The following is a 144,179-nucleotide window of genomic DNA, read 5'->3' as shown; positions in this document are numbered from 1 at the left end:
GTTCATTCCTAGTGTTACTGTGTGGTGTTAATACTGTTCCTGCCCAGTGTTACTGTGGAGTTTTGCGCTGTTCCTGCCCAGTGTTACTGTGGAGTGTTGATACTGTTCCTGCTCAGTGTTACTCTGCAGTATTGATCATGTTCATTCCCAGTGTTACTGTGGAGTGTTAATACTGTTCCTGCCCAGTGTTACTGTGGAGTGTTGACACAGTTCCTGCCCAGTGTTACTGTAGAGTGTTGATACTGTACATGCCCAGTGTTACTGTGGAATGTTGATACTGTTCCAGCCCAGTGTTACTGCGCAGTATTGATCATGTTCATTCCCAGTGTTACTGTGTGGTGTTAAGACTGTTCCTGCCCAGTGTTACTGTGGAATGTTGACACTGTTCCTGCCCAGTGTTACTATGGAGTTTTGCACTGTTCCTGCCCCATGTTACTGTGGAGTATTGATAATATTCCTTCCCTGTGTCACTGTGGAGTGTTGACACTGGCCGTGTCCAGTGTTACTGTGGGGTGTTGCACTGTTCCGACACAGTGTTACTGTCTGGTGTTGATACTGTTCTTGTACAGTGTTACTGTGGAGTGTTGTTACTGTTCCAGCCCAGTGTTCGTGTGTGGTGTTGACACTGTTCCTGCCCAGTGTTACTGTGTGGTGTTGATACTGTTCCTGCGCAGTGTAATTGTGTGTTGTTGACACTCTCCCTGCCCAGTGTTACTGTGGAGTGTTGCAACTGGTCCTGCCCAGTGTTACTGTGCAGTATTGACGATGTTCATTCCTAGTGTTACTGTGTGGTGTTAATACTTTTCCTGCCCAGTGTTACTGTGGAGTTTTGCGCTGTTCCTGCCCAGTGTTACTGTGGGGTGTTGATACTGTACATGCCCAGTGTTACTGTGCAGTATTGATCATGTTCACTCCCAGTGTTACTGTGCAGTGTTGATACTGTTCCTGCTCAGCATTAATGTGTGGTGTTGACACTGTTCCTGCACAGTGTTACTGTGAGGTTTTGACACTGTTCCTTCCCAGTGTTACTGTGTGGTGTTAATACTGTCCCTGCCCAGTGTTACTGTGCAGTGTTGATACTGTTCCTGCTCAGCATTAATGTGTGGTGTTAATACTGTCCCTGCCCAGTGTTACTGTGGAGTTTTATGCTGTTCCTGCGCAGTGTCACTGTGGAGTGTTGACATTGTTCCTGCCCAGTGTTACTGTCTCGTGTTGATACTGTTCCTACCCACTGTTACTGTGGAGTGTTGATACTGTTCCTGCACAGTGTTACTGTGGAGTGTTGATACTGTTCCTGCCCAGTGTTAGTGTGTGGTGTTGACACTGTTCCTGCCCAGTGTTACTGTGTGGTGTTGACACTGTTCCGGCCCAGTGTTACTGTGTGGTTTTGGTACTGTTCGTGCCCAGTGTTACAGTGGAGTGTTAACACTGTCCATGCCCAGTATTACTGTGCACTGTTGACACTGTTCTTGCCCAGTGTTACTTTGGAGTGTTGACACTGTTCCTGCCCAGTGTTACGGCGTGGGGTTAACACTGTTCCTGCCCAGTTTTACTGTGGAGTGTTGATACTGTTCCTGCCCAGTGTTACTGTGGCATGTTGAAACTGCTCCTGCCCAGTGTTACTTTGGAGTATTGCACTGTTCCTGCCCAGTGTTACTATGGAGTGTTAACACTGTTCCTGCCCAGTGTTACTGTGGAGTGTTGACATTGTTCCTGCCCAGTGTTAGAATTGAGTTTTGCACAGTTCCTGCCCAGTGTAACTGTGGAGTGTTGCTACTGTTCCTGCCCAGTGTTACTGTGGAGGGTTGATACTGTTCCTGCCCAGTCTTACTGTGGAGTGTTGACACTGGTCGTACCCAGTTTTACTGTGTGGTGTTGATACTGTTCCTACCCAGTGTTACTGTGTGGTGTTGACAGTTCCTATCCAGTGTTACTGTGTGGTGTTGATACTGTTCTTCTTTGTGTTAAAGTGGAGTGTTAACACTGTCCATGCCCTATGTTACTGTGGAATTTTGGCACTGTTCCTGCCCAGTGTTACTGTGGAGTGTTGATAAAGCTCCTGCCCAGTGTTACTATGGAGTGTTGGTACTGTTTCTGCCCAGTGTTACAGTGGAGTGTTGATCCTGTTCCTGCCCAGTGTTACAGTGGAGTGTTGGCATTGTTCCTGCCCAGTGTTACTCTGGTGTTTTGTACTGTTCCAGCCCAGTGTTACTGCGGAATGTTGATATAGCTCCTGCCCAGTGTCACTGTGGAGTGTTGATACTGTTCCTGCCCAGTCTTACTGTGGAGTGTTGACACTGGTCGTACCCAGTGTTACTGTACAGTATTGATAATGTTCCTTTCCAGTGTTACTGTGTGGTGTTAATACTGCCCCTGCCCTTTGTTACTGTGGAGTGTTAACACTGTTCCTGCCCAGTGTTACTGTGGAGTGTACACCACGTTCCTGCCCAGTGTTACTGTGGAGTGTTGACACTGTTCCTGCCCAGTGTTACTGTGTGGTGTTGATACTGTTCCTTCTCAGTGTTCCTGTGTAGTGTTGATCCTGTTCCTGCCCAGTGTTACTTTGGAGTGTTGGCATTGTTCCTACCCAGTGTTACTATGTTGTTTTGCACTGTTCCTGCCCAGTGTTACTGTGGAGTGTTGTTGCAGTTCCTGTGCAGTGTTACTGTGGAGTGTTGACACTGTTTCTGCCCAGTGTTACCGTGGAGTGTTGAAACTGCTCCTGCCCAGTGTTACTTTGGAGTGTAGCACTGTTCCTGCCCGGTGTAACTGTGCAGTGTTGACCCTTTTCCTGCCCAGTGTTACAGTTTAATGTTGATATTGTTCCTGCCCAGTCTTACTGTGGAGTGTTGACACTGGTCGTACCCAGTTTTACTGTGTGGTGTGGATACTGTTCCTACCCAGTGTTACTGTGTGGTGTTGATTTTGTTCCCACCCAATGTTACTGTGGAGTGTTGACAGTTCCTGTCCAATGTTACTGTGTGGTGTTGATACTGTTCTTGCCCAGTGTTAAAGTGGAGTGTTAACACTGTCCATGCCCAGTGTTACTGTGGAATGTTGATATAGCTCCTGCCCAGTGTTACTGTGGAGTGTTGATACTGTTCCTGCCCAGTCTTACTGTGGTGTGTTGACACTGGTCGTACCCAGTGTTACTGTGGAGTGTTGACACTGTTCCTGCCCAGTGTTACTGTGGAGTGTTGACACTGTTCCTGCCCAGTGTTACTGTGGAGTGTTAATACTGCCCCTGCCCTTTGTTACTGTGGAGTGTTAACACTGTTCCTGCCCAGTGTTACTGTGTGGTGTTGATAATGTTCCTTTCCAGTGTTACTGTGTGGTGTTGATAATGTTCCTTTCCAGTGTTACTGTGTGGTGTTAATACTGCCCCTGCCCTTTGTTACTGTGGAGTGTTAACACTGTTCCTGCCCAGTGTTACTGCGGAGTGTTGACCATGTTCCTGCCCAGTGTTACTGTGGAGTGTTGACACTGTTCCTGCCCAGTGTTACTGTGGAGTGTTAATACTGCCCCTGCCCTTTGTTACTGTGGAGTGTTAACACTGTTCCTGCCCAGTGTTACTGTGGAGTGTTGACACTGTTCCTGCCCAGTGTTACTGTGTGGTGTTGAAAATGTTCCTTTCCAGTGTTACTGTGTGGTGTTAATACTGCCCCTGCCCTTTGTTACTGTGGAGTGTTAACACTGTTCCTGCCCAGTGTTACTGCGGAGTGTTGACCATGTTCCTGCCCAGTGTTACTGCGGAGTGTTGACCATGTTCCTGCCCAGTGTTACTGTGTGGTGTTGATACTGTCCCTTCCCAGTGTTCCTGTGTAGTGTTGATCCTGTTCCTGCCCAGTGTTACTTTGGAGTGTTGGCATTGTTCCTGCCCAGTGTTACTATGTTGTTTTGCACTGTTCCTGCCCAGTGTTACTGTGGAGTGTTGACACTCTTCCTGCCCAGTGTTACTGTGGAGTGTTAATACTGCCCCTGCCCTTTGTTACTGTGGAGTGTTGCTACTGTTCCTGCCCAGTGTTACTGTGGAGTGTTGACCATGTTCCTGCCCAGTGTTACTGTGGAGTGTTGACACTGTTCCTGCCCAGTGTTACTGTGTGGTGTTGATACTGTCCCTTCCCAGTGTTCCTGTGTAGTGTTGATCCTGTTCCTGCCCAGTGTTACTTTGGAGTGTTGGCATTGTTCCTGCCCAGTGTTACTATGTTGTTTTGCACTGTTCCTGCCCAGTGTTACTGTGGAGTGTTGACACTGTTCTTGCCCAGTGTTACTGTGGAGTGTTGACACAGGTCGTACCCAGTATTACTGTGTACTGTTGATACTGTTCCTGCCCGGTGTTACTGTGGAGTGTTGGCACTGTTCCTGCCCAGTGTTAATGCGTGGTGTTGATTCAGTCCCTGCCCAATGTTACTGAGAGTGTTGATACTGTTTCTGCGCAGAGTTACTGTGGAGTGTTGACACTCTTCCTGCCCAGTGTTACTGTGGAGTGTTAATACTGCCCCTGCCCTTTGTTACTGTGGAGTGTTGCTACTGTTCCTGCCCAGTGTTACTGTGGAGTGTTGACCATGTTCCTGCCCAGTGTTACTGTGGAGTGTTGACACTGTTCCTGCCCAGTGTTACTGTGTGGTGTTGATACTGTCCCTTCCCAGTGTTCCTGTGTAGTGTTGATCCTGTTCCTGCCCAGTGTTACTTTGGAGTGTTGGCATTGTTCCTACCCAGTGTTACTATGTTATTTTGCACTGTTCCTGCCCTGTGTTACTGTGGAGTGTTGTTGCAGTTCCTGCGCAGTGTTACTGTGGAGTGTTGACACTGTTCCTGCCCAGTGTTACCGTGGAGTGTTGAAACTGCTCCTGCCCAGTGTTACTTTGGAGTGTAGCACTGTTCCTGCCCGGTGTTACTGTGGAGTGTTGACCCTTTTCCTGCCCAGTGTTACAGTTTAATGTTGATATTGTTCCTGCCCAGTCTTACTGTGGAGTGTTGACACTGGTCGTACCCAGTTTTACTGTGTGGTGTGGATACTGTTCCTACCCAGTGTTACTGTGTGGTGTTGATTTTGTTCCCACCCAATGTTACTGTGGAGTGTTGACAGTTCCTGTCCAATGTTACTGTGTGGTGTTGATACTGTTCTTGCCCAGTGTTAAAGTGGAGTGTTAACACTGTCCATGCCCAGTGTTACTGTGGAATGTTGATATAGCTCCTGCCCAGTGTTACTGTGGAGTGTTGACACTGGTCGTACCCAGTGTTACTGTGGAGTGTTGACACTGTTCCTGCCCAGTGTTACTGTGGAGTGTTGACACTGTTCCTGCCCAGTGTTACTGTGGAGTGTTAATACTGCCCCTGCCCTTTGTTACTGTGGAGTGTTAACACTGTTCCTGCCCAGTGTTACTGTGTGGTGTTGATAATGTTCCTTTCCAGTGTTACTGTGTGGTGTTAATACTGCCCCTGCCCTTTGTTACTGTGGAGTGTTAACACTGTTCCTGCCCAGTGTTACTGCGGAGTGTTGACCATGTTCCTGCCCAGTGTTACTGTGGAGTGTTGACACTGTTCCTGCCCAGTGTTACTGTGGAGTGTTAATACTGCCCCTGCCCTTTGTTACTGTGGAGTGTTAACACTGTTCCTGCCCAGTGTTACTGTGGAGTGTTGACACTGTTCCTGCCCAGTGTTACTGTGTGGTGTTGATAATGTTCCTTTCCAGTGTTACTGTGTGGTGTTAATACTGTCCCTGCCCTTTGTTACTGTGGAGTGTTAACACTGTTCCTGCCCAGTGTTACTGCGGAGTGTTGACCATGTTCCTGCCCAGTGTTACTGCGGAGTGTTGACCATGTTCCTGCCCAGTGTTACTGTGTGGTGTTGATACTGTCCCTTCCCAGTGTTCCTGTGTAGTGTTGATCCTGTTCCTGCCCAGTGTTACTTTGGAGTGTTGGCATTGTTCCTGCCCAGTGTTACTATGTTGTTTTGCACTGTTCCTGCCCAGTGTTACTGTGGAGTGTTGACACTCTTCCTGCCCAGTGTTACTGTGGAGTGTTAATACTGCCCCTGCCCTTTGTTACTGTGGAGTGTTGCTACTGTTCCTGCCCAGTGTTACTGTGGAGTGTTGACCATGTTCCTGCCCAGTGTTACTGTGGAGTGTTGACACTGTTCCTGCCCAGTGTTACTGTGTGGTGTTGATACTGTCCCTTCCCAGTGTTCCTGTGTAGTGTTGATCCTGTTCCTGCCCAGTGTTACTTTGGAGTGTTGGCATTGTTCCTGCCCAGTGTTACTATGTTGTTTTGCACTGTTCCTGCCCAGTGTTACTGTGGAGTGTTGACACTGTTCTTGCCCAGTGTTACTGTGGAGTGTTGACACAGGTCGTACCCAGTATTACTGTGTACTGTTGATACTGTTCCTGCCCGGTGTTACTGTGGAGTGTTGGCACTGTTCCTGCCCAGTGTTAATGCGTGGTGTTGATTCAGTCCCTGCCCAATGTTACTGAGAGTGTTGATACTGTTTCTGCGCAGAGTTACTGTGGAGTGTTGACACTCTTCCTGCCCAGTGTTACTGTGGAGTGTTAATACTGCCCCTGCCCTTTGTTACTGTGGAGTGTTGCTACTGTTCCTGCCCAGTGTTACTGTGGAGTGTTGACCATGTTCCTGCCCAGTGTTACTGTGGAGTGTTGACACTGTTCCTGCCCAGTGTTACTGTGTGGTGTTGATACTGTCCCTTCCCAGTGTTCCTGTGTAGTGTTGATCCTGTTCCTGCCCAGTGTTACTTTGGAGTGTTGGCATTGTTCCTACCCAGTGTTACTATGTTATTTTGCACTGTTCCTGCCCTGTGTTACTGTGGAGTGTTGTTGCAGTTCCTGCGCAGTGTTACTGTGGAGTGTTGACACTGTTCCTGCCCAGTGTTACCGTGGAGTGTTGAAACTGCTCCTGCCCAGTGTTACTTTGGAGTGTAGCACTGTTCCTGCCCGGTGTTACTGTGGAGTGTTGACCCTTTTCCTGCCCAGTGTTACAGTTTAATGTTGATATTGTTCCTGCCCAGTCTTACTGTGGAGTGTTGACACTGGTCGTACCCAGTTTTACTGTGTGGTGTGGATACTGTTCCTACCCAGTGTTACTGTGTGGTGTTGATTTTGTTCCCACCCAATGTTACTGTGGAGTGTTGACAGTTCCTGTCCAATGTTACTGTGTGGTGTTGATACTGTTCTTGCCCAGTGTTAAAGTGGAGTGTTAACACTGTCCATGCCCAGTGTTACTGTGGAATGTTGATATAGCTCCTGCCCAGTGTTACTGTGGAGTGTTGACACTGGTCGTACCCAGTGTTACTGTGGAGTGTTGACACTGTTCCTGCCCAGTGTTACTGTGGAGTGTTGACACTGTTCCTGCCCAGTGTTACTGTGGAGTGTTAATACTGCCCCTGCCCTTTGTTACTGTGGAGTGTTAACACTGTTCCTGCCCAGTGTTACTGTGTGGTGTTGATAATGTTCCTTTCCAGTGTTACTGTGTGGTGTTAATACTGCCCCTGCCCTTTGTTACTGTGGAGTGTTAACACTGTTCCTGCCCAGTGTTACTGCGGAGTGTTGACCATGTTCCTGCCCAGTGTTACTGTGGAGTGTTGACACTGTTCCTGCCCAGTGTTACTGTGGAGTGTTAATACTGCCCCTGCCCTTTGTTACTGTGGAGTGTTAACACTGTTCCTGCCCAGTGTTACTGTGGAGTGTTGACACTGTTCCTGCCCAGTGTTACTGTGTGGTGTTGATAATGTTCCTTTCCAGTGTTACTGTGTGGTGTTAATACTGTCCCTGCCCTTTGTTACTGTGGAGTGTTAACACTGTTCCTGCCCAGTGTTACTGCGGAGTGTTGACCATGTTCCTGCCCAGTGTTACTGCGGAGTGTTGACCATGTTCCTGCCCAGTGTTACTGTGTGGTGTTGATACTGTCCCTTCCCAGTGTTCCTGTGTAGTGTTGATCCTGTTCCTGCCCAGTGTTACTTTGGAGTGTTGGCATTGTTCCTGCCCAGTGTTACTATGTTGTTTTGCACTGTTCCTGCCCAGTGTTACTGTGGAGTGTTGACACTCTTCCTGCCCAGTGTTACTGTGGAGTGTTAATACTGCCCCTGCCCTTTGTTACTGTGGAGTGTTGCTACTGTTCCTGCCCAGTGTTACTGTGGAGTGTTGACCATGTTCCTGCCCAGTGTTACTGTGGAGTGTTGACACTGTTCCTGCCCAGTGTTACTGTGTGGTGTTGATACTGTCCCTTCCCAGTGTTCCTGTGTAGTGTTGATCCTGTTCCTGCCCAGTGTTACTTTGGAGTGTTGGCATTGTTCCTGCCCAGTGTTACTATGTTGTTTTGCACTGTTCCTGCCCAGTGTTACTGTGGAGTGTTGACACTGTTCTTGCCCAGTGTTACTGTGGAGTGTTGACACAGGTCGTACCCAGTATTACTGTGTACTGTTGATACTGTTCCTGCCCGGTGTTACTGTGGAGTGTTGGCACTGTTCCTGCCCAGTGTTAATGCGTGGTGTTGATTCAGTCCCTGCCCAATGTTACTGAGAGTGTTGATACTGTTTCTGCGCAGAGTTACTGTGGAGTGTTGACACTCTTCCTGCCCAGTGTTACTGTGGAGTGTTAATACTGCCCCTGCCCTTTGTTACTGTGGAGTGTTGCTACTGTTCCTGCCCAGTGTTACTGTGGAGTGTTGACCATGTTCCTGCCCAGTGTTACTGTGGAGTGTTGACACTGTTCCTGCCCAGTGTTACTGTGTGGTGTTGATACTGTCCCTTCCCAGTGTTCCTGTGTAGTGTTGATCCTGTTCCTGCCCAGTGTTACTTTGGAGTGTTGGCATTGTTCCTACCCAGTGTTACTATGTTATTTTGCACTGTTCCTGCCCTGTGTTACTGTGGAGTGTTGTTGCAGTTCCTGCGCAGTGTTACTGTGGAGTGTTGACACTGTTCCTGCCCGGTGTTACTGTGGAGTGTTGACCCTTTTCCTGCCCAGTGTTACAGTTTAATGTTGATATTGTTCCTGCCCAGTCTTACTGTGGAGTGTTGACACTGGTCGTACCCAGTTTTACTGTGTGGTGTGGATACTGTTCCTACCCAGTGTTACTGTGTGGTGTTGATTTTGTTCCCACCCAATGTTACTGTGGAGTGTTGACAGTTCCTGTCCAATGTTACTGTGTGGTGTTGATACTGTTCTTGCCCAGTGTTAAAGTGGAGTGTTAACACTGTCCATGCCCAGTGTTACTGTGGAATGTTGATATAGCTCCTGCCCAGTGTTACTGTGGAGTGTTGATACTGTTCCTGCCCAGTCTTACTGTGGTGTGTTGACACTGGTCGTACCCAGTGTTACTGTGGAGTGTTGACACTGTTCCTGCCCAGTGTTACTGTGGAGTGTTGACACTGTTCCTGCCCAGTGTTACCGTGGAGTATTGAAACTGCTCCTGCCCAGTGTTACTTTGGAGTGTAGCACTGTTCCTGCCCAGTGTTACTGTGGAGTGTTGACACAGGTCATACCCAGTATTACTGTGTGCTGTTGATACTGTTCGTACCCAGTGTTACTGTGGAGTGTTGGCACTGTTCCTGCCCAGTGTTACTGCGTGGTGTTGATTCAGTCCCTGCCCAATGTTACTGAGAGTGTTGATACTGTTTCTGCGCAGTGTTACTGTGGAGTGTTGACACTCTTCCTGCCCAGTGTTACTGTGGAGTGTTGACACTGTTCCTGCCCAATGTTACTGTGGAGTGTTAATACTGCCCCTGCCCTTTGTTACTTTGGAGTGTTGCTACTGTTCCTGCCCAGTGTTACTGTGGAGTGTTGACCATGTTCCTGCCCAGTGTTACTGTGGAGTGTTGACACTGTTCCTGCCCAGTGTTACTGTGTGGCGTTGATAATGTCCCTTCCCAGTGTTCCTGTGTAGTGTTGATCCTGTTCCTGCCCAGTGTTACTTTGGAGTGTTGGCATTGTTCCTACCCAGTGTTACTATGTTATTTTGCACTGTTCCTGCCCTGTGTTACTGTGGAGTGTTGTTGCAGTTCCTGCGCAGTGTTACTGTGGAGTGTTGACACTGTTCCTGCCCAGTGTTACCGTGGAGTGTTGAAACTGCTCCTGCCCAGTGTTACTTTGGAGTGTAGCACTGTTCCTGCCCGGTGTTACTGTGCAGTGTTGACACAGGTCGTACCCAGTATTACTGTGTGCTGTTGATACTGTTCGTACCCAGTGTTACTGTGGAGTGTTGGCACTGTTCCTGCCCAGTGTTACTGCGTGGTGTTGATTCAGTCCCTGCCCAATGTTACTGAGAGTGTTGATACTGTTTCTGCACAGTGTTACTGTGGAGTGTTGCACTGTTCCTGCGCAGTGTTACTGTGGAGTGTTAATACTGCCCCTGCCCTTTGTTACTGTGGAGTGTTGCTACTGTTCCTGCCCAGTGTTACTGTGGAGTGTTGACCATGTTCCTGCCCAGTGTTACTGTGGAGTGTTGACACTGTTCCTGCCCAGTGTTACTGTGTAGCGTTGATAATGTCCCTTCCCAGTGTTCCTGTGTAGTGTTGATCCTGTTCCTGCCCAGTGTTACTTTGGAGTGTTGGCATTGTTCCTACCCAGTGTTACTATGTTATTTTGCACTGTTCCTGCCCTGTGTTACTGTGGAGTGTTGACACTGTTCCTGCCCAGTGTTACCGTGGAGTGTTGAAACTGCTCCTGCCCAGTGTTACTTTGGAGTGTAGCACTGTTCCTGCCCGGTGTTACTGTGGAGTGTTGACACAGGTCGTACCCAGTATTACTGTGTGCTGTTGATACTGTTCGTAGCCAGTGTTACTGTGGAGTGTTGGCACTGTTCCTGCCCAGTGTTACTGCGTGGTGTTGATTCAGTCCCTGCCCAATGTTACTGAGAGTGTTGATACTGTTTCTGCACAGTGTTACTGTGGAGTGTTGACACTGTTCCTGCGCAGTGTTACTGTGTAGTGTTGACACTGTTCCTGCCAAGTGTTACTGTGGAGTGTTGATACTGTTCCTGCGCAGTTTTACTGTGGAGTGTTGCATTGTTATTGCCCAGTGTTACGGCGTGTGGTTAACACTGTTCCTGTCAAGTGTTTCTGTGGAGTGTTGATATTGTCCCTGCCCACTGTTACTGTTTGGTGTTGATAATGTTCCTTCCCAGTGTTACTGTGTGCTGTTTATACTGCCCCTGCCCAGTGTTACTGTGGAGTTTTAACACTGTTCCTGCCCAGTGTTAAAGTGGAGTGTTGATTCAGTACCTGCCCAGTGTTACTGTGGAGTGTTGATACTGTTCCTGCCCAGTGTTACGGCGTGGGGTTAACACTGTTCCTGCCCAGTGTTGCTGTTGAGAGTTGACACTGTTCCTGCCCAGTGTTACTGTGGAGTGTTGATACTGTTCCTGCCCTGTGTTACTGTGTGGTGTTGACACTGTTCCTGCCCAATGTTACTGTGGAGTGTTGCACTGTTACTGCCCAGTGTTATGGCGTGGGGTTAACACTGTTACTGCCCAGTGTTACTGTAGAGTGTTGATACTGTCCCTGCCCTGTGTTACTGTGGAGTATTGATAATGTTCATTCCCAGTGTTACTGTGTGGTGTTAATACTGCCCTTGCCCGGTGTTACTGTGGAGTGTTAACACTGTTCCCACCCACTGTTACTGTGGAGTGTTGACCCTGTTCCTGTCCATTTTTACTGTGGAGTGTTGATACTGTTCCTGCCCAGTGTTACTGTGTGGTGTTGATACTGTTCATGCCCAGTGTTACTGTGGTGTTGACACTGTTCCTACTTGGCATTACAGTGGAGTGTTGACACTGTTCCTGCCCAGTGTTACTGTGTGGTGTTGATACTGTTCCTGCCCAGTGTTAGCGGGTGGTGTTGACACTCTCCCTGCCCAGTTTTACTGTGGAGTGTTGCTACTGTTTCTGCCCAGTTTTACTGTGGAGTGTTGCTACTGTTCCTGCCCAGTGTTACTCTGCAGTATTGATAATGTTAATTCCTTGTGTTACTGTGTGGTGTTAATACTATTCCTGCCCAGTGTTACTGTGGAGTTTTGCGCTGTTCCTGCCCAGTGTTACTGTTGAGTGTTGATACTGTACATGCCCAGTGTTACTGTGGAGTGTTGCTACTGTTCCTGCCCAGTGTTACTGCGCAGTATTGATCATATTCATTCCCAGTGTTACTGTGTGGTGTTAAGACTGTTCCTGCCCAGTGTTAAAGTGGAGTGTTGACACTGTTCCTGCCCAGTGTTACTATGGAGTTTTGCACTGTTACTGTGTTACTGTGTGGTGTTAAGACTGTTCCTGCCCCGTGTTACTGTGGAGTATTGATAATATTCCTTCCCTGTGTCACTGTGGAGTGGTGACACTGTCTGTGCCCAGTGTTAATGTCTGGTGTTGACACTGTTCCTGCCCAGTGTTAATGTGTGTTGTTGACACTCTCCCTGCCCGGTGTTACTGTGGAGTGTTGATACTGTCCCTGCCCTGTGTTACTGTGGAGTATTGATAATGTTCATTCCCAGTGTTACTGTGTGGTGTTAATACTGCCCTTGCCCGGTGTTACTGTGGAGTGTTAACACTGTTCCCACCCACTGTTACTGTGGAGTGTTGACCCTGTTCCTGTCCATTTTTACTGTGGAGTGTTGATACTGTTCCTGCCCAGTGTTACTGTGTGGTGTTGATACTGTTCATGCCCAGTTTTACTGTGGAGTGTTGCTACTGTTCCTGCCCAGTTTTACTGTGGAGTGTTGCTACTGTTCCTGCCCAGTGTTACTCTGCAGTATTGATAATGTTAATTCCTTGTGTTACTGTGTGGTGTTAATACTATTCCTGCCCAGTGTTACTGTGGAGTTTTGCGCTGTTCCTGCCCAGTGTTACTGTGGAGTGTTGATACTGTTCCTGCCCAGTGTTACTGTTGAGTGTTGATACTGTACATGCCCAGTGTTACTGTGGAGTGTTGCTACTGTTCCTGCCCAGTGTTACTGCGCAGTATTGATCATATTCATTCCCAGTGTTACTGTGTGGTGTTAAGACTGTTCCTGTCCCGTGTTACTGTGGAGTGTTGACACTGTTCCTGCCCAGTGTTACTATGGAGTTTTGCACTGTTCCTGCCCCGTGTTACTGTGGAGTATTGATAATATTCCTTCCCTGTGTCACTGTGGAGTGGTGACACTGTCTGTGCCCAGTGTTAATGTCTGGTGTTGACACTCTCCCTGCCCAGTGTTACTGTGGAGTGTTGCAACTGGTCCTGCCCAGTGTTACTGTGGAGTTTTGCGCTGTTCCTGCCAGGTGTTACTATGGGGTGTTGATACTGTACATGCTCAGTGTGACTGTGCAGTATTGATCATGTTCATTCCCAGTGTTACTGTGCAGTGTTGATACTGTTCCTGCCCAGTATTACTGTGGTTGCTGACACTGTCCTTGCCCAGTGTAATTGTGGAGTGTTGACACTGTTTCTGCCCAGTATTAGTGTGTGGTGGTGACACTGTTCCTGCACAGTGTTACTGTGAGGTTTTGACACTGTTCCTTCCCAGTGTTACTGTGTGGTGTTAATATTGTCCCTGCCCAGTGTCACTGTGGAGTGTTGACATTGTTCCTGCCCAGTGTTACTGTGGAGTGTTGATACTTTTCCTGCCCAGTGTTACTGTGGAGTGTTGATACTGTTCCTGCCCAGTGTTACTGTGTGGTTTTGGTACTGTTCCTGTGCAGTGTTACTGTGTGGTGTTAATACTGTTGCTGCGCAGTGTTACTGTGTGGTGTTGAGACTGTTCGTGTCCAGTGTTACAGTGGAGTGTTGATACTGTTCCTGCACAGTGTTAGTGTGTGGTGTTGACACTGTTCCTGCCCAGTGTTACTGTGTGGTTTTGGTACTGTTCCTGTGCAGTGTTACTGTGTAGTGTTAATACTGTTCCTGCCCAGTGTTACTATGTGGTGTTGAGACTGTTCGTGCCCAGTGTTACAGTGGAGTGTTAACACTGTCCATGCCCAGTATTACTGTGCACTGTTGACACTGTTCTTGCCCAGTGTTACTGTGGAGTGTTGATACTGTTCCTACCTGGCGTTACAGTGGACTGTTGACATTGTTCCTGCCCAGTGTTACAGCGTGGGGTTAACACTGTTCCTGCCCAGTTTTACTGTGGAGTGTTGATACTGTCCCTGCCCAGTGTTACTGTGCAGTATTGATAATGTTCCTAGCCAATGTTACTGTGTGGTGTTTATACTGCCCCTGCCCAGTGTTACTGTGGAGTGTTGACCCTGTTCCTGCCCAGTGTTACAGTGGAGTGTTGGCATTGTTCCTGCCCAGTGTTACAATGGTGTTTTGCACTGTTCCTGCCCAGTGTTACTGTGGAGTGTTGATACAGTTCGTGCGCAGTGTTACTGTGGAGTTTTGACACTGTTCCTGCCCAGTGTTAGTGTGTGGTGTTGACACTGTTCCTGCCCAGTGTTACTGTGTGGTTTTGGTACTGTTCCTGTGCAGTGTTACTGTGTGGTGTTAATACTGTTGCTGCCCAGTGTTACTATGTGGTGTTGATACTGTTCGTGCCCAGTGTTACAGTGAAGTGTTAACACTGTCCATGCCCAGTATTACTGTGCACTGTTGACACTGTTCTTGCCCAGTGTTACTGTGGAGTGTTGACACTATTCCTACCTGGCGTTACAGTGGAGTGTTGACACTGTTCCTGCCCAGTGTTACGGCGTGGGGTTAACACTGTTCCTGCCCAGTGTTACTGTGTGGTGTTTATACTGCCCCTGCCCAGTGTTACTGTGGAGTGTTGACCCTGTTCCTGCCCAGTGTTACTGTGGAGTGTTGATACAGTTCGTGCGCAGTGTTACTGTGGAGTTTTGACACTGTTCCTGCCCAGTGTCACTGTGGAGCGTTGAAACTGCTCCTGCCCAGTGTTACTTTGGAGTGTTGCACTGTTCCTGCCCAGTGTTTCTGTGGAGTGTTGACACTGTTCCTGCCCAGTGTTACTGTGGAGCATTGATAATGTTCCTTCCCAGTGTTTCTGTGTGGTGTTAATACTGTCCCTGCCCAGTGTTACTGTGGAGTTTTGTCCTGTTCCCGCCCAGTGTCATTGTGGAGTGTTGACACTGTCCGTGCCCTGTGTTACTGTGGAGTGTTGCACTGTTCTTTCCCAGTGTTACTGTCTGGTGTTGATACTGTTCCTGCCCAGTGTTACTGTGGAGTATTGCACTTTTCCTGCCCAGTGTTACTATGGAGTGTTAACACTGTTCCTGCCCAGTGTTACTGTGGAATGTTGACACTATTCCTGCCCAGTGTTACTATGGAGTTTTGCACTGTTCCTGCCCAGTGCTACTGTGGAGTTTTATCCTGTTCCTGCCCAGTGTCCCTGTGGAGTGTTGACACTGTCCGTGCCCTGTGTTACTGTGGAGTGTTGCACTGTTCCTGCCCAGTGTTACTGTCTGATGTTGATACTATTCCGGCCCAGTGTTACTGTGGAGTGTTGATACTATTCCTGCCCAGTGTTAGTGTGTGGTGTTGACACTGTTCCTGCCCACTATTACTGTTTGGTGTTGATGCTGTTCCTGCGCAGTGTTATTGTGTGTTGTTGACACTGACCCTGCCCAGTGTTACTGTGGAGTATTGATAATGTTCCTTCCCAGTGTTACTGTGTGGTGTTAATACTGCCCTTGCCCGGTGTTACTGTGGAGTGTTAACACTGTTCCCACCCACTGTTACTGTGGAGTGTTGACCCTGTTCCTGTCCATTTTTACTGTGGAGTGTTGACCCTGTTCCTGCCCAGTGTTACAGTGGAGTGTTGGCATTGTTCCTGCCCAGTGTTACTGTGGAGTGTTGATACAGTTCGTGCGCAGTGTTACTGTGGAGTTTTGACACTGTTCCTGCCCAGTGTCACTGTGGAGCGTTGAAACTGCTCCTGCCCAGTGTTACTTTGGAGTGTTGCACTGTTCCTGCCCAGTGTTTCTATGGAGTGTTAACACTGTTCTTGCCCAGTGTTACTGTGGAGTGTTGACACTGTTCCTGCCCAGTGTTACTGTGGAGCATTGATAATGTTCCTTCCCAGTGTTTCTGTGTGGTGTTAATACTGTCCCTGCCCAGTGTTACTGTGGAGTTTTGTCCTGTTCCCGCCCAGTGTCATTGTGGAGTGTTGACACTGTCCGTGCCCTGTGTTACTGTGGAGTGTTGCACTGTTCTTTCCCAGTGTTACTGTCTGGTGTTGATACTGTTCCTGCCCAGTGTTACTGTGGAGTATTGCACTTTTCCTGCCCAGTGTTACTATGGAGTGTTAACACTGTTCCTGCCCAGTGTTACTGTGGAGTGTTGACCCTGTTCCTGCCCAGTGTTACAGTGGAGTGTTGACATTGTTCCTGCCCAGTGTTAGAATTGAGTTTTGCACTGTTCCTGCCCAGTGTAACTGTGGAGTGTTGATACTGTTCCTGCCCAGTGTTACTGTGGAGTGATGATACTGTTCCTGCCCAGTGTTACTGTGGAGTGTTGACACTGGTTGTAACAAGTTTTACTGTGTGGTGTTGATACTGTTCCTACCCAGTGTTACTGTGTGGTGTTGACAGTTCCTATCCAGTGTTACTGTGTGGTGTTGATACTGTTCTTCTTAGTGTTAAAGTGGAGTGTTAACACTGTCCATGCCCTATGTTACTGTGGAATTTTGGCACTGTTCCTGCCCAGTGTTACTGTGGAGTGTTGACACTGTTCCTGCCCAGTGTTACTGTGGAGCATTGATAATGTTCCTTCCCAGTGTTTCTATGTGGTGTTAATACTGTCCCTGCCCAGTGTTACTGTGGAGTTTTATCCTGTTCCCGCCCAGTGTCACTGTGGAGTGTTGACACTGTCCGTGCCCTGTGTTACTGTGGAGTGTTGCACTGTTCTTTCCCAGTGTTACTGTGTGGTGTTGATACTGTTCCTGCCCAGTGTTACTGTGGAGTGTTGATACTGTTCCTGCACAGTGTTACTGTGGAGTGTTGATACTGTTCCTACCCAGTGTTACTGTGGAGTGTTGACACTGTTCCTTCCCAGTGTTACTGTGGAGTGTTGCTACTATTCCTGCCCAGTTTTACTGTGTAGTGTTGCTACTGTTCCTGCCCAGTGTTACTCTGCAGTATTGATAATGTTCATTCCTCGTGTTACTGTGTGGTGTTAATACTGTTCCTGCCCAGTGTTACTGTGGAGTTTTGCGCTGTTCCTGCCCAGTGTTACTGTGGAGTGTTGATACTGTTCCAGCCCAGTGTTACTCTGCAGTATTGATCATGTTCATTCCCAGTGTTACTGTGTGGTGTTAATACTGTTCCTGCCCAGTGTTACTGTGGAATGTTGACACTATTCCTGCCCAGTGTTACTATGGAGTTTTGCACTGTTCCTGCCCCATGCTACTGTGGAGTTTTATCCTGTTCCTGCCCAGTGTCCCTGTGGAGTGTTGATACTATTCCTGCCCAGTGTTAGTGTGTGGTATTGACACTCTTCCTGCCCACTGTTACTGTTTGGTGTTGATACTGTTCCTGCGCAGTGTTATTGTGTGTTGTTGACACTGACCCTGCCCAGTGTTACTGTGGTGTGTTGCTACTGTTCCTGCCCAGTATTACTGTGGAGTGTTGCTCCTGTTCCTGCCCAGTGTTACTCTGCAGTATTGATAATGTTCATTCCTAGTGTTACTGTGTGGTGTTAATACTGTTCCTGCCCAGTGTTACTGTGGAATGTTGACACTGTTCCTGCCCAGTGTTACTATGGAGTTTTGCACTGTTCCTGCCCCGTGTTACTGTGGAGTATTGATAATATTCTTTCCCTGTGTCACTGTGGAGTGTTGACACTGTCCGTGCCCAGTGTTACTGTGGAGTGTTGCACTGTTCCTACCCAGTGTTACTGTCTGGTATTGGTACTGTTCCTGCCCAGAGTTACTGTGGAGTGTTGATAATGTTCCTGAACAGTGTTACTGTGGAGTGTTGTTACTGTTCCTGCACAGTGTTCGTGTGTGGTGTTGACACTGTTCCTGCCCAGTGTTATTGTGTGGTGTTGATACTGTTCCTGCGCAGTGTCATTGTGTGTTGTTGACACTCTCCCTGCCCAGTGTTACTGTGGAGTGTTGCAACTGGTCCTGCCCAGTGTTACTGTGCAGTATTGATAATGTTCATTCCTAGTGTTACTGTGTGGTGTTAATACTTTTCTTGCCCAGTGTTACTGTGGAGTTTTGCACTGTTCCTGCCCAGTGTTACTGTGGAGTGTTGATCCTGTTCCTGCCCAGTGTTACAGTGGGGTGTTGGCATTGTTCCTGCCCAGTGTTACTGTACAATATTGATAATGTTCCTTTCCAGTGTTACTGTGTGGTGTTAATGCTGCCTCTGCCCTTTGTTACTCTGGAGTGTTAACACTGTTCCTGCCCAGTGTTACTATCTGGTGTTGATACTGTCCCGGCCCAGTGTTACTGTGGAGTGTTGATACTATTCCTGCCCAGTGTTAGTGTGTGGTGTTGACACTGTTCCTGCCCACTGTTACTGTGTGGTGTTAATACTGTCCCTGCCCAGTGTTACTGTGGAGTTTTGTCCTGTTCCCGCCCAGTGTCATTGTGGAGTGTTGACACTGTCCGTGCCCTGTGTTACTGTGGAGTGTTGCACTGTTCTTTCCCAGTGTTACTGTCTGGTGTTGATACTGTTCCTGCCCAGTGTTACTGTGGAGTATTGCACTTTTCCTGCCCAGTGTTACTATGGAGTGTTAACACTGTTCCTGCCCAGTGTTACTGTGGAATGTTGACACTATTCCTGCCCAGTGTTACTATGGAGTTTTGCACTGTTCCTGCCCAGTGCTACTGTGGAGTTTTATCCTGTTCCTGCCCAGTGTCCCTGTGGAGTGTTGACACTGTCCGTGCCCTGTGTTACTGTGGAGTGTTGCACTGTTCCTGCCCAGTGTTACTGTCTGATGTTGATACTATTCCGGCCCAGTGTTACTGTGGAGTGTTGATACTATTCCTGCCCAGTGTTAGTGTGTGGTGTTGACACTGTTCCTGCCCACTATTACTGTTTGGTGTTGATGCTGTTCCTGCGCAGTGTTATTGTGTGTTGTTGACACTGACCCTGCCCAGTGTTACTGTGGAGTATTGATAATGTTCCTTCCCAGTGTTACTGTGTGGTGTTAATACTGCCCTTGCCCGGTGTTACTGTGGAGTGTTAACACTGTTCCCACCCAGTGTTACTGTGGAGTGTTGACTCTGTTCCTGCCCATTTTTACTGTGGAGTGTTGACACAGTTCCTGCCCAGTGTTACTGTGTGGTGTTGATAATGTTCGTGCGCAGTGTTACTGTGGAATGTTGACACTGTTCCTACTTGACGTTACAGTGGAGTGTTGACACTGTTCCTGCCCAGTGTTAGTGTGTGGTGTTGACACTCTCCCTGCCCAATTTTACTGTGGAGTGTTGCTACTGTTCCTGCCCAGTGTTACTCTGCAGTATTGATAATGTTCATTCCTTGTGTTACTGTGTGGTGTTAATACTATTCCTGCCCAGTGTTACTGTGGAGTTTTGCGCTGTTCCTGCCCAGTGTTACTGTGGAGTGTTGATACTGTACATGCCCAGTGTTACTGTGGAGTGTTGATACTGTTCCAGCCCAGTGTTACTCTGCAGTATTGATCATGTTCATTCCCAGTGTTACTGTGTGGTGCTAATACTGTTCCTGCCCAGTGTTACTGTGGAGTTTTGCGCTGTTCCTGCCCAGTGTTACTGCACAGTATTGATCATGTTCATTCCCAGTGTTACTGTGTGGTGTTAAGAGTGTTCCAGCCCAGTTTTACTGTGTAGTGTTGCTACTGTTCCTGCCCAGTGTTACTCTGCAGTATTGATAATGTTCATTCCTCGTGTTACTGTGTGGTGTTAATACTGTTCCTGCCCAGTGTTACTGTGGAGTTTTGCGCTGTTCCTGCCAAGTGTTACTGTGGAGTGTTGATACTGTTCCAGCCCAGTGTTACTCTGCAGTATTGATCATGTTCATTCCCAGTGTTACTGTGTGGTGTTAATACTGTTCCTGCCCAGTGTTACTGTGGAATGTTGACACTGTTCCTGCCCAGTGTTACTGTGGAGTGTTGCACTGTTCCTGCCCAGTGTTACTGTCTGGTGTTGATACTGTTCCGGCCCAGTGTTACTGTGGAGTGTTGATACTATTCCTGCCCAGTGTTAGTGTGTGGTGTTGATACTGTTCCAGCCCGTTGTGACTGTGGAGTGTTGATACTGTTCCTGCCCAGTGTTACTGTGGAGTGTTGATCCTGTTCCTGCCCAGTGTTACAGTGGGGTGTTGGCATTGTTCCTGCCCAGTGTTACTGTACAATATTGATAATGTTCCTTTCCAGTGTTACTGTGTGGTGTTAATGCTGCCTCTGCCCTTTGTTACTGTGGAGTGTTAACACTGTTCCTGCCCAGTGTTACTATCTGGTGTTGATACTGTCCCGGCCCAGTGTTACTGTGGAGTGTTGATACTATTCCTGCCCAGTGTTAGTGTGTGGTGTTGACACTGTTCCTGCCCACTGTTACTGTGTGGTGTTAATACTGTCCCTGCCCAGTGTTACTGTGGAGTTTTGTCCTGTTCCCGCCCAGTGTCATTGTGGAGTGTTGACACTGTCCGTGCCCTGTGTTACTGTGGAGTGTTGCACTGTTCCTGCCCAGTGTTACTGTCTGGTGTTGGTACTTTTCCTGCCCAGTGTTACTGTGGAGTTTTGCGCTGTTCCTGCCCAGTGTTACTGTGGGGTGTTGATACTGTACGTACCCAGTGTTACTGTGCAGTATTGATCATGTTCATTCCCAGTGTTACGGTGCAGTGTTGATCGTGTTCCTGCCCAGTATTACTGTGGATGCTGACACTGTCCTTGCCCAGTGTTACCGTGTGGTGTTAATACTGTCCCTGTCCAGTGTTACTGTGGAGTTTTATGCTGTTCCTGCCCAGTGTCACTGTGGAGTTTTGACACTGTCCGTGCCCAGTGTTACTGTGGAGTGTTGCACTGTTCCTGCCCAGTGATACTGTGTGGTTTTGATACTGTTCCTGTGCAGTGTTATTGTGTGTTGTTGACACTGTCCCTGCCCAGTGTTACTGTGGAGTGTTGATACTGTTCCAGCCCAGTGTTACTCTGCAGTATTTATCATGTTCATTCCCAGTGTTACTGTGTGGTGTTAATACTGTTCCTGCCCAGTGTTACTGTGGAGTGTTGCTACTGTTCCTGCCCAGTATTACTGTGCAGTATTGATCATGTTCCTTCCCAGTGTTACTGTCTGGTGTTAATACTGTCCCTGCCCAGTGTTACTGTGGAGTGTTGACACTGCCTGTGCCCAGTGTTACTGTGGAATGTTGGCACTGTTCCTGCCCAGTGTTACTTTGGAGTTTTGCACTGTTCCTGCCCAGTGTTACTGTGGAGTGTTGCTACTGTTCCTGCCCAGTGTCACTGTGGAGTGTTGACACTGCCTGTGCCGTGTGTTACTGTGGAGTGTTGCACTGTTCCTGCCCAGTGTTACTGTGGAGTGTTGATACTGTTCCTGCCCAGTGTTACTGCGGAGTGTTGGTACTGTTCCTGCACAGTGTTACTGTGGAGTGTTGATACTATTCCTGCCCAGTATTAGTGTGTGGTGTCGACACTGTTCCTGCCCAGTATTACTGTGTGGTGTTGATACTGTTCCTGTGCAGTGTTATTGTGTGTTGTTGACACTAACCCTGCCCAGTGTTACTGTGGAGTGTTGCTACTGTTCCTGCCCAGTGTTACTGTGGAGTGTTGACACTGTTTCTGCCCAGTATTAGTGTGTGGTGTTGACACTGTTCCTGCCCAGTGTTACTGCATAGTTTTGAGAATGTTCCTGCCCAGTGTTACTGTGTGGTGTTGACACTGTTCCTGCCCGTTGTGACTGTGGAGTATTGATAATGTTCCTGCCCAGTGTTACTGTGGAGTGTTGATACTGTTCCTGCCCCATGTTACTGTGGAGTGTTGATACTGTTCCTGCACAGTGTTACTGTGGAGTGTTGATGCTGTTCCTGCCCAGTGTTACTGTGGAGTGTTGACACTGTCCGTGCCCAGTGTTACTTTGCAGTATTGATCATGTTCCTTCCCAGTGTTACTGTGTGGTGTTAATACTGTCCCTGCCCAATGTTACTGTGGAGTGTTGACACTGTTCCTGCCCAGTGTTACTGTGCGGTGTTGACACTGTTCCTGCCCAGTATTAGTGTGTGGTGTTGAACTTGTCCCTGCCCACTGTTACTGTGGAGTGTTGCTACTGTTCCTGCCAGTGTTACTGTGGAATTTTGCTACTGTTCCTTCCCAATGTTACTGTGTGGTGTTAATACTGTCCCTGCCCAGTGTTACTGTCGAGTGTTGACACTGTTCCTGCCCAGTGTTACTGTGGAGTGTTGACACTGTTTCTGCCCAGTATTAGTGTGTGGTGTTGACACTGTTCCTGCCCAGTGTTACTGCATAGTTTTGAGAATGTTCCTGCCCAGTGTTACTGTGTGGTGTTGACACTGTTCCTGCCCGTTGTGACTGTGGAGTATTGATAATGTTCCTGCCCAGTGTTACTGTGGAGTGTTGATACTGTTCCTGCCCCATGTTACTGTGGAGTGTTGATACTGTTCCTGCACAGTGTTACTGTGGAGTGTTGATGCTGTTCCTGCCCAGTGTTACTGTGGAGTGTTGACACTGTCCGTGCCCAGTGTTACTTTGCAGTATTGATCATGTTCCTTCCCAGTGTTACTGTGTGGTGTTAATACTGTCCCTGCCCAATGTTACTGTGGAGTGTTGACACTGTTCCTGCCCAGTGTTACTGTGCGGTGTTGACACTGTTCCTGCCCAGTATTAGTGTGTGGTGTTGAACTTGTCCCTGCCCACTGTTACTGTGGAGTGTTGCTACTGTTCCTGCCCAGTGTTACTGTGGAATTTTGCTACTGTTCCTTCCCAATGTTACTGTGTGGTGTTAATACTGTCCCTGCCCAGTGTTACTGTCGAGTGTTGACACTGTTCCTGCCCAGTGTTACTGTGGAGTGTTGCTACTGTTGCTGCCCAGTATTACTGTGCAGTATTGATAATTTTCCTTCCCAGTGTTACTGTGGAGTTTTATCCTGTTCCTGCCCAGTGTCACTGTGGAGTGTTGACACTGCCCGTGCCGTGTGTTACTGTGGAGTGTTGCACTGTTCCTGCCCAGTGTTACTGTGGAGTGTTGATACTATTCCTGCCCAGTATTAGTGTGTGGTGTCGACACTGTTCCTGCCCAGTATTACTGTGGAGTGTTGATGCTGTTCCTGCCCAGTGTTACTGTGGAGTGTTGACACTGTTCCTGCCCAGTGTTACTGTGGAGTGTTGCTACTGTTGCTGCCCAGTATTACTGTGCAGTATTGATAATTTTCCTTCCCAGTGTTACTGTGGAGTTTTATCCTGTTCCTGCCCAGTGTCACTGTGGAGTGTTGACACTGCCCGTGCCGTGTGTTACTGTGGAGTGTTGCACTGTTCCTTCCCAGTGTTACTGTGTGGTGTTGATACTGTTCCTGCACAGTGTTACTGTGGAGTGTTGATATTATTCTGCCCAGTATTAGTGTGTGGTGTCGACACTGTTCCTGCCCAGTATTACTGTGTGGTGTTGATACTGTTCCTGTGCAGTGTTGTTGTGTGTTGTTGACACTATCCCTGCCCAGTGTTACTGTGGAGTGTTGCAACTGTTCCTGTCCAGTGTTACTCTGTAGTATTGGTAATGTTAATTCCTAGTATTATTGTACGGTGTTAAGACTGTTCCTGCCCAGTGTTACTGTGGAATGTTGACACTGCTCCTGCCCAGTGTTACTATGGAGTTTTGCACTGTTCCTGCCCAGTGTTACTGTGGAATGTTGCTACTGTTCCTGCCCAGTATTACTGTGCAGTATTGATCATGTTCCTTCCCAGTGTTACTGTGGAGTGTTGACACTGCCTGTGCCCAGTGTTACTGTGGAATGTTGACACTGTTCCTGCCCAGTGTTACTTTGGAGTTTTGTACTGTTCCTGCCCAGTGTTACTGTGGAGTGTTGCTACTGTTCCTGCCCAGTATTACTGTGCAGTATTGATAATTTTCCTTCCCAGTGTTACTGTGGAGTTTTATCCTGTTCCTGCCCAGTGTCACTGTGGAGTGTTGACACTGCCCGTGCCGTGTGTTACTGTGGAGTGTTGCACTGTTCCTGCCCAGTGTTACTGTGGAGTGTTGATACTGTTCCTGCCCAGTGTTACTCTGCAGTATTGATCAGGTTCATTCCCAGTATTACTGTGTGGTGTTAAGACTGTTCCTGCCCTGTGTTACTGTGGAATGTTGACACTGTTCCTGCCCAGTGTTACTATGGAGTTTTGCACTGTTCCTGCCCCGTGTTACTGTGGAATATTGATAATATTCCTTCCCTGTGTCACTGTGGAGTGTTGACACTGCCCGTGCACAGTGTTACTGTGGAGTGTTGCACTGTTCCTGCCCAGTGTTACTGTCTGGTGTTGATACTGTTCCTGCCCAGAGTTACTGTGGAGTGTTGATAATGTTCCTGTACAGTGTTACTGTGGAGTGTTGTTACTGTTCCTACACAGTGTTCGTGTGTGGTGTTGACACTGTTCCTGCCCAGTGTTACTGTGTGGTGTTGATACTGTTCCTGCACAGTGTCATTGTGTGTTGTTGACACTCTCCCTGCCCAGTGTTACTGTGGAGTGTTGCAACTGGTCCTGCCCAGTGTTACTGTGCAGTATTGATAATGTTCATTCCTAGTGTTACTGTGTGGGGAAATACTTTTCCTGCCCAGTGTTACTGTGGAGTTTTGCGCTGTTCCTGCCCAGTGTTACTGTGGGGTGTTGATACTGTACGTACCCAGTGTTACTGTGCAGTATTGATCATGTTCATTCCCAGTGTTACGGTGCAGTGTTGATCGTGTTCCTGCCCAGTATTACTGTGGATGCTGACACTGTCCTTGCCCAGTGTTACCGTGTGGTGTTAATACTGTCCCTGTCCAGTGTTACTGTGGAGTTTTATGCTGTTCCTGCCCAGTGTCACTGTGGAGTTTTGACACTGTCCGTGCCCAGTGTTACTGTGGAGTGTTGCACTGTTCCTGCCCAGTGATACTGTGTGGTTTTGATACTGTTCCTGTGCAGTGTTATTGTGTGTTGTTGACACTGTCCCTGCCCAGTGTTACTGTGGAGTGTTGATACTGTTCCAGCCCAGTGTTACTCTGCAGTATTTATCATGTTCATTCCCAGTGTTACTGTGTGGTGTTAATACTGTTCCTGCCCAGTGTTACTGTGGAGTGTTGCTACTGTTCCTGCCCAGTATTACTGTGCAGTATTGATCATGTTCCTTCCCAGTGTTACTGTCTGGTGTTAATACTGTCCCTGCCCAGTGTTACTGTGGAGTGTTGACACTGCCTGTGCCCAGTGTTACTGTGGAATGTTGGCACTGTTCCTGCCCAGTGTTACTTTGGAGTTTTGCACTGTTCCTGCCCAGTGTTACTGTGGAGTGTTGCTACTGTTCCTGCCCAGTGTCACTGTGGAGTGTTGACACTGCCTGTGCCGTGTGTTACTGTGGAGTGTTGCACTGTTCCTGCCCAGTGTTACTGTGGAGTGTTGATACTGTTCCTGCCCAGTGTTACTGCGGAGTGTTGGTACTGTTCCTGCACAGTGTTACTGTGGAGTGTTGATACTATTCCTGCCCAGTATTAGTGTGTGGTGTCGACACTGTTCCTGCCCAGTATTACTGTGTGGTGTTGATACTGTTCCTGTGCAGTGTTATTGTGTGTTGTTGACACTAACCCTGCCCAGTGTTACTGTGGAGTGTTGCTACTGTTCCTGCCCAGTGTTACTGTGGAGTGTTGACACTGTTTCTGCCCAGTATTAGTGTGTGGTGTTGACACTGTTCCTGCCCAGTGTTACTGCATAGTTTTGAGAATGTTCCTGCCCAGTGTTACTGTGTGGTGTTGACACTGTTCCTGCCCGTTGTGACTGTGGAGTATTGATAATGTTCCTGCCCAGTGTTACTGTGGAGTGTTGATACTGTTCCTGCCCCATGTTACTGTGGAGTGTTGATACTGTTCCTGCACAGTGTTACTGTGGAGTGTTGATGCTGTTCCTGCCCAGTGTTACTGTGGAGTGTTGACACTGTCCGTGCCCAGTGTTACTTTGCAGTATTGATCATGTTCCTTCCCAGTGTTACTGTGTGGTGTTAATACTGTCCCTGCCCAATGTTACTGTGGAGTGTTGACACTGTTCCTGCCCAGTGTTACTGTGCGGTGTTGACACTGTTCCTGCCCAGTATTAGTGTGTGGTGTTGAACTTGTCCCTGCCCACTGTTACTGTGGAGTGTTGCTACTGTTCCTGCCCAGTGTTACTGTGGAATTTTGCTACTGTTCCTTCCCAATGTTACTGTGTGGTGTTAATACTGTCCCTGCCCAGTGTTACTGTTGAGTGTTGACACTGTTCCTGCCCAGTGTTACTGTGGAGTGTTGCTACTGTTCCTGCCCAGTATTACTGTGCAGTATTGATAATTTTCCTTCCCAGTGTTACTGTGGAGTTTTATCCTGTTCCTGCCCAGTGTCACTGTGGAGTGTTGACACTGCCCGTGCCGTGTGTTACTGTGGAGTGTTGCACTGTTCCTGCCCAGTGTTACTGTGGAGTGTTGATACTATTCCTGCCCAGTATTAGTGTGTGGTGTCGACACTGTTCCTGCCCAGTATTACTGTGGAGTGTTGATGCTGTTCCTGCCCAGTGTTACTGTGGAGTGTTGACACTGTTCCTGCCCAGTGTTACTGTGGAGTGTTGCTACTGTTCCTGCCCAGTATTACTGTGCAGTATTGATAATTTTCCTTCCCAGTGTTACTGTGGAGTTTTATCCTGTTCCTGCCCAGTGTCACTGTGGAGTGTTGACACTGCCCGTGCCGTGTGTTACTGTGGAGTGTTGCACTGTTCCTGCCCAGTGTTACTGTGGAGTGTTGATACTATTCCTGCCCAGTATTAGTGTGTGGTGTCGACACTGTTCCTGCCCAGTATTACTGTGTGGTGTTGATACTGTTCCTGTGCAGTGTTATTGTGTGTTGTTGACACTAACCCTGCCCAGTGTTACTGTGGAGTGTTGCTACTGTTCCTGCCCAGTGTTACTGTGGAGTGTTGCTACTGTTCCTGCTCAATGTTACTCTGCAGTATTGATAATGTTCATTCCTAGTGTTACTGTGTGGTGTTAATACTGTTCCTGCCCAGTGTTACTATGGAGTTTTGCGCTGTTCCTGCACAGTGTTACTGTGGAGTGTTGACACTGTCTGTGCCCAGTGTTACTGTGGAGTGTCGATACTGTTCCTGCCCAGTGTTACTGTGGAGTAATGATTCTGTTCCTGCCCAGTGTTACTGTGGAGTGTTGATACTGTTCCTGCCTAGTCTTACTCTGCGGAGTGTTGATACTGTTCCTGCCCAGTGTTACTCTGTGTGGTGTTAATACTGTTCCTGCCCAGTGTTACTGTGGAGTGATGTGTCTGTTCGTGCCTAGTCTTACTGTGGGGTGTTGACGTTGTTCCTGCCCCGTGTTCCTGTGCAATGTTAGTACTGTTCCTTCCCTGTGTTCTTGGAGTAATGATTCTGTTCCTGCCCAGTGTTATTGTGTGTTTTTGACATTGTTCCTGCCCAGTGTTGCTGTGAAGTACTGGCAGATTCTTTCGCAAATTACTTTGCAATTTAGGCACTGTTCCTGTTCACTGTAATGTGGGATGTTGGCAATGTTGCTTCCGATTATCACGCAGAATTATGATACAGCTCTGGCCCATTATTACTATGGGAGGTTGGCACAGTTCCCGTGCAGCTTTCCGTGATGTGTCGGCAACATTTAGGTTCCAGGGAAGGGAGACAAGATTACTCATTAAGCAGGGGAAAATAGGGTATGGGAGGCAGCTTCCAGGGAACATACAAAATTGTAGTCAAGACAAATATTCCCTTCCAGTCTGGAACAGGGGCATTTTATAATGGAGAACAAAGAGATGGCAGACATGTTAAGTACATAGTTTTGTTCTATCTCCACAAAGGACAGCACAATACCATCCCAAAAATATGGGAGGATACAGGACCTAATAGGAAGGAAGATTTGAAAGATATGAGTGGAGAAATTGTGTTGAGGAAGTTAATGGGATTAAAAGCAGATAAATGCTAGGGCCTGATAATTTACTTCCCAGAGTACCTGAAGAAGTGGCCCTCGAAATAGCAGTTGCACTATTGGGCACCTTCAAAATTCTGTAGACTCAGGACCAGTTGCTATGGATTGGAAGTCAAACAATGTATTTCAGAAGGTAGGCAGAGAGAGAGAAAAAAAAGCAAATTTTAGACTGGTTGGCATGACATCGATAGTGGGGAAAATGCTAGAGTCCATTATGAAAGATTTAATAGTAGAGCACTTGGACGATAATGATAAGATAGGACAAACTCAGTATCGATGTATGATGGGGAAGTGGAGCTTGACAAATCTGCTGGAATATTTTCAGGATGTAATTAGGAGAGTGGATAAAGGGAAGTCAGTGGATATGGTTTACTTGGATTTTCAGAAAGTTTTCATATTATGTCTTAAATAAAAGATTAGCATGTGAAATTAAAGCACTTGGGGTCGGAGGTCATGTACTGACATGGATACAGAACTGGTTGGCAGACAGGAAACATCGTAATAATAAACAGGCAAAAATCCAGAGAACTGAGGATGCTGTAAATCAGAAAGAAAAATAGAAATCGCTGGAAAAGCTCAGTAGGTCTGGCAGCACCTATGAAGAAAAATCATAGTTAACGTTTTGGGTTGAATAACCCTTCCTCAGAACTCACAGGTTTTTATCTGAGTTGGGCCCTAGCTAGTCACAATATTTGTTAATGATTTCGATGAAGGAATTAAATAGAATATCTACAGGTCTGCAGATGTCACAAAGATGAACTGAGAGGATGATGCAGAGAAGCTTCAGTATGATTTGGGCAAGTTAACTAAGAGGGCAAATACATGGCAGATGCAGTACAGTGTGGATAAATTTGAGGTTGTCCACTTTTGTAGCAAAGACAAAGCAGGCAGATTGTTATCTGAATGGTGATAGATTGGGAAACATGGAGGTTCGATGAGATGTTGGTGTCCTTGTACATCAGTCACTGAAAGTAAGCCTGCAGGTGCAGCAGGCGAGAAAGGCAGATGGTATGTTAGTCATCATAGTACAGGAACCGGGATGTCTTCCTGCAGTTGTACGAGGCACTGGTAAGACCACACCTGAAGTATTGTATGTAGCTTTGGTCTCATTACCGGAGGAACGATGTTTGGGTTATTGAGGAAGTGTAAAGAAAATCTACCAGACTGATTCCTGGGATGGCGAGGCTGACGTATGAAGAGAGACTGGATCAGTTAAGACTAGATTCACTTGAGTTTCGAAGAATCTCATAGAAACCTATAAAATTCTAACAGGAGTGGAAAAAGTAAATGCAGGAAAGATGTTCTCGATTACCTGAGAGTCCAGAACCAGGGCTGGCAGTCTTAGGATAAGAGTTCAGCCTTTTAGGACAGAGATGAGAATAAATTTCTTCAGTGGTACACCTGTGGAATGTCTTTGCCACAGAAAGTGATTGAGGCCAAAACACTGAATGTTTCAAGAAGGAAGTAAGTCTATTTAGAGTCAGAGGGTCATTATACGTTAGGGCTAAAGGGACCAAATGATGTGGGGAGGAAGCAGGAACAGGGGATTGAGTTGGATGATCATATTGAATGGAGGAGCAAGCTCAAAGGGCCAAATGGCCTACTCCTGCTCCTATATTTTATGTCTCTTATTGCCACTCAAATTTTGATGCTGTTCTGACCCATTGTTACTGTGGAACAAATTTCCTCCCTGTGTTACTGTGGAGTGTTGGCCTTGTTCCTGTAGAGTCCTCATAGGCTTCCTCTTCATTATTACTGTGGGCCCTTGACAATGTTGCTGCCCATTGTTTCTGCAGAGCACTAGCACTTAACCTACAGCATGTTACTGTGGCGCCTTGGCACTGTTCATGCCCAGTGTTGCCGTGAAGTGTTGGCACTACTCCTGCCCATTTTTACTGTGGAACTTTGAGATTCCATCTGCCTATTGTTACTGTGGGTTTTGTCACTTTTGCTCCTCAGTGTTACTGTGCAGTGTTGGCATTTTTCCTGCCCATTGTTTCTGCAGAGTGCTTGCAGTAATCTCCACATTATTACTAAGCACCATTGGCATCGTTCCAGCCCAATATCACTGTGGAATTGTGATACTGTTCTGGCCTATGGTTACTGCAGAGCAGTGTCACTTTTCCTCCTCCAGTGCAGTGTTGGCAGTGTTGCTGCCCACTGTTACATGGGATGTTTGCAATGTTCCTGCGCATTGTCACTGCAGAATTTCTACTCAGTTCTGGCCCCTGTGTTGCTGGAACTTCACTTGCCCAGTGCTACTGTGGAGTGTTGACACTATTCCTCCTGTTGTTACTGTGAGACATTTGCACTGTTCCTGCCCAGTGTTTCTGCGGAGTGATCGAAGGATCCCCCCACATTATTAGCGGGGAATGTTGGCACAGTACTTGCTAAAAATATGTGGGATGGTCACAATGTTTCTGACCATTGTCAATAAAGAATTATTCTGGCCCATTGTTTCTGTGGAGCACTCAGACTGATCCTGTCTGCTGTTATAGTTAGGCAATACCATTTTTTGTGCCAGTATTGATTTGATTTGATTTGATTGATTTATTGTGACGTGTACCCATGTACAATGAAAAGCTTTGTTTACGAGCAGTACAGGTGGATCATAGTGAGCAAGGATGAACAGTGGCATACAGGTTACACCACACAGAGCAGCGCGAGGCAAGATCCACATTTACAAGATCAGTATTATTTGAAGTTAGAGAGTCTAATAATGGCAGGGAAGAAGCTGTTCCTGAACCTGCTGGTCCGTGTGTTCAAGCTTCTGTATCTTCTGCCTGATAGAAGAGGTTGGAGGAGAGCATTACCAAGGTTCGATGGGTGCTTGATGATGTTAGCAGCCTTTCCGTGGCTCCGACCCATGTAAGTGGAGTCCATGGATGGAAGGTTGGCTTCCATGATGGTCTGGGCTGTGCACCCAACCTTCTGTAGTTTCTTACGGTCCTGGGCAGAGCAGTTACCATACCAGACTGTTATGCAGCTGAACAGTACGTTTTCAATGGTACATCTGTAAAAGTTGATGAGGGACTTTGTGGACATGCTGAATTTCCTGAACCACTTGAGGAAGAAGAGGCATTGTTGTATCTTCTTGACCGTCGCACCTACGTGGGAAGTCCAGGACAGGTTGTCATTTATCATCCCTCCTAGGAACTTGACACTGTCTGCCCTCTCAATCTCAGCTTCGTTGATGTAGATAAGGGCATGTCCTCCTCCTCTCTTTCTGACGTCAGTGAGCAGTTCTTCAGTTTTGCCGACATTGAGAAAGAGATTGTTGTCATTGCACCATGTCACCAAGCCCTCTATCAACTTCCTGTATTCTGACTCATGTTTAATATCCAGCCTACCACGGTGGTGTTATCAGCAAACTTGGAGATGGTGTTCATTCTGAAATTGGCAACACAGTTGTGGGTGTAGAGGGAGTATAGTAGGGGGCTGAGAACACATCCTTGGTGGGGGGTTCCAGTATTGAGTGTTATCATGGAGGAGATGCTGTTGTCTATCCTCACTGATTGCGGTCTGTGGATCAGGAAGCTGAGGATCCAGTTGCAGAGGGTGGAGCTGAGACCCAAGTCTGAGTTTTCAGGTCAGCCTCGAGGGGATCATGGTGTTGAAGGTGGAGCTGTAGTCAATGAACAGGAGTCTGATGTAGGTGTCCTTGTTATCCAGATGTTCCAGGGATGAGTATAGGGCAAGGAAAATGGTGTCTGCTGAGGACCTGTTACATCAGTAGGCAAATTAAAGGGGATCAAGATGAGAACTGATGTGGGCCATGACCAGCCTCTTGAAGCACTTCATGATTTTTGGTGGTCAGAGCCACTGGACAGTGGTCATTAGGGCATGTTGCATGTGCTTTCTTAGGTACTGGGATGATGATGGCCTTCTTGAAGCAGGTGGGGACTTCGGCTTGCAGAGGGGGAGGTCGAAGATGTCAGTGACTACCTCTGCCAGTTGGTCTGTAGAGGATCTAAATGCACAGCTGGAGACTGTGTCCAGGCCAGTCACTTTCCCTGGGTTGACTCCTTGGCTGACCAAACTGACGTCAATAGCAGTGAGTGTGGGCACAGGTATGTCCGAGGCTGTCGGGGCAGGTGACACCATGCCACTGGCATTCTGCTCGAACCGGGCATAGAAAGTGTTGAGCACATTAGGGAGGGATGTGTCTTTGCCCGCTATCTTGCTCTGCTTCATTTTGTATTCTGTTATGTTAGTTCGGCCTTACCACAGGCAATGGGTTTCTGTGTGGTTGGTTTGGGCCTCTAACTCGGTCCAGTACTGCCTCTTGGCATCTCTGATGGCTTTGTGGAGGTCATCTCAGGATTTTCTGTATAGGTCTGGGTCGTCCGACTTTGAATGCTGCGTGCCTGGTCTTCAGTAAGGTGTGGATTTCCCGGTTTATGCAAGGTTTCTGATTGGGGAACGCTCGGATTGACCTCTTTGGTACACAGACCTCCATGCATTTGCTAATGAAGTCTGTGATGGTAGTGTCATAGTCGTCTAGGTTTTCCGCTGACTACTTGAACATGGTCCAGTTCACAGATTCCAAGCAGTCCCAGAGACAGTCTTCCACTGTTTTGGACCATCTATCTTTGTGTGAAGGATCCTCCCGTTTCAGCTTCTGCTTGTAAGGTGGGAGGAGGAACATAGCGCCATGATCTAACTTACTGAAGTGCGGCTGGGGGAATGGAGCGGTTTTTACTGTGAAGCATTTACACTGTTCATTCTCATGCTTACTGTTGAGTTTTGTCCCTGCTGATTGTTATTGTGGAGCATTGGCATCGTTCCTGCCCATTGTTACAGTTGGGGACCTCCCACTGTGTGGAGCTTTGGCACTGTTCAGCTGATGGTTACTGAGGAATGTTCACACTGTTTCTGCCTGTCATTACTCTGGGGCACTGGCCCTTTTCCTTTCTGCTGTTTCTGTGCATTGTTGGCACTGTTCCTTCCCATTTTTTTTACTGTGGATTGTTAGCTGGTCCTGCCAATTTTCACTGAGGAGTGTTGACACTGTACTTTCCCATAATCACTGTGACAGATAGGCACTGCCCCTGCTCACTATTACTGAGGACTGGTCGCACTGTTTCTGCCCATTGTTACTGTGAAACATTGGCATTCTTGCTGCCATTGTTGTGAATTGTCTTGGGTTCTGTTCTTTCCCATTATCATTGTGTCACATGGGCACAGTTGCTGTTAATTATTACTGTGCAATGATGGCACTGTTTCTGTTCACTGTTACTGTGGAGTGTTGGCACTGTATCTACCCCGTTACTATTGTGGAGTATTGTCACTGTACCTTCCAATTTTTATTGTGGAGCATTAGCACATTTCCTACCTCTTTTCACTGTGGAAGTTTGACACTGTCCTTGCCCAGTCTCACTTTGGACGACTGGCAGTGTTTCTGCCTGTTGGCATTGTTTGGCACTGGTAATGTTCTTGCTCATTGCTACTGTGTTGCACTGGCAATTCGTCCAGTCTGGTGATACCATAGAATGCTGTAATTGTTCATGCCAATGGTGCTATGAAACACTGGCATTGTTTCTGCCTATGCTTTCTGTGGAGTTGTGGCACTGTTCCTGCCAATTGTATGGTCTACTGTTGGCACTGGCCCTGCCGATTGTTATTGTGGAGTGCTGGCCTTGTTAGTGCCCATTGTCACTCTGGAGCACTGGCACTGTTCCTGCCTGTTGTTACAGTTGCATGCAGGCATTGTTCCTCCCAATATTGCTGTCGAGGACAGGCATTGTTCAGCTGACTGTTATTGAGGAGCACTCACATTGTTTCTGCCTATTGCTACTCGGAGGCACTGACACTGCATTACGTTGTTTCTGTGGAGTGTTGTTACTGTGCCCTCCTATTATTAGTGTGGCAGATGGGCACTGTCCCTGCTAATTGTTACTGAGGAGCGATCACACTGTTCCTGACCATTGTTACAGTGGAGTATTGAAACACTTGGTGCCTGCTGTTACTGTGGAACACTGGCATTCGTGCTGCCATTATTTCTGAGGAGTCTTGGAATTGTTCTTTCCCATTATGACTGTGCTGTGTGGATATAGTCCCTGCGGAACAGTACTGAGGAGCGTTTCCACTGTTCCTGCCTATTTTTGCTGTGGACTGCTAACATTGTTCCTGCCCACTGTTACTGTGCAATGTTGTCACTATTTCTTTCCATTGTTACTGTGTTGCAATGGCATTGTTCCTGCCCATTCTCGCAGTGGAGTTTTGACGTACCTGCTGGTTGTTACTGTGCACTGTTGACACTGTACCTACCCATTGTTAATCCAGAGCACTGCTATTGCTCCTGTTCATTATTGTTGTTGCATGCAGTTTCTTTTTGCTGTATCCCCTTCCTCATTATCCTGCACTGGCCTTGAGAACAGCTGATCATTACTTGGACAGAAATTGCTGGAGAAACTCAGTAGGTCTAGCAACATCCTTCCCTTCCCTTGGAAGGGAAAGCAGAATTAGTGTTTTTGAGTCCAGTAACCCTTCTTCAGTTCAGATGCTGCCAGACCTGCTCAGTTTCTCCCCCAATTTCCATTCTGTTTCAGATCTTCAGCATTTAAAGTTTCTTTTTTATTTTTGACCATTAGTTGAAGGCGTTGCGTAATGTATAGCACTGCACAAGCAGCTCAGTGGTTCTATGTTTAAGAACCACAGTGTGACCCACGCCTAGCCTTTGGCACTGGTTATGACACAGGGAAAGCTAGCAAGAAAAATCAGACTTGATAACACTGGATTTACGACACAATGAAATTAAAGCTTTCAAAGACCCTTAAAATTGCTCAGTTGTTCCTCACCAAAATGTAAGAAATAACAGATGTCAGACACCACATTTATAAATGAAACAGAAATTAACAATTTATTGTTAATATTATAACTGTACTAAGGCAAAGTAAAACAAGGTAATCTAATTAATGTCTATGATTCAAATCTAATCTTCCTTGATCATAACACCCACTGCCACACTGGCAGACAGTTAAGGGATAAATTAGAAAGCAAAAAAGAGTTGTAGTGGGTCATCGTTCCAATGATGACTACCAGGTCTTCATGGAATCCATAAATGGTAAGTTGCATTCCAAGCACATGGGATTGTATCTTGTTTGAATTCCAAAGTCACCAGTCAATGCAAATAACATCCAGCAAACTCCAAGGAATATGCACTTATTTTTAAAAATCTGGGATTCTTTTCTCAAACCGTTGAACAATTCTTTTATTGGATATAAAACTGGAGAGAGTACAACTCAAAAACGCAGCTTTCCTGTCCAGCTGCTTCCAAGTGCACAACCTTCTGCTCAGAAACCATGGTCAAAATCAGTTCAGTCTATGGTTTCTGTTTCTTTGTCCACATTACCAGTGGTTGGCTGGCCTGCACCACCCTCTCCTCGATTGGCTTAGTGATTAGCACTGCTTCCTCACAGAGCCAGGGATCCGGCTTGATTCTAGCCTTAGGTGATTGTGTGGAGTTTGCACGTTCTCCCTGTGTCTGCATGAGTTCCTGCCAGGTGCTCCAGTTTCCTCCCACAGTCACAAGATGTGCAGGTTAGGTGAGTTGGTGGTGCTAAATTGCCTCTAGTGTTCAGGGATGTGCAGGCTTGGTGGATTAGCCATGGGAAATATGGGGATAGGGTCTGGGTGAGATGCTTTTCACAGGGTCACTGTGGTCTTGGGCCAAATGGCCCTTTTCTGCCCTGTAGGGATTCTATGATTCTGTAATTGATGAATGCAGCATTCAACCAGCTGCCAGTCTTTGACCGTAACACATCCTGATGCCATTCGAAGTGTTCTTGGAATAATAATTAACCCGCGATTATTTTTCCAGACCAGGTCCCACATGTAAACATCAGTTTGTTCGTTCTTGTTTGAAAAACACATTGCTGTGCAAAGTTTAGTTCTCAACTTAAGCTCTCAGTTCCAAACCAAAAATGAGAAAAATAAAGAAAAAACAGCAATAGATGGTCTCGACACTCCGCCCCCCCCAACCCCTCAAGAAAAAATAAATGTCCAGGGCTGTTGAAGCAGACAACATGCCAACTTTGTACCGCCTCCTCAGGCACAGCTGAACGCCTAACAGGGTGCAGGGTCAGCTTATCTCCAGTGGTTTGTCCCTTTAAAGGGGAATGGCACTGACTGACAGGAAGCTAGTGAGTCTTCATACAGCAGTTTAGGACAGAGAAAATTGATCAGCCAAGCGTATACAGGTCAGTATGGTCCACAAGATCTTGCTGGAGGCCATCGTTACATAAGTGGGCAGGAAGAGAGAAGCTATGAATCTCCATTGAGGAAAGGGCAAGGCTGTTAAAGAAGATTTGTTGCTATGTTCCTGCTTTATAACTCACACCTCACCATCTTACTGCAGTATGGCACAAGGTCCAAGCCATAGATCTTGTTACTATATATTTCTTGGTATACATCTTCCCCATTCTTTGCCCTTCCCTTCTGATTTTTCTCCTGAAGGAGTCTGGCATCCACAGGGCACAGAGCATGGTGCCAGCTTTGGCGGCCATTATTTCCAGTGTGGAAGTGGTGGGACACTTCCACAGAAACACTGTGCCAGCATGGAGTGTCTGTGTCAGCTTCTAATGCAGCGCTGGTGAGGACTTGCTGTGCCGTGGTCCTGAGACCCATGCTTTGCATTCCAACTTAGACGACTGCTCTCATAGATGTGGATCTCAATGACCAAAAGCGGCTTGTGGGTTCTCTCAGCAGATTGAAGATTATGGATTGGTTGCAGCTCCTTGGAGCACACGCTCTATCTCAAAATGGTGGCATTCTGGTCCCCACCACTACCACTCTGCTAGCAGGTCAGCCCACTGTGCTGGCACCAATGCTAAGATGGTTAAAGCCTGACCTCTTTTATTGTATAGTTTGATACCAGGCTCTGATCTTATAGATTACCTCTTGCCTCTAGTAACTATCTCCTTCATGTGTTCATATCCATTTGCTCTGAAGACTCTCACTCCAGAATTTGGTGTAGCATGTTCTAAGACCACCCACACTCTGTTATTTATGCTCAGTGCTGTGCAGATGTGTGACATTATCGTAAGGTTGCTCTGGGGTCCTGAAGCCCTTACACAACATAGCCTTCTGGGCCCTGTGTTGTCTGATGGTGGCCTGCAAGGTGTTCTGCAGTCTACCCCATCAACACCCCAACTGCCTCCACCCTAAGACAAGCTGGGAAGCATAACTCAAAAAATGAGATTTATTCAGCTGGGTGAGCATTAGGACACTGATTCACCCACGCAGTTCCTGAAATGGAACCTTACAATTGAACCGAAGTTCAAGTGAATTATTTGAATATCCTTTTAATTGGCTCTTTTCACTCCTTTATTAGAGTAACTAAGCTTCTGCACTAAACATATTGAAGTACTTAACCTGCAATCCTTTGCAAACTGGTAGGTGAAGAATGTCGGAATATGCCCACATTTTGGCATCTCACACCATGTTCCACTGAACCTGTCAGGCACAGTGGGGCAACATGCAATGGTTGACATGGTCCTTAGATGGCTGTCTCATTGCAAAGCTAATGACAACTCATCGATACAAAAAAGCACAATCAGCATCTATTAAGAAACCATTTAACACTAGAGGTTTTAACTAATGTTAGTCCTTTCAGGCAAACAAAGAGCATTCATCAAGGAGCTCTTTCTGCTGATGGTTATATTCTTGTTAGCTGAGCAACACAGCTACCCCTGGTGGCCAAATAATACAATATATGGTATTCACACTAAAAACAAGTTGCACAGAGGTAGAGATGATCCTACTCTCTTTCACAGCAATTTTTCAAAATACAGGAAAATCAAAGAAGCAGTTCAGAAGCCCTGAATGGAGCCTCTCCAATTCCCCGTTTTAAATGGATTGAAAGTCAAATTAGCTCCAATGAGCTCCCTTAAGGGTGTGAACTCCTCCTGACCCAATGTTCATAGAATCATGGGAATATATAACACAGAAACAGACCCTATGGTCCAACCCGTCTGCACCAACCAGGTATCCTAAACTGATCTAATCCCATTTGCCAGCATTTCGCTCATATCCCTCAAAACCCTTCCTATTCATATACCCATGCAGATGCCTTTTAAATGTTGTAGTTGTACGAGCCTCCTTCACTTCCTCTGGTGACTTGTTCCATACATGCACCACCCTCTGCGTGAAAATGTTGCCCCTTAGATCCTTTTTAGATCTTTCCCTACTAATCTTAAACCTATGCCCTCTAGTTTTGGACTTCCTTACCCTGAGGCTATTCACCTGATCCATGCCCCTGAGTTGATTTTATAAACTTCTATAAGCCTGTGTCCAGATAGTTGTTTGGTAATGCAGAACCTGAGTATTGCTGAAAAAGGATACATTCTGTCAAAGTTCTTCATCTTGCACTCATCAGGATTTTTCACAAGAATACTAAGACGACCTTGTACCTCAAACATTTGAGCAATGGGTGAAGCTAGTTGTTTCACACAGCTACTATGCTGGAGCAATATGGATAGAGTGCCACTACCAGGTTGGCTATCATCAACCAAAAGCAAATCCTGCCTGTTAACACAAATGAGTAATGTGATACATGAATTTCAGTGCTGATGTGATGCCAGATATGTAGACTATATATCCCAAAGATTCATGATATATCCTTTTGGTTGTTCGCAACAAGTAAGCTACTGACCGTACCCAATGAGCCAGCACTCCCAAAACTCTCAACACTATATCCAACATTACATGTGATTCAGCAAGTGGGAAACATTTGCTGGATAACCTTGAATGTGTGAGGAATTATGCTGAGACGTCATTGCCTTAATTACTCAGACCTTTGAGTATAGGAGTTAGGACGTCATGTTAAGGTTGTACATGATGTTGGCAAGGCCTGCTCTGAAGTACTGTATACCGTTCTGGTCACCCAGTTATAGGAAGGATATTATTAAATTTGAGAAGGTTCAGAAAAGATTTACCAGGATGTTGCTGGGAATGGAGGGTTTGAAATATAAAAATAGACTGGAAAGGCTGGGATTTTTTTCACTGAAGCGTAGGAGGTTGAGGAGTGAACTTAGTGAGGTTTATGAAGTCATGAGGGGCATAGATAATGTGAATAACAAGGATCCTTTCCCAAGTGGGGGGCAATTCAAAACTAGGGGGTATATTTTTAAGATAAGAAGAGAAAGATTTAAAAAGGACATGAGGAGCAATAGTTTTATGCAGAGAGTGGTTAGTGTGCAGAATGAGCTGTCGGAGGAAGTGGTGGATGCAGGTACAGTTACAGTGTTTGGATAAGTTCATGAAGAGGCAAGGTTTGGAGGGATATGGCCCAGGAGCAGGCAGGCCGGAACAGTTTAGTTTGGGAGCATGGTTGGCATGGACTAGTTGGACCAAAGGGTCTGTTTCCATTGTCTATGATTCTATGACAATGACAGCTCACAGTTTGTCAAACTGCATGTATTGGAATCTACATGCATTAATAAACAGGCCCATGTTCTTCACAGAAAAAACATGCACATGCACTAAGTCTGTTTCAATTAAGCTTCGCAGTTAACAGTCAATCATCACGAACTGCTGTTTTCCCCGTGGCAATGCCTTGCCGATCAGAATTCTCTTGCCAAACAACCTGTACTTTCTTCTTATGCGGTCTAAATGTTTTCTCCTCAACTTGGTATTCGTGCGAAATGTCCTGATGAGTGCACGACAGAAAGCTTCAATCAAATGTTTTATTACAGCACGACTTAAAAGTCCCTGTGTCCATTGTACCCAGGCAATTCGAACTGGGAGCTCTATCCCATGGGCACGAAAGCCACTGGTTTAAGAAAGAGTCCTGAAGCTAATTAGTCAAAATTTTAAAATTACCTGTACAATCCACAAAGTGAGATTCTTATCACAAAGTGAATTGCTGATGCAGAGAGCCAGTGCAGATACAATGGGCTAAATAGTCTCCTTCAACCATGTTCCGATTCTGTGATTTAATTATTTTCAAGTTGTTCCAGACGAGCCCAAACTAACATGTTGAACTAAGAATGAATTTTGTTAAATATTATATTCCATTCAAATTAGATCTACTGCCATTTTCCATTCACTGACTTGAATTAGACTGGGTGTTCCCATCCAAGTCTAAAGTGCTCAAATTTGAGAGTTCGCAGTTACCATAGCTTTTCAGTCATTTTTTTTTAAAAAGTAAATTGCAGTTTAATAGTCTTTTTTCATTTAGGCTTCAATCATTATTTCTGTAATTGGCACTTTGATTTTGTTTTCATCCTTTGTGTTGGGGCAATTCTTTACTTTTTTGCATTGTCTAGCAATTTTCCCAGGGCTTCTCTCCCCACTCTATCAGCAAAATATTTGGCAAACATTCAGTGAAAGCTTCCATCATAACAAGTCGACAAAATTGGCACGTTCTCACTGCCAAAATTATGATGGTAGAGCAGGAGGAGCAATTCCGAGTGATCTTATTTCAGTGAGGGTCTCCCTCATGAGCTGCGTCTGCAGGTGTCTGGCAACTGGTGAGACCACATCTGGAATACTGCGCACAGTACTGGTCTCCTTATTTAAATGATGTTGGAGGCAGTTCAGTGAAGGAATACCAAACTAATACCTGGAATGGGTGGGTTGTCTTATAAGGAAAGGTTGTACAGGCTAGGCTTGTATCCTTTGGAGTTCAGATGATTACGGGGCAACTTGATTGAAACATATAAGACCCTGAGGGGACTTAATCAGGTGGATGTGGCTCTTCTGGGAAAATATAGAATGAGGGGCCATAGTTTAAAAATCAGGGGATACCCATTTTTAGCAGAGATGAGGTGAAATTTCACTTCACAGGGTTGTGAATCTTTGAAATACTTGTCCTGAAAAGCTGGTAGAAGCAGAGTACTCGAATATTTTTAAGGCAGAGGTGTGGTCAGTCTCCATCTCAATTGAAAGATTAAAATTGGAAGTGTTTAAACAACCTGCTTTTCGATTGTGCATTTTGATTTTGTTAAAATTTCAAAACTACTCTTTGTGTGTGTTTTTATAGCATTGACAGTGTTCGACAGTTTGTCTTTTGCTTTTACTAGAAAGATATGACGTAAACTGTACATTTGTATTATGTGCATACCATCTGACTCACTGTAATCTGATTCCTTTGTCGTTTTTCTCCTTTGAAAGTGTGAAGTTGCAGATTTGTAGAACTCCACCAATTCCTACGCTGTCCCCTTGAAATACTCTGAGGACAGGGACAGCATGGATTAGATAAATCTCCCTTGACATTGTCTTCCTGAAACACTTCCAAGACAAGCACAGCACAAGGTTAGACACAATGAAGCTCCCTCTACTATTCTAAACTGAAAGTAAAGATCTCTGTACTCTTTCAAACTGAAACAAAGCTCCATTTATTCTTTTAAAAATGAAAGTAAAGTAGATAAGGTGCATTGACACAGTCCCCATCAAAGATACCAGGACTGGTACAGCACAGGCTTAGACACAGAGTAAAGCTTTCTCTCCACTGTCCCTGCAAAACACTCACAGGACAGGTACAGCACGGGTTAGATACAATGTAAAGATCCCTCTACACAGTTCTCATAAAACACTCTGAGGACAGGGACAGCACATTGATAGACACAGAGTAAAGCTCCCCCTACACTCTAGGAAAAAGTGAGGACTGCAGATGCTAGAGATCAGAGCTAAAAAAATGTGTTGTTGGAAAAGCGCAGCAGGTCAGGCAGCATCAAAGGAGCAGGAGAATTGACATTTCGGGCATAAGCCTGAAGAAGGGCTTATGCCCAAAACGTCGATTCCCCTACACTCTCCCCATCAAACACTTCCCCACCCAACTCCCAAGGCAGGTACAGTGCAGTACCCGATAAAGAGTTAGATAAACACTCTCAGGACACCACTGGGTTACAACAGAGTAAAGCTACCACTACACTGTCCCCACCAAACACTACCAGAACAATTACAAAACCAAACTAAGCAGAGAGTAAAGCTCCTTCTGTATAGATCTTTGATTTTTGATCTTTGATCTTCTACATAGATCTTTGAAAGTTGCCACTCAGGTGGATAGAACTTGTAAGAAGGCCTATGGTGTATTAGCGTTCATTAGCAGAGGGATTGAATTCAAGAGTCGTGAGGTGATGTTGCAGCTGTACAGGACCTTGGTAAGGCCACATTTGGAGTACTGTGTGCAGTTCTGGTCGCCTCACTTTAGGAAAGATGTGGAAGATGTGGAAGCTTTGGGGAGGGTGCAGAGGAGATTTACCAGGATGTTGCCTGGAATGGAAAATAGGTCGTATGAGGATAGGTTGAGAGTGCTAGGCCTTTTCTCATTGGAATGGCGAAGGATAAGGGGTGACTTGGTAGAGGTTTATAAGAAGATCAGTGGAATAGATAGAGTAGACAGTCAGAGACTTTTTCCCCGGGTACAACAGATTGTTACAAGGGGACATAAATTTAAGGTGAAGGGTGGAAGGTATGGGGGGATGTCAGGGGTAGGTTCTTTACCCAGAGAGTGGTGGGGGCATGGAATGCGCTGCCTGTGGGAGTGGCAGAGTTAGAATCATTGGTGACCTTTAAGCTGCAATTGGATAGGTACTTGAATAGGTGCTTAAGCTAGGACAAATGTTCGGCACAACATCGTGGGCCGAAGGGCCTGTTCTGTGCTGTATTGTTCTATGTTCTATGTTCTACACTGTCCCCACCAAACGCTACCAGAACAATTACAACACCAAGTTAAGCACAAAGTTCCTTTTATATTGTCCTTATCAAACACTCCAAGTGCAGGTAAAATGCAGGGCATGATAGAGGAAAGAACCCCTGCAGTCTCTTCAAAAAACATTCACAGGACAGGTAAAATATGGGGCTGGAATTGAGTAAATATGTAAATTGAGTAAATTGAGTACCAATTTTGTGAACTATCAGGTTCAAGCACACTTTGTCGCCCAGAATCCACTTCTGTCCAGTGAAGGTTAACAGGTTCCTGACAGTGTCCCTATGTTTTGGGAGGGGCTGTCCCCTGTCCAGCCAGCTGTATTCTCTCTGTGTGGAGCTGTTCCTGTGCCTCTTGTGTAAGCAGGTGTCAGGTTTGGCTTTGTGTGGGCTGGGGCTGGACGTGGTCCTTTCGGCATATGCTGACAACATGCCCCTCATGTTCACAGACCCAGCTGCCTTGCAGAGGTTGCATGCATGTCAGGAGGTCGACTCAATCATCGAATCCCTACAATGTGGAAGCAGGCCATTCAGCCTATCAAGTCCAAAATGATCCTCTGAAGAGTATCCCATCCAGACCCACTTATCCCCGTAACTCTGCATTTCCCATAGCTAATCCACCCAGCCTGCACATCCCTGGATACTATGGGCATTTTAGCATGGCTAATGCACCTGACCTGCACATCTTTGGACTGCGGAAGGAAACCCACAGAGACATGGGGAGAGTTTGCCAACTCCATACGGGCAGTCGCCCATGGTGGAATCGAACTCAGGTCCCTGGCAATGTGAGGCAGTAGTGCTAACCCCTGAACCACCGTGCTGCCTCTGTGACCTCCCCCATGAGGACCCCTTGCCGAAGGAGTTCTAGTGCCTCTGTGGAGTACCACTGGCCTCCTCTACCTGGGAGTCCATCTTCAGCTGACTGAGGAACCCTGGCCAGTTAATTGGCATGAATTGGAAATCAAGGTGACCACTCACCTAGTGCACTGTACAGGACTACTCCAAGTGTTGGGCATGAATTAGCTGGCAGATGCCATGTTGTGGTACTGGCTGGTCACTTTGGTTCCTCCCCCAGGATTTATCATGACTATCCAGTAAAAACTTGTCGGGTTTTCTGGGACAAAAGGCAGCCCTGGGTCACTGTTGCTGTTCTGAAACTCTGACTTGAAGAGGGTGGTCAGGCACTGGTGTGCCTTCACACCCAGAGAGAGACTTGCTGCTTTCAGACCCTGCAGTGATACTGTAGTATCGAGCCTCCTGCAAGGGGGGGTGCAAGGGCACACCCTGATAGTGTATATCTTCCGTCAGGTGTGCAGTCTTCGATATGACAAGCACTTGCCGTTCACGGACTTGCCCAATCCTCGGCGCTTCTTCCAGGAATCGCTCGTCTTTTACTTGGACCTGATCACAGTCTGGAGCTCTCCCACGACAGGAATGACAGCTCGCCTAAGGGAGCCACTGCTCAGGAATGGGTTCCTCCGTCAGCACAGTCTCTGTTGGCTGCTCTGAGGGCTGAGGACTCAGGATGCTGGATGGCGGAGACGTGGGCTGGGTGACGCTGGCGCAGCTCTGACACTTGGCCCTGACGCCTCATGTCAAATCGAGGTCGCCATTACATGCAGTGGGCTTCTGGACAAACTGACTCCTGTGACACAGTGTCCCACAAACTGGACCTTCTCGGGGAAATCCTCCCCATGCCCTTTGTAAAGGCACAGAAGCGTTTTCTGTGCAGGCTGTTGCAACATACTCTCCACCTTCATCCACTGCTCAGATATGCCATGGCATGCTGTTTTGCCCTCTGCTGGTGGAGATTTCCAGTTGGAATCTGGGTGGAGACCACAGGGAGACCACAGGCTGGTCCCATGCAATCATAGGTTCAGTAAGTTCACTGGGTGCCAGGCCACGTGTCGTTTTTGTGGCCTGGAGGAAATGTTTTTTCTACATACATAGAATGTTTTCATTTGTAAACTCTTTTAAGTTTTTGTGAAGGGGCTGCCCCTCGAATTTTGGTTGCATTTCAGCCCCACACTCCTGATCTACAGGCACTTGGTGTAGGAAGGGCGGACAAGTCTATGGGCCTTCACATGGCTCTGGACCTGGACTTGGCCAAGATGGCCGTCAATAAGTCCAGCCAGCGGGCTATGCAGGGGCTCATCAATTCTGACTATTTGCCCCACTTTCATGGTTACATCTGCAGTTGGGAGTCCTTGGACAGGGAGCACATGGTGCTCATCGGCATGGTCAAGGCCTTTCAAAACTAATGGGCACCACAGGAGCTGGGGTGCATCCTCACCCCAAAACTGAGTGAGTTTCTGTTTCTTTCTGCAAGGTTCCATTCAACTGTTACTTTGTGTTTTGATCCAGTGTCTCAGCAAGGAGTGTTCCACTATTTTTTTGACTTTCCATTTAAAAAGGTAGGAGCACCTTTACTCTGTATCTAACCCCGTGCTGTCCCTGTCCTGGGAGTGTTTGATGGGGGACAGTGTAGAGGGAGCTTTACTCTGCATCTAACCCCGTGCTATCCCTGTCCTGGGAGAGTTTGATGGGGGACAGTGTAGAGAGAGCTTTACTCTGTATCTATCCCCGTGCTGTCCCTGTCCCTGGGAGTGTTTGATGGGGACAGTGTGGAAGGAGCTTTACTCTGTAAGGGTTTAAAGGGATATGGGCCAAATGAGAGAAAAAGAAAAGAAAAGAGTTGCTGTTTTTCGTAATCTGGGACCTTCTACCTCAATTACTCACACACAAGCTGTCAACCTGCCCAGGGGCCAATCAAAGAGTTGTTGCCCCATCTTGACTTTGAGATCACCTTTCTTCATCTTTTATGTTTTTCTCAAGTGGTGTGGCGAGATTCCTGCTAGCCCAGCTGCGGGATTCCAGTTGTCAGGGATTAACCCTTGTTAAATGCCTTATTAACACCATAACTCTTGAAAACATGCCATGCATCAGGAAAACTCAACAAGGAAACCAAAACAGGTACCTGACCAGATTAGCTTGCTGTTTGCTCTGAACAACCTTAGTGGTCCCTGCAAACAAACTGCAGCCCAGGGCACAATCAATGGGCATCAGGCAAATGTACCACTCATCCATGGATGATGGCATCTGCTAACTCATCATGACCATCCTGGTACTTCTCTGATAAACTGGCAGTGCATTCTTGAATCACAGACTTGCACTTTATGTTGCAACTAGCATTGAAAGGCTCCAATGGGGACAGTTTGCACCCAAGGGCAGGCACCCAGCTCACAAATCGGACCAGGAAGTGGGTCACATTCAGTCCTGTGGTTCCATTGCAGCCAACCCAGTGAATAGGGTTAAAATAGTCAGGGAGATGTAGAGCCTTCAATCAGGGGTCTGGGCACTTCTTGTCCAGGGCTGTCAGGCCATGTCAGTCGAGGTCATTGGTTCATCCACAGAAACTAAAGGAATGTTGGAGTGAGGAGCAAATACACTGTCATGGGACTGACCCTCAGCAGATTAATCTTGAGGAGTAGGGGAAGGAGAATGTGGGCAGGACACAGTACAGTTGTGAAGGGGACAGCAGGGGCAGCTGGATTTGTAAGAGGGTCATACTGTAAAGCATGACTGGGAAAGTTGTAATGTGGGAGGAGGGGTCATTCACAGTCAGTAGTATTTTGGCTTCAAGGGGTGACCAGTAAATGGCCTCACTTGGTTCTTATCATCTCCTATGCTAGGGGCTGCGTGAGCAAATGCGGGTTCACATAGACAGGTTGGGCGCTGACTTGGGGAGATCTAAGGCCTATGGGGTATCAACAGAAGGATTATTAGGAAGGCAGTGTGAATGTTCAAGGGCTCATCGACATGTAGAGACACGTAGCTGTGGAGCATTCACTCTCCTTCCATCATGCTGGAACTTCAAAGTGTACAATAGAGAAGAAAATAGCTGGCACCACACTCAGAAAAGATGGGGTAAGCAACTCAACCTGTGAGGGAGGAGGCCGCAGCAAACATCAATCATAGGACTTTTAAAGGGAAAGAACATTGGTCACAGGCCCATGCAACACACAGCACACAGGCTGCCTAATCCCTGGCCATTCTACACAAGTGACCATCTCTGTTTGTTGCATCTGTTTGGCACAGCCACTGCTGAACAAGCCTTTGACAGTGAGACCGAACAAAAGTGTCATTGTGACCCAAATCCAAGGGAACCAGTTACATTAATGTTCCTTCAGAACAGCAGGGAAAAGTGTGCAATCTTTCCTTCTGTGGAATGTGACTTATCCAAAAATACCTGGATGTAACCTACCTGGGTAGGACTCACACCTATTGACTTAGTTTCCGAACCAAACTGTGGAACATTTTCCTTATCTACACTTTCACAGGATTTGGGTAGGGCTTGCTCACTTCTTTCAGAGGGCAGCTAAGAATCAACTACATTGTTAAGGGCCTTGAGTCACATGGATGTCAGACCAGGTAAGGGCAGCAGATTGCCTTCCCTAGTGGTAGGTTCTCAGTCACTATTACTGGGATTTGCTCTCAATTCCAGATCTTTAGGAATCAAGTTTAAATTCCACCAGGTGCCACAGTGGGATTTGAATCCAGAGCATCATCCTGGGTCTCTGGATTCGATTTTGACATTACTACAATGCTGTGAGAATTGGGCTGGGTAGTCATACAGGAGAGGTAAAACACTTTGCATTGTAACCAGGCTTTAGAGAAATGTGCTGCAGAAATGCTATCTTGCCTACTTTTCAACAGGGTGACCAAGTCTGGATGAAGAAGTTAAGGGGCACTTCACTGTGGAGGGTTCAACGTGAGACTGGGGATAGGGGAGGGCATAAATGCTGGTGAGCCCTCGGAAGGGCTACTCTGATTATGGTGTGGCCAGCTTGGACCCTACCCCCTGAGCACACCCACAGGAAGCCCCAAAAATGAAAAATCACCCATTGCAACAAGGCCTGAAGAGACAGAAGAAATTCAGCACAAAACTCATTCCAGTGAAGCAGGTGCTGTGATCAAAGACTCAATTATGGGATGATCCCAGAAAATCTGGGATAGTCGGTGCTCCTGTGAGATGAAAACATGAATTGGAAACACTGACCTTTCTATTCGCAAGGCTTGAAATAAACAAGAAATAGAAAATGCAATTGGTCATTCTCAGGAACATCATTAGATATTCAGCTAACTTGGACCAATGGTCTGGTGGATGAAATGGATGACTGGATGCAGCATAAGTGCCAGCACCACATTACAGAGCCAACAGCAAAGGTCTTTGGTTTCAACCTCCCTTCAAGACAGTGAACAAAACTCATCCAAATCCAGACAACAGCATGGGCAATGTGGCTACCTGTTCCACAGTGGAAGCTGAGGGATGATCCAAAATGCAATTATGCCAATAATTTCTTCCCCTTGAAATATATCATGTCAACTTTCACTGAGATCTGTTGAGGGAGATACCTCACTGCTCATCTTAATATCTCCTTAAATGAATAGCCACACTACAATAAACTTGTCTTCTGAGAATATTTGAGGTATTCTTTCATGGCTTTTGGGATTTGCCAGCAAGACCAGTATTTGTTGCCCATTCCTAATCGCCTTTCACCTAAGGATTATGAGAGAGTCTGTTGACACCAACTACCCGATGATAAATTTCAACTACACATGCTCACCTCTGATTTTTCTTTCTATATGCACACATGCAATATAAAACCAACCTTATTTTAAAAATTAAAATCAAAATCCTATTTTACTTAACTTTTTTTCTTACCATCTATTTTTTTCTTATTTTTAAGAGTTTGATTAGATTAGATTAGATTAGATTAGATTACTTACATTGTGGAAACAGGCCCTTCGGCCCAACAAGTCCACACCAACCCGCCGAAGCACAATCCACCCATACCCCTACATTTATCCCTTATCTAACACTACGGACAATTTAGCATGGCCAATTCACCTGACCCGCACATCTTTGTGACTGTGGGAGGAAACCGGAGCACCCAGAGTTTGTTAAGGCTTCTTTTTTTAAATTTCAATTTATTTCACTGCTACTATGTATACTTCTGTCCACAGGACAGTAGCCTGGGTCTCTGGGTTCCTAGCCTGGTGACTGTTACTTCTAGGGAAGGTCCAAGGAGCATAGATTGCATGCAATGAATGTATATCCACTAGGAGCTGGCTTCAACCTGTTTCAGCTTATTTCATGTGAGGAACAACAGTAGAGTGAGTTAAAATCAGAGCGAAAGAGTCTTTGAAATGATTTATGGCATCATCTATCCTGTATTCATTTTCAAGTGTCTGGTCAGTGCGATAAAATCTCGCAGGCTGTAATAAATTTTCATCTTTTATTTCTGCTGAAAACATTCCTTGATGGAATTGTTTCTGGGTTGCTTCTGGGCTTGCAGCTGGAATCCTAAATGAAATTTGAGATCACAGTGGAATTTCGGACATTGGAATCCTCATGTTTTAAATTAAACCTACATTACTGCACGTCCAAACGTATTTAAGACTTTCTTTTAAGTGCGCTAAGATGCCACATCACAGCCGAGAGATACAAACCAACCTGAATAATTCCTCAGCTTGAGTCCTCAAGTCCGGCACTGCGGAGCTGAGGTGTCCATGAGGTGCTACCACAGAGAAAGGAATATGGATTGTGATCAGTGGCCTGCAGTTGATGAAAAAGCGACATCAGTAATGTCCGTGGAGTACGCTGCCAACTTTGTGCTGCCAGCTAGCACTCACTGTCAGTGTTTAACAACTGGTACGAAGAGTACCCATAAAAGGAGAAGCATAAATTAAAATGTGAAAAGTTTCTCTGAAAGGAATAATGGAGCAAACTTACAATGTGAAACAGATTACACATATTTAGTGTAACCAGATACCATTTTAAAAATTATTTTAACAAAGGTGTGTTATGCAGGGCACATGTTTCCTGTGTATTCTTGGCATTTGAGTGATTCCTCAGATGATTCCTTCCTCCTGTGTGACAGTGCACAGTCCAGTAAAGCAGCAGACTTGTGGAGCTCCTGAAACTACAGCAAGTTAACATTTTTTTTAACAGCAGAGCAAAATAGCACACTATAATGTTGACTTTTTAAGAAAGTCTGAACATATGATGGCAGGGATGGTTGTGATTGTTTAAAATGACTTTTGCGATTTTGGTGACACAACTGAAGCATGAACATTATGGCATCAAGACCTGCTCTAGATCACTATTAGCTCTCAAAATCCACAATAACAAATGCTACAGAAAAATGGCAGCAGTTCAAGCAAGCCTGGGAAAATGACTCTCTTGTGATGGAGCTGAACCAAATTGTGGTACAAATTCTTTACTGTTACTATGACCCCTTTGTAACAAAAGCATAATTCCATTTGCTTTCTATTTGCTTGCTGTATTTGTATGTTAACTTTCTGTGATTCATATACAGGGACACCCAGGTTCCTCTGTGTGTAAACATTTCTCAGTCTTTCATTATTCAAAAATACTTTGTTTTTTTTTAAAGCTTATTGTGCTTAAATGGATAACTGCAGTCTTTGCCACATTATTATCCATTGGCTATGTACCCAACCTGCCTATATGCAGCCTCTTTGCATCTTCCTCACTGGTTCAGAGTGATTCCTGGGATGACAGGATTGTTGTATGAGGAAAGGTTGGCCCTGTATTCCCTGAAGTTTGGAAATCTAGAGTAAGTGGTCATAGTCTCAGGATATGGGGTGAGCCTTTTCAAAATGAGATAAGGAGAAAATATTTTCATTCAGAGGGTGGTGTATCTGTGGAACTCTCTAATACATAAGGCGCTAGAGGCCAGGTCATCAAATATATTTAAGAAAGGAGTGGATAGATTTTGAAAGGCTAAAGATGCTGAGGGTATGGGAAGACAGAGCAGGAGGATAGTGTAGAGATAGAGAATCAGCCATGGCTGTTCTGAATGGTGGAACAGGCTTGATGGGTCAAATGGCCGACATCTATTTTCTATATTTCTATTTTTCTGCTTTCCCACACAACTTAGTTTCATCAGCAGACTCAAATATGTTACACTTGGTTTCTTCGTCTAATTTATGAATATAGATCCCAAATGGCTAAGGCCCCGAAGCACTGATCCTTCTGATACTACAATAGTTTCAGCTGGTCAACCTGAAAATGTCCCACTTATTCCTATACAAACTTGAAAAGGAGAAAACCTTTTGTCTAGCTGGATTGCATCTACATATTTTAATACAATCTAGGGAAAAGAAAGCAGAGATCTTACTAATCATATTTAATACATTGTTCAAAAAAGAAGTACTAACAGGGGAGTTACAGATAGTTAATATAGTTTTTTATATTTAGGAAGGGCAACAAAATCCAGGAAATTATAGGACAGTTTAACGCCAGTGGGAGAAAAATAATTGAATTCCTACAAACAGAGGAACATCTTGACCTGAAGAATATTAGAATGAATTGTCAAGGTGGATTTCAAAAAGGTAAGCTTTCCTTCACTAACCTTACTGAATTTTTTGAGGAACTAACAGAGCAGACAATCATGCCACAAGAATTCGATGAGTTCCTTTTGTCTCTGCTTTCTCTTATGTGTCTGTGTGCTGATTGCCTTCACCTTCCAGCTCGCTGATCTACTTAAAAACAGTAACTTTGTTTTATCTGTGTCTAATGACACAGTCTATGTATCCTAACTCCCTTCCTGTTGATATTGCTTCCAGATCAAGGGTAACTAGTTCATATGGATCTTCATTTCTTCTTAACCAAGAAAATTAGAATTAATCCTTCCACAATTGATTCTATTATGGACCAGGGTAAAAAGTGAGGTCTGCAGATGCTGGAGATCACAGCTGAAAATGTGTTGCTGGTTAAAGCACAGCAGGTTAGGCAGCATCCAAGGAACAGGAAATTCGACGTTTCGGGCATAAGCCCTTCATCAGGAATGAGGAGAGGGTGCCAGGCAGGCTAAGATAAAAGGTAGGGAGGAGGAACTTGGGGGAGGGGCGATGGAGATGTGATAGGTGGAAGGAGGTCAAGGTGAGGGTGATAGGCCGGAGTGGGGTGGGGGCGGAGAGGTTAGGAAGAAGATTGCAGGTTAAGAGGGCGGTGCTGAGTTGAGGGAACCGACTGAGACAAGGTGGGGGGAGGGGAAATGAGGAAACTGGAGAAATCTGAGTTCATCCCTTGTGGTTGGAGGGTTCCCAGGCGGAAGATGAGGCGCTCTTCCTCCAACCGTCGTGTTGTTATGTTTTGCCGGTGGAGGAGTCCAAGGACCTGCATGTCCTCGGTGGAGTGGGAGGGAGAGTTAAAGTGTTGAGCCACGGGGTGGTTGGGTTGGTTGGTCCGGGCGTCCCTGAGATGTTCTCTGAAGCGTTCCGCAAGTAAGCGGCCCGTCTCCCCAATGTAGAGGACGCCACATCGGGTGCAGCGGATGCAATAGATGATGTGTGTGGAGGTACAGGTGAACTTGTGGCAGATATGGAAGGATCCCTTGGGGCGTTGGAGGGAAGTGAGGGAGGAGGTGTGGGCGCAAGTTTTACATTTCCTGCGGTTGCAGGGGAAGGTGCCGGGAGTGGAGGTTGGGTTGGTGGGGGGTGTGGACCTGACGAGGGAGTCACGAAGGGAGTGGTCTTTGCGGAATGCTGATAGGGGAGGGGAGGGAAATATATCCCTGGTGGTGGGGTCCGTTTGGAGGTGGCGGAAATGACGGCGGATGATACGTTGTATACGGAGGTTGGTGGGGTGGTAGGTGAGAACCAGTGGGGTTCTGTCTTGGTGGCGGTTGGAGGAGCGGGGCTCAAGGGCGGAGGAGCGGGAAGTGCATCTCCTCCACTTCCCGCTCCTCCGCCCTTGAGCCCCGCTCCTCCAACCGCCACCAAGACAGAACCCCACTGGTTCTCACCTACCACCCCACCAACCTCCGCATACAACGTATCATCCGCCGTCATTTCCGCCACCTCCAAACGGACCCCACCACCAGGGATTTATTTCCCTCCCCTCCCCTATCAGCGTTCCGCAAAGACCACTCCCTTCGTGACTCCCTCGTCAGGTCCACACCCCCCACCAACCCAACCTCCACTCCCGGCACCTTCCCCTGCAACTGCAGGAAATGTAAAACTTGCGCCCACACCTCCTCCCTCACTTCACTCCAAGGCCCCAAGGGATCCTTCCATATCCGCCACAAGTTCACCTGTACCTCCACACACATCATCTATTGCATCCGCTGCACCCGATGTGGCGTCCTCTACATTGGGGAGACGGGCCGCTTACTTGCGGAACGCTTCAGAGAACTCCTCAGGGACGCCCGGACCAACCAACCCAACCACCCCGTGGCTCAACACTTTAACTCTCCCTCCCACTCCACCGAGGACATGCAGGTCCTTGGACTCCTCCACCGGCAAAACATAACAACACGACGCCTCATCTTCCGCCTGGGAACCCTCCAACCACAAGGGATGAACTCAGATTTCTCCAGTTTCCTCATTTCCTCTCCCCCCACCTTGTCTCAGTCGGTTCCCTCAACTCAGCACCGCCCTCTTAACCTGCAATCTTCTTCCTAACCTCTCCGCCCCCACCCCACTCCGGCCTATCACCCTCACCTTGACCTCCTTCCACCTATCACATCTCCATCGCCCCTCCCCCAAGTCCCTCCTCCCTATCTTTTATCTTAGTCTGCCTGGCACCCTCTCCTCATTCCTGATGAAGGGCTTATGCCCGAAACGTCAAATTTCCTGTTCCTTGGATGCTGCCTAACCTGCTGTGCTTTAACCAGCAACACGTTTTCATCTATTATGGACCAGGCCAGATCCTCTCAAAACATTTTAAGAAGGTAACCGAGACCCTAACTTTTTTTGTTGTTTTAGGCAGAGGTAAGGTGGATATCTCAGGAGTGTTGCAACTGCTCAAACCACTCAGTTTTAAACAAAACAGAATTTATTTACAGACTACCAAATAAGACGCGAACAAAAGAGAACAGAATATAGAATAACTTAACCTATCTGAAAACCCAACTGACTGTATCGTAACTTAATGATGCTGTTCCAATTTCCTGCAACATCTCCATAAACACACCCCTTGGCAAAAAAGATAAAATCAAACACAGGTTCCTACAGGTGAGATGTCAGAGAGAGAGAGAGAGAGAGAGGGAGAAAGGAACAGCTAGGGATCATTTGTTGAAGCATGGACCTTCTTTCCACTGAGCTGCTTCTCAGTCCCCAGCTGTTTCTAAACCAAACTAGGAAAGTCCCGGAACTGGGAGAACTGACCACTCCCCTTTCATTGTACAACTCTTTTAAAGTAAAATCTAAACAGCTTTTCCCTGATTGTTGCCTTGGACAGTATCTGTTAGATCGCTCTCCCAGACATATCGGAACCTCTGCCTTTTACAACCCCACTTGAAAAAACCAAGGACAACATAACCTTGTTAAAGGAGCAGCATCATCACAATGCAAACACGTAAAAGCCATTTCAAACAATTTAAAACAATGATGTGTTCTACACACAGGTCATTCTGCTTTCACATGCATTTCATTGACACAAATTCACAATGACACGATTGACAAATTGGGAACACCTTCTAAAGCGCAAAGTTTCAAAGCATGTATTAGTTATAACATGATAGTTCCCCAATAGTTCAAATGGTGCTGCTATTACACAATTTTCTTATAACATGGGGTTGCACGAGAAAGGAACTACCACGTTATAGCAGAATTGACTGTACTTCTTTTTCTTATTGTAATGCTTCTGAATCAACAGTTGCTGAGGTTAGTTTTAGGATTAATAAATAATAGTCAGATAACTTCCTTAAAGTCTGGTGCAAGAGCCTTCTTTTCAACTATATATAGCGAAATTGAATCTTGGAATTTAGTGTAAAACTTGAAAATTTGCCAGTGATGCCAAACATGGGTGGGTGGCAAAAAAAGGGGATACAAATTTCCAGCAGCTATCCAGTAGGAGAAAGTGAGGACTGCAGATGCTGGAGATCAGAGTTGAAGAGTGTGGTGTTGGAAAAGTGCAGACAGGTAGCATCCAAGGAGCAGGAGAATTGATGTTGCGAGCATAAGCCCTTCATTGAAAGGGCTAATGTTTGAAACGTCGATTCTCCTGCTCCTCGGATGCTGCCTGACCGGCTGTGCTTTTCCAACATCACACTCTTCAACTCTGCAGCTATCCAGTGGTAGGCTAGCAGAATGGGCAGATGAGTGGCAGATGAGGTTTAATACATAGAAGTGTGAGCTGATGCATTTTGTTGGAAGGGATGGGGAGAGGCAATATAGCCTTAAGGCACCGTTCTAAAGAGTGTGCAGGGACAGCCCATATTGAGGGTGTGGTTAGCAAATCATGTGGGCTTTATAAATAGAGGCATTGAATATAGAAGGAAGTGTTGCTGAACCTTTATCGAACTCTGGTGAGACACCCCCCAATGAGAGAACTATATCCAGTTCTGGTCACCTCACTTTAGGAAGGAGATGAGGGTCCTCGAGACAGTGCAGAGAAAATTTACCAGAATGGTTCCAAAATTGGTGTGTTTTTGCTACAAGATTAAGGTAGAGAAACTGGGTGTTGTTTATGCCTTTAGACTAAAGACTTTGAGAGGAGACAGATTGACAGGTGTACAAACTGATGACAGGTTTTGATTCATTAGACAAGGAAAAGCTGTTCTCACTTGCTGATGGCAGGAGGACGAGAGCAGATTCTCGAGGAATTGGGCTGGGCAACCCTAGAATAAGTGCAGAGGTGGGCTGGCTGGAATGCCTGCCTCAAAACTCTAGCAATGTGGTGAAGTTTTAAACAAAACAAAATAAGTCATCCACACATCCCTCGCCATCTTACGTCCTCATTCACACCCTACCAAACATGGTCCACATTCCCTGTTCTGTTTGTTCTTTTGGAAGAATGATTGAATTAACTGCTCAACATTGTATTTCCTCAGCATTCTTTATCTGAATGATGCCAGAGTAAACTGTGTATAATTTGTGACTTAGCATCCTGGAAAACATGAGCAACAGGATTCAGAATATTCTACCTTTGATCTTTTTGTCTTCAAGAATAACCCATTGGTCAAAATGATTTTTCAGAAAGCTAATCTTTGCAGGCAAGTCATTTTTTAAAATCTTCTCCTGAAGTGTGTCATAGAGTCATAGAGATGTACAGCATGGAAACAGACCCTTTGGTCCAACCCATCCATGCCAACCAGATATCCCAACCCAATCTAGTCCCACCTACCAGCACCCGGCCCATATCCCTCCAAACCCTTCCTATTCATATACCCATCCAAATTCCTCTTAAATGTTGCAATTGTACCAGCCTCCTCCACATCCTCTGGCAGCTCATTCCATACACGTACCACCCTCTGCGTGAAAAAGTTGCCCCTTTGGTCTCTTATATCTTTCCCCTCTCACCCTAAACCTATGCCCTCTAGTTCTGGACTCCCCGACCCCAGGGAAAAGACTTTGTCTATTTACCCTATCCATGCCCCTCATGATTTTTTAAACCTCTATAAGGTCACCCCTCAGCCTCTGACGCCCCAGGGAAAACAGCCAGCCAGTTCAGCCTCTCCCTATAGCTCAAATCCTCCAACCCTGGCAACATGCTTGTAAATCTTTTCTGAACCTTTTCAAGTTTCACAACATCCTTCCGATAGAAAGGAGACCAGAATTGCATGCAATATTCCAACAGCCGCAACATGACCTCCCAACCCCTGTACTCAATACTCTGACCAATAAAGGAAAGTATACCAAATGCCTTTTCACTATCCTATCTACCTGCAACTCCACTTTCAAGGAGCTATGAACCTGCACTCCAATGTCTCTTTGTTCAGCAACACTCCCGAGTACCTTACCATTAAGTGTATAAGTCCTGCTAAGATTTGCTTTCCCAAAATGCAGCACCTTGCATTTATCTGAATTAAACTCCATCTGCTACTTCTCAGCCCATTGGCCCATCTGGTCAAGATCCTTCACTGTCCACTATACCTCCAATTTTGGTGTCATCTGCAAACATATTAACTGTACCTCTTATGCTCGCATCCAAATCATTGATGTAAATGACAAAAAGTAGAGGACCCAGCACTGATCCTTGTGACACTCCACTGGTCACAGGCCTCCAGTCTGAAAAACATCCCTCCACCACCACCCTCTGTCTTCTACCTTTGAGCCAGTTCTGTATCCAAATGGCTAGTTCTCCCCGTATTCCATGAGATCTAACCTTGATATGGGGAACCTTGTCGAATGCCTTACTGAAGTCACATCTACCGCTCTGCCCTCATCAATCCTCTTTGTTACTTCCTCAAAAAACTCAATCAAGTTTGTGAGACATGATTTCCCACGCACAAACCATTTGTTGATTATCCTTAATCAGTTCTTGCCTTTCCAAATACACGTACATCCTGTCCCTCAGGATTCCCTCCAACAACTTGCCCACCACCGACATCAGGCTCACCGGTCTATAGTTCCCTGGCTTGTCCTTATCACCCTTCTTAAACAGTGGCACCATGTTAGCCAACCTCCAGTCTTCAGGCACCTCACCTGTGACTATCGATGATACAAATATCTCAGCAATGTGTTCTTCCATGTTTGTTTTTGGGATATAAGAGAGATAAACAGTATTACTTCTTTATAACTGACTGTGTATGTTAAAAAGTTGTTGCATCTGTATTGAATATTTCTGGTTTGATTAAAAAAAATGTTTATTAAATGACCAACTGTCTCCACAGAAATAGACCTTTGGAATTCCTGGTGTCTGGAATGTGGAGAATAGACCAGGTAAGAGTAGACATGTTTTTAGCACTTTTTGTTTTGGACAACCAGAGTACTCCTTTGGAGAGCTGTGATACCCTTGCAGATAGGTTTCCAAGAAGGTTGACTTTCAGGGATCCTTTGGGAAGGTATCCTGTATCCTCTTGGGATGGGATCAAGGATCCTTTTGTGGGGGTGGGAGCAGGTCAGGCACCCTTGGGAACAGGTAAAGCCACATCCAGTTCTGAATGTTGGTGGACAATTAAACAACTCACTGGAGGAGGAGGCTCCACAAATAATGGAAGAGCCCAAAATTTCAGTGCAAAATATAAGGATGAAGCATTCGCAACAACAATCTTCAACAAGAACTGCTGAGTGGATGATCCAACTTGGCTTCCTCCAGTGGTCTCCAACATCACAGATGCCAGTCTTTGCCCAATTTGATTCACTCCATGTGATATCAAGAAATGGTTGGTGATACTGAATACTGCAAAGGCAACATTCCAGCAATAGGACTGAAGACTTGTGCTCCAGAACTTGCCGCTTCCCTAGCCAAGCTGTTCCAGCGCAGTTACAACACTGGTATCTATCCAACAAAATTGAAACTGGTCTGGGCATGTCATGTACATGAAAAGCAGGTCAATTCCAACCTGGCCAATTACCACCCCATCAGTCTACTCTCGATCATCAGTTAACTGTTCGAAGGTGTCACCAACAGTGCTATCAAGCAGCACCTGCTCAGTGACGCCCAGTTTGGGTCCCACCAGGGTCACTCAGCTCCTGACCTCATTACAGCCTTGGTTCAAACATGGACAAAAGAGCTGAATTCCAGAGGGGAGGGGAGAGTGACAGGCCTTGTCAAAAAGGCTAGATTTGATGGAGTGCGGTATCAAGGACCCCCGGAAAACCTGGAATCAATGGGATGCAGGGGGCAAACTCTCCAGTGGTCAGTCATACCTGGTACATAGGAAGATGGTCAGGGTTGTTGGAGTTCAGTTATCTCAGCTCCAGGACATCTCTGCAGGCGTTCCTCAGGGTAGTGTCCTAGGCCCAAGCTGCTTCATCACTGACTTGCCCTCCATCACAACATCAGAAGTTGGGAAGTTCACTGACAATGTTTCCACTAGCGGAAGAATCTCAAACTAGGGATATAGTTCCAGAACAAAGGGACACTCATTTAAGATAAAGATGCGAATGAATTTCTTCTCTCTGAGGATAGTATATGAATGAAAATCTCTACCTCAGAGAGTTGTGGCGACTAGATCACTGAAAGTACTGAAAGATGAGTTTTGAGTTTTGAACTATTGGAGTGGATACCTACATGCCTGGAAAATATGAAAAGCTGACCCCAAAGAAGAGTTGAGGCCTGTGGCAGATCAGCCATGATCTTGCTGGACGGCCTTCTCCTGTTCCAATTTCTTAAGTTCTTATATACTAGAGAGAACTGGTTTTCACTGTTTACTGCATCAAACATCATCTTGAAAAGCTCAATTTCATCAGCTCTTCCCTTTTTCTGTGCCAAGGAGAGCATGCCAGATTTTTCTAACCACCTGTCATAATGCTGAGGTCCCTTAGCACTGATTTTTCAGCAAACCTAGTCAAAACTTTCATCATCTTAATTCACCTCCTGTCAAATGCCTCCCAAAAGTGCAGATTTGCAACATCTACTGCACTACCTTGAGTTACCTGCTGTGTTGCCCCAACAAAGAATTCAATTAAGTGTGACATAATTTTTGTTGCACAAATCCATGCTGATTATGCTCAATTAATTCGTTATTTTCTGAATGAAAGTTTATTTTGTTCCAAATAATGATTTCCAATGACTTTCCTCCCATTGATGTGATGCTTACTGGCATGTCATTACCTGATTTATTCTGCTTGCTTCAATGGTGATATAACATGAGCAATCCTCCTCTCTTCCAGCGCTGCTCTTGATTCCAATAAGGCCTGAAAGGTTGTGACCAGTGCCTCTGTGCTGTCTACCTTTGCTTCTTTTCGGAGCCTGGGATGCATTCCATTCAGACCAGGTGGCATTCCAACGTTCAGTAATAGGCATTTTAGTACACCTTCTGTCTCTATTATTATCTTGTCCAAAACTTGCCCCCCTCTTTTCATGTAAACTTTTTATCATCCACTTACTTTGTGAAAACTTATGCAAAACATTAATTTAATATCTTTACCACAGCCTCTACCATTATATCTGAGATTCTAAATAGGTCCAACATTCTCTCCAGTTAACTGCTTGCATTTTCATTTTTGGAAAATGTCACAGAGTTATAGAGATGTACAGCATAGAATCAGACCTTTTGGTCCAACATATCCATGCTGACCAGACATCCTAAATTAATCTAGCCCCATTTGCCAGCATTTGGCCCATATCCCTCTAAACCCTTCCAATTCATGTACCCATCCAGATGCCTTTTCAATGTTGTAATTGTAAAGGGCAAAATTTGTTAGGTATTATTGAAAGATAGAGGTACACGTGAAGCTTTCTATCTTTGACTCAACAGGGCAGAATCACAAGAATGCCAAATCTCAGGGAACAACAATTTATAGTACCTGGGAAGAAAGTATTGATTGGTTAGCAAGTGGCAAATGTTTTAGGGTTCAGTTTAATGTTGCCTGCTAATCTTTTCTCATACTCTCTCTGCTTCCTCTATTAACTTCTTCAATTCCCTCTAACATGTTCAAAATGTTGCTTTTTTTTAGTAACTGAATCTTGCTGCTGGCAAACATCATCAGCCTTCTTTTTCAATTTTACTTTCAATTTTGTTGCCTGTTTTGCAACAGAAAAACTGAACCAATCAAAAAATGTTGCCATGACAATGAACTTACTATAAATCAACAGTATTATGACAAGAAGGGTTACGTTTTGTGACAGTGATAATCATGTTTGCTATATGTGATGAGTTGGTTAAATCATATGGTTGGATGATCATATGCACAAAATCTCTTCAGGAGCTTTTGCAGGTGGATTGGAAAATCTATTTAATTTTCCACCTTGCTGTCATGTTGGCCCCTCTATCCTCAGCCTGTGTGTTTCAATGAAGCTCAACACAAGCTTAAGGGAGAACATCTCATCTTGGACTTAGACTCTACAGCCTTCCAGTCTCAGCACCGAGTTCAAACATTTTGCTTCCTTTTCCTTTCCAGGTTTTACTCTTGTTCTGCTTTAGCTTTCAGATGGCAGCCTCCTGAGGAGACATCATTTGTTTCTTGTCCCTTTACCACTCCGTTGGGCTTGGCACCTTCTGTCATTTAATCTCTTCTGCCCTCCATCACAGACCTTCCTTTTGTTTATTTTACCTTCGCTTTGAAATGACTGCATCTTTCACTTTTCAAAGTTCTAAGCAAGAGTCATATTAGACTCGAGATATTAATTCTTCCTCTCACCACAAGTGGTACCAGATCTTCTGAGCTTCTCCAGCATTTTCAGTTTTGTTTAAAATGTGGGGGCTGAGTTCTAGTAGATGAAATTCAGTCTTTCTGTGATTACAATATCCATTGTATCTCCTTTTGTTTTGAATCTTCCTAAAGGGCCCTGTTTATCAATCAACATTAATTTCTCATAAAGGGTTGTTATTGTAAAAACATTTAAATATATTTTTTTCTCATTGCAGGTGTGTTGTGTTGCTTTTTTGTTGTAGTTTCAATCTTTATTATGAACTCGATTAATTATTTGTCAATTCCTCCATTCTAAACTGTAAAGCTTGACCCTAAAAATGTGAGAATCTTTCTCACCCTCACACAAACTTTCTCTCACCCTGTCAGTATCTCTGCCTCTCTCTTTTTCTCATTGTCTCTGTATTCCTCTATCTGTCTCTCCTCCCACTCTGTCTTCCAGTATCTGTCACTCTCTCTTTCCCTTTATGTCTCTCTCCATCCCTCTGTCCCTGTCACTCTCTCTTTCCCTTTATGTCTCTCCTCATCTCTCTGTCTCTGTCAATCTTCGTTTTCTGTTTCCTTATTCTGTCTCTATCTCCTTTCCTCATTCTATGTCTGTCTCTCTCCCCCCACCCTCCGCGGCTCTCTCATTATTTTTCGCTTCTGTTAATTTCCTGCAATCTCCTCTCGGTCTCCCACTTTCGCTCTGTCCGTTGCATGTCACAACTGCCTCTATTTTGCTAGTTGGACCAATCACGTCAGGACACTGGAACCCTCGGGCGCCCATTGGTTGAAATGCCACCGGCACTGTCCCATCAAGAGGTTGCTTTTTCTATGTGACTGACAGCTGTCAATCATCCCCACCCCAACTGGACAAAACTCCCCAGCATGGAGATAATGGGGACAGGCTTATACTCCGGGGTTAAAAAAAGACATCCCATTCTCACAGAACCAAACACCCCCACGACATCGGTCCCGAGCGAGGGAAAGCTGCCACTCACTCAGACAAATGCTTGCGGCGAGCATGAGCCTGGCCGGAAGAACTTGCAGAGGGCTCCGTTACCCTGAGATTGTGATGGAGTTGAGAAGGGGATTGATTGGCAGGCCTCACGCAGTACACTGCCTTCTGGAGAGAGAAACATGCAGAGGTGAAAAGACCCACAATCTCCAACGAGCAGCGAGTGCTTTCTCTCCACAGTTGCTGGCAGACCTGCTGAGGCTTCAATGTGTGTGTGTGTGTGTGACCCCGAGCAGCCCAGGACAGGCTGGTGCTACGGAGCGCCCTGAGCAAGCGGCGGGCAACGCGGAGCTGTCTCCCCCAGGAGACCATGCATCTCCGCGGCTGTCCCGGAGCTGAGCAGTCCCCCCACTCCCTGGAAATTAACCCCCCCCCCCCCCCCCCCCCCCCCCACACACACACACACCATAGCTAGAAAAAAAAGCACACTCTGCGCCAGGCGAATGAAGCAGTAAACCCGGACTCTTTCCTGGGGAGGGTTCCTCCAAGTTGGAGCAAGGGAGCCCTTCACACTCAGAGAAGCGGAACTGCCCGACAGCACACTTCCAAGAAATGTCTTTGAATAGCCCCGACTCAGAAATTGGGGCTTTGTGTGTGTGTGTGTGTGTGTTGGGGGGAGGGGGGAGTGTGCACAAAAAGTAATTCTGGCTGTTAAAACCAACTCAAAAAAAATCAAATAAACCGGACATCGTTTAGCTTTTGAACGCGACAAACTTCACAATTTCCGAAGGAAACTGCCCCAAGTGTCGCAATCGATTCTGTAAAAGAGGGAGAGAGAGAGAACCCCGAGCTGCAACATTAACTCACCACGACAGAATAGAGACATGCAACTTATGAAGCTGAGTGGGACTACTGAATTAATCGTTTGGGTTTGACTCGGACTGTCGTCGCTTGAGAAGACATTCCTGTTCAATATGACAAAGACTTGTGCAGAGAGCCCAGGGAATCGAACCTCTTCAGGCGAGAATTCCCCCCCTCTACCAACCCCATCCACGGAAGGTACAGCGTGCCGCTACTTGTGCTAAACTGATACCCTTTCAGGGGGTGCTGGTGGAAGGTCAAACTAACTCCGCAACGTGGCTATCTCGAGGCATTCATATAAACTTGCCCCCTTAACCGCAAGGTGTCTATATTCAAAAGAAAATAAGCACAATCGCAACCTTCAGGCTGAATTTTCTTTCACCGAACTTTGTGAAGAAAGGGGACAGTATTTGGGAAGGGGGTGGGGGTTGGAGATCTGGCTGGCCAGGAAGGAGGGGCTCTGGTGAATGGGGAGAGCTAGCTGGGGAGGGAGAGGAGGGCGGGTTCCCAGCTTGGCTGGGGGGTGGGCAAAGGGGGTGGAGATCTCCTGGCGGTGGGGATATACGCAGTCACTGTAGGGAGAGCGGACTTAAAACCTGCGGTACCAGGGCCAGAGAACAGAGCGCTACTGGATACCTGATTGCCCTTCGCCCGGTCCGAGCTTGACTTTATGACGGCGCCGTAACTGCGGGATTCCTTCTCCACATTAACACATTCTGCATGTCTAATATTTAGACATGTTCAGGCTTCTGGATTCGCGGACATTATTACTGCTTGTTGCAGTGCAAGCACTCCTCGTTGCTGTTGGCAGATGTCAAGACAGAGATATCCGTAAGTCTAATCTTTCTGTTATCATTCTTTCAGCCCCTCCACACACACACACCCCACCACCACCCTCCCAAGACAGCTGGGCTTGTGAGGTGAACGCTTGCACAGTAACTCCGGGTGCAAACCGAACCTGGAGTAGAGTAGGACTGGAGGCGAGAGGAGAGAGATTTTGCACTGTCTCTGAAATAATCTTCAGGTCAAATTCTTCATGCTCAGTGTTTGCGGGAGTGAAAGTCATGTGTGTGTGTGTGGGAGGGAGGGGGAATCTGTGTTGGTTTGAAGGCTTCTGAAAGTTTAGAAATTCAATCCGCCCCCCCACCCCACTCCCTTTGATGGGATGCTGGGGTTTAGGTGGAGAGAAGGGGAGGACTTCTGAAGGAGCAGGATTTGCCCAGTTCGATGTCGGGGGGGGGGGGAGGGGGCGGCAGGCATATGCAGATTAGTAAATGAGCCTTCCCCGACCTAGTAAGGATTTCACCATCCACATTTCTCCAAATTCACCTCAGGCCATGGAAAGGTTGGGCTTGACCCCAAATTGGTATTCTTGCGAAGCGTCCTGATGGGCTGGGAAGCCCAAACCCGTTGGTAAAATATGCTTTTTCAGCAAATTCACTTGGAGCGAATTTCTTCAGCTTCACCACTGAGAGTAAAGGGAGCTGGACGGTCCTGCTGTAACCTGAGCAGAAAAGATACAGGCATTTGGATCTTTGCACGTTCAAGTGTACCAGAGGGAGCTGGGAAAGTAGTTCCTATTGCCCGGGGTGGGGGGTCTTTGAAGTCAAGCAATTGCTCCTCGCTTGGCACCCATCCTGGTAAGAGATAGAAAAGCAAGGGGGGTTGGGGGGTGGAGGGAAAGCCCAAACTTTCCCACTGGGATGGCGAGTGAGCAGAGAGAGCATTTGTAAAGAGAGATTGATGGCTGGCTGGAATGGAGGGGACGGGGGGAGGGGATGGTGGCGAGGCACCTCCTCTAGAGAGGCCCTGACGAGGGATCAAACACTCCTGGCTGGCACGGTGCACAGGGAAGCCGAGACAATCCGAGTCCGCCACTAGGCTCTGTCAGTATTACGCCTGAAGAGCATGGGCGCAAGTTGAATGTTATTGTAAAATTCCGCAGGGTTTACGGTGAAATGTTACGGCTTTATTTTATAGAGAAGTTAGAGTTTTGAAGGGAAGAAACAACCTGAGATAGAGAGAGAGAATATTCAGTCTCAACCACACTAAATTGTGCGGTTCCTCTGATGAGTTTCTCTTTTTACCGCATAATTGTCCCTGTTAGTCCGATTGGGGTATTTAGACTAATCCACCACTCATTATTCGTCTTGAAATGTGCTCTGAAACAGTCCCAGCCGAGATCAACAATACAAAGCCCGCTAACAAGAAAGGACAAGTTTCAGTGTCACTCGATATTGTCTGGTCTCTCTCTCCTGACTGTCTTCGGTCTTCAAGGGGAGCCTATCACTCTCTCTTCGATCATCTTACAACCAGAACAGTCCACACTCACGAGGCTCCAGCCACCAATATTCCAGCCGCCCCCACCCCCTTACTTGAGGAAGTTTGAAAGCCCCCTCAAGACACTGAACCGAGTGCAGTGTCTGATTGTGAGATCAAAGACTTGAATTTGGGAGCGTAAATGAAACTGAATTCAAAGAGAAGTGTGTGTATGTTTGGGATTGGCGGGGGGAGGGGAACTTGTTTGTAAATTTGAGCCTTATAGTTCTCTGCAAAACTGCAATTCAGGTGGGTTTGAAAACACCTTAAAGTGGCGTTCCACTTTTTCAAACCCGTTTGGTTGTGTTGGAAGTGCGGTGAGAAGACACTGGCTTCCTGATCAGACCTTTCTCTGCTGAGTCCCACCACACAAAGGAGGGCTTCAGTTGGGAAAACTGCGAGAGGAAAAAACTTCAAAGCTGTCCCACCGTCAGAATTAGTGCCCACCCTCTTCAAACCGTTCCAAACTGACACCCAGAGATTCTGACAGTGTGAGCTGGTCTTTTACCCCAAGTCAGCATGGGTATTCAGAACAAATAAACCTCTCACTGCCTTTCCAGACACAGTGAAAGGAACTTCCAGTTACAGAGAGATAGTTGAAAAAATGGTATAGAAATGTCAACAGTTGGAAATAGAGGTTCATTGAAGGTGTCTTCAGAATGCCAGGTTAACTGTGAGTCCTGTCTTTCTGAAATGTTGGAATGTAAGCAGGAGCTGGATGGAAGCAGGTTCTGAATGATGCTTTTGTATCCTTGCTGTTTGCCCGGAGAGACTGTGTGTGTATGTGGATTGATTGCAATCCCCTTATTATTTACTTAACCTGGTTCCGACAGTGGGCTGTGAATCAGCCGCTGTGTGTGTGTGTCAATTGAGAATGAGATCTATTCATTCAATCTGAGGGTCTACCGGGCTCACACAGGGCTGGGACGCGGATCCCAAATCAGCAACTGGGTCCACTCCAGAAGCCAGACAGCCTCTTCCATACTTGTCATTGCAATTCATTACCTAATATTGGCATGTCTTAAAAATTGTAAGATACGGTTTCAGGAAGGGTCCTCCGTTTAAAACATTTTGCACTGTCAATCCACATTTAATATTCTTTAACAAACCACTTCCCCAGTTTTGATAACAGCACCGTTTATTCGATTTTTAAGTTCCTACTTTGTAGTCAGGTTTAGTAAATGTAATCCAGTAGTTTTAACAATGGAATTGCAAAGTCTGATTTTTATGGTCGCGATTTTATTGGGTTTTTTATCTGCGGAGTTTCAATGTAATTGGAGTAATACAATAGTGCCATCTGCTGGCAATTTTCTGCGTATACTCCTATTTTATACATTTTTGATTGAAAGTTACAGAGTAGCTAATCCAGGGCAAAGAAGTACCTAATAAGCTCATGGATTTTAAATCAGTTGTTCTAGCCATTGATAATCTATTGTGTCTATTTTCATTTAGAAGTTGTGAACTTAACATATGAACATTTGGATATTGAATATTATGCATCAGTAAGATAATCGATTGCTAACAATTTGTTTTTAAATGCATGTATGTAATGTTTTATATATGTGTAAACACATCAATATTTAATCATATTTATAAATTCCTGTGGTGCAACCATATTGTTTTATTGCAATGTGACTATCTTGAAAAGTGTGGACAAAGAATACATGGTTTTGACATTGAAATCTTTAAATCCAATAGAGATGCAGAGAAACTCATGAATGTTCTGTCCTGTGTGTCAGTCTGTTATTCATGACTAAAAGATTTCTTGCCCTCTCTTTCTCTCCTCTCCGCCCGCCCTTCACTTACAGAGGACCTGAAAGTGAACTGTTTACAAGATGGGCACATGTACAGTGACAAAGATGTGTGGAAACCCGAGCCTTGTAGAATCTGTGTCTGTGATTCTGGGATTATCCTTTGTGACGAGATAATCTGCGAAGATCTTAAAGATTGCCCTAATCCCGAGATTCCTTCTGGAGAATGCTGCCCTGTCTGTCTGAAAGACCGTCCTGCTCTCAGCGATCGTAATTTATTTATTTTTTTCTGTATATAAATAAATTACTATATAAAAGGTCCCATTCATGGGCACAACCACAGTGGTCCCCCATGGGAAGGTTTGCCCATCAATGGTTGCTGTGTTTTCAAAGCGAAAGGTGAAATCTGTATTTTTCTTGCACTTTCTCTATTGCTGTCATTTTATTCATTGCTGCAGTAAATTCAAAGATATCCAGATCAGCTTTCGCAAGCTTGCCCTGCTCATTTTAATCAAATCAGAAATTGACATGCTTGCAATTCATTGGGAATTTTCCTACTCTGTGCATCACATCTGCTGATTATCTAATAAGCAGCAGATCACAAGTGGGTTGCAGGTACCAGCTGAGTGTTACCACTTTGCAATCCCTGTCTTCATGTCAGAAAGCTGATTGAAGCAAATTTCAAGTGATCACTACTTTGGGTCAGGTTATAAAGACAGAGAGAACTCTCTTTGTTCCACAACTTCTGATCCATCCATTTAAAGCTTCCACCACCAAAAACACAAGTTATTCAGTAGCTGACTTCAGCAGATGCATTGTGCATCTCCCCTGCTGATCTTGTTTCATTTGACAGGCAAGTTCAATGTAATCTGGTGATTCAGAACATTGAAACAAAAATCTCCAGATATTTCCATTCTCTTGGGAACAGATTGGACTGTAAACACAGTAACATCTGTACATCAATGCTACTTGCAAACGATTGGCCAAATTCCACACAGCCAAACATTTCCATGATACTCTGCTAATTGGGTATCAAGGTAAAAATTCGGAATTTATTTCCCCTCTTTTTCCAATGTGTACAAATCGGAAAGTTTTGCACCATTGAGTCCTGCTGCTGCTACTTGGAATTTCGCACCAGTGAACTGCACTTTTTTGATTTTATGGGCAAAACATCTTTGAATCTTTCTTACTGCTGTTGCCAGTGAATAAAAGAGTTAAGAGAGGAGTGTGGGATTTTCTGAAATCGGATTATGCCTTTTTAAAAGAAATATTTGCTGCAAATGTGTAATGTTTCATATTCAATTCTGCTTATTATCCAGCCAAACCTTAATACCGACTGAGCTATTTTATTTATTTTGCCAAAACAAGCGCTGATTTAAGAAGCTTTTCTCAGAAAAGAAAGACACTCTGCTGGAGGAATAATGATTCCTGAATAATTTGCTTTTAACAGGTTGTCATGCTTGCAGTTTTTTGTTTTCATTCCAACATGTGCTTGCTGGTTTTATTATACTAAATCATGAGCACTTGACAGACGATTCCCTGCTGATTACAGAGTTATTTGGACCCACATTGCAGCCATAGTTTAGTGCCAGTGCAGGCACATGCCAGGCTCTCTGTGCTTGGCATTGCCCCCGTCTGGTGCTGGAAACAAAGGCTGGGATTTTAATTGAGTACCTCGACCCCAATAAGTAGCCCCTGTTAGCCTGTGAAAGATGTATCTTTAAATGTCGATAGAGCTCTTATGAAAATCACTATGTAAACTTTATTCCTTTTTCTTCCCCTCACATACAGGGCAGAGAGGTCCGAAGGTAAGATCTCATTTTCAATGACTTCTGTGTTGACATGTACTGAAATGTAAAGCAGAATAATAGAATCCCTACAGTATGGGAGCAGACCATTCAGCTCATCGAGTCTACACTGACTCTCCTGAGAGCATCCCACCCAGACCCATCCCCCTACCCTATCCCCGTAAGCCTGCATTTCCTATGACTAACCCACCTAGCCTGCACATCCCTGGATGCTGGGCAATTTAGCACAGCCAATCCACCTAACCTGCATGTCTTTGGACTGCAGGAGGAAATCGGAGCACCTGGAGGAACCCACACAGAGAACGTGCAAACTCCACACAGACAGTCGCCTGAATTGATCCCGGGTCCCTGGCGCTGTGAGGCAGCAGTGCTAACCACTTAGCCCCAAAGTGTTCAAGTTATGGAGAGTTAAGAATGACAGAAGCCCCACCAGATAGAATAATAGCCCCTTTCCTTGGGTCAGGCCTTTTAAAATGTGTAAAGCTGATGATTAAGTGTGTATGATCTTATGAAGAAAGTTCCTGTTAGCCACTCCACCGCAAAACTTTAGAGATGAAATGATTTTCATATCTTGGTTGTTATGATCTAGATTGATGCCAATTCATTCTCATTACTGGTGATCATACCCAATTCATATTTTACAATTTGCAAACAGGAGTTGAGGAACAGGTTTATTCTATCCAGCTCTATGGAGGGATGTGTAGTCAGAATGAATTAAATGTTCAGGTGACTAATGAAATGTTAGCCTGAGGGACTTTGCAGTGCAAAAGACAGACTGTAACATTATCCACAGTCAGTGCACCTGGAACAATCCCAATGTACACCACGTGAAGATTACCTTCATTCAGTATTGTTCATTTTCAACATTTTCTGAAATCATGAGAAATTTCCGGTTCATGCACAATATAATTCCAAGAAAAATGTCCTAAACTGTGGTGAGACACGGCTTTGAGCAAAGTCCCTGAAAACACCCCAAGGACAATCACTGCCCCTGATTTCAGCACAAAGCACAAAGATTAAATGCTGGCTAGACAGAGTTCCGTCATATACTTTTCTAGTTGGAGTATCCTTTCTAGTTGACACACCACAAATTCGAATACCATTGATTTACTTGCTCCTCATACCTATACACACAGTTTTTACTCCATTAAACCTTATTTAATATATCTCTCTCTCCCCTAATCTCCGGTGTATTTATGCATCCCTTCAGACCCTATAGAGAGCAACAGATTCCCTCTTTTAAATAAATCAATACATACACATTTAAAAAGAACTAAACTTGAATTTCTTTGCACATTGAAATTCCAAGCATTTCAAAACACAATGCTCCCTTTTTAAAATGTTTTCAATAGTTTCTTCACTTAGATAATATCTTCCACCATGGGGTAGACTTACATTCCCAACCAGTTGTTCCTTACAAAGCCAAGAAAATCTTCAAACTTGCCTTTTCTGCTATTGGTGAATCTGCCCTTCTATCTTGGCCCACTGTTTTTTTTCAAAACGTTTACGCCATGAGCTTGGCTTTGGCCTGAGACATTCCTTCAGGTGACACCTTTTCTGATCCTATCATTGCTGTGGTGGAACTGACTGCCCCCTATCTAGTACCCCTGTGTCACGCTGAATTCTCTCCAGCTTGTTCATTCTTATTGTTTGGCAGGTTTTATGAATTTGTCTTATAGTATGTTCTTGGCCACTAAGACTTCTTGATTACATGGGTTTCTACTCCTGATGGTATTCCTGGTTTCTACTATATGCCATGACCTTGTTAAGTCACTTCTTTACCTTGCCTTCTCTCAAGTTCTGGACTGCTACTGTTTGACCTCCCCTCCCCCTATAATTCTAATTCCTTTCAACAGTTTGTGGTCTCTTTCTAGGAGCATCTTTGCTCCTGGAACCTCTTTTTGAGTTTAAACTGTATGTTTTTGCCTTCCATCTTTGTCCTTCACGTTTCCAAACTTCCGGCCTAATGTCCTGCCTCTCATCTTGTCCACTCATCCAGCATTTATACTCACAAAGGCCTTCCCTGATCTACTTAAAATAGTCACATTTCTCCATTGACTGACTCCTTCTGGGAAATGGTTGACTTCTGTCCTTGGGACCTGATGACCTTATATTGACTGTCCAATCTGATCTGTCCATTGTCGCAAACTGTTAATGTGACAATCTAATCCTTGTAGCTGTGCAACATTTGGTTCTGAAAAGTACCTGACTCCTCTAACTGTCAAAACTACATTTTTATAAGTCTAATTCCTTCAACGCAGACACAAGAGCGATTCCCAGCTGCAGTCTCTAATCTTTGAGACAATCTACTGAATTCTGTTCTGCAATCCTCTACACTCTTTCTAAATTTGTCAATATATGGCCATGTTTCATAAGCAGTTAGCAAATCAACTGTTTGATAAAACTTATTCATGCAAGTTAGTCATTTATCCAAATGTTCCTTTGTTCAAATCATCAGGCTCTGATTCTTAGACAAAAATCATTTTTACTTCCGACCTAAACTGATCTGTCCATTGTCGCAAACTGTCAATGTGACAATCTAATCCTTGTAGCTGTGCAACATTTGGTTTTGAAAAGTACCTGACTCCTCTTTACTTACTTTAATTCTTTTTAAATTTGCAAATTTATAATAAGCGTGTAGCCACACAGTCCTTCTCCTGTGCTGTACACAGTTATTATTTTTCTGTCTTTGCCGGTAATTTGTCCCCAGGCCTCTCCATTCTTCAAACCCCTCTCTTTCTAATAAACCATATCTCCCTGATTGAAATCGATTTCTGCTCACCTCTGAAAGTTCACCAAATTCTTTCTGAGATTTTGGTTTTAATAAAAGCATTTAGATGTGCAAGCAATGCAGTCAAATGCTCTGAAAAAGTTGAGTGAATTGTAGCCCTTTGCCCAGCTGGGGGCTCATTACTTATTACCAATAGGACGTTAGGATTCCTACAAGAAACAAACTGATCTGCATTACATCCTCCCACCATCTACAGCAAATTCTTAGCACAAACAACCCACACTTGTGCGGATGGTAATGTACAGTTGGGCTGATCTGACAAAGCTTTAAGGACCATTTTGTCTATTACTGCGTGGTTCCCTTCACATGCCCCATTGCTAGCAGAGTGTCCTGCTCCTTGCCCATCCCTTTTCTGTTTGTATTTGCGCAATATCTGTCTGCATCATTAACAAACACCTCCCCATTATCAGTGAGATATTTGTCTGGGGATCCAAGTCTGGTCCCAACCTACTTTTCAATTTCTTTATCCACAATAGTTTTGTTACCTTTTCTGTACATTATTATTAACTTAGGAAACCTGGTTTCCAAATTTTCAAAATTTTTTCTTTTTATATTCCACATTTTCACATCTCAGCCACCACTGTATTAAAATCTCTTGCTAAGGGCAGACTTACTAAAGGCTGTGACAGTGTTCCTCAGTACTGCTTACAAATTTCACATCTATCACATAGCCTTTCCTTTTCATACTCCATCTGCCTTATTTCTGCATCCATTGCGAAAGGCTTTATCTTTCTAGAAGGTGGATAGAATAAACTGCCTGTGTAATTTTAAGGTAATTGACGTTTTATCTTCTACATTTCTACCACCTGATGTCACCAACATTTCTTTATATTCCTCGGTGGAGCTGCTATGTTCCATTAAAGGAATACAGTAGTGTCCTGATTGTGTGAATTACACATTCACTAATTTTCCAAATATTTCCAAATGCTTTGGCATTTTCAATAACCAGTTCCATCTGCACTTCCTTCATTAATGGCTGACTTAAAGATATTAGTGTGTTATCACCCCTAAGCCTTATTCTGGTGGAACTGACAAATTCCTTCACTTTGCTCTAATGCCTTGTACTTGGAGTCTAGGTAGCATTTTGGCCAATATCTTCCGACACTGTCGATGTGAATTCACGGTCTAACACTACACATTTAAATGATGCTGATGCCAACACATTCACCACTGCGCTGAAACTTCTCATGAACAATACAATGACCTGTCTTTATCCATATCTCGATTTCCTTCATCTGAATCCTCCATCTTATATTTAGTTTAGAATATTATCTTATACTGTTTGGGACAGTTCATGATTTAACATATTTTGAATCATCACCTAAAGCATCAATTGACCACATTCTGGATACTTGTGGGATTCATTTTCTCATTATATGGCACATGTTCTCTACACTTCTTCAGATTTTCAACAGCATTTCTTTCTAATTCCTCTTGATTAAAACCTTTCATTCATACTGTCTGCTGTAACCACTATCTCAATAGACTCTCTCATCCACACGTCGATTTTGTGTCCTCTAGTTTATATTGTAACTAATAATCCTATTTACACCATGAACACTGCTGGAGTGGAATGCTTTACAAGGAATTACTTTTGGTGCCTCCAACATTTGTTCAAGCAGTGTGTGTTTATTGCAAATCTAACTGTCAAAACTACATTTTTATAAGTCTAATTCCTTCAACGCAGACACAAGAGCGATTCCCAGCTGCAGTCTCTAATCTTTGAGACAATCTACTGAATTCTGTTCTGCAATCCTCTACACTCTTTCTAAATTTGTCAATATATGGCCATGTTTCATAAGCAGTTAGCAAATCAACTGTTTGATAAAACTTATTCATGCAAGTTAGTCATTTATCCAAATGTTCCTTTGTTCAAATCATCAGGCTCTGATTCTTAGACAAAAATCATTTTTACTTCCGACCTAAACTGATCTGTCCATTGTCGCAAACTGTCAATGTGACAATCTAATCCTTGTAGCTGTGCAACATTTGGTTTTGAAAAGTACCTGACTCCTCTTTACTTACTTTAATTCTTTTTAAATTTGCAAATTTATAATAAGCGTGTAGCCACACAGTCCTTCTCCTGTGCTGTACACAGTTATTATTTTTCTGTCTTTGCCGGTAATTTGTCCCCAGGCCTCTCCATTCTTCAAACCCCTCTCTTTCTAATAAACCATATCTCCCTGATTGAAATCGATTTCTGCTCACCTCTGAAAGTTCACCAAATTCTTTCTGAGATTTTGGTTTTAATAAAAGCATTTAGATGTGCAAGCAATGCAGTCAAATGCTCTGAAAAAGTTGAGTGAATTGTAGCCCTTTGCCCAGCTGGGGGCTCATTACTTATTACCAATAGGACGTTAGGATTCCTACAAGAAACAAACTGATCTGCATTACATCCTCCCACCATCTACAGCAAATTCTTAGCACAAACAACCCACACTTGTGCGGATGGTAATGTACAGTTGGGCTGATCTGACAAAGCTTTAAGGACCATTTTGTCTATTACTGCGTGGTTCCCTTCACATGCCCCATTGCTAGCAGAGTGTCCTGCTCCTTGCCCATCCCTTTTCTGTTTGTATTTGCGCAATATCTGTCTGCATCATTAACAAACACCTCCCCATTATCAGTGAGATATTTGTCTGGGGATCCAAGTCTGGTCCCAACCTACTTTTCAATTTCTTTATCCACAATAGTTTTGTTACCTTTTCTGTACATTATTATTAACTTATGAAACCTGGTTTCCAAATTTTCAATTTTTTTTTATATTCCACATTTTCACATCTCAGCCACCACTGTATTAAAATCTCTTGCTAAGGGCAGACTTACTAAAGGCTGTGACAGTATTCCTCAGTACTGCTTGCAAATTTCACATCTATCACATAGCCTTTCCTTTTCATACTCCATCTGCCTTATTTCTGCATCCATTGCGAAAGGCTTTATCTTTCTAGAAGGTGGATAGAATAAACTGCCTGTGTAATTTTAAAGTAATTGACGTTTTATCTTCTACATTTCTACCACCTGATGTCACCAACATTTCTTTAATTTCTTCATTGGCGATGTTCTTTTCTCGTTTTTATTCATTTGTGGGATGTGGGTGTTGCTGACAGACCAGCATTTAATGCCCTTCCCTAGTTTCCCCTGGAGATAGGGGTGGTGAGCTGCCTGCTTGAACTGCTGCAGTCTATATGTTGCAAATTGTCCCACAGTACTGTTAGAGAAGGAATGATATGTTCTATTAAAGGAATACAGCAGTGTTCCGATCATGTGAATTACAAATTTGCTAATTTTCCAAATACAAAATCTTTAACATTTTCCATGTCCAGTTTTGTTCTCACTTTCTTCACTGATGGCTGACTTAAGGATATTAATATGTTATCATCTCCAAGCCTTATTCTGGTGGTCCTTACAAATTCTTCACTTTGTTGTAATCCCTATTGCCCAGAGTCTAGGTAGCATTTTGACCAGTCAATTCTGAGCACTGTAGATGTGCATTCACTGTCTAACACTGTACAATTAAAAGATACTGACACCAACACATTCATCACTCACTGAAACTTCTTGTGACCAATATGATCTCCTTTATCCATATCTCCATCTTCTTCCTCTGAATCTTGCACTTCATGTTTAGTGTTAAATGCTCTATTATACCATTTGGGACAGTTCATGGCTTAATAGTATTTTGAATCACATCTAAACCATCAAATGACCACACTCTCTGCACTCATGGAGTTCAGTCTTTTACTATAACTCCTAAATTCTCTTCACTTTTTACAATTTTCAAAAGCATTTCTTTCTCATTTCTCTTGATTAAAGTTTGTCTTTGATATTGTCTCCTGTGAACCGTGTTTAGCTGGTCTCACCAGCTCATTGGCCCTTTTCTGTTGTCTGGCCAATTTCCCATTTTCACCTTGAATGATTTTCATGGATATTTTTTATTGCTTCCGAAATTTGTCCAAGCAATGTGTGTCTTTCTACAAATTTAACTCCCATCAAAACTAGAAGGCTACATTTGCTACTTTAGCATAGTGTAATAATTTAAATAGCAACACAGACTGAGAAATTCCCAGCTGCAGTCTTGTATACAATCTACTGAATTCCATTCTGCATTCCTCTATGGAACTATCTTCACTGTATATAAGTTTATCAATATATGTCCACACTTCACAAGTCAACTGTTTGATCACTGTTATTCACAAAAGTTGATCATTTATCCAAACATTCTTCTGTGTTCAAATCATCAGACTCCAATTCTTACAAAAAAAAACTTTGTTACTTATCTTCCTATTGTATAGTAGTAAAAGTGTCATCCTTTGTTTCTTCTGCACATGGTTACCTTATTCTTCCATAGGTCACAAGATTCAACTTGTGAAAACAGGACTGGCTGATCATACCCCAATAGTTTCCAATTCAGCTTCATCCATCTTTCTGAAACCTTCTCCAAATCATCCTTTGGTTAGCATATTGCATAGTTTTCAATCCTCATCTTGTCAACAGTGAACCTGTGATACTGATATGAATTCCACAGGTGAAAGTGCTGGTTAGACAGTCCAATGTATAAACTTTGACCGTGTTCCTACATACATACACACTGTTCAGTGCTCATGAAGAAATAAGATTGAAGCTGTTTCACATTGTTTCTACTCACCAGATTAAAGACTAATGCTCTTTTCTTCTTTCAAATCAATTTAGGGACAAAAAGGTGAACCAGGGGACATTAAAGATGTAAGTTGCAATTATGCTTTTAACTATCACTGGAAATTCTGTTAACTTCTCTGCTTAAACCTGGGGCCCAGCCTTTCACCTTACCATCAAGGTGAAAAGAATAGGCATGTTCAGGCTGTGGTTGCTTCAGCATTTATCAGATCCCTACATTGACTAAAGTGCTACACATTAAGCTGCTGAAGACTTGGCTCAACATCCTTGGAATAGTTTCACCTTTGGTATTAAGCACTAATATTGATTTTAAGTATTTGAATGTTTGATTTTTAAGGACTTTATTTACTGCTGAAATACTACTCCCTCAGTCTCAATAAGATTGCAAACATTGAATTCCTATATATTCATTTACCTTTTCTTTCTTTGTCCCAGGTTGTAGGACCAAGGGGACCTCCAGGCCCACAGGTAAGCACTTCATGTGGAAAGGCTCCCTCTTCTACTCTTTGATGATGTTAGCATTTTAGACTGTGTTCTAAACCTCAATTTTTGTGCATTGTTTTTCTGTTAGGGACCATCTGGAGAGCAAGGCTTAAGGGGACCACGTGGAGAGAAGGGTGAAGCCGTGAGTGAACTTAATACACTTATTTTTCATCGTCTCTGACTCTATGGTTCTGCGCAAGTAACTTTAGGCTTTAACTGGGTGTCTTTAGCAAGATGTGTTCCAGCATTCAGACTGCAACAGGAATCAGAAAAACGTGTCTCTAGAGCAGCTGCTGAGAGCTGAACCGAGATGATTTGTATGTGTAAAGGACGCATTTCTCCAACTGGGTGTCGGTCGTGAGAAGTTTGCTGTTTGTTGTGCATGATTTTAATTTTGTCTTCTATTTCATTCTCATTGCAGGGTGCGCCTGGTCCCCGTGGTAGAGATGGGGAACCTGGAACTCCTGGAAACCCTGGCCCACCCGGACCACCTGGATCTTCCGGCATGTCTGACTTTGGCGGAGTAAGTATCACTGAACTGACAGGAGTTTCATTTGCTCCTTGCACAATTTATTCTACTTCTCGAGTTTGAATCGTATCCCTTTTTCATATAAGTTTCAATTGTCTCCACTCCATGACTTTTTAAGATGTAGGTGACAGTGATTCCAATAACATGGACACTCTGCAGTGTGTAGCCATCATTAACAGTTAAGCTGTCTCATTCACTAAAGTAATGTATGTACAAACACACGGGTATCTGCAAACGCACAGAAGCAGAGAAGCTCCTGATCTTTAAAACTTTGTTTCGCGATCAAAACATAACAAGCCAATGTTGAGTTCTAAGCTCTCAGTCTGAATCTGAGTCAGGAGATGCAGGATTGAATTCAGGCAGGAGCATAATCTTCATGTTGGCTGATCTGATTTTTTAAAACATTAATCACGTCATGGCCATTTTAGTTCAAATTGATGTTGGCATGATGGCGATGCTACAAGATGGTTGGCAGCCATTCCCAAACTGTGGATCCTGATTGTAATGTCATTTTAAAATCTGAGATCCAAAAATATCAAAGCTGTCCAAATTCGTGCAACAAAAAAAACTCATAAACAAATCCCCAGCATTTCTACTTGGATTAATGCAAGATGATGATAACACAAAATATCAGAGAGTTTCAACCCTGGTTAGTCAATAGTAACTGTCTCCATGAGTTAGTGTTATCAAATCAATTGGGGAAGGTGTCCATAGGATGCAAAAGTAGATTTGTTATTTCTCTTGGTAAAGTGACTCAGATATATCAGTTCTAGAAATATGAATTACCTTGGCTTGTGACAGCCTTACAATGAGTCAGCAGAAGTTAGCTTCTGGATTGTGCAGAAAAAATGTCAAACATTTACAGATGACACAAAACTTGGAAGCCTTGTGAACTGTGAGGAGGTAGTTTCCTTCAAGAGGAAAAGGTTAGGAAGGTGCAATGGCACAAAGAGGCAGCAGATGAAAGTTAATGTCGATCAATGTGAAGTGATTCATTTGGGTTGGAAGAATGAGGAGAAGCAATATGAAACAAAGATACAATGCTAATATGGGGACAGTTACAAAGGGTGGAGGACGCGATTTTGTGGGAAGGTGCCCTTGATGAGCACAAGGTAATCTCCCAAAGATGGTTGACCATAGGCCTTTGTGTCCAGAATTGAGTACTTGCAGGGACAGGAAGGCAGTGGGATTCAGAGTACACTTCCACCTGCCTAGTCAAATTGCCTTTCCACCTCCAAGCTTTCAATCAGCAAGTGCAGCAGACTCCAACTTTAGTGAGCAAAGCAGTCGGAACTAACTAGTGTATTTTACAGAAAATCTGTAGAAAAGAAAGGTTAGATGGAGTTCACAACCTGTACCAAAACTCAGAGCAGTCACAGTCTCCCAATTTGTCTTCCATTTTAGTCTTCTTAGCTGCTAAAGTTAGTTATGCTGGAATAAGGGGAAGGGAAGCATTTGATAACTGCAACAAGAAAGTATCTTTGCGTTAGGTACACTTATTGCTTGTTGTTCTGCTTGTGCTATATCAGATCCAGCTTAGCTCAGAGCTAAAGAGGCTTCAAATACAGTATCATAAAATTAATAGCAGCCAAGGCAGACTGATTAGAGGCAAGACTTCAATGGCAAGGCAAAAGCTCCTTGTAATTGCCATTTGTAATCCAATAGAATAAACAAACTTCAATGACAGCACATTATCATAGGTTGTTATTTGATCCCACATCAATGGGGCTAATACCTGCATCTATGCACTGACAATTTAAATAAAAGTCATAGTGATCTTGTAAAGAAAGTTACACTTCAGTTAAGAGGAGATTTGGTTGACGTGTTCAAAACAATGAGGCGTCTGGACAGTGTAGATACGGAGAAACTGTTTCCATTGGGAGAAGGACTGAGAAACAGAGATCATAAATTTAAGATACCTGGCAAAAGCTTTTTCACACAGCAAGTGCTTAGGGTCTAGAATACACTGTCTGAATGGAGGAAGCACATTCAATCAAGGCTTTCAGAAGAGAATTGGATCATTAGCTGAAGAGTGAAAATTTACAGGGAGGCAGGAGAAAGGCAGGGGAGTTGGAATAGCTGCTCTTGCTAAGAGACGGTATGGACAGGATAGGCCAAATGGCCTCCTTCTGTGTGTCACGACTGTATGGTTTGTAGCAAATTAAAATAACACCTCTCTTTGTTGTGCCAAATAACGTGCCTCAGTCTCCATTTTCTATTTTCCAATTCCAGTGGTGAGGTTGTCCATTGTTCCCACTGAATGGCTTGGCTTACAGTGTAGGTATCTTTAGTCTATCTGTTTGCACGTGTTATGACACACCTCTAGAGCAGGTGGGACTTGAGCCCAGGCCTCCTGGTGCAGAGCTAGGGACACGAGCACTGTTCCACACAATGTAGGCCCACATGAAACAACATCAAGACAGTAGGACTGTCAACTTCAACAGAGGGAGAAGACTTGTTCCAATTAACTGAATTTGAAGCCAGGCCCCCCAGAGAATGAAATACAAGAGTGTAACATCATGCAGAGCTCCTGATTAGACCAACAGTAATGACTTGAGACTTTGTAATATTATGCATCTGGATGTTGGATATTGTTCTTGCTCGAGTTTCCAGCACAGATGATACATGTTTTGACAGTGAATCATGGTGATTTTAATCTTTGTTGTACTTCAACAGAACTTTGCTTCGCAAATGGCACGAGGGTTTGATGAGAAGGCAGGAGGTGCTCAGATGGGTGTCATGCAAGGACCAATGGTAAGATAGGCTTTTATTTCCCAGCAATATTCCAGCCTCTGACACCTTTGATTGCAATGCAATGAACTTGCTTTCATCAAACAATTTAAAAAAGTCATATACTTTACATTTTGTGTCTAAATCCTGCTGTAATTCTTTTAGGATATATTGTGTGCAGTGTTAAATTAATCCTAATGAAAACCCTGTGCAATTCCTAGCCCTCTATGTCCTTCAAATATAGCCTTCATATTTACTATGAATGCACACATCCTGCCATTGCTACTCCATCACAGATAGTCCTCATATCATAAACATAGCCTTCATCATTTATCTGTCCACATATGTTCTATAGGAGTCTGGAACATGCTGCCAGGGGTGATGGTGGAGGCAGATACAATAGGGGCGTTTGAGGGACATTTAGATAAGCTCATGAATATGAAGAATTGGAGGGACAAGGACCAAGGACAGGCAGAAGGGATTTGTTTCATTTGGCGTCATGTTTGGCACAACATCATGGGCCAAAGGGCCCATTCCTGCGCTGTACCATTCTGTGATCTATACTCCAAACAAATTATACCTATTTATAAGCCCCAAAACTGACAAAGCTATGCAGATCCAGCCATCGATTATCTTCTCTGTGATCTCCTCACCCTTGAAGTTTGGGCCATTCTCTCCAGTCACTGTTGAGTAAACTGTAACAGGCTGTCCTATTATACCTGTCTAATCCATTACATTAACCAAATCACATTCTATTGCTTTCAACCTTCTCAGGCTGCAGCAGCCCAACACCTTCCACTATGGTCACTTCTCATCGATAGCCTTATCATTTTTCTTTTGCAGCATGATTAGAGAGCCGCTTTATCACTCCTCCCTGTTTAGTGAGTATAATTCCCATAAGTAGCAAGGAGCTCAAGTGCAGACAGTCCATTTATATTACCAAAGACTCCAGTTTTCATACTTGCATGATGCTTTTAGCCACAGAAAACACAAGAGTGTGGCATTTCCTCTTGATTGTGTTGCTTATTGAGCTAAATGTAAAAGAAAAACAAGGGATTTCAAGCACAAATTAATGTGACATGACTCAAAATTCCTCAGTCTTTTATGCTAGTTTAGTCAGAAACACACTAGAAGCTGCACCCTGCCATAAAACTAGGCTTACAGCAATATCCCACTGGGATCACAGGATTGATTTACATTGATATCCCATTGGGATCACAGGATCGGCATTCGGTGACATTCCACAATGAACATGGACTATTGAATTGACCCTATACTCTTTGGAAGACTGATATAATTTACTCTTAAATCAATTTTTGCTACCAATCTTGATTCTAAACTATCTCTCCTTCTCATTCTTTCTTATTCACTGTCATTTTCAGAACATGGCTCATGATATTGATTTTTTAATCCCATTCTCAATTTGCCCAGTGGAGATTTGACTACGTCCTTGGTTGGAAATCCTTTTACACAATTAAGTCATTTTCTGTAGACCACTCTCCTATATGTTAGGATATAATCTTTTTTTTAAAACCTGTCTTTCCTTTGATGTCTTATTTATATCATTTTGTTTGTTTTTAATGTGCTTTTCTTTGTCTCTATGAGTGCCTTTGGTGTTGTAACCAGAGTTCTTTCAAAGTTGTTTCAACATGTTTCTCTCTATACATTCCTTTCAAGCTCTTTGAATCAACACCACAACAATCTCTTTTGTGTGCTGACCGTTTTAAACCATCAGTGTTAATCCTGAACAAAGTTGTTGCTCACTGTCTTGAGTTTTTTCTTGTTGCTTTTATAAGCTGCAGTCTGCCTCAGACATTCCATTCCAAAAGCTTTTCAATCACAATGTAATATTTCCTAATTCTTAGAATTTGCTCTGCTTCATCTTCAGATTTTATTTTCCATCTTTAGAACCACCTTCGACAATCTTTGATTCTATCATATTCTCCTGTCTTCCTGATCCTACTTTAATATTCTCACCATTAATAACCCTGTGGCCTTTTACAACTTTCTGTACAAACTCCATCTCAGGATAACAGTCCAATTCTCACATCTTCATGGTCTGTCATCAGTGCATACAACTGACTTATATTTCTGTTGAATAATTAACTTACAGTTTCACAATAAAATTCCTGTCAGATAAACGAGGATAATTTTTCAACTTTTCATTACAAGTTTTCAGGACCTAACCATGCACACCAACCCAATGTTTTTCCCTTTTCCTGTGTCATATTGCCCAAAACCCTTTCAGGGGAGCAGCTTGGATTTCATGCTCAAACTCTTAAGTATTCTCACTGGATTTGAGAGACATTAATCTTTTAAAAATGAAACTATTTGTCCATTGAATGATTTGGTCTGTCAAATCACATTCACATCTTCCACATCCCGTGTTCGAAGCTCCTTCTGTGTCCATCATCAGAATTATTTGTGGAACACATTTTTGCCAGTTCTGCTTCATTTGTCTTCCACGCTGGAAAGTAGATATTCCTCACCACCAGTAACAATCATTGAAGTAGGCTGGATCAAGTAAAAGGGCTAGAATCATGACTACCTATTTCCACACCTCTATATATCCCTCTTTTAACAGTTAGACCTATATCCTCTTGATACTAATTTAGAATATCTATACTAATATATACCTGCCTATAACTAGTTATACCCACATTCCCTTCAGCACACAAACATCCAAAAATACTTAACTTCTTATGCATGCATGAAGCTTCTTACAAATCCATTCTTAATAACATGAATTTGCAAGTCGAGCTTTCATCTCCCTGTCCTTATGTTGATCCTTACGACTGAGTAAATCTCGATGACATTTTCAGCAATCAGCTCCATACACTGTTGAGGTGCAACCTCTATCTAATATGATACAGTTAGATGAATCCGTGACTACAAGAATAAAGCTTCCAGTGATTTATGTTATTCTTGCAGACTGCTGATTATCATAGTTTTCTGCGTTCAGTTCTCTGCTTCATGTGCCACTTCACGAACCTTTCTGTTTTACTTTGGACAGTTTGTCGCATAATAACATTTAGACTCACATCTGAAACACCTGTAAATGGTTCCCCAGGTACCCATGGAGGTCCTCCTTCTGCACACACTTGATCTTATTTTGTACAACGAACATCATACATCATACATATTGAACCTCTGATCCAACTTATAACTAGCATCATGTCTATGGGTACCTCACGTCCAAATCAATATGCCATCACCCATCCCAAAGTACTGTGGTGTGCATAAGAAATCATGTGTTGATAATTATAGGTTCATACCACCTCTCACTGGCTCTCTTTTCTATTTCCAGGGCCCCATGGGACCCAGAGGACCCCCAGGACCCACAGGCGCTCCCGTAAGTATTGACTGCTTGACCCTCTTTATTGTGGTTAATATTTAAGGATTAAATCTAATGAGTATAGCACAGGACTGACTGAAAAGAGTTACATATAAGATAAAAGAATTTACTGTAACGTGAGGTACTAAGTCCTGAGAGTTGTCAATAATGGCTTTGTTCTCTTGACAGGGCCCTCAAGGATTCCAAGGATCTCCTGGAGAACCTGGCGAATCTGGTGCTGCTGTAAGTACCCAGCACAGCATGACTAAACCCATTTCATCCGGACTCTTCATAAAAGCCCAGTCGTAATTCAAAACCTGTTCCACTAACACAGGTAAAACTGGGTCTTAACAGTGAATCTGAGATTCTCAACTCCAGATAGACAGAAAGGACAATAACCCAGTATATTCTTGATTGTGGTATAGGTTTGAAAATGTAAATGCTGTAATATACTAAAAGAAGGTAGTGGGATTAGGATTGAAGTAGTGACAGTAGTTAGGAACAAACAATTGATAGCACCTGAACAGGTATAATGGGGAAGTTGTATTTGCTATCCCTTTCTGTGGCTATTCACTGAACTTGGGGGCCATCATTCACCAGAGTGTTTGATAGTTTTTATTTGGGCAAGGGTAGGGGAAAGGGTAACATTTCTTCCTGGTCCTAGACTCAATGGACCTTTGTGATTCTCTGTTATAAACGATCATTTCTCTGTTGCAGGGTCCCATGGGTCCTCGTGGTCCTCCTGGACCTGCTGGTAAACCTGGTTCTGATGTAAGTTCTCTTTAGTCACTGACAACCTTTTAATTCTCATGGTTTTTAACTCGATTTAGACAATGCTGCATGGTAACACAGGTAGGGCTAACAGGTGATTCTATCTATCCCACAGGGCGAGGCTGGAAAATCTGGAAAACCCGGTGAACGCGGACCCCCAGGGCCACAGGTACAGCAATGTTCAAGCTGAAGTAATACAATCATCTCTGGATTAAACATTCCTAACTGAAATTGGCATTATGTTAACTCACAGCAAATTTGCCTGTATGGTCAGTATTTTACTCCCAAAGTAGAACGCAGTGAATAAATATACAGATGCTTAAAAGAAAACAAGAAATATAGAAAACAAGAAAGAGGAATGATACATAAGGATAGAAAGACATGACATTCCGTTGAGCTACGGCCAATCCAACCCTGTAGATTAGAAATTAGCAAGTAACTTCAGTTTTCTAAAGAAGACTTTCAAATGGGTCTAATTCTGGAATTAGCAGGGTCTCCAAGGATGTGAAGACTGAACTGAGTCAGGTTTCTAACACCACTGTCCAATAATCCAGGTGAAGATTTCTATTCCACACGTGGTCTCTGTCTCACAAGCCAATGCCTTCACAATAATTACAAATCAGAGTTGGAGCACTTACACTATGAATGAATACTGACCAGTATTACAAAATTCACACAAGTAGTCTCTCAGCAGCTTCAGAACAGTTTTTACATGAAAGCATCTTTAACTACAAGCCACTACATGTTGCATTGCACGAAATGCCCAGCAATCAGTACAGGCCTGAGCAATTCTGTTATGACAAATGTCGAACGTTTCGCTGCAAAAAAAATCCATAACTTTATGGCATAAACGCAGATTATTTTCTTTCGCATTTTGTACAAAATAAAAACCAAAACTGCATCTTGGCCCTGTGCAGAAGTGAAAGAAGCATTCAGTGCCTTTATGAAATAGAATGGTTATCCTGATAATTGATGATAATTTTGCTGAATTTATACCTCAGTCACCTTTTCTCCTTTATTTTCCCAGGGTGCTCGTGGTTTCCCAGGAACCCCAGGTCTTCCAGGTGTCAAAGGTCACAGGGTCAGTATCAGACTAGTTTGGATATCTGAGGCTAAAATGTGACACATAAAGCTGATGTTAACAAATATTCAATGTTAAACAGCAAAGGCCATTCTTCAGGGCTGTATGATTTACTACCTATGTTTAATTAAATAAAAGTGATTTTAACCTGATTCATTGTTTTGTTTTTACTTCACAGGGTTACCCAGGTCTTGATGGTGCTAAAGGTGAAGCTGGTGCTGTAGGTGCAAAGGTACAGAAAATAATTTAATACTTCATTGGAGTGTAACTGTGCAGTCAAGCCCAGGACTTTTAAAGTTTCTGTTTATTGGGAGTCTTCACTGAACAAATGTACTGCAGTTTGAGATAGGCCTGTCCAGAAATGTACCGGGTTGGAAAATAGAACGCAGAGAAATATTGGAGCTCAGGCCAGGCTTATCTAGAGATTTTACAGTCTGTGTGAAAAGTAAATCAGTCTGGAATAGTACTATGTTGAAATATCCCAATCAGGGATAAACCTGTTATTCTTTAGTCTGGGATAGACCTATGCAAAAATGTCTGTGAGGGATGTTCCTCCATTGAAACATTCAGTCTAAATTGTTCTGGCCCATATTTAAGTCTGTGTTTAAAATTGACACCGGCAAATAATGTGGGTCTGAGTTTTCTTCCTTGAGGCTGCTTGTTTTCGAGTAATTCCCAAAGCAGTACATATAGTGAGGTGTTCTGCTGAATTCACACCCCCAAGGATGGGATCTTAACTTCTTTTCCTACCCTCCCCCCCCCCCCCCCACCCCCCAACTCACTCCTCCACAATGGATGTGAGTTGCCATCACTGCTATAAATGACAGTGAGGAGGTGAGGCTGAGCACCTTAGAAGGTTTCAGTTCCCATCCATTGTTAATGCACCAATAACAAGGCTGGTAATTGTGGAGATTGTAATGGAACAGGAGGACGCTGTTGTATTATAGCACAGATCTTAGTAAGGGACTACACCTTAGCAATATAACCCAACGTATAAACTCTGACCATACATGGAAGTGTGCGATTTCATATCATTTACATAGTTAGCTGTTAATAAACTTCCAGATATCTGTTTCGATATGAACCTGATGTTGTATGTTCTGTGAACTAACATATCGAAAACACAATCACATTTGAGGCAAGAGGAGGGCGAGGATGTATATTTGGTCACCTCTTTAAAGCAGCCATCCTCAGTGTCTAGTTCAGTATCACAAGGACTCACTCCGAACAATCTACCAGTGCACCTTGCTGCATATTACAGGCCTCTTGCCCAATTCAGCAGTGGACTCAACATTCTTTGTGCAGCACCATAATATTTTCCTCCTGGACTTCCAGAAGAGCTCAAGTAGTTTTTAGAATGCTCCAGAATAACGAACTGATGGAAGTTTATGACATGGGGCTCTGTTCTTGCCGATTTAATCTGTAGCCCCAAGCCATAAGTAAAGATCATTGTTTAAAATTAGCATATTTTTTGGACTTTGTCCAACAGAAAATAAATTTCCTTTCAATGGATTAATTAAATGAGAATTCACTAGACTGAGGAATCTCCATCCCTGAATATTCACAGCTATCTCAGATAAAGTATCAAACACTCAACATGATGTTTTGAAGGTCTTTTGAGGCAGATGCTACACCTTGACCTTTAAGGTCAATACATAAGGGTGGGGTTAACATATATTGGTGTTGGTCCCAAGCAACAATAAGAGAGGGGTTTCATAACAAAAAGGAAGATGAGAAAACTTGGACCAGTCTTGTCTTTAGAAGTTGTTACAGGGGTTCGTCTGGGGATTGACGTTGTTTCACGTTGAAATGGCAGTTGAGAAGAAGTCAGAAATCACAAAGGAAGCAGTTGAAAATGTTAAACTTAAGGTCAGATATTCACTTGATCATGGAGGGATTATCGTTAATGGCTGTTGCTGACCTTTTTATTCTTTAGTTGCACTTTGGCCGCTGACCATTCTCAAAATGATAGCCCCTCTGCTCTCTCTAAACAGGGTGAAGCAGGTGCTGCTGGAGAGAATGGAGCTCCTGGTCCTATGGTGAGTAGGAATTTCCCCATATAGCTGCAAGCATTGGTCCTCATAAAGTGACAAAAGCATACTGTCATTTCTTATTGTTATAATTATAATTGTATTGATTCAAGATTTTGATTGTCATGTTGGAACATTTTATATATTGCATCAACTTTAAAACAGCATCTGTTGTTATGATAACCATAATCATTTATTTGTGAGACTCAGAGGGGTTGCTATCTTTCCTTTGCAGGGTCCACGTGGTCTGCCTGGTGAGAGAGGTCGTCCTGGAGCTCCTGGTTCAGCTGTAAGTAAATCCCCAACTTTCAAACTACTTTCATGTAAATGGCAAGCATCGACATCAAACGTACACAGCAAGCTGATATCATCCAATAGGTGGCATTCATTTCACATTCACACAGAATCTCAGATTTAAATTGGCTTAGAAGCTTTGGGCTGAGTCTTATGTTTTCTTGACTGTGTCGAAATTGCATGGAGTTTTCTGGAAGGTTTCTCACTGCAAGGCTTTACTGAGAATCTCACCATGCCACCTGTGAGAAGCATAAACAATGGAGTGAGATGCTGCCAGTGCTGAGGTGGGTCTTCTTGCCTGATTCTGCCTCACATCTCGCCATAGCACATGTTACTTGGACCCCTGTAAGAATTTGCCCCACATTTTAAAACCAGGACAGATGAAGTTTAAATGGGCCAAAAAAAAGTCACGAAAGTCAGAATAAGGCAAAAGTTCTTTGAGAGAACTGACAGAGGTGCAATGGGATAGATAGGAAAGGGGAGTCGATTGAATTCGACAGAAAGATCTTTCAGAGAGCTAGCATAGGAATGATGGGCTGAATAGGCCTCCTTCAGTGCTCTACAATTCGACTAAAACAGAGAATACAGTAGATTATCTCTCTCCTCATCACTCCTGGTTCAGATTCTTACTGCATCTATTGCACAATGACACAGTCACATTTTGTGCTTATTTTACAGTTAAGTTGTTCTTCAAAGTAATCAGACAATGCTAGTTTGCATGAAAACTGAGATGTCACACTGATACCCTGCCCATTTATTTCACAGGGTGCCCGTGGTAACGATGGTCTGCCTGGTCCAGCCGGTCCTCCAGTAAGTATCGCTAGTTAAATATAGGTTTTGCACACATTGCCAGGTGTGGAAATCCCGTCTGGTTCAACCAAAAAAGTACATCTCCTGTTTTGTACTCACTCACCACTGCATTCAATTATAATCTGGTTAGTTCTCAATATATTTACTTATTTTGCAAAGACAATATTTAACACTGTTAAATCAAATTATTTAGTTAATTGTTAATTTTGCTTGTCATAATATAATTTGAAATATTTATTGACACTTTATCCAGCTCAGATAATAAGGCATTGTGGTTCAAAATGCAGAGATTAAAGCAAAGATTTTTAATATGTTCTCCTCACAGATTTTTGTCGATGGGAGTACTATACTCCACTGGTCTTTTGGATTGTAAAAGATAGAAATATTTTTTCTCTGTTGTTTCTTAACATTGGCTAATTCTTTTCAGATGTTGGCTTTATGTTCTATTTCACAGTGTTGATTAAATCTCTGCCATGTCTTTTCTTCCCCCTCAGGGTCCAGTCGGTCCTGCTGGTGCTCCCGGTTTCCCAGGTGCTCCAGGCGCGAAGGTGAGTGAAGGCAGTTGGTGGTAATTGCTAAAGCTGTTCTGGACTGTTAACAGCCTGAATGAGCAGCAGTGTGATGGCATTCCTCTCCGAGTCTGCTCTGAATGTGAAGAGATGTAGAGGCCCCTTCCTACCCCGCACCCACCCTCTCCTGTGAAGTACAGGGGAGAGAGAGAGAGAAAGAAAGAGAGACTTGGCGGGATAACAAGCAGGGCAGGAATCCCAGCTTCTGAAAGCCACAAGCTGATTAAATAAAGCAAGCCTTTGAGCCTGGAGTTCACTGACAAATGTACACAGCAAATTGAGGCCACAGGCAACATTCTTTCATTAGTCCATGAAGTGTAGCAGAGGCACCGAGTGAGAGATACCGATGAACAACTGGTATTCATTTATATTCCACCTGCAATATAAGCATTGAGGTGGCTTAACTAGATCTCATTCATTGTTTGAACCCCCATGCTGCTTGAAGGCCATACTCATAAAATGTTGTTTTTCTGAAAGAATGATCAAACTGACAGTTTTGAAACCGAAAAGGTTAATTAGTTTACTGGGTAGCTTGGCCATTATCCTTTTAACCTGATTCAGGTGATGCATGGTGGGGGCTGGAAGGCCCTTTACCACAATATTATCTCACAGTTTGTGTTTTGTTTAGTTCAAGCATAATCCCTGTCCTTGCCATTTTTATTTTAGTCTTGTCTCTTTAATTAAAAAGACATCTTCTGATGTCTTAATTGAAACAGAAATTATATAAAATGTCATTTGATCTGAATAGAAATGCATCCTATGCATAAAGCTTAACATAGTAATTTCGGTTTATATAGCACCTTTAAAGTAATAAACCATTCTAAAGTGCTTGACAGGAAGGATATAAAGCAAACAGAATATGATACAAAGTCACATAGGAGGTATTTTGTTAAATGAATGGTAAAATGTCGGAGAACAGCCTTGAGTCTGTTGAAATAGATGAATCTAGAGAGAGCAAGGGCATGAATGAGAGCTTCAGCAGTGGAGAAGCTGAGATAGGGACAAAGTCAGGAGATCTTTTGAGGGTGCTGGGTGGTGGCGCAAATATGTGGTTAGAAACTCATATCAAGGTCAGATATTGACTCCAAGGTTGCAGTTGGCTTGGGACTGTTCATAGAATGATAGAATCCCTAGAGTGTGAAGCAGGCTATTTGGTCCATCAAGTCTGTACTGACCCCACCCTCCCTCCAAAAAGCATCCCACGCAGACCCACCCCCCCATATCCATATCCACCAGAGGGCAGCATGGTGGCTCAATGGTTCGCGCTGTTGCCTCACAGCGCCAGGGTTTGGTTCCCACCTCGGGTGACTGTCTGTGTGGAGTTTGCACCCGTCTCTGCATGGGTTTCCTCCGGGTGCTCCAGATTCCTCCCACAATCCAAAGATGTGTAGGTTAGGTGGATTGGCCATGCTGAATTGCCCATAGTGTTCAGGGATGTGTAGGTTAGGTGCATTAGTCAGGGGTAAATGTAGAGTAATAGGGGAATGCGTCTGGGTGGGTTAATCTTTGAAGGGTCAGTGTGGACTTGTTGGGCCAAAGCAGTCTGTTTCCACACTGTAGGGATTCTATGATTCTATAGCCAACCCACCCATCCCTGGACACTTAGCATGGCCAATCCACCTAAACTGTGGGAGGAATCCAGAGCACCCAGAAGAAACCCACACAGCCAGTTGCTTAAAGCTAGAATTGAGCCCAGGTCCCTGATGCTGTGAGGCAGCAGTGCTAACCACTGAATCATCATGCCACCCCTGTTGCCAGGGAGAGGCACGAAGTCTGTAGCTAAGAAACAAAATTCCAATAAAAAACTCCTGTAAAGCTCTTCTGTAAAAAATGTGTTGGTTCTGATTTTTGAAGGCCAAGTCAGATTAAAGTGGTGTAGCAATAATGAACAGACAATTTGATTTGATATCTAACTTTTTTTATGGAAGGAAGCGTAAAAAGTGTGTTAATTTTGGCTTAAAGCTCTTCATTCTTAGTGTATTCATCGAGAAACTGACAGTTTTCTAAAGGGTCAGGTAGTGTTCTGGTGAACTGGATAACATGAAACCAAGACCAAAAAACAGAAGCAGATAGCTCCCCAGACATGAAGAATAATACTGCAAAGGGAACCGGATCTCCCATTCTCTCTCTCTCTCTCTCTCTCTCCCCCCATCCTTCCCACCTTACATTATAATGGAGTTAAAAAGCTGCCTGAGTGCATTCTGTCACATGTCTCACCATAATATGCTTCATGCTGCTGGGACAGATTTTATGTGTCTGGGAAAGTTATTAAAAGCAGGCATCAGACAAGAGACAAAAACAGACAAGCGAGAGGAAAGTGAAAAATAGAGGAAATGCAGCAAACCCACAGATAAAAGCTGAGCTGAAAAGACAAATTCTATAGTATAAAATGAACCTGAATTTACATATCTTTAATATCCATTGTTTCAACCTAATTGTTAAAATTGGTCCAATTGTATCATTTCAATTGTACTGTCAACTAACATTGCCAATTTACCACAGTGAGCACACTCAGATATCACTTCCTAGTGATCCAAAAGTCCCAATATAACATTGCTAACAAGTCAGGCCCATCACTGCTGTTTACTTCAGCTCCCACTGAACAACTGGGTTCAAAGTTTGCTATTGTATTAGTGATTTTTTTGTCTTCATAGATAAACATCTTGCACCATCCAACCCCATTAAATGATTCATCATATTTGATTGTTAGCCAATGTTCCTCCCTCAATTAATAATAATGATAAAATCAGTTTACTTGGTTGGTCATCTCATTGTTATTTTCTGTATGACATTGCCAGAACAGAATGGCACTACACTTCAAAAGTGATTTCCTTGTGCTTCTGATAGTGTGATGGGCTGCTGTATAAATTCAATTTTTTTTAAACTTTTGGTCTTGTGATTCTGGGTTATGATGTATTTATTGCCTGGCCTCGAGTTGCTCTGAGGGCATTAAGAGTTAATTTCAGTGGGGGACTGCAGTCTCAAATAGGCCAGTCTGGGCAGGTTCCATTCCCTGAAGGAGATCAGTGAAAAAATTGGATTGTGGTGACAATTTAGCAGCTTTATGGCCATTGTTTTCTGATGCTAGCCCACTGATTATCCAAAATGTTTTTAATTCCGCAATTTGCCAAAGTGGAATTTGAACCTATGACCTTTGAGTCAGTTGTCCTTAACCATAACCTGAATAGCTTTCTCTAATATTGTTTTGGATATTTTTGGGAAAAACTCAAATTCATCTTTGTCTGTGGCTCAGAGGTACACTTCCAACACAATTAGCTGTGATCCTTGATCTGAATTCAAAAATTAAGTTGAAAAGTTCCTTTTTACCTGGAGCTACTTCATAGTAAATGATCCAGAAATGCAGCACAGATTAAAGAAGAGAGTTTGTCCAATAAGGCAGACTGAGTCTGAATATTCTTAATTTAAATTCAGTATTCTCATGCTGCCCAAGAGCAAAGTTGATCCAGGAATATATTTGATTCAATATTCTTACTTAAATGTAACTAGTAAGAGATTCAGAAATGTCTTGAGTTACTGCTTTGTTCAGACTTGATGCAGGTGTTTGTGTTTTTTCCTTAACTAAAGCTTGGCTAATGCATCTCTGGCTCTGTAACTTGCCAGCTATACCCCACCTAATTCATTGTGGGTCATTCTTAGCACACAGAATCATATCACATGATCACAGAGTAGGCAGTATTGCCTCTAAAAAGATGCAAAGACCATCACAAAGGTAATTTTGAGTATCGGGAATTTACCTTACCGGAAAATGTAAAGGAAGTTGGGATTTCTGGGGGCAGGTAATTAACTGGAGGATAGCCAATTTCAGTTGGCTGAGAACAGATCTGCCCTGGATAAAATAGAATCAAAAGACTGGCAGGCCATAATTGTAACTGAACAATGGGCTGCCTTTCAAGAGAAGATAGATCGGGTGCAGTCAAGGTACATTCCCACAAGTGAGAAGGCTGGGGCAACAAGAGCCAGAACTACAAGAGGATATATGCCCATTTGGTAGCAAAAGTGCAAACCTGTGAAAAGTTCAATGGGAAGAGAAATAAGAGGCAAAGATAGAGTATGTAAAGACACTGGCAGCTAGTATAAAAGGAAATCCAGAAGTCTTTAATAGGGATATAAATAGTAAAAGGGTTCATAAAGGAAGGGGTGGAGTCAATTAACATCTACACATGGAGGTAGAAGGCAGGGCTAAGGTATTAAATGAGAACTTTGCAGACACTGGATGGGTAAAACGTTAATAAAGAGGAGCTATTGGAAAATCTGACTGAACTTAATGTTGATAAATCATCAGGACTGGATGGGGTGTATCCATAGATTGTGAGGGGCGTAAGGGTGGAAATTGCCAAGACACTGGCCATAATCTTCCAATCCAACTCAAACTCAGGGTAGTGCCTGAAGACTGGAGAATTGCAAATGATACATCCTCATTCAAAAGGAGAGGTAGAAAGATAAGCCCAGCAGCTGCAATCCCAATAGTGTAACCTGAGAGGTGGAAAAGCTTTAAGAAACAACAGTCCAGGGCAAAATTAACGTGTGTGGATGCATTGATTTGTTGAAAAAAATCACGTTTGCCAAACTTGAGTGACTTTTTCAAGGAGGTAATAGACAGAGTTGGTGAAGGAATGCAATCTCTGTGCACTTCCAGAAGGGATATGATAAACAAACCTAGAATCCATGGAATAAACAGAACAGTGGTAGGACAGTACAAAGCATCTGAGTGGCATGAAATTTAGAGCAGGAGGAAATTTCTCAAGGATCAGTATTTGGACCCTTGCTTTTCTTGATCTATATTAATGTAGATGTATAGGACACAATGTTAAAATTGTGACAGAGACAGGTTGATACATTTTCCTGTGTCTGCCCATTGTAACACAGAGAAGTGTGATATGATTCATTTGGTCAGGAAAACCGCAAAGAGTCAATAGAAAGTAAAGGACATAATTCTAAGATGCATGCAAGAGCAGAGGGTTGTGGGTGTATATGTGCACCAGTAGTTAAGGCTGATAGGACGGTTGAGAAATTAGTTGACAAATGAGATCAGGACTTGATGAATTGAGACACAGCATGCAAAAGCAAGGAATTTATGATAAATCTGTTGTAAACACTGGGTCATCCTGAATTGGTAAATCAAGTTCAGTTCTAGGCATCACAGTGTAGAAGGCTGTGAAAGTTTTAAAGAGAATGCAGAAAAGATTCTCAGAAATAGTTTCAAGGATAAGAAGGTTCATTTGTGAGGGTCAATTGGAAATGTTGGGATACTTTCCTTACAGAAAGGAAATTTGGGAAGAGTATTACAAGGAAAATGCTATGGGTTCTGGAGATCTGAAATAAAAACTGTGAATGCTGGAGAAACTCAATAGGGTTGGCAGCATCTGTGTAGAGAGAGAGAGCAGTTAATGTTTTGACTCCACTATGACTCTTCTTTGGAACTGAGTTCTGAGAAGATTGGGAAGAGATTTGACAGAGATATTCAAAGTCATCAGGACTCTGCCCAAAGTGGAGGGAGAGAGAGAGAGAGAGTGAAAAAGTGTTCCTGCTGATGGGAGAGCTAAGACCCAGACGACACCAGTCTAAACTGAATGGCAAAAGAAGCGGAGGTTATATGAAGTGAAGCTTTTCTTATGAAGGGATTGGTCAGGATGTCCAACGTGCTGCTAGAGAGTGTGGTGAAGGCAACGTGAATCAAGTTCTCTTTAAAATTTAGATAAGCGGTTGAAGGGAACAGTTGTAGGTCTACAGGGAAAGGCAGAGTGGAGCTTGTGGGTTGCTCTTCTGGAGAGCTGGCGCAAACATGGCAGGCTGAATGACTTCCTTCTGTGTTGTAACCATTCTATAATTCTATGAAAAGAGGAGACATTGGGATGACCTAAGTTAAGTTTTCAAAATTATCAAAACAAATTGCTAAACTTAGTCCAGGAATTTTATTCAGATATCAAAGTTGGGATAACAAGGACATTCAATCAGAGCTTTCAGCCAAAGGGTAATTGAATTGTGAAAGAAAGCTTCCAGGGACTTGCATTGACAATGCCACTGAGTCCAACAGGCACCACCATTTCCAGGGCAATTAGAAATGGGCAACAGATACTGACCTTGCCAGTTACACTCACATCCTGTGAACAAATGGGCATAACTATATCAATAGAAGTACACTTTATTAACATCACTTGGCATAACCATATCTAACTCATCACGCATACTCCACACAAATATGACTATCCATAATCATGCCCAATCACAGGAGGCATCCAAGCCCAAAACTAGTAGGCATTTGCACCCAAATACCTGGATGTACCTCATACCAATGCCACTGGGCACAGACATGCCCAAATCACTGAAAACATTGGATGCCAATACATCTGAGCATAGCCTAATCAAAATAACTAGACATTCTCAAACCAACATCGCTGAATATTGCAATACCTCTGGTTACGGTCATGTCACAGTTCATGCTCCCTTGCCCTGGTCATAACCTGTGCTTGTATCACTAGGTATGGGTCATAAATGTATAATTAAAAAGTCTTTAGCTAGATCAATTGACATGACTTGCACCCATTCACTGGTGGTACTCCATATCCTATTCACTGGACATGTCCCTTCCAATGCCATTGGCCATGACCTTGCTCTTCTAACTGGTCAAGGCTTGTTATAATCAACCAGGAGAAAGTGAGGATTTTCTCCCCACCTTCATCTACCTATTGAACTCTCAGCGACCTTCCCCCCAGCTCCCCCCCTTCCCATTTATCTCTCAGCCCCCCTAGTCCACAAGCCTCATTCCTGATGAAGGGCTCATGCCAGAAACATTGAATATTCTGCTTCTCGGATGCTGCCTGACATGCTGTGCTTTTCTAGCACCACGCTCAAGACTTGTTGTAACCATAGATATAGTCATGGTTCTGAAGAGTATCAATGGAAGTGGCCTATACTTTGGCATGTAGCCATGCCATGAATCATATCCACTTCTTTATCACCAAGTACAGTTCATACCAATACCATTGGACATCCTTTGTCCATATTACTGGTTGTGTGTCACTAAGGATGTCGCTATGCTGTTGGGCTTACTGGTTTGGGACATTATCATATTTAAGGGTGTTGTAAATCTATTGTATTTAATTTATACTACTTCATTGGCTCTGGATGTCATCCATTAAACCTTAATGAGTGGTGCTGCTCATCATTGCACCTAACCCATAACCTAAGGATTTTCCCTTTGTCATGAAGACTGGAGAAACAACTGCTTCATTTTCTAAAGCAGCTTTCATGATGCAAAGTTCAACAATCCTTTCAAATTGTTGAAGCAGCCAACCAGCTATAACATGCAACCAGATTGGTCAAGACAATTTATTAAATTATTGGATTGTGCACACTGCCCTAATGCCTGTTTGCTTTCTCATTCCACCCAGGGAGAAGCTGGTCCAACTGGTGCTCGTGGTCCTGAGGGCGCTCAGGGTTCAAGAGGAGAGTCAGGAAGCCCCGGATCCCCAGGCCCTGCTGGAGCTCCTGTAAGTTACTGAATCCATCGCCAGACTTGCATTTTGTAATTTCTCACCAAAGGACAGTCCTCACATAACTTTACAGGCTGCTGCTAAATGCAGACTGAATAACAAGTAGCCACCTTTCATGTGTTGTATGTCTTCAGGCTATGTGACTGTAGTAGTTTGATCATGCGCTCACACTGAGTGACTCGACTTTTCCCAGTGTAGCCTAGAGGTACTTAGCCCAGGTGTAGCTGTCTACATTCCTGAGTACATTTGTTCTGTACTTACATCCAATTACATCTGTCAATTTCTGATCCTTAATATTGTGAATGCAGATCAACAAAATATGGAATTCAAATCATGAATGTGCAACTATATTCTTCAATTAAGCACATAAGCATTATTTTTAAGAAATATTTTAGAAATGTAAACATTATTTGTGCCTTACTGTTTCGATGTTGATGCATGACATTGATTTATGTGTCTTCTGTCTCTTCTGACAGGGTAACCCTGGTACTGACGGTATTCCTGGAGCCAAAGGTTCTGCTGTAAGTATAACTTAAATATAAACTTGGTGTTAGCACTTACTAAAATTATCTATGAACTGTCAAGATAGGTTTGAATTTTCTCATCTGACAGCCATTTAATTGTAAGTGATTTTAAAATGCTGGGGAATTCTAGACCCATGATACTTATTATAAGGATGGCATTCATGTTATGATTTACAACAGTAGGCGGGTGTTGGTGTAGGGGTGAGGGGTCTTGTAAGATGCACCATCTGCCCTACCTACTACCTAGCTGCCCACCCTGACCTCTCTCCTAATTTACTGGGCCGACGAGGTGTTGAGTGGCTTGCCCCCACCTTGAGACTCTTAAGGACTTAAGTCCCATAGCTTTCCCCTACTGCTATTTTGCCCATGGCAAGTGGAGATCACACCAAATGGGCAGCTTGGCATCTTTAATTGTGGAGGCCTGATATTGGGTAAGTTGGGGGAGTGCAGTAGGCATGGTGTCTGTGCCCACTGGAGGCATTCCCCCCCCTCCATTCCCCAAGGTTATACCAACTTCCTACCCCTCCAACCTTGAACCCTCAACCCGTCTCCTCTGAAACAGGACCCGATCAGCCAGGACTCACCGAATCCCAGGCTATCTCTTCACTTTGGCCTCCATTTACTTTTCCTCTTGGGGACTGACTATAGTTCCAACAGTGGCCACTGCTGGCACTTGACATTGCCAGGACTACAGAGCAGCCTAGCTTCTGATTGTCTGGTAGCTGTCCAGCTCTGTAAGGCAGGGCATGCTCCCCTGCTGGATGCCTTGCCCTTAGCCAATTCACAGCCATCAAACACTTAAAGCTACTCAGTATGTTTGGGGCTGATCCTCTATCTTAAAGCTTCTTTCCCACACTATCCTTATCTCCTTTCACTCACTCAGCACCGCAAAAAATCTTTTGAACTCTCCCTTAAATATACTTAATGGCTGAGCATCCAGAGTGGCAGAGAATTTCAAGGATTTGCAAGATTTTAAGTCTCAACACCACAGAACCCTTTACTATCTTCAGTGTCCCCATCGTTACATCGTCAGTGATTTTTTAAAACCAAAACTAGCCATCACCCAGCCACTTGAATCCTTTCTGGTTCATTTCTATTCCTTGGACCCTTGCTTGCCAACCTAATCCATTGGCCTTGGTTCCTCCACTAGATGTTTAGATAATGCACTTTAACCAAACCAGTATAATGCCTGTATGGTATTGTCCACCATCTTAGAGTAAGGGAACATGAGAATGAAGCCTATATTTGCTATTTATTTCACTTAAAAGTTACAGTTGTCAAGGCCTGGTACCTTCCTACTCATCCCCAATCTATCAGTTAATGCTAATTTATTTCCTTCTTCTCCTAGGGCGCTCCTGGCATTGCTGGTGCACCCGGTTTCCCTGGTCCACGTGGTCCTCCAGGTCCACAAGGTGCTACCGGCCCTCTTGGTCCTAAAGGTCAACAAGTAAGTAAAAATATTCAGCATTCAAGAATATAATTTCATTTTGAAATCTCCTCAATTGGAAACTTCTGGAATGTCCATTACTGTCAGTGGAGTGTTGTGGTCAATTTTAACAGATAAACATAAATCAAGCTATGCCAGTTTTCATAATGTCAACCTATAAATAATGCCAACCTTCACCACACAAATTTACATCAAACTGCACCAGGCCATAATCACACCAACATTTTCACATCTTCCACACCAAATGGTGACAAGCTAGTCCTGACATTGACTGTTAACCAGAAGTATTGATGGTCACTAACAGGAAAGCACCAACCATTTTTATCGCAACCTAGTCCTGGACATATATAAGCGCAGACAACATCAGCTGTGGCTAAGGCTTAGAATTCTCAGAGCTGGGAGACACATTAAACAATGCTTTTGCCAAGTTTGCCTGATGACTGTAAGACAATGTGCTCACAACTGAGTACCGATGCAAATGTCTCCACACATTCCACTTTCATAATACCAGCGTCAAGCGGAACTGAACATTACCTTGAATGGCAAGAGACTGAAGCCCGAGCCTGGCCACTTGCCTGGTTTATCTCGGCATCACCCGTGACACATCCTTCACATACAGATAGCGCCTCCTCAATGTTGTACTCCAATATATCAAGAGGCTAATTGCAACAGACAAGCTCCTAGCAGAGGCTAACCTCCAATCCTCATCCAGCGACCACATCCCCTCACTGGCAGTATGCCTTCCCTTATTTCACCCCATATGGATTAATCCACCAACGCTAAGGGGTAACAGCTGAGGATCCATGGCAGGAGGTTTAGCTGGAGAAAATATCCCAACAGATATCACTCTGCCTCTCCACCCAATTTTGATCTCCCAGAGCAACAGTGATCCTTTTTAAACTGTTGCCAGATTGGCCAAGGCCTCTGTGCTACATCATAGATTAATGGAGCAGAGGCCTAATTAGACTGAAGCATGAACGAATACACTTTTGTATTATGTGATATATTTGTGTGATACTTTTGCTTAATCCCCTTAAGTTATGTATAACCATTAGTACTTCAACCAGGTGCTACAGAGCTTAGAATGCTGTCTTCAAACAACAAAATACTTCCGACACAAACAAGTTTAGAAGGATTGCATGTAGAATATTTCTCCTTGGTGTTTCCAATTCCTGTGGACAGTGAAAATTTCTCTCAGCCAGCAATGTACTGTATTAAACAGCGGTGGCAACAGTGAGAAAAGGCAGCAACCCTGAATGTTAGGTTTTCATCCTTTAACTGGACAGGCCTTGAATGGAGTCTCAGAACTAGATGGAGCAGCTAGTCTGTCAAAGGCTACTGTTTATGAGCACCACTAGTCTAGATTATGCTCTCAATCCCCAATGTGTAATGCTAACAATTGTTTTGTCTCACAGGGTGAGCCTGGTGTACCAGGATTCAAGGGAGAAGCAGGCCCAAAAGGAGAACTTGTAAGTATTAAGAAAATTGTGTCTTTTTACTTCAGCGTTGAAAGTATAGGTAATTCTTTTGATTCAAATAATCATAAATACTGCCTAAGAAAACAGGGCAATCAACTTAAAAATGAAGAAGATTAGCAAGTATATCTGGAAATCAGGCAGAACGTTTGTGTTCAAAGGATAATCAAATGATTAGATAATGACATTGATGCATGACTGAAGAGATGAATAGCTGTATGTCCAAAAAGCAAAACGGTTGCTGGATATGGTGACGTTAAGTAGGTATCAGGAATAGATGGCTTGTTGGGCCGAATGATTTTCTACTTCTGAAACAAACTGCCTATTTTTGTACATGACTTAAACCTTAAATGTTTTAGATTATGTTTTAAATCCGCTCTATTGTTTTTAATTTCTCTGTGAATGTAATTAGAAAGTGCTCACCCTTTTCCTGATGCTTCCTTTAGGGTCCTGCTGGTCCTCAAGGTGCTCCTGGCCCTGCTGGTGAAGAAGGCAAGAGAGGCCCTCGTGGTGAGCCAGGGGCTGCTGGTCCGAATGGTCCTCCTGGCGAGAGAGTGAGTTTCCTCCAATCACAGTCTGCTTCTTAGGAGGTGCACATTAGCTCCGCCAATGACTAGAAGAGTACAAAAGATGAATGTTTTGCTTTTGTGTCAGATTTTAAACATAGATTCTAAAGAAAAATAACGTAACGTTAATGACTAGATGGAGAACTTTTGTCTTCGACAGTGTGACTTGGATGAAGATGATGTTGTTATACGGACTCTCTGTTGTATTTATGTGTTCCATCTCAGTTGTGACAACTTGTTTTATTAATATTTTATTGTGGCCTCTAACCTCAGTTCTTTTCTTTCCATTGCTAGGGTGCTCCTGGTAACCGTGGTTTCCCAGGTCAGGATGGTCTTGCTGGTCCTAAGGTAGGTACCATAGTTCAGAAAGTGATGCTGTTTAAAGGCTGAATTGCATTTTGTTCACATTTTTAAAAAAAAATCAATTTATTAATTATTTTTAAAAGCGCGCTTAGAATTCAGACTGATTGGATCCTGGCCCTAAGCTTCCTGATTAGTTGGTTCTCTGATAATGTTAGTGTTTATTGGACAACTGAAAATCAACAACCTCTCAGCAAATGCTGGAAATTTAATTTTGCTGGAGCTAAATCTGTATTGATTTATAATGTGTGTGAGACACCATTTTAAAAGATAATAAAAATTACTTGAAATGGGATAAATCTTATCCAGAAGAGCAGTTAAAGTGTACGATAATATCAATCTTGCAAATAGTTAAAAGACACAAAGCATTCAACTTAAACTTTCAGGAACTGAGAGAAAACAACATTTTTTTGTGCTATTCTATCAATCCCCTGCTGTAACTTTGACAGGAAATGAGCAGAGTTGCTAGCGGTAGGGCTATACCCTGGTAGAGAATCCCTAGGTTGAGCCCACTTGAATAACACTCCTTGAACCACCTCCAACATTCACTCCTTCCACCACTGATGCTCAGTCAAACAGGGTGTACTATCTACAAGATGCACTGCAGGCATTCACTTCGGCTCATGACTCACTTCCATCTAGAAGGACAAGGGCAGCAGATATATGGGTACACCGCTACCTACAACTTCCTCTCTAAGCCCCTCACCATCCTGACTTGGAAATATATCGCCGTTCCTTCAATGTCACTGGGACAGAATCCTGGAATTCCCTCCCTCAGGGCATTGTGGGTCAACCCACAGCACATGGACTGCAGCGGTTCAAGATGGCAGCTCACCCCAAGGGGCAACTAGGGACGGGGCAATAAATGACCAGTGACCCCACATTCCATGGGCAAACAAGAAAAAGTCCCAAGTGATAATTACTAGTTGGCTTTAAGTGTTTCTCTGATTGAGATTTTATGTCAAAAGGCAAAAACTGGAAAGATGATTGCCAGAGTGCAGAGCACTACTGAAGCTGAAAGAGTTCAGAGAGGTAACTAGGTTAAGAGAGAAGTTCGAGTCAAATGACACCAAATCAGGAGTTTTAAAGCCAAAAGGTTGTTGAAGGAAGGGAAGATTTTAAAAGGACAAAGCAATTTCAATCTCTGGGAGCGAATGAGTTAGGATAGAAGGCAGTAAACTTGAAGTTAATTTCAGCACAGTGGGGATGAGCAGTAGTTTATATGATTGTATACTTGGAGCTGATTAGGATAAGAGCGAGGAGTAATGGCCTTTGTTCTGAAGAGCGGTGATCAGATGGAACAAGACAAGAAAGGCTGCAACATGGAGAGGGAGAGTTTGAAGATCAGAGGAAGAGGAGGATTGTTTATTAGAAGACAGACTTCCTGTGTCTTATCCAATTGATCATTTCAAATGTTAACAACAAACTAATCGTTTCTTTTTGGTTTCCATCACAGGGTGCCCCTGGTGAGCGTGGTGCTCCTGGTGTTCATGGTCCTAAAGGTGCTAATGGAGATCCCGGTCGCCCTGGTGAACCTGGTCTGCCAGGCGCAAGAGTAAGCAAGATTTTTTCAAAAACAATCTCTGTTTATTCAAAGTATACGTACAGCTCCAGATACCTTCTACTCTGTTAATTAGAATGTTCTGAGGAAGCATTTGCCACATTCAAGACATAACATAACATTTACTCATTTGTTTAAAACCTCTTCTTCAAACATACAGTAAAAAGTGAATCACATAACCATCAAATAACTACTTTGTAAACAGAGTAGAGCCTGTCACATCAAGGGCCTAGGTGTGGTGCAGGAATGGAGCTGTGTGTCCAAATCAGGTTCCTGAGCTAAGAAATGTTTAGTTCCACAATGTTTCATATTCCTCAACTTGGATATCCGATGAGGCATTCATGCTGAGTCTGTGGAGCTAACGGTGTGGAAATCTGCCATCCTTGCCTGGGCAGGCCTAAGTATGACACCAACCTATAGACATGTGAATTGGCTTTTACCTGCCCTCTGCACCACAAATGCTGGCCTAGATGGTGATGCCCACATCCCATGAATTAATATAAAAATAAATGAGTCTTCTGGAAGACAACTGCCCTGTCTGCCGTGCCTCTCACACCCTTACAGATTGCACATTAACAATCTCTTCCATCCCATTACTTTGCTGAAATCAAACAATCTCCATTGAACTGTGATGATACCAGCCAATATTACCTGCCCACATGGCATGCCTAAAGTTGGAACAGTATCCTGTGTAAAGAGCTACTGTTAATATGGTACCTATCCTGCATTCAGATTATTCTAAAGCAACTTGAGCAATGCCAGATTGTGTAAATTAGCTGGTGGTAAAGTCCTCTCACTTGCTGTCAAGATTCTGCAATTGTCCCACCTCCAAAGAGCATTACACCTTATTTTGTCACTGAATAGCAAGAGAAGCAGGATGCTTCATTTCAGCTCTGGTGAAGGCATTCAGTTTCTGATCAAAGGACCCAACATCAGGCAGGGGAAGCCCAGGTGTAGTGCCAGGGATAGCCAGCACCTCCCCAGAGGCGCTGCTGAGTACAGAAGAGTTGCTGGCCTCTGGTTTGGGCCCTTAAACCCAGAGGAAGTTCTGTCACTGGCCTATCAAGTGACTGCACAGCACAAGGCATTGTGGGACTGCCCAAAACGAGAGAATGTGGGCAAGGAATCACAGCGGTTCTTTAGCCAGTGGCCAAGATCCCCATCTCCTCCACAAGAATCAACTCATGGCTTGCACTAAAGAGAAACGTTTATACATGGTAATTGTAGCCAATATGTGCAGAACCACTGTGTTTGCTTCATTGATTTAGACAATTGCAGAATCCTTATGTTCTACAGTAGAAGACAAGCTGCAGCATCAGATAGAAAGCGTAACTTGAGGCATTGCACAAGGATTTATTTGGTTAAAACAAAAAATAAAGAACTACAGGTGCTGAAAATCTGTAAGAAAAATACAAATTGCTGGAGAAACTCAGCAGGTCTGGCAGCATCTGTGGAGAGAAAGCAGAGTCAACGTTTGGATCCAGCGACGCTTCTTCAGATTGACTTGGTTCAATTTGGTTCAGTTCATTCAACTTTTCTTGGGTAATCACCATCCTTATAGAATGTTGAAACCTTTTGATGTTTCTAAACCCAGTGGACATTTGCAATAAAAGAGGAACGCTGCACCATTCAAAACATGAAAGTCTTGTAAATATGCTTTTGTACTCCAGACAGTCAAGAAAGGTTCTGTCTAAGTCAAAAATTAAATCAAATATCATAGGTCAAAACTAAGCAACTGCAGCTGAGGACCCCTGTTTATTCAGAGGACATAGGTGTTGCTGGTTAGGTCCAGCATCTATTGCCCATTCATCATTGGACACAGGCAACTAAGAATTAGCCACGTTTTTGTCGGTCTGGAAGTCACATGTAGGCTGGACCAGGAAAGGTTGGCAGATTTCCTTCCCTAAAGGAGTTTGGTGAACCAGATGAACATTTGCAACAATAGGCAATGGTTACATTGTAACCATTAGGGAAACAATTTATTGAAGCCAAGTATCTCCACTTTCTATGTTGGGTATTTTTTTTTATTCCTTTATGGATGAGGGCATCACTGGCCAGGCCAGCATTTATTGCCCATCCCTAATTGCCCAGAGGGCAATTAAGAGTCAACCACACTGCTGTGGGTTTGGAATCACATGGAGGCCAGACAAGGTAAGGATGGCAGTTTCCTTCTGTTAAGGACATTAGTGACCCAGGTGGGTTTTTCCAACAATTGACAATGATTCTAGATATTTATTGAATTCAAATTCCACCATCTGTTGTGGCGGGATTCAAACCCAGGTCTCCAGAACATTTCCTGGGTCTCTGGATTAACGGTCCAGCAATAAAACTGCTAGGCCATTGTCTCCCCGTATCCACAGAATATTAGCCTAAAGCTATGGATTTGAGTCTAGTGATTATCACCATGATGCCATCACCTTCCCTTTAGATAGAACATACCAAATTAAATAGCAATCTTTAATGCGGTCTATTTGATGGACTATGCAAATCAAAATTCCCTTTCAACTGGATGAGTGAAATTTTCATTATGTAGAGTCCTGGAAACTGTTTAAACATATTTAATAGCCCCTAGTTTTTACTGTTGCTGAGTGTACTCCCTTTAAAACAAATAGATCAGTAAACTATTAAAACCAGAACCTCACCTCTATCACCTAACCCCAAAGGGAACTTTGGAAAAGTGTCAAAGACGATAATCACTTCTTAAGCAGTTATCAGTGATTAATGATTACATTCAAAGCAAAAAGCTCCTTATGATGAATGAAGAATGTGGATGTTCTTAACTTGCAGATTTTTGACTCATTTCATTTTGTTTCTTGTTCAGGGTCTTACAGGTCGTCCTGGAGATGCTGGTCCCCAAGGCAAAGTTGGAGCTACTGTAAGTTGAGCCAAAGGTTTCCTGTTTTTACTGTCCTTTCTTTGAATCTGTCCTGGTAGTGCCAGGCTACGGGAACCCAGGCTATCTCCAGAAAGGGGTGGGGGTAAGAAAATGATTGGCCAAGTCACCCTGATTAAATCATAGTCTGTTCTGTGCACATCAACGCACTGACTGTGCTACTCCCTCAACTAAAGGAAGAGATCTGACAATGGAGATTATGCTGCCCTCAGAGGCAGGGGGCATGGGATGGAAAAGGATTCAGATCATCCCACTGGATGCTTGATATGGGTGCCAAGTCATTCAAACCATCTCATTCACCAAGGCAGAGACAAGTGTGAGCCTGGTCCATTATCCTTGTAAAGGAGAGTATGATTGCCAAAGGATTGAGACCATTTTCCTGGGTAAAGGAGTCAGACCTGTTCACACTCCTTCGTAGTGAAGGATACAAGTAACGTGCAGCCACCAAGAAAATCTTCTCGGATGAAACCAAATTCAAAGAATGGTTTCTCTCCTTCTCTCAGGAACCCTTTTTGTTTTTATGATCCAATGGATATTTAACTTTAAGCTAGAGGTAATAAAAATGACCTACTGTATAGAGATGCTGAGTAAAGTTCACGGTTATCTGTTTTGTGTGTAGGGTGCCCCTGGTGAAGATGGCCGCCCTGGCCCACCTGGTCCACAGGGTGCTCGGGGACAGCCTGGCGTGATGGGTTTCCCAGGACCAAAGGGTGCGACTGTAAGTAAACCATGTAGTTTACTCTGATTTCCTTGTGTGTTCTTCTGCAGTACAGGTGATACTGTACTTGCTGTTTTCTGCATGTGTTGTACCATGCTCTGGTCACAGCATTGCTCAAATACACTTACTAATAATTTTAATGGATTTTCCTTGTGACAATAAGGCAAAACTATTTGACCCAACATTGAATATTTTCTTTTTGTTGACTAGGGTGAGGCTGGCAAGGCTGGTGAGAAGGGTCTCATGGGCGCTCCTGGGTTGAGGGTAAGTAACCTGATCTTTTTCTGAATAATTGTAATTCAATAATTGGTAGCTATTGTTTAAAAGACCTGTGTTATACCATAGTCAGCATTGATGTACACCTCAACTGGCCTAAAGCAGCTCGATATGAGATGTTCATCATATAATGTTTTGTTGTATCTGATACAAGATATTGAACACAGTTGGGAATGGCAAGACACACTGTTCATTGCAAAGGACCACTCACAATGGGTTCTAAAGGGCTTGGTGATTAATAAATAGACTGAGTTAGTCTATACTTATTATTGCAATCCGCTTTTCATAGAGAATTAAATAGCAGGATCAGTAAACGTCTAACAGAACCTCATTATAAAATCATCTTCTGACTTTGGTTCCATCTCCTATAGTGTCATAGGACAAACCCAAATGTAGTGGTTTCATTGATCCCAATAAGCATGGAGGTGCAAAAACCTTATTGACAGTGCAATATGATATAAGTTCACATACGCTGTAAGGTATGTATGAACAATATCAAATAACCCAATAAAGCAAAATGCTTCATGCTGCTGTCTATCTATATTACTCCACATACACTGCAGTATATGACAATTTTAAGTGCTCTACATTTAATGTAGTATAGTGTACACATTGCAAGTGTTCCACATTATATATAGTACTGTACAAGTACATTGTTGGCATTCCACATTATAGTTCATAATAAGGAAAGTACAAGAGACCTAAATTGTGCACATCGCAATCTGTACACTATAAATTCTTGTGACTGTTTGAAATTTAGCATTTTTGTGTCTGCGCTGATAAATGCAAGATAACAAGTTTCAGCAACATGTTGGTGTTTTCATCAATGCAAGTCCACCACATTATATATAACACAATATGCCTATACGTGACAAATACTGTCCATTGTTTACAGTGCAGTATATGGACATCATGAGAACATCCAGAACATAATCTAGAATCTAATAAAGCAGAGGATCGTGGTATAGTACTTAGTATTACAATATGATTTGATACAGCATGGAGCAACACAATGCACAGCTTAATGTAAAATATGTGACATACATTGCATACACAGGACAGAACATTCCAGAATACCAGAGAATGTGCAGTATATGTTAAATTACAATCTAGTAATATACAGATATGCCCAGCATGGTATTATATGACATATACATAGCAGTATATGCACAGTATATACTGATGGCACAGTATATAATATATGGATGGTATGATATAGTATAAAGTGATACACAGTATGTATGGTACACTATAATGCCACATGAGTACTCCATAGTAATGATATAGTAATAGAATATTATAGTGACAGGATCGTTTAATATGGTAAGTCACAGTATACTCTATGACCAGTGACTGAGTCGGAATGGCTATTGCACAAGTGCAGCCCCCACAGGGTTAACAGAGAACGGCAAAATCTGTTTGTCTGTTAAGATATTACAACTTTGATTCCATTATTCTACACTGAACACCAACTCTCTTTTCTCCTCCATAGGGTCTGCCTGGCAAAGATGGCGAAACAGGTGCTCAAGGTCCTCCTGGTCCATCAGTGAGTTTGAATATCTTGGATGATCTAACATTTAATTTTTACTTTGTCAGATCAGACTGTTAAATTCGAACTGTTTAATACATTTTAAGAATGTTTATTATCTTTATTGCCATTTCCATGACCCTTCATATTGACAATGCTCCAATTAATGTCAGATTTTAATCTAATTTGTAACACTTTATTAACATCTATTTAAATAACATGATGGATGAATCAAAGACATTTTGAATTGTTACAAGAACTTAGTGGGATCTCTCACATTGTGCTGTTTTCATCAGCACACTTCAAAATGACCTTCGATGCTGACCTGAAAAATATGGTGCATTAACAGCTGAGATGTTTAACCACCTTTGACACTGCTGCTGTTTTACAGGGTCTTGCTGGTGAGAGAGGTGAACAAGGTCCTCCTGGTCCTCCTGGCTTCCAGGTTTGTAAGACAAAACCTTTACAATCTTACTAAAACAAGCTTCTGTAATGCAGACTGACTTTGTTTTAAATTTTTGGTGCATTATTAGTAAAGTGGTTCATTTAGCTCGGGATTAACATAGAACACTGCAGCACAGTAACAGGCCCTTCAGCCCACCATGTCTGTGCTGACCATAATGCCATTCTCAACTAATCCCATCTGCTTTCTCATGGTCTGTACCCCACCCCCATGTCATTGCAAGCGTGCTTCATCTTTAAGGGGGTTAATCTTTAAGGACTCCATGTATTTATATGATGTTACAACTCTGTCAGATAAAGTGTGGGTCTGTACCATTTAGTTGGTTTGCTATAATGACTGTTTCATAACTTGGAATGTGTTTTACTGTTTTAGATAAATTAATCTGCAGAGCTAAACAATCCCCAATGAGCAACTGACTATTAGATCATCATCATTAACATGACAGGGATCATTCCTGTTATTTTTAAATTCTAAATCTTTTCATATTAAAGCAGCTTACTTCTGTTACACACCTAAAGCATTTGATGCTTGATATTGTGCTAATTTATTAGAATTGTCACTCACTTATAAACCTGTTGAATTTATTCAACAAAGCCTCTAGTTAACATCAATCTACTCCACACAGATTCTGTTGCTTCTTGTTCTCGAGTTCCATATTTCATTTTATGTTAATCACATTGTTTCGCTGCTATTGCAGGGTCTGCCTGGTCCTCCAGGTCCTCCAGGTGAAGGTGGCAAGCCAGGTGACCAGGTAAGTAATTCATTAATCACAGGCAACACGTCCTTTCATGCTAAAGTTGTTCAGTTTTCAACACTTCATATTAAATTAAAGTCACATGTATCTGGCACAATGTGAAGGGGCAAGACCTGCAGGGTCGGACACCAGTGTGGTATGAAAGAACAGTCAAAGTAAACAACCTGAGTATTATGACATGTCCAAACATGTCTATGTTTTAGACAGAGAAATATTTTTGAAATGCAGTACCTGTTATGTAGGTTCTGATTGGGGGCACCAAATTTGGCCTTTATTGACAGACTACAGGAAGAAAGGAAGTCTGGAGTGAGGTGAGGTGTTCCACAGTTTGGGGTCTCAAACAGATGTACATTTGACCTTATACACAGTCTAATTGACGATCAGTTTGACACCTTTCCTTTTCAAGGGAAGAGAAAATCAGCCAAGCAATAAAACAGGTTGTCAAGTCTGATCATCTGGTTTTCAATCCACTGTAAAAGTTTAAAGGATCGTAAATTAATCAAAGTAAGAGACTGAATACAGTTACAATACAGGGAGGAGGAGGAGAGTGAGCAATGACATGTTTGGAGATTATAAGGAACAGCAAAAGAATATTCAGAGAGACAATTCCCAGTCTCAATAAAATAGAGGTAATAAAGTTTTGAACAGTGCATGAGCATTAGAGGCCAGGGAGAAACAGATAAGTTACTTCTTGTATCCTGTTCTGGAGTGGAATAGAGCTATTTATTAGAGCTTCCACATGTAGTGTCTGTGGCGAAAGAGAAATTTAACTTGCTGTAAGCTAATTGCATTGGTCCTTATCTTAGGGGAACTGTATTGGTGATGAACAAAGAGCTGCAAAAGGAATACAGTTGAAATAGTGCTGGATAGACTTACACAGGCTGCTGTAGTGTGGAAATGGCTGGATTTCTCCACTTCTCTATGCAGTGTCATGTCTGTGCAATCTTTCACTGACTGGTGCTTTCTTCTTCTCGAACAGGGTGTTCCAGGTGAGGCTGGTGCCGCAGGCCCGACAGGTCCACGAGTAAGTAATCAGATAAATGGAGTATAAATCTAAACTTGTTCATGAATAACAAAAGTTTTCCATTGAAAATTCAACCACCTTTCAGATTGCCAGTATTTACTTTGAACACCGTACAGTCACACAGCCATAAATGATACAGACACATATGCCTATAAAGTAACAGAAAACTATCCTGTCAGGTCCCCCTGCAATGTAACAGACACCAATAGTAGAACAGATTCCATACTGTTGCAGGCAAATATCCTGTTGCGTAGCCCTATACAGTTACAGACTTCTGTCATTTTTACAAACTTCTTATCACTATTGTATAACACATCATTATCATACACACTGTATACATCCCCTTGCTGTTGCATATCTCTCTTGCTATATAACCTTCAGAATTTCCATATCCTCTGCTGTTCTATATCTCTGTTAATATATAACCTTCAGAATTTCTGTATCCCCCTGCTGTTCCATATCCCACTGCCTATTATATAACCCTCAGAATTTCCAAATTCCTCTGCTGTTTCATGTCCCTCTGCTGATTCATAACCATCAGATTTCCATATTCCTCTGCTGTTACATAAACCTTGGAATTTCTATATCCTGCTGCTGTTCCATATGTTTTTGCTGTTAGACACCCCTATAATTTAGTATTTATATCACTTTTGTACAGTTACACACCCCTACGTTACAGATCCCTATATGTGATATATAGAAATGCCTATATGATCAGAGACTCCCTATCATGTTACACATGACTATTTTTATACGAAGTGTAATTCATTTGTGTGTGCTGAAAGCACCATATATTCACACATTTTGCAGGCAAAAGGAATTTGTCAGTACATTGCAGCTTTTTCACTGAGGAAGGACCTGTGGAGACTGCCAGGTCCTTCTGCATTCTGCATGGCAATGCCCTGATTAATCAGATCAACCTGCTTGGTCTGTAGTTGAATCAGCTAACTTGGATTAACAGTTAACACTTCCTGCTATATCTCCATGTTGAGCATTGTCCAACCTATTTAGTATCCTGTTCTCATGTTATTGCCTTCCTAAGTTTGGTATCTTGTGACCCAGTTCTGATGAGTGCAGCATTAAAAGCTTTGACTTTGTGTCTCTCTTTAGCAATGTTCAGTTATGTGTCCCCTTTCTGCAATCCCTACTCTGTTACATACCCCTATAATGTTCCAGGCACTGAAGTTGTTGCAAACCCTGATGCTGTTGCAGTTCCCTACACCATTACAGACCCCTGTTGTATTATGACTGATCATGCAGTCTCAGTATCCCACTCCTGCTTTCTCTCCATACCCCTTGACCTCTTTAGTGACAAAGGTCATGTCCAGCTCCCTCTTAAATATATCGAACAAACTGGCCCCAACAGCTTTCTGTGAGAAAGAATTCCATAGCTTCCCAACTCTCTGAGTGGAGGAATTCTTCCTCACTCTAGTCCTGAATGGCTTACCCCTTATTCTTAGATTGTGACCCTTAGTTCTGGACTTTCCCAACATTGGGAACATTCTTCCTGTGTCTAGCTTGTCCAGTCCCATCAGGATTTTATATGTTTCTATGAGACCCCCACTCAGTTTTCTACATCCTAGCGAGTACAAGCCCAGTCTATCCAGTCTTTCCTCATCTGTCAGTCCTGCCATCCCAGGAATCAGTCTGGTGAACCTTCCCTGGACTCCCTCAATAGCAAAAATGCTATCATTCTATTATACTATTACAGCCCTCTGTACATCGACATTTTAAGGTACTGCTACCAGGCCTATATCTCTACATATCACTTTACAGTAATGCACTCTAAGCTGTTACCCTTCCAATACTGTCAAATATTATTATCCCATTAGCAATTCCACTCCTTCATCCATAAATTTACATAGCAGTATAGTCCTACACATCCCAATCCACAGCCATGCTGTTACAAAACTCTTAATATTTCCTACAGAAGTAAAACATTGCCAATAGTGGATCTCTGAAATTAAAAAAAAACAGAAATTGCTCAGCAGGTCTGGCAGTATCTGTGAGAGGAACAGAGTCCACATTTCAGGTTGATGATCTTTCATCAGAACCCAAGCCTCCAAGCAGATAAGCGATAAAAATGTAGACATTTGGAGTAAGCTGTTTGGCCCTTTCAGGCAAAAGTGAGTACTGCAGATGCTGGAAACCGGTATTTGGTTTTCCGGCATTCGGCCCTTTCAGGCTGCTGTACCATTCAATCTGATCATGGCTGATCCTCTATCTCAATGCCATAATCCTGCTTTCTCCCCCTACCCTGTCATTGCTTTAAGGCCTAAACATTTATCTTTCTGTTTCCTGAATAGTGCCATGGCCTCTACACCCTTCTATGGTAGAAAATTCCACAGGTTCACGATCTTTTGAGTGAAGAAATCTTTCTTCGTCTCAGTATTACATGGCCTAACATGTATCCTGGGCTGTGTCCCCTGGTTCTAGACTCCTCTCTCCAACATTTGATCACCTACATTTGATCTGTCCAGCCCTGTTAGAATTTTATACGTTTCAATCAGGTCCCCTCTCATCCTTCGAAACTCCAGTAAGTACAGATCCAATCAAACCAATCTCTTCTCATGGGGCAGTCCTGCCATCCCCAGTGTCAGCCTAGTGAAACTTCACTGCACTTCCTCTCTGGCAAGTATATCCTGTCTTAGGTAGGGAGTTCAAACACTGAATGACATATTCTCAACAAGTCCCACTTATATACCAATATAGACATTGCCCCTATTCTATTGGACACTCTATCTTATTACACTTCCATTAATTTTGCAAAGACAGAATGTAATTTAACCTATTATCCATATACACTTCATATCTGCTTTATTTGCTGATGTGCCTATGTAAATATCCCAGTGATGTGGCAATGACAGGGGTTTTGATCCCACAAGTGACATGGATCTCATTATCCTCAGGGTGAACGAGGTTTCCCAGGTGAACGTGGATCTCCAGGCTCTCAGGGACTCCAGGGTCCACGTGGTCTCCCAGGTACTCCTGGTGCTGATGGTCCTAAGGTAGGATTCTCCCTTTACTCGTACAAACGTGATCCTTACGTAAACGTTGTGAAACATGTATCTCTGATGTGAGCCTTTGCTTCATTTTGCAGGGTGCAGCTGGTGCTCCCGGCCCCAATGGTGCTCAAGGTCCTCCCGGTCTCCAGGGTATGCCAGGCGAGAGAGGTGCCGCTGGAATTCCCGGTCCAAAAGGCGACAGAGTAAGGTTTCTCTTTTGTCCCTTCCCATTTCTAAATTCTAGCCAATTGTAGAAGATTAATAATCCACAAGGATGTCTTGTGGCACAGTGGTAGCATCTGTGATCAAATCCCAATTTTGGACTTGAGGACCATTGAAGCTGTGTCATAACGCAGCCCAAACAGGTTGATGATCAATCTGTAAATCCTACTGATAAACCGATGGCAGGCAGTAAGAGCAGGAGAGTTTCCTGGTCAGCCAGAACCATGTGGGAACTGCAGCATAACAACCTCTCCACGTTACACACAGGTTCTTGCCATGGGCAAGCACTTGCTCTGAGGAGTTACCACAAACACACAACAGTCACCATTTACTGTGAGCAAGCCTGTCAGATTTAGCACTATCTGCAATTGTCACTGTTAGTACAGTTTTTATTATTTTAAGCTTGAGCTACCCCATCTTTTCTGCAGGAAAGATAAAATTCTCAGGTAAGCTGGCTGAGGGTTCCATGATTAAGGAAAGAGCTAACCAAACCGATTTGGCAAATTGCTCAGTATGGAACACAAATTCAAAGTTAGGAAGTTAAGCTGAAAAAGTTCAGCAGAACTTTTTCATTCAAAAGATAATGTTATCAGAGAAGATAGGCAACTGGATGTGTCGTATGAAAGAATGTTGGTTTTGTGGGTATCACTGGCTGGATCAGCATTTATAGCCCATCCCTAGTTGCCCTTGAGAAGATGATGGTAAGCTACCTACTTGAACCGCTGCACTCCCACAATCATAGACCCACAATGCCCTTAGGGAGGGGATTCCAGGATTTTGCCCCAGCAACAGTGAAGGAAAGGTGACATATTTTCAAGGCAGGATAGTGAGTGGCTTGATGGGGAACTTCTTGCCTTTGTCCTTCTAGATGGGAGTGGCTAAGCATTTAGAAGGTGCTGCCTAAGAAGTCTTCGTGAATTAAGAAGGCAACAAGTAGTTAAGGTTGATGAGCTATTAAGCTCAGCATTTCTTGGATCTAATGGCCTTTTCCTGTATCTAAGGTTTCTTCTATTTTTGATCCCTTGTTGAACATAAATCATGCATGAAAGAGGATAGATCAAAATTCTTCTCTAATTCACAGAAAAATTAAGAGAATAAGTCAGTCATTATCCACGTGATGTCATTTGTGTCAGGTTTTGAGGAGAGATAAAGCAACTGACATGTCTCAGATTCTCTGGAAGATACAGGACTAATTTTTCTCCCCTTCTCATTTATCTCTTAGGGTGATAATGGTGAGAAAGGACCTGAGGGCGCTCCTGGCAAAGATGGCGGACGAGTAAGTGAAATGCTGCCCACTCGGGCTTTCCATAATCAAGTTTCCGATTTGCCTGTTTACACATGGGCTGCTAATAGGAGTTAGTTAGTCAGCAACATGCTGCAGACATTGTAAGTTCAAGAGCACTTAACTTGTATTTACAACCTGGATCTGATTGTGCTGATGTGCAAAATCATGTGAGGACTCTGGAAGAAGTAGCCCACAAGTTGATAATCCATCGATGTAGCTACCTACCTGTCTACATATAATAACAAGTTTGCAATGAGTGTGTCGTCACACTGTCCAGTTTAATACATGCAAAGTCTGTGTTACAGTTGCATCTAATTAGCTATCGTCAATAGTTTACGTCACAACAATTCATCACAGATGAACACAAGGTTTCAGACAATAAAATAGTATCTTGCAACTGTCAATATATAGAGAAACAATTACTCGCTAATAGATGCCCAGTTATTAACTAACACACATGCACATTTGCTCAATTAAAATCCCTTGCTTCGAGTGAAGCAATAGTCTGATGACAGAACTGTGTTGCTATGACTATATAGAGCCTTGGTGAGACCACACTTTGAGTATTTTATACGTTTTTGGTCTCCATAACCTACCGAAAAATATACTTGTCAAGGAGGGAGTGCAATGAAAGTTCACTAAATGGATTTCTGGTATGGTGGGATTGCCCTGCGAGGGAAGATTCAATGGATTGAGCCTGTATTCTCTGGAATTTAGAAGGACAAGAGGCAATTTCATTGAATATTATAACATAACTCCACCGGGTGGATTCAGTATGAATGTTTTCCCCCGGGCTGGAGAGGATCGAGAACCAGGGACACAGTCTCAGAATAAGGGGGAAGCCATTTGGGATGGAAATGAGGAAGCATTCCTTCATTCAGAGTATGCTGAATCTTTGGAATTCTGTATTGCAGATGGCTGGTCTTTAGCTGGTGTCTTATAGATGGTTGTAGGGCTTGGGGTGGGGACAGAATAGGTGGAAGTCACCATTGTGCTTCAGCCCAATCTCTACACATGGACATTTCCCAGTGGGTAATGATCAGGAGCAGAAACCCTGCATAAACTCACCAATCCCACAAACCAAAGTTACTGGTGTCACTTGTAATGCCCTTTCTTTCCAAAGAGTGGGAATAGAAGTTGTTCCTCGTGGGTAAGCATCAAGCTAACAGTTGAGGTGACAGAATGCCTTCAGATATTCGTGGCTGTAATGGCACAAATGGATGGAATAGCTCTACTGTTGTAACTGACATTACAAAGCAAACAGCAAACAAAGGAATTTCTTACCACCATGTTTGTTGCAGTGAGATATCACTGCAGTTTTAGATTAGGTTAGATTACCTACAGTGTGGAAACAGGCCCTTCGGCCCAACAAGTCCACACCGACCTGCCGAAGCGTAACCCACCCAGACCCATTCCCCTACATTTACCCTTTCACCTAACTTGTCCATCTGTTACGTATATCTCTGAAATAGGTGGTAAAATACTCCTTTTTAACATTTCTCAGAAATCAGATTCTGATTATTGTAAAGTTGGCTGTATTTGAATAGCTTTCTTTTCCGGGCTCTCCAGTAACAGTACCATTGACTTAGTGATGCTCCTGTAAGCAATGCAGCCAGTGACAGTGCACATGTGAGTCAGTGCCCACTGCAGCCTCAACTTGAGATTGTATCTGACATGAGGTCTTTCTCTTTCTATTCTAGGGTTTAACTGGTCCAATTGGTCCCCCTGGCCCAGCTGGTCCCAACGGAGAGAAGGTAAAGAGGATGATGAGGTTTATATTTGTGTAAAATATAGAGAACATTTTGGATAATTGATAAAAATGAAAGCATATTAACAACGAGATTAGCCTGATTGGTACAGGAGGTGCATCTCATTTTAGGAAATAAATATATTTGGTGAAATGTCTTGGAGATTAAAATCTCAGCACTTCCTTACTGTAGCTGGTCCGTGTATCTCAGTAACTCCTTTTCTCTTGTCTCTCCTTTAGGGTGAAGCAGGTCCTCGTGGGCCGACAGGTGCTGCTGGAGCTCGCGGTGCCCCTGTAAGTGGGATCAGTTGAATTCTTGAGTTTCTGTTAAAACTAGAAGAAAATGCAAATCCAAACCTAGCTATACGGCTGGGTTTACCAGAACTCAATCTGAGCAGTTAAGATGGCCAAACATAACTTGTTGAGCATCTACTCGCTCTGATAAAGTTCTGTGCTGCAGGTTGAACATTAATAGTTCGTGAGTTGGTGACAAGGGAGCCAGATGCTTCTGGTTCGAAGTCAACCTGGATTTGGACAAATAGCCTGGATTGATTACGATGAGCTGATCCGGGAGATTGAGCAAAGTGGTGCAACTTGACAGCTCACTCTCAGGTTGACCAGAGCAAGACTGCAATGTGATTGGATCACACTTGAACTGGGGCAACTGGAATAGTGGACATTCTATAACAATCTGCCCTTTGGATTCAAAAGTCTATTGTTGTATTGCCCACTCAATACAGGAACTTGTATTACAGCAACATCTAACGAACCCCCAGGGAGAAATTGACTCCAGTAGTTTGTATCAGTAGAGTCTAGCCAGTATCTGAGACATTTGAGACATGGCCATTGCGAATGTTTTTGTAGCTATTGACATATATTCTTTAACATTATTGTTTATAATTTCTCAGAAATGAAATACATTATGCTTCAGATTACATCAACAATCTATAAAAAAGCTTAGGGCCTTCATTCCTGATTTGCCCAAAACATTGATTTTCCTGCTCCTCAGATGCTGCCTGACTTGCTGCGCTTTTCCAGCACCACTCTAATCCAGACTCTGATTTCCAGCATCTGCAGTCCTCACTTTTGCCTATAAAAACACTTAGCTATGTACTCACTTGTAATTAACAGTGCAGTTATGATGCCTATGTAAACCAGTCATGTTGTAATTACACCCTTCCTTCCACTGTGACACAAACTCTGGTGAACATATTTAATCAAAGCATGACCAAGAAGCATAAACTGTTTCCCTGGCAATTATAGACAGCAGAATTTATGTCAAGAATATATGTCTTTAAAACATGAGCTAACTGCCATTTCCTTCACCTGTTGAAGACTCCTGTAATGCACAATGCCACAGGAGATTGACTAGTTTACAATGAAATTTGTTTGGTAGTAACTACAGAGTATTTCAACCTGGGCTTACCTAGTTGTCTCATCTGTGATGCTATTTGGGATTTCTCAGTTCTTGCAGGTGTGAAAATGTCAGTTACTCAATTCAATTGATGCAAGTAGAAACAGGCCTCATAGAAAATCTGGAGGTATATGTGTATCAATCAATGAAGGGGGCAGGGCAGATTGAAAAAGTGATAAATAAGGGAGGAGCAAATCACTGCTGAAGCTGGAATCTGTACTGAAAACAGTAAGGGAAAAGGGATCCTGAGCTTTTAAACAGAGGCACAGAATACAAAAGCAAGCATGTTATTGTGAACCTTCATAAACATTGCTCCAGCCTTCGTGGTGGCCAGTTCCAGTATCGCACTTTAGGAATAGTGGAAGGCTTGAGAGAAAATGAAGAAAGATTCATGAGAATGGTTTGAAAGGTGAGGAATTTCAGTTATGAAGATAAATTGGAGAAGCTGGGACAAAGGATTTGAGGGGATTTGATATGAGGTGTTCAAAATCGTGAGGGATCTGGACAGAGTAGATCAGGAGAAATTGTTTTCATTGGTGGAAGGATTGAGAGTAAAAGTGCACAGATTGAAGGTGGTTGACAAAAGAAGCAATAGTGACATGAGAAAAAAACATTCTCATGCAGTGAGTGGCTAGTTTCCAGAATGTGCTGCCTGAGTGTGTGGTGGAAACTGGTTCAATTAAGGCTTTCAGAAGAATCATCGGAAGTGAGATAACTGTGGTAGAAGGACGGAGAAGTGGGGCTCGCTGCATAGCTCTTGCAGAAGGGATGCATGGACAAGACCAGCCAACTGGCTTCCTTGTGTGCTGTATTTCTTATTTGGTGGAATATGAGGAATAATGCTTTGATATGTGACACCCCCACCCCAACATTGTCAGTTTATTCAGTGCTGCCACTGATGTCTGTGTGTAACCTTGCCATCTTTGTGTTTCAGGGTGAGCGTGGTGAGACAGGTCCTCCTGGCCCTGCTGGCTTTGCTGGTCCTCCTGTAAGTATTGACTTCAGAAAGTAACAGTCACAGTAAATTCAAGATGCACACAAGCTAGTCAAGTTCTACCCAGCAAAGGTGAATGGTTCTACGTAACAGGACTTTCTTTGCACAAGTTAATCCAAGCATTGTTCTATTCAGACTAGTGGCCACTGATCTGGTCAACAAGCTCCCCTCAGAAACCACCAATCCCATTGTCTCATCAGTGCTCCTCTGCCACTGGGAGATATAAGCCTACCTCAACAGCCGAGGTGATCGAGGTGGTGGTATAATAGTTATATTGCTGCGTTAGCATTTCAGAGTGACAGGCTAATGTTCTGGAGCATGGGTTTGAATCCCATTACAGCAGATAGTGAAGTTTGAATTTGATTTTTTTTGGAATTAAAATCTAATGGTGACCACATAATCATTATCATAAATACCCATCTGATTCACTAAAGTCCTTCAAGAGAAGAAAATCCGCCATCCTTACCTAAGTGACTCGACTGACAGCAATGTGGCTGACTCTTAACTGTCCACTGAAGTGGCTGAGCAAGCCACTCAGTTCAAAGGCAACTCGAAATGGGCAAATGCTTGAAATGCTGGCCTTGCCAGTAACACCCACATCTCATGAAGGAATGAGAAAAATGGATCCCATCTGTCTCAGCAGCTGAAAGGTAGACTTACTTGTCTAAGATCTCCTGCAGCCTGGATGCCTCCCATCCAGATCCTCTTTCAGGATCAGTCCCCTGGCTGTTGAAGAGTAGATTCCCAATGCAGGAAGGTGAATATTTGATGATGCATTTGTTTTTTATTTCTTCCTAGCAACTAGAGATGGTGGGTCTGCCCAGAGTCTTTGCTCTGACTGATAAAGGATACAATATTTTCTGCCTCATGGGATCATCCATCTCCTACAGCCCCTAGGATGATGGAAGCCCAATCGCCCTCTCGGATCCCTGCCTTGCCTGTTGAGGATCATGATCTCCCTGATGTCCAGATCTCAATCCAGGGTCCCTATGGCTGATGAGGGTCAGGAACTACCCCAATAGGTGGCTAGGTCTCCCTCTGGGCTTCATGCTCTGGTTGGTGACAACATTATCCTTCTGGGAACCACCTAGTCAATGAGTGATAGTCTTCTACCCCAACCAACATGCCAGTTAACGGAGGCAAGATCTCTCTCTCTCTAAGGTTTAATTTCCAGACTCATGCAGGAGAAAACTCCTTCTGAAACTAGGGGGTCACTGTTAAAATTCTTTCTCACAGAGGGTCAGGAGTCTTTGGAGTGAAAACAGAGTCCTTGGATATTTTTAAGCCAGAGGAAGATAGATTCCTGATAAGCAAGAGAGTGGAAGGTTATCTGGGTTTAGGAAGGAATGCGAAGGAATCAAATCAACCATGATCTTGTTGAGTGGTGGAGCAGGCTGCAGGAGCTGAATGGCCTATTCCTCCTAGTCTGTCTGTATGTATGTCATCGCTGCCCTCGCTGGTGGAGGCCAGTTCTTGTCTTGGTCAACTGTCTTGGCTGATGAAGGCAAGATCTTGTCCTAGCCTGCTGCTTGTTGTCTTTTGAGTTTGCTAAGGTTGCATTTTCCCAGTGGTAGGACTCTACAGTGTACTGAATGCTGACAAGAACACTCCTGCACCTCCTTTCCTCTAGGGTTCAGATGGTCAGGCTGGTCCCAAGGGCGAACCTGGTGAGGCTGGACAAAAAGGTGATGCTGGTGCTCCTGGTCCTCAAGGTCCATCAGGTGCTCCCGGTCCACAGGTAAGACACAAATACATTATGAATAGTTCTGTAAATGCAGTGGATTTCACTAACAGAGACATTATGTTGACATAGATTCACAGAGAGATCCCTTTCTCTTTTCAGGGTCCAACAGGTGTTACTGGGCCGAAAGGAGCTCGTGGTGCCCAGGGTCCCCCTGTGAGTATGGTTTATTCATCTAAAGTTTTGAAACAAAATGTTCCCCTTGATAGCTAACATGCTTTAAGACTGTTGCATTAAGCTCAGGTGAGGAATTCTCGTCCTCTGTTTGCAAGTGTTTTTCAGGCATTAGCTTACAGTGACTGCCTTGTCCTGAAAACGTGTGCAGCTTATTTGATATCCAAACATTAGTCCAGAGTTTATGTACAGGGATCTCTTCATCACCCAATTGGATTCTGCAGATGGGATCCAGAAGCCAGCTAGCTGGAGTCAGAAACTGGTTGCTCTATGCTAGGGATGGTTAGGAACCTGACACTGGGAGCCAGAAGCCAGTTGGAATCTAGCAGCCTGCAAGGGGGACTGCTGGGAACATAATCTAGTAGCCCCTCCACTAATTGGGAGGTGAAAATCTGGAGTTTGGGATCCGGAGTCTCAAAGCCTGAATCCAGGAGATTTCAACCAAAGAAGCCAGGAGCCAAGAGCTGACAACTGGAATCTGGGGACAAGTAGCTGGAAATGCTGAAAAACAGGATCTAACTTTGGAATTTAGAACAAAGGAGCTCCTGGAATGTGAGCGAATGTGACCAATTGCAAGGTGGAGGCTGCAAAACAGTTGAGAATCAGAAACAAGGCTCTTCAACTTGTAAAAACCTTTAGCTAGTTATTGGTTTTGCCTCTTTAAACATAGTTGTCCAGCAGCATTCACCAATAGTGCAGAGCAGCTGTGTGTGTGTGGAGCTGCGAGACTTAAATATGTTGAAATGGTATTTGGACTCTCTGCACCCACATTGAAGTGCACCACATTCAGTCTAAACTTTTGTCCTTTTCCCATTATTTTAATGTTCACCAGGTTATTCTAAATGACACAAGACATTTTCGAACTGTTTCTGACATCAATCGGTGACAGATATCATGAAAATCCAGTTGGCATTGCATTCAGTATTTTCACTGACTCTACCTGCTTTCCATCTCCCACTGACAGCCTGTGGACACTCCTCATCCCTCCACACATTACTGACTATCCACCCATTTAATCCCCTCCCACAGCCCCATATAAACACATCCCCCATCACTGACCCTCCCCACCCATTTAATCCCCCTCGCACATCCCCATATAAACACATCATCCATCACTGACCCTCCCCACCCATTTAATCCCCCTCCCACAGCCCCATTTAAACACATCCCCCATCACTGACCCTCCCCACCCATTTAATCCCCCTCCCACAGCCCCATATAAACACACACCCCATGACTGACCCTCTCCACGCATTTAATCCTCCTCCCACAGCCCCATATAAACACATACCCCATCACTGACCCTCCCCACCCATTTAATCCCCCTCCCACAGCCCCATATAAACACACACCCCATCACTGACCCTCCCCACCCATTTAATCCCCCTCCCACAGCCCCATATAAACACATCCCCCATCACTGACCATTCCCACCCATTTAATCCCCCTCCCACAGCCCCATATAAACACATCCCCCATCACTGACCATTCCCACCCATTTAATCCCCCTCCCACAGCCCCATATAAACATGTCCCCCATCACTGACCCACCCCACCCATTTAATCCCCCTCCCACAGCCCCATATAAACACATACCCCAACACTGACCCTCCCCACGCATTTAACCACCCTCCCACAGCCCCTATAAACACACACCCCATCACTGACCCTCCCCACCCATTTAATCCCGTCCCACAGCCCTATATAAACACATTCCCCATCACTAACCCTCCACACCCATTTAATACCCCTCCCACAGCCCCATATAAACACACACCCCATCACTGACCCTCTCCACGCATTTAATCCTCCTCCCACAGCCCCATATAAACACACACCCCATCACTGACCTAACCCACCCATTTAATCCCTCTCCCACATCCCCATATAAACACATCCCCCATCACTGACCCTCCCCACCCATTTAATCCCCCTCCCACAGCCCCATATAAACACATCATCCATTACTGACCCTCCCCACCCATTTAATCCTCCTCCCACAGCCCCATATAAACATATCCCCCATCACTGACTCTATCCACCCATTTAATCCCCTCCCACAGCCCCATATAAACACACACCCCATCACTGACCCTCCCCACCCATTTAATCCCCCTCCCACAGCCCCATATAAACACATACCCCATCACTGACCCTCCCCACCCATTTAATCCCCTCCCACATCCCCATATAAACACACACCCCATCACTGATCCTCCCCACCCATTTAGTCCCCCTCCCACAGCCCCATATAAACACATCCTCATCACTGACCCTCCCCACCCATTTAATCCCCTCCCACATCCCCATATAAACACACACCCCATCACTGACCCTCTCCACCCATTTAATCCACCTCCCACAGCCCCATATAAACACATCCTCATCACTGACCCTCCCCACCCATTTAATCCCCTCCCACAGCCCCATATAAACACATACCCCATCACTGACCCTCCCCACCCATTTAATGCCCCTCCCACAGCCCCGTATAAACATGTCCCCCATCACTGACCCTCCCCATCCATTTCGTCCCCCTCCCACAGCCCCATATAAACACACACCCCATCACTGACCCTCCCCACCCATTTAATCCCCTCCCACAACCCCATATAAACACATCCCCATCACTGACCCTCCCCATCCATTTAATCCCCCTCCCACAGCCCCATATAAACACACACCCCATCACTGACCCTCCCCACCCATTTAATCCCCTCCCATAGCCCCATATAAACACATCCTCATCACTGACCTCCCCATCCATTTAATCCCCCTCCCACACCCCCATCACTGACCCTCCCCACCCATTTAATCCCCTCCCACAGCCCCATATAAACACACACCCCATCACTGACTCTATCCACCCATTTAATGCCCCTCCCACAGCCCCGTATAAACATGTCCCCCATCACTGACCCTCCCCATCCATTTAATCCCCCTCCCATAGCCCTGTGTCCTCTCCCCCTATCATTGGCTTTGCTCAATCATGAAATCCCAAATTAGAACCCATGTACCCTCTGCCTATTGTGGGTGCTATTGCATGCATCTAAGGTCATCCCCTCTCCTGGCCCACATCACACTGGAGTATCATGTTGATAATCTCAGTCCATGCCAATCCCATTGATTTCAAACTGGTTTCTGAGCCCATCATTCAGATTTGTACAGGGGAAGAGTTGAGTGCAAAGCACGGTTTGGACATAAAGAGGAACTACAGTGCAGTGTTAAAAGGGCGAATTGTGATTATTAAATGAATTAGATAGAGAGCTAGACAGGATCACTATTAAAATGACAATGTGCACTGTGTACTATGAAACAGTGTTTAAATGATACTGCAGCTCTGCCTTGACATAAATTCAAGTGATTTCTCATCTTCAATCTTTTCTTCTTTTCAGGGTGCAACTGGTTTTCCTGGTGCTGCTGGTAGGGTTGGTCCACCTGGTCCTAATGTAAGTAACATTCCGGGTTTGATTATGACCTCTCTCTGTTTTGTAGCTCTCGGTAAAAATTATCCTTGAGAAGCAGGAAAAAGATCTGGTGTTTTTTGCAAATAGTGTACTACAATAAGCATGAGTGCTCTGGGTTAAGAAGTAGCAGAAACCAACCAGGGTTCCTCTTTTTATTCACTATGTAATATTCCCAGCTAGAGAATGGAGGTTTAGGCTTGGCTCTGACACTTCCATAGGTTGAAACAACATGACTTACTGTCTATACTCAGACAGAAACAATAGGTACCTCTGTGTGTGTGCACTGGACCCATGTACATTATTACAATCCAGTAAAACATGCTGCAAGATGCAGCATCTTCTGAAGTTGAGGCAGAACCTAATCTAATTAGCCATTTAACCTCTCCAGAGCTCCAAGTAACAATTCTAACACATAGAATAGCTGCAGATTTCAGGCAAAATGGCAGGAACCATTGCACAGCCCTGATGGATAATGAAAATTGGTAAATCATTGAGGAGTGTGCCTTGCGTGTGCAGTGCAGCAGCACCCTGACTTTAAAGGTAGTAATGCAGACCTTTCACAGGCCAGTGAATGCAAAGAGATCAGTGTTCAGGTTGAGTTGTTGTGCTGTGAGCATTCTGACAGATAATTGGCAAGAATCGGGAAGTGGGCTGTTGGAATATGAATAAAAGAGATCCCATTATGGTTAAAATTTAAATCCAGAAAATGAATGAACATGAAATGTTCCGGATGACCATTTTAAAATAGTGTTCTATCGAACAATTTAGGGAATTCTAACTGTCAGCCAGTGTGAAGAGCCAGTATGTATCATTATGGAGTTTATTAAAGTCCCAGTTGCTTTTATTCATCCTACTAGTGCGTTTCTTTAGTTTTGCGTAGTAATGGCTGCTTCTTTTGCTACAGGGTAATCCAGGCCCAGTGGGTCCACCTGGTGCTCCTGGTAAAGATGGTCCTAAAGGCCTACGTGGTGATCCTGGTCAGGCTGGACGCGCTGGTGACCCTGGTCTTCAAGGGCCAGCTGGTGCTCCTGGGGAGAAAGGTGAACCCGGTGAAGACGGTCCTCCTGTAAGTATAGAATAAGAGAAAGGTCAACATAAACAAGCAGTGTTTCCATTGTTTAAAAATGGATGCAGGGGATGTGGGCATCACTGGCTGGGCCAGTATTTATTGCTCATCCCTCATTGTGCCTTGAGAAGACAATGGGGAGTTGCCCTTCTTGAACCGCTTCAGTCCACGTGTGCTGTAGGTGCACCCACAGTGCTGTTGTTGTTTGTGGTTGGTTTGAGAACAGTCTTCTTGACTGATTTTGTTTCGCTGCTTTCTTTACAATGTGCAGTTCATGCTCCTAAGTGTTGTTTCATTCCCTGGTAGGGTCCTGATGGTCCTGCTGGTCCACAAGGTTTGGCTGGTCAGCGTGGTATTGTAGGTCTTCCTGGTCAGCGTGGAGAAAGAGGTTTCCCTGGTCTCCCTGGTCCTTCTGTAAGTATAGCATGACATTACATAAAACTGACTCCTTGCATTTAAAGTGTAATTCGTCCCAACATCACCTTACTGAGAGAAGTGATTGACTCCGCATTGGGTCATGATGTGCTCTCAGTAAAGGCAAAACTAATCAGACTCAACAATGACCATACACGTAAGATCCAGAGAGTTATTGACTCGGTAGAACCCATTAATAGCAGTTAGCAAAAATGAGTTAATTATAGAAGTCAAATGGAACATGCAAAATGACTTGAATAATATTAAAACAGAACGAAATGATATGCAGTGCAAAGCAGCCCTGTAATACAGAGTAGTTTGTAGCATATACAGTACAAAAAAAAACAATCCTGCATTGAATATGGAAATGAGCATTCCCATATATGTGCAATAGAGAGAAGTGGGTGGAGATCAGTCCTGATTGTACACAGGTTAAAAAACAAACTATGGTATAAATACAATACAGAAACCAGCACTGTAATATTACAGGAGAGAGACTAGCCTGATATCAAGAGTGTTATGACAAATAGTGGCTAGCTCTTTAATATATACAGAAGAAACCAACTGTACATAGAATAGAGACCAGTCACTTAAAATGTACAATTTAAGAATTATAACAATGGATTAATATCTAATGCCTATGTGTACAGCTTGGAGGCCAACCTGCATAGTATCAACTCCAACTTAATTACTATAGGACAGATACCAGGACTACAGTAAACACAGTATACAGAAACGTATCTAAAATGTAATTAAACCTGGAAAATAAAGAGGCCAGTCTGCAATGTAAAAATCTGTCAACCCTGTGATCCTCTGTACAGAATAGGGAGCAGTGCATAATATTGACAGTATATATTTATAGAAATAATACGTCTATATTACGGGCAGTCTGTGGACTCTCACAAGTAATTTCTGCAATGTAGGGACCAATCCTGCAACCATGTAATATATGTAGCGAAGGAAACAGAACTATAATATACGCAATATGGAGAAAAGCCCTTTAAACAGGGCTTTTAACTTGCATATAATTATGAGAATGGGTAAGTGGCCTCTAATGAGTCATACATACAAATACAATATAAATATCACCCAGTAATGCATGCAATGTGTTCAAGAGGCTGTAATGCATAGTAATTAATATAAAGAACAGATTTGTAATCTAGATTCATCATCATGCTATCAAAGACTATTCCTGTAATATGTATGAGATAGGGAGTAGCCCTATAGTATGGTCAACATAGAGACCAGTTCCATGGTATATAGTATTTAAAAACACTCCTGTCATGCATTTAGTGTAAAAGCAACCCTCAAATCAATACAAAATGGGAACAGCGCTTGCATATGGATAGTATAGAAACCAGCATCATACTTTTATTTGGAGAACAGAATTCAATCTGAACCAGGCATCTATATTAGGTCTACTGAAATTTAAAATAAGAGATTAGAGAATGCATGCAACAGAAAACAGCCCTACATTATAGTGTAGAACAAGATAGTACAATGACCATCCCTACATTTTTTACAGGTAGGTCATGTTGAATTTACAGGATCATGACTAGTCCTTTAAGATACATAGTACAGAGATGAGCCTTGTAGAATCTACGAAATAGAGAGTGATGCGAAAGATTGTGCATCATAGAATCTGGTTCCAGATAGAATGTACAGTGTAGAGACCAGTCTTTTAGTCGCTACGGAACAGAGACTAGCCCTATAAACTGTATAGAACAGAGGCCATCCCTGTAGAATATATAGAAACCATACCTATAGATCGTACAGTATAGAGACCAGCTAATAGAATGCATAGAGTCCAACTCTAAAATGTATAGTATAGAGAACAGCCCTGTAGAATATGCAATATAGAGACAAATTGCATGGACAGTATAGTATAGATATTGGCCCTATAAAATGTACAGAATGTACTGGCCCCATGAAATGTATAGTACAGAGACTGGCCCTATGGAATATACAGTATAGGAACTCCACAGTATTTGGTCCAGCCATTGAGAATGTCATGGTATTGGGTTCAGTCCTGTAAAATGTACAGAACAGAGACTAGCTGTGTAGAACATACAGTATGGGATTCAAATCTGTATGTTGTATAGTACAGATATAGGCCACGAAGAATGTACAGGATAGAGACCAACTGTGTCGATTGTATGGTATAGGGCTCATATCTGTAGAATGTACAGTATAGAATGGCCTGATTAGAATATATGATATGAGATCTGGCCTTTTAGAATGTACAGTATAAGCCCTGCAGAAAGGTGCCATTGAATGTGTAGGATAGAGGCAGATCCCATAGAATACACATAACATTAAATGGCCCTGTACAATGAACATTGTACACCCAGCCCCACAGAATGTATAACATTCTGTCCATCCTTGTAGGGTATAACACTGGTTGCAGATGTGTAGAATGTATAATACAGAGATCAGCCCTATGGAATATACATCACAAATCCTATCCTGTAGAATGTACAATGGAAGGTAAATAAAATGTACACATTGTCCAGCTCTGCATGTTACATGGACCAGCTGGTAGAAAGTACAGGTTAGAGACCAGACCTATAAAATGTACAGTGTAGAAACCAATAGATTTTGTAGTATAGATATTAACCCGAACAGCTTACAGAATAGGGAAACATTCTGTAGAATGTACACAATAGAGACAATCTCAATGGAACATATGTTACAGAGACCGGCCCGGTAGAATGCACAGTGTAGAGACTCGCACTTTACAATATAAGGGAGAGAGATCAGCCCTATTGGATTTAAAGTATTAAAAATAACTCCATACAATACATAGTTTAGAAGGCAGCCGTAAAGAATGCACAGTTTTAGAGATCAGCCATACAGAATGTACAGTACAGAGACTGAACCCATGAGCTGTATAGTGTAGAGATATACAACATGGAGACCAATTTTATAGAATACACAGTAGTAGGACCAGCCCTGTGGACCATACAACATACTGTGTTGAATACACAGTATAGGGATTGGCCCTATAGGCTATAACGTACAGAGACCAGCCCTAAAGAATACATAGCACAGAGATTAACCTTATAGCATATACAGTGTAGAGACTGACCCTATAAATTATATAATGTAGGCACCAACCCTGCAGATATAAGATCAAGTCTGTAGCATGTTCCATTACGCCCTGCGCAGTGAACCGTATTGTCTGCTGGATCACTGTGTAATTTTCATATGGTGTGGTGGATCGCAACTTGCTGTGGAACACACTGAATACTGCTTCTAAATGCATACTGGATCACACTTGAGTACTGGATCATGTTGAGTCTTATTGTTTCACTGAGCACTGTACCTAACTTATTGAAATAGTAATTATGTTGTGTACTAGATCATGTTGAGCACTGGGTCATGGTGGTTATAAAATCACAATACGTGGGAGCTTAACATTTTCAAGATAATGACCAATACTCAAAACTCTGAAAACTATTGTGAAGTGTATTGTGTAACATTTATTCTGTTAGACCATGTGGTGAATGTTTCATAAAACTAGGTTCTTCACACTATCAGCCAGCAGATACTGGTCAGGGGCTAATTAAGGTTTAATTGGGCCATGAAGCACAAGTTGGCTGAACTTCTTTTCAATGCGAGATAACATGCGCTATAATGATCGCAAAATGCAGCATCCAATAAAAGCAAAGCATTGATAATCATTGCCAGCACACTTTTGTTTTTATAGAAAAGAAAAAGGTTTGTATACTGCCTTACCATGTCCCACAGAAACATCTCAAGCGCTTAAAAAGCAATGGTTTACTTTCGGAATGCTATGACCTTGGCAACTGCGGCAGCTAATTAGCAGACAGCAAATGAGGTGAATGGTGAGTTAATCTGTTTTTGGTGGTGTAGGTTCAGCGCTAAAGCAGCTGCTTAAAGCATTGAAATTGCGCATGTCAGCCCAGTGCAGCTATTTTCACAGCAATCCTCTGCGGACAATGGACTGCACCAGGCACAGGAAGTACCATTTTGACAACCAGGCGCTAAAGGCTTTAATAAAAGGACTGGGCGAACATGTACCTGCACAGAGGGCCACTCCTCAGACACCTGATTCAGCAGGTATGGAAAGATATCGTGGAGCACGTAAACGCTGTCTCCAAGATCTCAGCAAGTGGCCAGCAGATCTGAAGAATTCGGCTAAGGTAAGTCAATAATATTAATATGCACCTGCCATAAATGGACATGCAAGAAAGTCAACCTGGCAACCTTCTCATCCTTTTGTGCTTCTCTATGAAAACTGGCATGAGGAGGTGAACCAGTGCAGCACTGCCAAGAGATACAAAGGCAATGAATGGGGACATATATGTTTAAGACACATAGCTCTGAAGTGCTTCTGCAAATTTGTGTGTACTACAACAATTCCAAAAGGGGATTTAGACAATGACTGTTTAGAAGTGAACAGAACAGGGTTAACCCAGTTAATGAGAATATCTGGTATGTCACAGAAACTGTACAACTGCATGACATTGTCAGTGCTCTGTGTACATTCAATCTACCAATACTGTTCTTCTACTTGCAGGACAAGATGGCCTTCAATCAGCGAGAGCAGTGCCAATCCCCTACCCTGTCCAAGAACGCCACTTTGGAAATATTACGCGGGGAGAGTATAGAGGGAGTGGGGGACGACAAAGCTGCAAGCTTCAAACGATTTCATGGCTAGTACTTTAATGTTCATGTTGTACCATTTTGTCCTGTTGAATGACTGTCATTCAGATACATGCTTAAGCTAAGTAACAATGCCGGTAATACCATAGAATGACACATTATCTTCTCTTTTCACAGAAATGGAGTGTAGCAAGAAGCAGTGTCTGTGAGAAAGGCAACTGTTCACAGCACTCTGCATCACAATCACTCTCTGTCAAACGTCAAGAACAGCTACACAACTCTTTGGATGTAGGTGGTGAGGTTCAGGAAGGGTTGCAGGGTAAGTCACAACTCATGGGTGAAAAGGAGCAAGTGATGTTGGCTGTAGCAGACCAGGCGTTTGCTGAGCAAAAGTCCAGCATGATGAATCGCGTGGGATCTGCTGACCAGCAGAAATTGTTATCTGAGCAGATCATCCAGCTGAGCCAGGAGTGTGCTTGGAACATTCACTGCAAGACCTTGAAAGGATTGTGGAGGAGTACGCTACCTCGATCTGTGCAGGCATGAGCATGTGGTTGTCTGCACTGCAGTTGTCCACACAATGTTTGGTAATTGGAGTGGCATCTGCAGGGAATTTCCAGAGTTCAAGTCATTGGTGTAGTGCGGACATTTCTCATGAATGTTCACATGACTACTATAGAAACCTTTGACTCCAGTCTGGAGGAGGCTCTTTTTTGCTAACTTCAGCACACTTGGAGACTGGATGCAGACATTTTGATTAAGGATTCACAGACCTTCCAGATGCCCGAGGTTCCATTGCCAACTCAGTGGATACTTTGCAGGACTGCCCAGTGGAGGGGAGCAGTTAATGAGCAGATATTGGCTCAAATGATCCAGGCCATTAACTATCCCGATACAAGTGGCAGTAGGTATGCCTGAAACTAAATAGGTGCAGGCAGCAAGACCATCCAGAGTCATGATGACCAGTTTGCAGAGCGACTGCAGTCCTTACGACATGGAAGTCCTGTGCACGACAGTTCCATCAACTTGACAGTGGGACCGAGCAGTCAGACAACATGCTGTCTCCTTCCAAGGGAATCGCTGAGGAGAAGACGGGCTTAGCCAGGCACTCTGTACTACATCAAACCACAGGTACAAAGCTGACTACATTCACTGAACACCTAATGCTTGGAATAAAAACACTGGATTTGATTTTTACATTGGTCTGAGTGTTTCTTTACTGGGTCAGTGTCATTTGATTGTGCTGAAGGCGTTATGTAAATATCTAGTTTTTGTTAATTTCAGTCAGAATTTTACAACGTCCTCCATTAAGGTTTGAGGATCTGCAGAAGGAAGTGCAACTGCAGCTGGCTTAGGGATGTGTCGTTTCTGCACATGGACAGCAACAGTACTCACTGGAAGACACCTTTAAACTGAAGGCCGTATCTCAGCTTTCCCTGCAAAAGCAGCTTCTATGTTCACACTCTCCAGCTTTTGTTTTGCCGTGTCTTTGCCGTTCTGTTCCTCCTTGTTGGTAAGATATCTTTGCAAAACTAAAAGCAAAAACAAAATTGCACACACTCCTCTCACATTGTTCCCGGTGTTACATTGTTAATAAAGTTGCTTCTAAAGTATAGTCACCTTTGGAAATATTGTTATCTTGGCAAACATGGCAGGCACCTTTCAGCACATGGAGACCGCACAAGCGGTGTATGAGATGTGTGACCAGTTAATCTGTTGTTGGAGACATATAAGTAATGGCAAGGATGTCAGGAGCATTCGTTCCTTTACTTTGAGTGGTTCTATGGACCTTTTGCATCTGCCTGAATAGTTCGGCAGTCCTTCAGTACAGCATTGAGGTGTTCACCTTGACCATGTGCTCAAGAGTAATGCAGGAACTCATAAGCTTTGGATTTCATGAATGGAATGCCATCAACTGAGACAAACTGACATAGCAATAGCTAATGTCATTTATGAGAACCTGGGATGGCTGTATTGTAAGGTATGGCCGAATCAGTGGAGATACCTGCTTTAAGATCCCAGTGGTATGTTCTGTAATGAACTGGACCCTCATTACGCCCACGGTCCAGCTGTGGTTATTGCATGGATAGCTTGAACCCAGTTTGAAGAGTGCTCTGGGTCTCTCAGGAGCCATCTGCCCTCTTCAAGTAAAGCTGGCATAAACACAACTGCTTTGAAGTCAAGCCATGAAGAGCATTCTCAGGGAGTCTATTGTCACTCTCTGCTGAGAGGTGGACTGCCACACTGATGGAACAACTTCCCTTTGTGTTCATGTCGGCCACAGTCTTGTGGACAGGGGCTGCCAACTGCGAGCCCTGGAGAGAGTGAAACGAGCATTGTGCCTGGTCACACAATGCTGCTGTTGCTGCTGCTGGTTTGTGGTTCATGCCATGGCTTGCTGGAAGCTGCAGAATAATACATCTGTCACTTCCTGTGGCCTAGTCCACCCCTGGGAGCACCTGAACAAAGAAATATCAAAACATCTTCGACACTTTGGTCACTGGCAATGCCATACAAATGCATCTAGATGTTGGCATTGAATTGCCGATGGCAATGCTCTGTCATGGCCTTCGAATTTACTCTTGGCTTCCTGTGCCAACTATTCACAGGTCATTGTGCCTGGGTTGGTAGCCCAAAGTGTCGAGAAGCAGTGCAACACCACTGTTCTCCTCCTGGGCAACCTTGCATCCGGGTCACTTAGATTCGTGCTGCTCCTGCTCAACGAATGGATTAAGAGTGCACAGCACAGGCCACACTCCTGAAGTGACCAACACCTGGAGCAGGGGTATTAACATTGATGCCAACAGTCATTTCCAACTTTAAGATATTTGAAAAAAAAACGCCAAACATATTCTGATATGTAACCGCCATTTTGCTTTTCCCTCTAGGGTGAGCCTGGCAAACAGGGAGCTCCTGGTTCTGCTGGTGACCGAGGCCCCCCTGGCCCTGTTGGTCCACCTGGTCTCACTGGTCCCTCTGGAGAGCCTGGACGTGAGGTATGTCGGTCTTCTGTACTGTGATTCTGTAAATGTGATATCTTTGTCTTGTGTTCCTCTGTCACTTCTGACTGCCTTGCATCTCTTTACAGGGCAACCCTGGTGCTGATGGTCCTCCTGGTCGTGATGGTGCATCTGGTATGAAGGTAAGATTTGGCCATTAATTTTGAAGAAAATTAATGATTGAGTTTTCCAAAGACATAAATGTAAAAATACTCACCAATCATATTTTCCTGAGAATCAGGAAATTAGTTACAAAAATAAAACTCCCTCCGGCCCAATAACCCGCTTGAATCCCAACACTAGAAGACCACCCAGTCACAGCTGCGACAGTTTGAACTGTGAACCAATATTAAATGGGAACTGAATTTGCATTGGCCTCTGTTTCAATCGTCACTCTTAATGACTGAGATGAGTTAATATTTAAGGCCTGGTGGCTGAAAGGAAGAGCAATCCAGGGATATGGGAACAGGACAGGGGGCTGGAATTTAGATTAGCAACGATATGGAGGTTAAACACCAAGACAAACTGGCTAGGCCAAATAGCTTGTTTTCATGTTGTAATGTAATCCGATGAAGCTATCTGAGCTCCTACGATAGAGGAGGAAAATCAACTTGTAACTCTAAATCAGTCTGGAGTGGGTTTGAACAAAGACCCGGGCAGAACGGAGAAGTATTAATCCATTGCACTCAGAAGTGAAACACCTAAACACCCAAATAGTGAACATTAGTTACCATTCCGCTTCAAGTTTGTCTCCTCCAATAAAAGCACATGCAGAACTTCTCACCGTTTTCTGAAAATGTGGGAATTTGAGAGATTGAATATTACTCTCCGGGTACATTGCAATTGTAGCAAAGAAAACAAAATGGTTAGATATTAGTTAAAAGCTGTCCAAACAGATAATTAGCTCGTCTCCATAACAAATTAAGTGAAAAACTGAAGAATATAATAGCTTAACTGTAGCAGCTAAATAACTAACTGTAACAGACTTGTTCTTTGTTAGGGTTTCAGTTAATATGGTTGAAATTATTTGGAAGAACAATGTTGAACTTCTTTCATTTTTTTTACTGTGTTCCAGTTCACTCAGTTGGACTGTAATATGTGGTGAGTTCACCTTTGTAAATGTGTACATCTAATGCCAATGACAGATACAAGGAAAGGATCACTTACAGAAAATGTTTGTTTCTGGGCAATGCCGCCAGTGGTGAGTTGAGGGAGAGAATTCCATTCATCTGACATAGGACCAGTGCTGTGTGGAGAGAGGAGTGGGTCCACTATCAGGAAAAAAACAAAAGAGACTTCTTGTACTGTACCTCAAAAACCATGCCAGACAGACAGGCATTCAAAGAAACCCAGTTATTACAAGTTCCAGAGAAAGACAGCCAGTGTCAAGCAGGAACAGGGGTCACCAAATACAGGATCACTTACAATTGGCTCCCCGAATTGTGAAGCTGATGTAACAACTCTGTGTCACGTTTGTCTGCGAGGGACTACCAGTGGAGATTATATTGTGTCATGCTATGGTCAATGATTTAAAGAAACTCTTTAAAATATTTCTGGTATTGAAAACTTACAGATTATATTTTTACTCAGTCTTAGAATATGGGCATCACTGTCTGAGCAAGCATTTATTGTCTGTCCTTGATAGCTAGACCATGAGAGAACCAGAGGGGCTTCTCTGACATGGCTGCCATTAGTCAAGCTTTATATTCCAGATCAAATTTCACCACCTGCCATGGTGGGACTCAAATCCAGGTCCCCAGAACATTAGTGGGGGATCTCTGGATTATTAGGTCAATGACATTACTGCTCCACCATTGTGTTGCCAGCCGTTAAGAGTGCCAGAACTGGAGAAGTTTGTAGCATTGAAGGAAATCATTTGGCCCATTGTGTTGCTATCAACAATCCAAAACCAATTTCACTTTCTCCCAATTCTCATATACTTTGCTGCTTGAACTATTCATCCACTTCTTCCTGGGATCTCTGGTCTAATCATTGCGTACGGTAAAGCAGTTCATGGCGTGATCAAATCTGAAAATAATGTCGTGAAATATCAATTCTCCACTGAAAAGATTTCAGCTTCAAACCTGACAATTATTGTTCTTTGAAAGATCATTGAGTGGCTGATGATAGCTTTCTCCTTCTCCTTAACAGGGTGACCGAGGTCAGACTGGTCCTGCTGGTGCCCCTGGTGCTCCCGGTGCCCCTGGCGCTCCCGGTCCTGTCGGCCCAACTGGCAAACAAGGAAACAGAGGGGAGCCTGTACGTATGAGGGACATTGCTATTATTTAATTTGCAGTCGATTGCAAACAATAAACAAGTAATATTAGCCAAATGTGTCAGACAGATTTTATCTATTCACTTGTTAAATTCTTTAGTTAGTTTTATCAGGTTTTTAACTAAAGGATCTAACACAGAGTAATTTTGGTGACTAGCAATGTTTCTACTGGTTTGTGTTTTATTATTGATTTAATAAAGTTATTTTCCTTTGTAGGGTGCTCAAGGTCCAATGGGTCCTTCTGGTCCTGCTGGTGCCCGTGGTATGCCTGTAAGTAACCTTAAATCATGTGATATTTTGAAACAGTATCTTATGGAATTTCTTTCAACTAATTCGACAGAGCAAGGGAAGTTGAAAAAATTAGGTTAACTGTTATAGAAAAGAGCAATTTGTTTCATTAATAATTACAACCTTCAGAGAGACAGTGCAAACAGATCAAATGGCCTCCTTCTGTATTACAGCCATTATGTGATCACACATGGAACCAGTGAGGGAATGCTCCACAGTGCAGGCTGCCCCTGGGGTAATTCTCCAGCAGTGGGAACAGATACAGAGTAGTTACCCTTGATTAGAGGTGGCTAATCAATTTAAATATTTCAGAACTCTATTGGAGTCTTACCCAGAACTGTCAGCATCAGGAATATAATCTGAAAATCTGATCACAATTCTATTGAAGCACATAGGCCTTTAAATGAAACTGCAATACAGTTTATTTTAATGGCAATGGAATTTCAATGAAACATGTGAAATGCATCCACCGATACTGTCATGTAGTTGCATCTGTTTCTGTAAAGGTTGACACTTCTTATTTTAACCCAAAATGTGAATCGCGTTCCAGATCAGCAAGACTTGACAAACCTGCTTTAACTTCTTGTAATAATATTCTCTTCAGGGTCCTCAAGGTCCTCGTGGTGACAAGGGGGAAGCTGGTGAGGCAGGTGAAAGAGGGCAGAAAGGTCACAGAGGCTTCACTGGTCTGCAGGGCCTACCTGGTCCTCCTGTGAGTATTTTGAAAACAATTCAGGACATTGTATTGTAAACCAGTTGGAACCGATTACTTTCACTTTGTAAGGGCTCATACAAAATCTGACACTCTATTTTGTAAGGACACAAGAATGTACATTCATATTGTGGTACGGTGGCTCAGTGTTAGCACAGCTGCCTCACAGCACCAGGGACCCAGGTTTGATTCCAGCCTCGGGCAACTGTCTGTGTGGAGTTTGCACATTCTCCCCATCTCTGTGTGGGTTTCCTCTGGGTGTGGCCAGTTTCCTCCCACAATCCAAAGATGTTAAGGTTAGGTGAAATAGCCATGCTAAATTGCCCCATAGTGTTCACTGATGTGTTGGCTGGGTGGATTAACCATGGGAAATATAGGGTTCAGGGGGTAGTGGGGTGGGTCTGAGTGGGATGCTCTTCAGAGGGTTGGTGTGAACTCAATGGGCCAAATGGCCTGTGTCCACACTCAGGATTCTATGATCTCATCACATGCTTAAAGACATTGTAAAACACTTCACACTGAAATATTTCTGATTCCATTTAATTTAGGCAGCAAAATTGAACTCAGCAAGATTGAATGAATGAAAGAATAACTATCAAATCCAGTTTTGGTGATCTGCTTGAGATTAGAACACCAGGAGAATTGAACTACATGTCTTGCAGTCATGCTGTAGGGTTTCACCATCCAGCACAACAGGCAGGAAAGGTCTCATTCATTCCTGGTATCACAGGACCCTCTCACTGCAGCAATAGCACAGCAGCCCAGATGACATGTTAAAGTCCTTCATGAGGATTGGAAACTGCAAACTACTGACTCAGCAGCAAGTGTGATACCAATTCAGCTCAATGTCCAATACGCAGACTCATGCAAGGAATTGCTGGACACATGACATATAATACAGCCATACAGACCAAAAGAAACCAGGCTTAATTCCCAATCAGTGTTAAATTCAATGTTCTTGAATTGAGCAGTTGACAGCGAAGGAAAGTGCTGTCATAATGTGATCAAGTAGGTTGAGTATCAACCTGCAAATCCTTTCAACACATATCAAAGGCAAGCTATAAGAGCAGGAGAGATTCCTGCTCAGCCATGGCTTTCACATCCATCCAACATTGAAGCCTCTATCATCAGTATCCATAATCCTGGCTACAAAATACACGTAAAAGTACACAACAACTGAGACTTAACACACTACCGCTACCTCATGATATAATTCTAACCTAATAGGGACTAGCAGTGCCTGCACTATGCTTTACATCACATCAATAACATTGAGACTATTGTGTATTTTTGATCCATCGTTGTAGCAACTGTTTTTGTGGTGTTTCTGAAAGAGCTTGGCAATCCACTTTTTCGTGGTTCCAACAAGATCACTCAAACTGCCCAGCTTCGGTACATTGAAAGAGGAGTGCTTTATTGGTCACGTATCAGACTGGAGTCAGAGCTCAATGCTGCAATGAGGAGATGCTGTGTTAACCAGTGTGCTCACAACTCCACTGGGAGATACTAGACTGTTCCCACTGGTCTTTTCTAGTTAATTGAAGAATACACCGATATACTCTGGGCTCAGACGACCTGATACCAAAGGAAAACCTACACCCACCAAATATACACTGGATCCAAATAACAACAACAACTTGTATTTGTATAGCATCTTTAATATAATGAAATCCTCCAAAGCGCTTAGACATTCCGTAGTGTTAATGAAAGTGGAGGTTAATGATAATGCATGCCTGAATAACTGTGGCTGCTCTGGTTACAGTTAAGGCTGGAAGTAAGCATTCGGGTGCAGCAGGCAATAGAGAAGGCAAACTTCATAGCAAGAGGATTCAAGTACAGGAACAACGATGCCTTCTTAAATTTATACAGGGCATTGGTGAGAGCAGAGCTAGAGTACTGTGTGCAGTTTGCTCTCCTTATCTGAGGATATTATTGATATAAAGGGAATGCAGCAAAAGTTCATCAAGTTGATTCCTGGATGGCAGGACTAACACATGAGGAGAAATTGAATCAATTGGAATTGTATTCACTGGAGTGTAGAATGAGAGGAAATCTCATAGAACCCTATTGAATTCTAACAAGAGGGGACGGGTTAGATACAGGACCGTGGGAAAGTGCAGAACTTGGAGTCATAGTTTAAAGATAAAAAAAAACCTTTTAGGACTGAGATGAAGAGAAATTTCTTCACTCACAGAGTGGTGAGCCTGTGGAATTCACCACTGTAGAAAATGGTTAAAACATCAAGAAGGAAGCAGATATAGCTCTTGTGGCTAATGGGATCATGGGATATGGAAGGGATGGGGAGATTAGGGTATTGAGCTTGATGATCAGCCATGGTCATAATGAATGGCTGGGCAGGGTCAAAGGGCCAAATGGCCTACTCTTGTTCCAATCTTCAATGTTCCAGAGTTTAAGGGGTGTTAAACCACTGGGTTTTGTCCAATTTAAGAAACACTTTATTCCAGTTTTAGAGGTAAAATGATTTGAGGTCTCAGAATTTATTTGCATTTTGTCATACAACTTTGTCTCTCGTTAAAATAGCACAAGACTTTCAGGAACAGGGATGATTATTAAGGTCAAGAATCTCAAATTGTTTTTGAATAACCCATACCAACCTGTCTTGTCAGTACATATTCCTCAGTCCCACTTTACTGCTGGCATCAGATTGATTTGTACACCCAGCTCCATGGCGAGTATGTTGGCTGCCTTTGTGAGGGAGCCCTTCCAATGTCTGTTGCAGTGAGACCAAACAATGTCTCACCTGGTCAAAACTAGCAGGTAGTTCTGGGTGTGCCCAGCAGTCACTTCACCACAAAAACTAAAAGGCATTGGAAAATCAGATAATTAACAGGCATGGTTAATTTTGCAAAATTAACATTTTAAACAATTTTTAAAAATGTAGTTTTGAGCAATGATATTTGAAAAGTTTGATAAATCATGGCAAAAGTCATAGGTTTTACCTTTAATGTGATTTAAGAGGTTCATGTTAAATATTCAATCCATTTTTAAGGTCCTCCTCATTTAAGTATTTGCAGATTGAGAACAGTTCCCTAATGCTTGGAAAGAGTGGTGTACATTAGGAACAAATTAATGCTGTTTCCATCCTTGCTGTTTGAAGTAGTGAGCACCACATTAGGATTAGTTAAATGCATGCTTGTGTGCTCTGGACATTGCAGAGTTGGTCAGCATTCAGGGGCAACAGCTGCTAATGCACAGCAAAGTTGAATTGTCTCTTGATCTAATCGGTTTCTTGGCCTGCTCCTTACTCCCAGTGTAAACTTTCAATCAGAGAAAAGGGGTGGATTCTGCTCGCGCCCACCTGGACTGTGAGAGTTTCTGTCCTAAACAGGAAGAACTTTGGAATTGTGGATCTTATATTCATCATTGTATGTAGTTCATTCTATTCTTTCACAGTCAGTGCAACTATAACATTCCTGTTTTCTTTCTTTTCAAGGGTCCTGCTGGCGATCAAGGTGCTGTTGGTGCTGCTGGTCCTGCTGGTCCTCGTGTAAGTATTGCCTTCAGTTTTACTGGGTTTGCTTTAGAAAAAAAATCTCCAGAATTCTGCATAAAGACTGACCAAAATGCACAATGCCATATCATCAGTATTCAGATATCCATTTAATAATGATATCCTCCAAATACCACCTTTACAAACCTTACACCGAAGATTAATTCCACAAAATAAATGCTTCCCCAAAACATGCAACTTATATGAGCTTATATTGAACTTATTCACAATTTGATGTGAATTGCAGCCTAATACTTTCATCTGGAATTATAATGTAGAGTCATGGTGCAGAATCCAATCAGCTATTTTTTTTTCAATTGTTTATTTGCATTCTCTGACTTAAAGCGAACAAAGGATCAACGATAGCATACTGTGAATGTCTGGTTTCTAATAGCATTTGCTGCTCTCCATTGCAGGGTCCTCCTGGTCCCGTTGGACCACCTGGTAAGGATGGTGCAAATGGTCTGACTGGTCCCATTGGTCCACCTGGCCCACGGGGGCGTTCTGGTGAAACTGGCCCTGCTGTGAGTATCTTCAGCTTTCTTCTTGTCACTTCCTCACTGTTGAAACTCTCTAAGTCCTTTCCCTAGTTTATTGGTTCCCATGACTAGTGAGCTTATCGCCTCCCTCACATTATTGTGTCACAAGTGTTAATGTTACTCTGAATATTTCCCAACAGGGTCCTCCTGGTAATGCTGGTCCTCCTGGTCCCCCTGGTCCTCCAGGCCCTGGTATCGATATGTCTGCCTTTGCTGGTCTGTCACAACCTGAGAAAGCTCCTGACCCACTCCGATACTTCCGGGCTGACCAGGCTGCTCCATTCCTGCGTCAACATGATGCTGAGGTTGATGCCACTCTGAAATCCCTCAACAACCAAATCGAAAATATCCGCAGCCCAGAAGGAAGCAAGAAGAACCCAGCCCGTACCTGCCGAGACCTGAAACTTTGTCATTCAGACTGGAAGAGTGGTAGGTAGACGTGAGGATCCAAAATTAAATCAGTAGAATTACCTAAAATGGAGCACTCGCTGTAAATTTAGTGTCACATTTAGAATTCTGTATTTGTTTCAGTTGCACCTTTGCAGCCACCTTGGTGGATCTAGCAAGTCACAATACTTTAGCAAAATTTAGCACCTCAAATTTCAAATGTCTGATCTTCTTCATATTGCAGTATAAGCTCTCTGAATTAATTTCATTGAAACAAAGATAGATACTTTTAAATTGTTTCTGAGGTCTTATTCCAGACGGACATTAATCAGTAAAAAGATTCACATTCTATATCCATGTTTTAACTGAATTGCATGCTTTGTGGATGGAAGTATCGAGCATGGAATGGTGTGAAATGTCAACCATTTCTGAGTTTGTGAATGTGTTGCAGGTGATTACTGGATCGATCCTAACCAGGGCTGCACACTCGATGCCATCAAGGTCTTCTGTAACATGGAAACTGGTGAGACCTGCGTCTATCCCAACCCAACAAGCATTCCACGCAAGAACTGGTGGACAAGCAAGGGAAAAGACAAGAAGCACGTATGGTTTGGCGAGACTATGAATGGTGGTTTCCATGTAAGTACCTGAATACTGTAATTCTTGTGTGGAGGTTAACAATAAAAAAGTGACTAAAGTATGTATCATCCATCAAGTTAGTGAGAACTCTCCCTCACACCAAAAGGAAATCCTGTCTGCCCAAGTGACCTACTTCAGCACTTTTACAGTAGAATGTTCAATGCTATAGAAATAAGAGACCAGTCACATTAAAAAACACATCTATTTGACAGATGCTGTCTACCTGCATTGTCACTATATTCTTTTTATCTTTGCTAAATTCAACCAATGGCTGAGTCAGTTTATCAGTTGAGTATTTTAGCAGTACAGATCAAACAGCCACCAGATCCAATGGCCAATTCTGCTGAGTGCGCTGGTCTCAATTGGGCACTTCAGCCATCTTTATACTCTTCAATGAGAGAGGGATTTGCATCCCAATGAGGGGCCTGCTTAACCTTCAGTAAGAGAAAACGAATAACCCACATTGTTGTCTCTTGAACCTATTGACACTGTCAATTACAGTTTGAATAAAGCAGTTTCTTCTGGATTCTAATTTCCCAAATTTTGACTCATTTCCTTTAGGATTTAAACCCTGCCCAAGTGGCTTTGGCAAGTTTGTTGAATGTCCATCTCATTCATCCTGAACAGAAGTGGTGGCTTCACACTTTGAACCCAGTGTTCATCCAAGCAACCTTTCCCATTAGGACCAACTGCTGCTCTTCTCCCTCCATTACATTAACAGCTTTAGATTTTCACATTTCCCTCTACAATGCAATACAGTTTGTCTGAGGTAGTCTTAGTGATTCTCTCCTGATGATGAGTAAGAACGCCATTTGATTTTCTCCCTCTTTAAATGTAGGCTGGACAAAGGGCAATTGTTGTTACTCACTGGCTCGAGATCAGCAGACTGCAGATTTAACTTGAAACCTTTCTGTTCCTTCATATCCAGGCTGCTGGGAAGTGCTTGTGAGACTTTTCAGCGAGTCTTTCTTTGTCTTCTCTTACAGTTCAGCTATGGCGATAGTAGTTTGACAGCCAACACTGCTGCCATCCAGATGACTTTCCTGCGTCTACTGTCCACTGAGGCCTCCCAGAACATCACCTATCATTGTAAGAACAGCATTGCCTACATGGACAGAGCTTCTGGCAATCTGAAGAAGGCCCTCCTGTTGCAAGGCTCAAATGACATTGAAATCAGAGCGGAAGGAAACAGCAGGTTCACATACACTGTCTTGGAAGATGGTTGCACGGTACGTTTTGGAGACTTTTTTCTGATTAAACTTAATAAGAACATTAAATCTAACTGTGCAGCACGAAAGACAAATTTGTTTGCCTTGGATTGTGAAGCATGCAACTTCAGTTTGAATGTTTATGGAATAAGGAAATTGACAAGACAGTTAACTGGAGTAGTAGAACACTGCATTCTCATTCTGAGGCACTGAATTAAACCCAGGGGCTACCTGAACACAATAAATGTCTTGGGGAAGACTGTGGACATCTTGGAAAGGGAGCAGGAATGGACTGCCACCTGACATTTAACATTGACACGGGTAACAGAGCGCATAAAGAAACTGAGCATTGCAAAGGTCAGGCTTTAGATTAGATTACTTACAGTGTGGAAACAGGCCCTTTGGCCCAACAAGTCCACACCGACCCGCCAAAGCGAAACCCACCCATACCCCTATATTTTGCCCCTTACCTAACACTACAGGCAATTTAGCATGGCCAATTCACCTGACCCGCACATTTTTAGACTGTGGGAGGAAACTGGAGCACCCGGAGGAAACCCACGCAGACACGGGGAGAACGTGCAAAGTCCACACAGTCAGTCACCTGAGTCAGGAACTGAACCCGGGTCTCAGGCGCTGAGAGGCAGCAGTGCTAACCACTGTGCCACCGTTCCGCTTATCAGCTAATACAACATAAAGGTGACCGGACCTCTGAGAATCCTTCTTTAATGGCTTCTGAAGAAACAGTAGGACAAAAAAAAACCCAGAATAAATAAGATGAAGGAAATAATTTTCAGTGACATTTTCAAACCAACTTAAAAGTTGTTGCATAAAAGTTGTCATTACTGAAGAATATATGTTTAATTTACACTGTCAAAAACTGAAAATATCTTTCTTCTACTTTTTTCAGAAACATACTGGCAAGTGGGGCAAGACAGTCATTGAATACAGATCACAGAAAACAACCCGTTTGCCCATTGTGGATGTTGCACCTTTGGATATTGGTGGTTCAGATCAAGAATTTGGTGTTGACATTGGCGCAGTCTGCTTCTTGTAAAATACTAAGGACCTCAGTACTTTCCAATCACTTCTAGGACTTCTGCACTGAATGGCTGATCCAATCCATCACTCCATTCATCCACACGCTTACATTTTGGACTTCATGGCCTAGCTGGACAGACTGTGAAAACGGTTAATTTATTTATTGTTTTCCTGTAAGATCGTCATGTCAGGTGGAAGTGTTACTGATATCTGTTGAAGGCCCTCCCCTGGATTGTACCAGCACAGGTCTTACTAAAATTCATACCGTACCAGTCTGTAATAAAGGTTACGAGCAGGAGACTGTGTAAAATATAAAAAAAAATGGTGCTATGTTGTAAAACCAGTCTGTAACATGGAGAACAATTGATATAAAAAATGTGGAAAGTACAAGTTGATCTGGGCTTTATTATTTTTTTTTTGCAGACTTTGAGAGACTCTAACTGCTCCAGTATCTAACTTTGCCTGCCCTCTTTTTCTATCAAGATGAAGGAAGTTTGGAACAACCAATCTAGAACTTCCCCAGTTTAAGCTACCTCACACTAATGATCTTAAAGGGACTAAACACACAGTAGCAGGGACAGAAGCTAGAAAAAAAAAGTCCTGACGATCATTCTTATTTCCAATTCAATTTAGAACAGAAAAGGTGCTCCCATTTTTTTTTGGCTTCTGGTGTCTCCTTCTGTGGCAGTTTTAGTGAACTAGAGGGATCCAGTCAAGATTTGATGGTGCTGACTAAAAACAATTCTGAAGC

The 144,179-nt window shown here is 43.6% G+C and overlaps 1 protein-coding gene across 2 annotated transcripts; it reads left to right on the top strand.

Annotated features, from left to right (window-relative positions):
* The first annotated feature begins 63,201 nt into the window (after positions 1-63,201).
* LOC132805760 (collagen alpha-1(II) chain) lies at positions 63,202-143,818 on the top strand. 2 transcript variants are annotated; one of them, XM_060820990.1, is made up of 54 exons: positions 63,202-63,446; positions 66,743-66,955; positions 68,477-68,493; positions 75,974-76,006; positions 76,373-76,405; positions 76,509-76,562; positions 76,842-76,943; positions 79,626-79,703; positions 82,987-83,031; positions 83,203-83,256; positions 83,731-83,784; positions 83,900-83,953; positions 84,812-84,865; positions 85,044-85,097; positions 86,860-86,904; positions 87,131-87,184; positions 87,955-87,999; positions 88,494-88,547; positions 95,981-96,079; positions 96,559-96,603; positions 97,955-98,053; positions 99,469-99,522; positions 99,975-100,082; positions 100,389-100,442; positions 101,911-102,009; positions 104,837-104,890; positions 105,528-105,626; positions 105,837-105,890; positions 107,395-107,448; positions 107,822-107,875; positions 108,591-108,644; positions 109,627-109,671; positions 112,581-112,679; positions 112,772-112,879; positions 114,121-114,174; positions 115,884-115,937; positions 116,171-116,224; positions 118,279-118,332; positions 119,969-120,076; positions 120,182-120,235; positions 123,649-123,702; positions 124,625-124,786; positions 125,093-125,200; positions 132,718-132,825; positions 132,918-132,971; positions 134,980-135,087; positions 135,320-135,373; positions 135,996-136,103; positions 139,558-139,611; positions 140,031-140,138; positions 140,294-140,582; positions 140,992-141,179; positions 142,166-142,408; positions 143,298-143,818. In XM_060820990.1, exons 1-54 carry the CDS (start codon positions 63,353-63,355, stop codon positions 143,442-143,444), a joined length of 4,479 nt encoding a protein of 1,492 aa, XP_060676973.1. In that variant the 5' UTR covers positions 63,202-63,352; the 3' UTR covers positions 143,445-143,818. The 2 variants fall into 2 exon arrangements, with proteins under 2 accessions (XP_060676973.1, XP_060676974.1); XM_060820991.1 differs by lacking the exon at positions 66,743-66,955 and having other exon boundaries at positions 63,203-63,446.
* Positions 143,819-144,179: the final 361 nt, after the last annotated feature.

This window comes from Hemiscyllium ocellatum, chromosome X (genome assembly GCF_020745735.1).
Source record: "Hemiscyllium ocellatum isolate sHemOce1 chromosome X, sHemOce1.pat.X.cur, whole genome shotgun sequence".
In the NCBI taxonomy this organism is placed as follows: domain Eukaryota; kingdom Metazoa; phylum Chordata; class Chondrichthyes; order Orectolobiformes; family Hemiscylliidae; genus Hemiscyllium; species Hemiscyllium ocellatum.
Note: the sequence above shows the minus strand (reverse complement) of the source record. Positions and strands in the feature narration are given on the sequence as shown.

What these genes read in the sequence shown, in the direction of transcription:
- LOC132805760 (XM_060820990.1), top strand. Translation starts at nt 63,353, where the DNA reads ATGTTCAGGCTTCTGGATTCGCGGACATTATTACTGCTTGTTGCAGTG. An exon ending in CTGGTGCTGTAGGTGCAAAG is followed by an intron (nt 85,098 to 86,859) that starts GTACAGAAAATA and finishes CTCTCTAAACAG; the next exon opens with GGTGAAGCAGGTGCTGCTGG. An exon ending in CTGGTCCTCCTGGCTTCCAG is followed by an intron (nt 107,876 to 108,590) that starts GTTTGTAAGACA and finishes CTGCTATTGCAG; the next exon opens with GGTCTGCCTGGTCCTCCAGG.